This window comes from Colletes latitarsis, unplaced genomic scaffold (genome assembly GCF_051014445.1).
Source record: "Colletes latitarsis isolate SP2378_abdomen unplaced genomic scaffold, iyColLati1 scaffold0007, whole genome shotgun sequence".
Classification (NCBI taxonomy): Eukaryota; Metazoa; Arthropoda; class Insecta; order Hymenoptera; family Colletidae; genus Colletes; species Colletes latitarsis.
Genome location: NW_027488367.1, coordinates 28,249,580 through 28,393,758, shown reverse-complemented (window position 1 = coordinate 28,393,758; position 144,179 = coordinate 28,249,580).

Genomic DNA, 144,179 nt, shown 5'->3' with positions numbered 1-144,179 from the left:
AAACCAGAAAAAAACCCAGGATCTGTTCAACGAGTATGTGAAGTGTGCGAAAGTATGAGTCCGATGAGGGCAAATCTCAGACCTATCCCGGACCTAACTAGCGTTATCCTCTAAAATATTGATCGAAACCATGTTTAATTGACTGTTTCAGTGTGGTACCACTTTACTACGTGATCCAAACCAGAAAAAACCCAGGATCCGTTCAACAAGTATGTGAAAAATGCGAAGGTATGACCCTGATGAGGGCAAATCCCAGACCTATCCCAGACCTAACTTGCGTTGTCCTCTAAAATATTGATGGAAACCAGGTTTCATTGACTGTTTCAGTGTGGTACCACATTACTACGTGATCCAAACCAGAAAAAAACCCGGGTTCTGTTCAACAAGTATGTGAAAAACGCGAAAGTATGAGCCTGATGTGGGCAAATCCTAGACCTAACCCAGACCTAACATGCGTTATCCTCTAAAATATTGATCGAAACCAGGTTTAATGGACTGTATCAGTGTGGTACCACACTACTACGTGATCCAAACCAGAAAAAAACCCAGGATCTGTTCATCAAGTATGTGAAAAACGCGAAAGTATGAGCCTGATGAGGGCAAATCCCAGACCTATCCCAGACCTAACTTGCGTTATCCTCTAAAATATTGATCGAAACCAGGTTTAATTGACTGTTTCAGTGTGGTACCACAATACTACGTGATCCAATCCAGAAATAGCCCAGGATCTATCCATGAAGTATAAGAAATATGCGGAAGTATGAGCCTGATGAGAGCAAATCCTAGACCTAACCCAGACCTAACATGCGTTATCCTCTAAAATAATTATCAAGACCAGGTTTAATTATTTGCTTCAGTGTGGTCCCACATTACTACGTGATCCAAACCAGAAAATAACCCAGGATCTGTTCAACGAGTATGTGAAGTGTGCGAAAGTTTGAGCCTGATGAGGGCAAATCCCAGACCTATCCCAGACCTAACTTGCGTTATCCTCTGAAATATTGATCGAAACCAGGTTTAATTGACTGTTTCAGTGTGGTACCACAATACTACGTGATCCAATCCAGAAATAGCCCAGGATCTATCCATGAAGTATAAGAAATATGCGGAAGTATGAGCCTGATGAGAGCAAATCCTAGACCTAACCCAGACCTAACATGCGTTATCCTCTAAAATAATTATCAAGACCAGGTTTAATTATTTGCTTCAGTGTGGTCCCACATTACTACGTGATCCAAACCAGAAAATAACCCAGGATCTGTTCAACGAGTATGTGAAGTGTGCGAAAGATTGAGTCTGATGAGGGCAAATCCCAGACCTATCCCAGACCTAACTTGCGGTATCCTCTAAAATATTGATCGAAACCAGGTTTAATTGACTGTTTCAGCGTGGTACCACATTACTACGTGACACAATCCTGAAATAGCCCAGGATCTAGCCATGAAGTATGAGAAATATGCGAAAGTATGAGCCTGATGAGGGCAAATCCTAGACGTAACCCGGACCTAACATACGTTATCCTCTAAAATATTTATCATGACCAGGTTTAATTGAATGTTTCAGTGTGGTACCACATTACTACGTGTACCAAACCGGAAAAAACCCAGGATCCGTTCAACAAGTATGTGAAGAATGCGAAAGTACGAGTCTGATGAGTGAAAATCCCAGGCCTAACCTAAACCTAACATGCGTTATCCTCTAAAATATTGATCGATACCAGGTTCAATTGACTGTTTCAGTGTGGTACCACATTACTACGTGATCCAATCCAGAAATAGCCCAGGATCTAGCCATGAAGTATGAGAAATATGCGAAAGTATGAGTCTGATGTGGGCAAATTCCAGACCTATCCCAGACCTAACTTGCATTGTCCTCTAAAATATTGATCGAAACCAGGTTTAATTGACTGTTTCAGTGTGGTACCACATTACTACGTGATCCAATCCAGAAAAAAACCCAGGATCTGTTCATCAAGTATGTGAAAAACGCGAAAGTATGAGCCTGATGAGGGCAAATCCCAGACCTATCCCAGACCTAACTTGCGTTATCCTCTAAAATATTGATCGAAACCAGGTTTAATTGACTGTTTCAGTGTGGTACCACAATACTACGTGATCCAATCCAGAAATAGCCCAGGATCTATCCATGAAGTATAAGAAATATGCGGAAGTATGAGCCTGATGAGAGCAAATCCTAGACCTAACCCAGACCTAACATGCGTTATCCTCTAAAATAATTATCAAGACCGGGTTTAATTATTTGCTTCAGTGTGGTCCCACATTACTACGTGATCCAAACCAGAAAATAACCCAGGATCTGTTCAACGAGTATGTGAAGTGTGCGAAAGTTTGAGTCTGATGAGGGCAAATCCCAGACCTATCCCAGACCTAACTTGCGGTATCCTCTAAAATATTGATCGAAACCAGGTTTAATTGACTGTTTCAGCGTGGTACCACATTACTACGTGACACAATCCTGAAATAGCCCAGGATCTAGCCATGAAGTATGAGAAATATGCGAAAGTATGAGCCTGATGAGGGCAAATCCTAGACGTAACCCGGACCTAACATACGTTATCCTCTAAAATATTTATCATGACCAGGTTTAATTGAATGTTTCAGTGTGGTACCACATTACTACGTGTACCAAACCGGAAAAAACCCAGGATCCGTTCAACAAGTATGTGAAGAATGCGAAAGTACGAGTCTGATGAGTGAAAATCCCAGGCCTAACCTAAACCTAACATGCGTTATCCTCTAAAATATTGATCGATACCAGGTTCAATTGACTGTTTCAGTGTGGTACCACATTACTACGTGATCCAATCCAGAAATAGCCCAGGATCTAGCCATGAAGTATGAGAAATATGCGAAAGTATGAGTCTGATGTGGGCAAATTCCAGACCTATCCCAGACCTAACTTGCATTGTCCTCTAAAATATTGATCGAAACCAGGTTTAATTGACTGTTTCAGTGTGGTACCACATTACTACGTGATCCAATCCAGAAATAGCCCAGGATCCAGCCATGAAGTATGAGAAATATGCGAAAGTATGAGTCTGATGAGGGCAAATCCTAGTCCTAACCCAGACCTAACATGCGTTATCCTCTAAAATATTTATCAAGACCAGGTTTAATTGATTGTTTCAGTGTGGTACCACATTACTACGTGATCCGCACCAGAAAAAACCCAAGATCCGCTCAACAAGTATGTGAAGAATGCGAAAGTATGAGTCTGTTGAGTTAAAATCCCAGGCCTAACCTAGACCTAACATGCGTTATCCCCAAAAATATTGATCGAAACCTGGTTTAATCGACAGTTTCAGTGTGGTACCACAATACTACGTGATGCAAACCAGGGAATACCCAGGATCTGTTAAACGAGTATGTGAAGTGTGCGAAAGTATGAGCCTGATGAGGGCGAATCCCAGACCTATCCCAGACCTAACTTGCGTTATCCTCTAATATATTGATCGAAACCAGGTTTAATTGACTGTTTTAGTGTGGTACCACTTTACTACGTGATCCAAAGCAGAAAAAACCCTCGATCAGGTCAACATGCATGTTAAAACTGCGAAAGTATGACCCTGATGAGGGCAAATCCCAGACCTATCCCAGACCTAACTTGCGTTGTCCTCTAAGATATTGATGGAAACCAGGTTTAATTGACTGTTTCAGTGTTGTACTTCATTACTACGTGATGCTATCCAGAAAAAGCCCATGATCTAGCCATCAAGTATGAGAAATATGCGAAAGAATGAGTCTGATGAGTGCAAATCCCAGACCTAACCTAGACCTAACATGAATTATTCTCTAAAATATTGATCGAAACCAGGTTTAATTGACTGTTTCAGTGTGGCACCACATTACTACGTGATCCAATCCAGTAAAACCCCAGGATCCGTTCAACAAGTATGTGAAGAATGCGAAAGTATGAGTCTGATGAGTGAAAATCCTCGGCCTAACCTAGACCTAACATGCGTTATCCTCAAAAATATTGATCGAAACCAGGTTTAATGGACAGTTTCAGTGTGGTACCACACTACTACGTGATACAATCCAGAAATAGCCCAGGATCTAGCCATGAGGTATGAGAAATATGCGAAAGTATGAGCCTGACGAGAGCAAATCCTAGACCTAACCCAGACCTAACATGCGTTATCCTCTAAAATATTTATCAAGACCAGGTTTAATTGATTGTTTCAGTGTGGTCCCACATTACTACGTGATCCAAAGCAGAAAAAACCCAGGATCCGTTCAACAAGTACGTGAAGAATGCGAAAGAATGAGTCTGATGAGTGAAAATCCCAGGCCTAACCTAGACATAACATGCGTTATCCTCTAAAATATTGATCGAAACCAGGTTTAATTGACTGTTTCAGTGTGGTACCACATTACTACGTGATACAATCCAGAAATAGCCCAGGATCTAGCCATGAGGTATGAGAAATATGCGAAAGTATGAGCCTGACGAGAGCAAATCCTAGACCTAACCCAGACCTAACATGCGTTATCCTCTAAAATATTTATCAAGACCAGGTTTAATTGATTGTTTCAGTGTGGTCCCACATTACTACGTGATCCAAACCAGAAAAAACCCAAGATCCGTTCAACAAGTATGTGAAGAATGCGAAAGTATGAGTCTGTTGAGTGAAAATCCCAGGCCTAACCCAGACCTAACATGCGTTATCCCCAAAAATATTGATCGAAACCTGGTTTAATCGACAGTTTCAGTGTGGTACCACAATACTACGTGATGCAAACCAGGGAATACCCAGGATCTGTTAAACGAGTATGTGAAGTGTGCGAAAGTATGAGCCTGATGAGGGCGAATCCCAGACCTATCCCAGACCTAACTTGCGTTATCCTCTAAAATATTGATCGAAACCAGGTTTAATCGACTGTTTCAGCGTGGTACCACATTACTATGTGATACAATCCAGAAACAGCCCAGGATCTATCCATGAAGTATAAGAAATATGCGAAAGTAAGAGCCTGATGAGGGCAAATCCTAGACATAACCCAGACCTAACATGCGTTATCCTCAAAAATATTTATCAAGACCAGGTTTAACTGAATGTTTCAGTGTGGTACCAGATTACTACGTGATACATTCCTGAAACAGCCCAGGATCTAGCCATGAAGTATGAGAAATATGCGAAAGTTTGAGCCTGACGAGGGCAAATCCTAGACCTAACCCAAACCTAACATGAATTATTCTCTAAAATATTGATCGAAACCAGGTTTAATGGACAGTTTCAGTGTGGTACCACACTACTACGTGATCCAAACCAGAAAAAAACCCAGGATCTGTTCATCAAGTATGTGAAATACGCGAAAGTATGAGCCTGATGAGGGCAAATCCCAGACCTATCCCAGACCTAACTTGCGTTATCCTCTAAAATATTGATCGAAACCAGGTTTAATCGACTGTTTCAGCGTGGTACCACATTACTATGTGATACAATCCAGAAACAGCCCAGGATCTAGCCATGAAGTATGAGAAATATGCGAAAGTATGAGCCTGATGAGGGCAAACCCTAGACCTAACCCAAACCTAACATGCGTTATCCTCTAAAATATTTATCAAGACCAGGTTTAATCGAATGTTTCAGTGTGGTACCACATTACTACGTGAACGAAACCAGAAAAAACCCAGGATCCGTTCAACAAGTAAGTTAAAACTGCGACAGTACGATCCTGATGAGAGCAAATCCCAGATCTAACCTAGACCTGACATGCGTTGTCCTCTAAAATATTGATGGAAACCAGGTTTAATTGACTGTTTCAGTGTTGTACTTCATTACTTCGTGATGCAATCCAAAAAAAGCCCAGGATCTAGCCATCAAGTATGAGAAATATGCGAAAGAATGGGCCTGATGGGAGCAAATCCCTGACCTAACCTAGACCTAACATGAATTATTCTGTAAAATATTTATCAAGACCAGGTTTAATTGAATTTTTCAGTGTGGTACCACATTACTAAGTGATCCAAACCAGTAAAAACCCAGGATCCGTTCAACAAGTATGTGAAGAATGCGAAAGTATGAGTCTGATGAGGTCAAATCCCAGACCTATCCCAGACTTAACTTGCGTTATCCTCTAAAATATTGATCGAAACCAGGTTTAATCGACTGTTTCAGCGTGGTACCACATTACTATGTGATACAATCCAGAAACAGACCAGGATCCAGCCATGAAGTATGAGAAATATGCGAAAGTATGCGCCTGATGAGGGCAAATCCTAGACCTAACCCAGACCTAACATGCGTTATCCTCTAAAATATTAATCAAGACCAGGTTTATTGGAATGTTTCAGTGTGGTACCACATTACTACGTGATCCAAACCAGTAAAAACCCAGGATCCGTTCAACAAGTATGTGAAGAATGCGAAAGTACGAGTCTGATGAGTGAAAATCCCAGGCCTAACCTAGACCTAACATGCGTTATCCTCAATAATATCGATCGAAACCAGGTTTAATTGAGTGTTTCAGTGTTGTACTTCATTACTACGTGATGCAATCCAGAAAAAGCCCAGGATCTAGCTATCTAGTATGAGAAATATGCGAAAGAATGAGCCTGATGAGAGCAAATCCCAGGCCTAACCTAGACCTAACATGAATTATTCTCTAAAATATTCATCAAAACCAGGTTTAGTTGGCTGTTTCAGTGTGGTACCACATTACTACGTGATCCAATCCAGAAATAGCCCAGGATCCAGCCATGAAGTATGAGAAATATGCGAAAGTATGAGCCTGATGAGGGCAAATCCCAGACCTATCCCAGACCTAACTTGCGTTGTCCTCTAAGATATTGATGGAAACCAGGTTTAATTGACTGTTTCAGTGTTGTACTTCATTACTACGTGATGCTATCCAGAAAAAGCCCATGATCTAGCCATCAAGTATGAGAAATATGCGAAAGAATGAGTCTGATGAGTGCAAATCCCAGACCTAACCTAGACCTAACATGAATTATTCTCTAAAATATTGATCGAAACCAGGTTTAATTGACTGTTTCAGTGTGGCACCACATTACTACGTGATCCAATCCAGTAAAACCCCAGGATCCGTTCAACAAGTATGTGAAGAATGCGAAAGTATGAGTCTGATGAGTGAAAATCCTCGGCCTAACCTAGACCTAACATGCGTTATCCTCAAAAATATTGATCGAAACCAGGTTTAATGGACAGTTTCAGTGTGGTACCACACTACTACGTGATCCAAACCAGAAAAAAACCCAGGATCTGTTCAACCAGTATGTGAAAAACGCGAAAGTATGAGCCTGATGAGGGCAAATCCCAGACCGATCCCAGACCTAACTTGCGTTTTCCTCTAAAATATTGATCGAAACCAGGTTTAATTGACTGTTTCAGTGTGGTACCACATTACTACATGATACAATCCAGAAATAGCCCAGGATCTAGCCATGAGGTATGAGAAATATGCGAAAGTATGAGGCTGACGAGAGCAAATCCTAGACCTAACCCAGACCTAACATGCGTTATCCTCTAAAATATTTATCAAGACCAGGTTTAATTGATTGTTTCAGTGTGGTCCCACATTACTACGTGATCCAAACCAGAAAAAACCCAAGATCCGTTCAACAAGTATGTGAAGAATGCGAAAGTATGAGTCTGTTGAGTGAAAATCCCAGGCCTAACCTAGACCTAACATGCGTTATCCCCAAAAATATTGATCGAAACCTGGTTTAATCGACAGTTTCAGTGTGGTACCACAATACTACGTGATGCAAACCAGGGAATACCCAGGATCTGTTAAACGAGTATGTGAAGTGTGCGAAAGTATGAGCCTGATGAGGGCGAATCCCAGACCTATCCCAGACCTAACTTGCGTTATCCTCTAAAATATTGATCGAAACCAGGTTTAATCGACTGTTTCAGCGTGGTACCACATTACTATGTGATACAATCCAGAAACAGCCCAGGATCTATCCATGAAGTATAAGAAATATGCGAAAGTAAGAGCCTGATGAGGGCAAATCCTAGACATAACCCAGACCTAACATGCGTTATCCTCAAAAATATTTATCAAGACCAGGTTTAACTGAATGTTTCAGTGTGGTACCAGATTACTACGTGATACATTCCTGAAACAGCCCAGGATCTAGCCATGAAGTATGAGAAATATGCGAAAGTTTGAGCCTGACGAGGGCAAATCCTAGACCTAACCCAAACCTAACATGAATTATTCTCTAAAATATTGATCGAAACCAGGTTTAATGGACAGTTTCAGTGTGGTACCACACTACTACGTGATCCAAACCAGAAAAAAACCCAGGATCTGTTCATCAAGTATGTGAAATACGCGAAAGTATGAGCCTGATGAGGGCAAATCCCAGACCTATCCCAGACCTAACTTGCGTTATCCTCTAAAATATTGATCGAAACCAGGTTTAATCGACTGTTTCAGCGTGGTACCACATTACTATGTGATACAATCCAGAAACAGCCCAGGATCTAGCAATGAAGTATGAGAAATATGCGAAAGTATGAGCCTGATGAGGGCAAACCCTAGACCTAACCCAAACCTAACATGCGTTATCCTCTAAAATATTTATCAAGACCAGGTTTAATCGAATGTTTCAGTGTGGTACCACATTACTACGTGAACGAAACCAGAAAAAACCCAGGATCCGTTCAACAAGTAAGTTAAAACTGCGACAGTACGATCCTGATGAGAGCAAATCCCAGATCTAACCTAGACCTGACATGCGTTGTCCTCTAAAATATTGATGGAAACCAGGTTTAATTGACTGTTTCAGTGTTGTACTTCATTACTTCGTGATGCAATCCAAAAAAAGCCCAGGATCTAGCCATCAAGTATGAGAAATATGCGAAAGAATGGGCCTGATGGGAGCAAATCCCTGACCTAACCTAGACCTAACATGAATTATTCTGTAAAATATTTATCAAGACCAGGTTTAATTGAATTTTTCAGTGTGGTACCACATTACTACGTGATCCAAACCAGTAAAAACCCAGGATCTGTTCAACAAGTATGTGAAGAATGCGAAAGTATGAGTCTGATGAGGTCAAATCCCAGACCTATCCCAGACTTAACTTGCGTTATCCTCTAAAATATTGATCGAAACCAGGTTTAATCGACTGTTTCAGCGTGGTACCACATTACTATGTGATACAATCCAGAAACAGACCAGGATCCAGCCATGAAGTATGAGAAATATGCGAAAGTATGCGCCTGATGAGGGCAAATCCTAGACCTTACCTAGACCAAACATGAATTATTCTCTAAAATATTCATCAAAACCAGGTTTAGTTGACTGTTTCAGTGTGGTACCACATTACTACGTGATCCAATCCAGAAATAGCCCAGGATCCAGCCATGAAGTATGAGAAATATGCGAAAGTATGAGCCTGATGAGGGCAAATCCTAGACCTAACCCAGACCTAACATGCGTTATTCTCTAAAATATTTATCAAGACCAGGTTTAATGGAATGTTTCAGTGTGGTACCACATTACTACGTGATCCAAACCAGCAAAAACCCAGGATCCGTTCAACAAGTATGAGAAGAATGCGAAAGTATGAGTCTGATGAGTGAAAATCCCAGGCCTAACCTAGACCTAACATGCGTTGTCCTCAAAAATATTGATCGAAACCTGGTTTAATCGACCGTTTCTGTGTGGTACCACATAACTATGTGATCCAAACCAGAAAATAACCCAGGATCTGTTCAACAAGTATGTGAAGTGTGCGAAAGAATGAGTTTGATGAGGGCAAATCCCAGACCTATCCCAGACCTAACATGCGTTATCCTCTAAAATATTTATCAAGACCAGGTTTAATTGATTGTTTCAGTGTGGTACCACACTACAACGTAATACAAACCAGAAAAAACCCAGGATCTGTTCAACAAGTATGTGAAAAACGCGAAAGTATGAGCCTGATGTGGGCAAATCCCAGACCTATCCCAGACCTAACTTGCGTTGTCCTCTAAGATATTGATGGAAACCAGGTTTAATTGACTGTTTCAGTGTTGTACTTCATTACTACGTGATGCAATCCAGAAAAAGCCCAGGAGCTAGCCATCAAGTATGTGAAAAATGCGAAAGCATGAGTCTGATGAGGGCAAATCCCTGGCCTAACCTAGACATAACTTTCGTTATCCTCTAAAATATTGGTCGAAACCAGGTTCAGTGGGCTGTTTCAGTGTGGTCCCACATTACTACGTGATCCAAACCAGAAAAAACCCAGGATCCGTTCAACAAGTATGTGAAGAATGCGAAAGTATGAGTCTGATGAGTGAAAATCCCTGGCCTAACCTAGACCTTACATGCGTTATCCCCTAAAATATTGATCGAAACCAGGTTAAATCGACTGTTTCAGTGTGGTACCACATTACTACGTGATCCAAACCAGAAAAAACCCAGGATCAGTTCAAGAAGTATGTGAAAAACGCGATAGTATGAGCCTGGGGAGGGCGAACCCTGACCTATCCCAGACCTAACTTGCGTTATCCTCTAAAATATTGATCGAAACCAGGTTTAATCGACTGTTTTAGTGAGGTACCACATTACTACGTGATCCAAACCAGAAAAAACCCAAGATCCGTTCAACAAGTATTTGAAGAATGCGAAAGTATGAGTCTGATGAGTGAATATCCCAGGCCTAATCTAGACATAACATGCGTTATCCTCTTAAATATTGACCGATACCACGTTTAATGGACAGTTTCAGTGTGGTACCACTTTACTACGTGATCCAAAGCAGAAAAAACCCTCGATCAGGTCAACATGTATGTTAAAACTGCGAAAGTATGACCCTGATGAGGGCAAATCCCCGGCCTAACCTATACCTAACATGCGTTGTCCTCTAAAATATTGATGGAAACCAGGTTTAATTGACTGCTTCAGTGTCGTACTTCATTACTACGTGATGCAATCCAGAAAAAGCCCCGGATCTAGCCATCAAGTATGAGAAATATGCGAAAGAATGAGCCTGATGAGAGCAAATCCCAGACCTAACCTAGACCTAACATGAATTGTTCTCTAAAATATTGATCAAAACCAGGTTTAATTGACTGTTTCGGTGTGGTACCACATTACTACGTGATCCAAACCAGAAAATAACCCACGATCTGTTCAAGGAGTATGTGAAAAATGCGAAAGCATGAGTCTGATGAGTGAAAATCCCAGGCCTAACGTAGACCTAACATGCGTTATCCTCAATAATATTGATCGAAACCAGGTTTAATCGACTGTCTCAGCGTGGTACCACATTACTACGTGATCCAAGCCAGAAAAAAACCCAGGATCTGTTCAACGAGTATGTGAAGTGTGCGAAAGTATGAGTCTGATGAGGGCAAATCCCAGACCTATCCCAGACCTAACATGCGTTATCCTCAAAAATATTTATCAAGACCAGGTTTAACTGAGTGTTTCAGTGTGGCACCACATTACTACGTGATCCATACCAGAAAAAGCCCAGGATCTGTTCAACAAGTATGTGAAAAATGCGAAAGCATGAGTCTGATGAGGGCAAATCCCTGGCCTAACCTAGACATAACTTTCGTTATCCTCTAAAATATTGGTCGAAACCAGGTTCAGTGGGCTGTTTCAGTGTGGTACCACATTACTGCGCGATCCAAACCAGAAAAAACCCAGGATCTGTTCAACAAGTATGTGAAGTGTGTGAAAGTATGAGTCTGATGACTGAAAATCCCAGGCCTAACCTAGACCTAACATGCGTTATCCTCTAAAATATTGATCGAAACCAGGTTTAATTGACTGTTTCAGTGTGGTACCACAATACTACGTGATCCAATCCAGAAATAGCCCAGGATCTATCCATGAAGTATAAGAAATATGCGGAAGTATGAGCCTGATGAGAGCAAATCCTAGACCTAACCCAGACCTAACATGCGTTATCCTCTAAAATATTTATCAAGACCAGGTTTAATTATTTGTTTCAGTGCGGTCCCACATTACTACGTGATCCAAACCAGAAAAAAACCCAGGATCCGTTCAACAAGTATGTGAAGAATGCAAAAGTATGTGTCTGATGAATGAAAATCCCAGGCCTAACCTATACCTAACATGCGTTATCCTCAAAAACATTGATCGAAACCTGGTTTAATCGACTGTTTCAGTGTGGTACCACATTACTATGTGATCCAAACCAGAAAATAGCCCAGGATCTATCCATGAAGTCTAAGAAATATGCGAAAGTATGAGCCTGATGATGGCAAATCCTAGACCTAACCCAGACCTAACATGCGTTATCCTCAAAAATATTTATCAACACCAGGTTTAACTGAATGTTTCAGTGTGGTACCACATTACTACGTGATCCATACCAGAAAAAGCCCAGGATCTGTTCAACAAGTATGTGAAAAATGCGAAAGCATGAGTCTGATGAGGGCAAATCCCAGGCCTAACCTAGACATAACTTTCGTTATCCTCTAAAATATTGATCGAAACCAGGTTCAGTGGGCTGTTTCAGTGTGGTACCACATTACTGCGCGATCCAAACCAGAAAAAACCCAGGATCTGTTCAACAAGTATGTGAGAAATGCGAAAGTATGACCCTGATGTGGGCAAATCCCAGACCTAACCCAGACCTAACTTGCATCGTCCTCTAAAATATTGATCGAAACCAGGTTTAATTGACTGTTCCAGTGTGGTACCACATTACTACGTGACCCAATCAAGAAATAGCCCAGGATCTAACCATGAAGTATGAGAAATATGCGAAAGTATGAGCCTGATGAGGGCAAATCCTAGACCTAACCCAGACCTAACATGCGTTATCATCTAAAATATTTATCAAGACCTGGTTTAATTGATTGTTTCAGTGTGGTACCACATTACTACGTGAACCATACCAGAAAAAACCCAGGATCCGTTCAACAAGTATCTGAAGAATGCGAAAGTATGAGTCTGATGAGCGAAAATCTCAGGGCTAACCTAGACCTAACATGCATTATCCTCTAAAATATTGATCCAAACCAGGTTTAGTGGACTGTTTCAGTGTGGTACCACTTTACTACGTGATACAAAGCAGAAAAAACCCTCGATCAGGTCAACATGTATGTTAGAACTGCGAAAGTATGACCCTGATGAGGGCAAATCCCAGGCCTAACCTAGACCTAACATGAATTATTCTCTAAAATATTGATCGAAACCAGGTTTAATTGACTGTTTCAGTGTTGTACATCATTACTACGTGATGCAATCCAGGAAAAGCCCAGGATCTAGCCATCAAGTATGAGAAATATGCGAAAGAATGAGCCTGATGAGAGCAAATCCCAGACCTAACCTAGACCTAACATGAATTATTCTCTAAAATATTGATCGAAACCAGGTTTAATTGACTGTTTCAGTGTGGTACCACATTACTACATGATCCAATCCAGTAAAACCCCAGGATCCGTTCAACAAGTATGTGCAGAATGCGAAAGTATGAGTCTGATGAGTGAAAATCTTCGGCCTAACCTAGACCTAACATGCGTTATCCTCAAAAATATTGATCGAAACCAGGTTTAATGGACAGTTTCAGTGTGGTACCACACTACTACGTGATCCAAACCAGAAAAAAACCCAGGATCTGTTCAACCAGGATGTGAAAAACGCGAAAGTATGAGCCTGATGAGGGCAAATCCCAGACCGATCCCAGACCTAACTTGCGTTATCCTCTAAAATATTGATCGAAACCAGGTTTAATTGACTGTTTCAGTGTGGTACCACATTACTACGTGATCCAATCCAGAAATAGCCCAGGATCTAGCCATGAGGTATGAGGAATATGCGAAAGTATGAGCCTGACGAGAGCAAATCCTACACCTAACCCAGAACTAACATGCGTTATCCTCTAAAATATTTATCAAGACCAGGTTTAATTGATTGTTTCAGTGTGGTCCCCCATTACTACGTGATCCAAACCAGAAAAAACCCAGGATCCCTTCAACAAGTCTGTGAAGAATGCGAAAGAATGACTCTGATGAGTGAAAATCCCAGGCCTAACCTAGACCTAACATGCGTTATCCTCAAAAATATTGATCGAAACCTGGTTTAATCGACTGTTTCAGTGTGGTACCACATTACTATGTGATCCGAACCAGAAAATAGGCCAGGATCTATCCATGAAGTATAAGAAATATGCGAAAGTATGAGCCTGGTGAGGGCAAATCCTAGACCTAACCCAGACCTAACATGCGTTATCCTCAAAAATATTTATCAAGACCAGGTTTAACTGAACGTTTCAGTGTGGTACCACATTACTACGTGATCCATACCAGAAAAAACCCAGGATCTGTTCAACAAGTCAGTGAAAAATGCGAAAGCATGAGTCTGATGAGGGCAAATCCCAGGCCTAACCTAGACATAACTTTCGTTATCCTCTAAAATATTGATCGAAACCGGGTTCAGTGGGCTGTTTCAGTGTGGTACCACATTACTGCGCGATCCAAACCAGAAAAAACCCAGGATCTGTTCAACAAGTATGTGAAAAATGCGAAAGTATGACCCTGATGTGGGCAAATCCCAGACCTAACCCAGACCTAACTTGCATTGTCCTCTAAAATATTGATCGAAACCAGGTTTAATTGACTGTTCCAGTGTGGTACCACATTACTACGTGATCCAATCCAGAAATAGCCCAGGATCTAGCCATGAAGTATGAGAAATATGCGAAAGTATGGGCCTGATGAGGGCAAATCCTAGACCTAACCCAGACCTAACATGCGTTATCCTCTAAAATATTTATCAAGACCAGGTTTAATTGATTGTTTCAGTGTGGTCCCACATTACTACGTGATCCAAACCAGAAAAAACCCAGGATCCCTTCAACAAGTCTGTGAAGAATGCGAAAGAATGAACCTGATGAGGGCGAATCCCAGACCTATCCCAGACCTACCTTGCGTTATCCTCTAAAATATTGATCGAAACCAGGTTTAATTGACTGTTTCAGCGTGGTACCACGTTACTACGTGATACAATCCTGAAACAGCCCAGGATCTAGCCATGAAGTATGAGAAATATGCGAAAGTATGAGCCTGACGAGGGCAAATCCTAGACCTAACCCAAACCTAACATGCGTTATCCTCTAAAATATTGATCCAAACCAGGTTTAATGGACAGCTTCAGTGTGATACCACTTTACTACGCGATCCAAAGCAGAAAAAACCCTCGATCAGGTCAACATGTATGTTAAAACTGCGAAAGTATGACCCTGATGAGGGCAAATCCCAGGCCTAACCTAGACCTAACATGCGTTGTCCTCTAAAATATTGATGGAAACTTGGTTTAATTGACTGTTTCAGTGTTGTACTTCATTACTACGTGATACAATCCAGAAACCCCAGGATCTAGCCATCAAGTATGAGAAATATGCGAAAGAATGAGCCTGATGAGAGCAAATCCCAGACCTAACCTAGACCTAACATGGATTATTCTCTAAAATATTGATCGAAACCAGGTTTAATTGACTGTTTCAGTGTGGTACCACATTACTACGTGATCCAAACCAGTAAAACCCCAGGATCCGTTCAACAAGTATGTGCAGAATGCGAAAGTATGAGTCTGATGAGTGAAAATCCTCGGCCTAACCTAGACCTAACATGCGTTATCCTCAAAAATATTGATCGAAACCAGGTTTAATGGACAGTTTCAGTGTGCTACCACACCACCACGTGATCCAAACTAGAAAAAAACCCAGGATCTGTTCAACCAGTATGTGAAAAACGCGAAAGTATGAGCCTGATGAGGGCAAATCTCAGACCGATCCCAGACCTAACTTGCGTTATCCTCTAAAATATTGTTCGAAACCAGGTTTAATTGACTGTTTCAGTGTGGTACCACATTACTACGTGATCCAATCCATAAATAGCCCAGGATCTAGCCATGAGGTATGAGAAATATGCGAAAGTATGAGTCTGACGAAAGCAAATCCCTGGCCTAACCCAGACCTAACATGCGTGATCCTCTAAAATATTTATCAAGACCAGGTTTAATTGATTGTTCAAGTGTGGTCCCACATTACTACGTGATCCAAACCACAAAAAACCCAGGATCCGTTCAACAAGTATGTGAAGAATGCGAAAGAATGAGTCTGATGAGTGAAAATCCCAGGCCTAACCTAGACCTAACATGCGTTATCCTCAACAATATTGATCGAAACCTGGTTTAATCGACTGTTTCAGTGTGCTACCACAATACTACGTGATGTAATCCAGAAAAAGCCCAGGACCTAGCCATCAAGTATGAGAAATATGCGAAAGAATGAGCCTGATGAGGGCAAATCCCAGACCTATCCCAGACCTAACTTGCGTTATCCTCTAAAATATTGATCGAAACAAGGTTTAATTGACTGTTTCAGTGTGGTACCACATTACTACGTGATCCAAACCAGTAAAACCCCAGGATCCGTTCAACAAGTATGTGAAGGATGTGAAAGTATGAGTCTGATGAGTGAAAATCCTCGGCCTAACCTAGACCTAACATGCGTTATCCTCAAAAATATTGATCGAAACCAGGTTTAATGGACAGTTTCAGTGTGGTACCACATTACTACGTGATCCAATCCAGAAATAGCCCAGGATCTAGCCATGAGGTATGAGAAATATGCGAAAGTATGAGCGTGACGAGAGCAAATCCTAGACCTATCCCAGACCTAACATGCGTTATCCTCAAAAATATTTATCGAAACCAGGTTTAACTGAATGTTTCAGTGTGGTACCACATTACTACGTGATCCAAACCAGAAAAAACCCAGGATCTGTTCAACAAGTATGTGAAATACGCGAAAGTAAAAGCCTGATGAGGGCAAATCCCAGACCTATCCCAGACCTAACTTGCGTTATCCTCTAAAATATTGATCGAAACCAGGTTTAATTGACTGTTTCAGTGTGGTACCACATTACTACGTGATCCAAACCAGAAAAAAAACCCATGATCTGTTCAACAAGTATGTGAAGTATGCGAAAGTATGAGTCTGATGTGGGCAAATCCCAGGCCTAAACTAGACATAGCTTTCGTTATCCTCTAAAATGTTGATCGAAACCAGGTTTAATTGTCTGTTTTAGTGTGGTACCACTTTACTACGTGATCCAATGCAGAAAAAACCCTCGATCAGGTCAACATGCATGTTAAAACTGCGAAAGTATGAGCCTGATGAGGGCAAATCCCAGACCTATCCCAGACCTAACATGCGTTATCCTCAAAAATATTTATCGAAACCAGGTTTAATCGACTGTTTCAGTGTGGTCCCACATTACTACGTGATCCAAACCAGAAAAAACGCAGGATCCGTTCAACAAGTATGAGAAGAATGCGAAAGTATGAGTCTGATGAGGGCAAATCCCAGACCGATCCCAGACCTAACTTGCGTTATCCTCTAAAATATTGATCGAAACCAGGTTTAATTGACTGTTTCAATGTGGTACCACGTTACTACGTGATCCAATCCAGAAATAGCCCAGGATCTAGCCATGAGGTATGAGAAATATGCGAAAGTATGAGCGTGACGAGAGCAAATCCTAGACCTAACCCAGACCTAACATGCGTTATCCTCTAAAATATTTATCAAGAACAGGTTTAATTGATTGTTTCAGTGTGGTCCCACATTACTACGTGATCCAAACCAGGAAAAACCCAGGATCCGTTCAACAAGTATGTGAAGAATGCGAAAGAATGAGTCTGATGAGTGAAAATCCCAGGCCTAACCTAGACATAACATTCGTTATCCTCAAAAATATTGATCGAAACCTGGTTTAATCGACTGTTTCAGTGTGGTACCACATTACTATGTGTTCCAAACCAGAAAATAGCCCAGGATCTATCCATGAAGTATGAGAAATATGCGAAAGTATGAGCCTGATGAGGGCAAATCCTAGACCTAACCCAGACCTAACATGCGTAATCCTCAAAAATATTTATCAAGACCAGGTTTAACTGAATGTTTCAGTGTGGTACCACATTACTACGTGATCCATACCAGAAAAAACCCAGGATCTGTTCAACAAGAATGTGAAAAATGCGAAAGTATGAGCCTGATGAGGGCAAATCCTAGACCTAACCCAGACCTAACATGCGTTATCCTCTAAAATGCTTATCAAGACCAGGTTTAATTGATTGTTTCAGTGTGGTACCAGATTACTACGTGATCCAAACCAGAAAAAACCCAGGATCCGTTCAACAAGTATGTGAAGAATGCGAAAGTATGAGCCTGATGAGGGCAAATCCTAGACCTATCCCAGACCTAACTTGCGTTATCCTCTAAAATATTGATCGACACCAGCTTCAGTGGGCTGTCTCAGTGTGGTACCACATTACTGCGCGATCCAAACCAGAAAAAACCCAGGATCTGTTCAACAAGAATGTGAAAATTGCGAAAGTATGACCCTGATGTGGGCAAATCCCAGACCTAACCCAGACCTAACTTGCATTGTCCTCTAAAATATTGATCGAAACCAGGTTTAATTGACTGTTCCAGTGTGGTACCACATTACTACGTGATCCAATCCAGAAATAGCCCAGGATCTAGCCATGAAGTATGAGAAATATGCGAAAGTATGAGCCTGATGAGGGCAAATCCTAGACCTAACCCAGACCTAACTTGCATTGTCCTCTAAAATATTGATCGAAACCTGGTTTAATGGACTGTTTCAGTGTGGTACCACATTACTACGTGAACCAAACCAGAAACAACCCAGGATCAGTTCAACAAGTATGTGAAAAACGCGAAAGTATGAGCCTGATGAGGGCAAATCCTAGACCTAACACAGACCTAACATGCGTTATCCTCTAAAATGCTTATCAAGACCAGGTTTAATTGATTGTTTCAGTGTGGTACCAGATTACTACGTGATCCACACCAGAAAAAACCCAAGATCCGTTCAACAAGTATGTGAAGAATGCGAAAGTATGAGCCTGATGAGTGAAAATCCCAGGCCTAGCGTAGACCTAACATGCGTTATCCTCAAAAATATTGATCGAAACCTGGTTTAATCGACTGTTTCAGTGTGGTACCACATTACTACGTGAACCAAACCAGAAAAAACCCAGGATCAGTTCAACAAGTATGTGAAAGACGCGAAAGTATGAGCCTGATGGGGGCAAATCCTAGACCTAACCCAGTCCTAACATGCGTTATCCTCTAAAATGTTTATCAAGACCAGGTTTAATTGATTGTTTCAGTGTGGTACCACATTACTACGTGCTCCAAAGCAGAAAAAACCCTCGATCAGGTCAACATGCAGGTTAAAACTGCGAAAGTATGACCCTGATGTGGGCAAATCCCAGGCCTAGCCTAGACCTAACATGCGTTGTCCTCTAAAATATTGAGCGAAACCAGGTTTAATGGACTGTTTCAGTGTGGTACCACATTACTACGTGAACCAAACCAGAAAAAACCCAGGATCAGTTCAACAAGTATGTGAAAAACGCGTAAGTATGAGCCTGATGATGGCGAATCCCAGACCTATCCCAGACCTAACTTGCGTTATCCTCTAAAATATTGATCGAAACCAGGTTTAATGGACTGTTTCAGCGTGGTACCACGTTACTACGTGATACAATCCTGAAACAGCCCAGGATCTAGCCATGAAGTATGAGAAATATGCGAAAGTATGAGCCTGACGAGGGCAAATCCTAGACCTAACCCAAACCTAACATGCGTTATCCTCTAAAATATTGATCCAGACCAGGTTTAATGGACAGCTTCAGTGTGATACCACTTTACTACGTGATCCAAAGCAGAAAAACCCCAGGATCCGTTCAACAAGTATGTGAAGAATGCGAAAGTATGAGTCTGATGAGTGAAAATCCTCGGCCTAACCTAGACCTAACATGCGTTATCCTCTAAAATGTTTATCAAGACCAGGTTTAATTGATTGTTTCAGTGTGGTACCACATTACTACGTGCTCCAAAGCAGAAAAAACCCTCGATCAGGTCAACATGCATGTTAAAACTGCGAAAGTATGACCCTGATGCGGGCAAATCCCAGGCCTAGCCTAGACCTAACATGCGTTGTCCTCTAAAATATTGATGGAAACCAGGTTTAATTGACTGTTTCTGTGTTGTACTTCATTACTACGTGATGCAATCCAGAAAAAGCCCAGGATCTAGCCATCAAGTATGAGAAATATGCGAAAGAATGAGCCTGATGAGAGCAAATCCCAGACCTAACCTAGACCTAACATGCGTTGTCCTCTAAAATATTGAGCGAAACCAGGTTTAATGGACTCTTTCAGTGTGGTACCACATTACTACGTGAACCAAACCAGAAAAAACCCAGGATCAGTTCAACAAGTATGTGAAGAATGCGAAAGTATGAGTCTGATGAGTGAAAATCCCCGGCCTAACCTAGACCTAGCATGCGTTATTTTAAAAAATATTGTTCGAAACCAGGTTTAATCGACTGTTTCAGTGTGGTACCACACTACTACGTGACCCAAACCGGAAAAAACCCAGGATCTAGCCATCAAGTATGAGAAATATGCGAAAGTATGAGCCTGATGAGGGCGAATCCCAGACCTATCCCAGACCTAACATGCGTTATCCTCTAATATATTTATCAAGACCAGGTTTAATTGAATGTTTCAGTGTGGTACCACATTACTACGTGAACCAAACCAGAAAAAGCCCTGTATCTGTTCAACAAGTATGTGAAGAATGCGAAAGTATGAGTCTGATGAGTGAAAACCCCAGGCCTAACCTAGACCTAACATGCGTTATCCTCAAAAACATTGATCGAAACCTGGTTTAATCGACTGTTTCAGTGTGGTACCACATTACTATGTGATCCAAACCAGAAAATAACTCAGGATCTGTTCAACGAGTATGTGAAGTGTGCGAAAGTATGATTCTGATGAGGGCAAACCCCAGAACTATCCCAGACCTAACATGCGTCATCCTCTAAAATATTTATCAAGACCAGGTTTAATTGAATGTTTCAGTGTGGTACCACATTACTACGTGATCCAAACCAGTAAAAACCCAGGATCCGTTCAACAAGTATGTGAAGAATGCGAAAGTATGAGTCTGATGAGTGAAAATCCCCGGCCTAACCTAGACCTAACATGCGTTATCCTAAAAAATATTGTTCGAAACCAGGTTTAATCGACTGTTTCAGTGTGGTACCAAACTACTACGTGACCCAAACCGGAAAGAACCCAGGATCTAGCCATCAAGTATGAGAAATATGCGAAAGTATGAGCCCGATGAGGGCGAATCCCAGACCTATCCCAGACCTAACATGCGTTATCCTCTAATATATTTATCAAGACCAGGTTTTATTGAATGTTTCAGTGTGGTACCACATTACTACGTGAACCAAACCAGAAAAAACCCTGTATCTGTTCAACAAGTATGTGAAGAATGCGAAAGTATGAGTCTGATGAATGAAAATCCCAGGGCTAACCTAGACCTAACATGCGTTATCCTCTAAAATATTGATCCAAACCAGGTTTAATGGACTGTTTCAGTGTGGTACCACTTTACTGCGTGATCCAAAGCAGAAAAAACCCTCGATCAGGTCAACATGTATGTTAAAACTGCGAAAGTATGACCCTGATGTGGGCAAATCTCAGGCCTAACCTAGACCTAACATGCGTTGTCCTCTAAAATATTGATGGAAACCAGGTTTAATTGACTGTTTCAGTGTTGCACTTCATTACTACGTGATCCAAACCAGTAAAAACCCAGGATCCGTTCAACAAGTATGTGAAGAATGCGAAAGTATCAGTGTGATGAGTGAAAAACCCCGGCCAAACCTAGACCTAACATGCGTTATCCTCAAACATATTGATCGAAACCTGGTTTAATCGTCTGTTTCAGTGTGGTACCACATTACTATGAGATCCAAACCAGAAAATAACCCAGGATCTGTTCAACGAGTGTGTGTAGTGTGCGAAAGTATGAGTCTGATGAGAGCAAATCCCAGACCTATCCCAGACCTAACATTCGTTATCCTCTAAAATATTAATCAAGACCAGGTTTAATTGATTGTTTCAGTGTGGTCCCACATTACTACGTGATCCAAACCAGAAAAAACCCAGGATCCGTTCAACAAGTATGTGAAGAATGCGAAAGTATGAGTCTGATGAGTGAAAATCCCAGGGCTAACCTAGACCTAACATGCGTTATCCTCTGAAATATTTATCAAGACCAGGTTTAATTGAATGTTTCAGTGTGGTACCACATTACTACGTGAACCAAACCATAAAAAACCCAGGATCTGTTCAACAAGTATGTGAAGAATGCGAAAGTATGAGTCTGATGAGTGAAAATCCCAGGGCTAACATAGACCTAACATGCGTTGTCCTCTAAAATATTGATGGAAACCAGGTTTAATAGACTGTTTCAGTGTTGTACTTCATTACTACGTGATGCAATCCAGAAAAAGCCCAGGATCTAGCCATCAAGTATGAGAAATATGCGAAAGAATGAGCCTGATGAGAGCAAATCCCAGACCTAACCTAGACCTAACATGAATTGTTCTCTAAAATATTGATCAAAACCAGGTTTAATTGACTGCTTCAGTGTGGTACCACATTACTACGTGATCCAAAGCAGAAATAGCCCAGGATCCAGCCATGAAGTATGAGAGATATGCGAAAGTATGAGCCTGATGAGAGCAAATCCCAGACCTATCCCAGACCTAACTTGCGTTGTCCTCTAAGATATTGATGGAAACCAGGTTTAATTGACTGTTTCAGTGTTGCACTTCATTACTACGTGATGCAATCCAGAAAAAGCCCAGGATCTAGCCATCAAGTATGAGAGATATGCGAAGGAATGAGCCTGATGAGAGCAAATCCCAGACCTAACCTAGACCTAACATGAATTATTCTCTAAAATATTGATCGAAACCAGGTTTAATTGACTGTTTCAGTGTGGTCCCACATTACTATGTGATCCAATCCAGAAATAGCCCAGGATCTAGCCATGAAGTATGAGAAATATGCGAAAGTATGAGCCTGACGAGGGCAAATCCTAGACCTAACCCAGACCTAACATGCGTTATCCTCTAAAATATTTATCATGACCAGGTTTAATTGATTGTTTCAGTGTGGTCCCACATTACTACGTGATCCAAACCAGAAAGAACCCAGGATCCGTTCAACGAGTATGTGAAGAATGCGAAAGTATGAGTCTGATGAGAGAAAATCCCAGGACTAACCTAGACCTAACATTTGTTATCCTCAAAAGTATTGATCGAAACCTGGTTTAATCGACTGTTTCAGTGTGGTACCACATTACTACGTGATGCAATCCAGAAAAAGCCCAGGATCTAGCCATCAAGTATGAGAAATATGCGAAAGAATGAGCCTGATGAGAGCAAATCCCAGACCTAACCTAGACCTAACATGAATTGTTCTCTAAAATATTGATCAAAACCAGGTTTAATTGACTGCTTCAGTGTGGTACCACATTACTACGTGATCCAATCCAGAAATAGCCCAGGATCCAGCCATGAAGTATGAGAGATATGCGAAAGTATGAGCCTGATGAGAGCAAATCCCAGACCTATCCCAGACCTAACTTGCGTTGTCCTCTAAGATATAGATGGAAACCAGGTTTAATTGACTGTTTCAGTGTTGCACTTCATTACTACGTGATGCAATCCAGAAAAAGCCCAGGATCTAGCCATCAAGTATGAGAGATATGCGAAGGAATGAGCCTGATGAGAGCAAATCCCAGACCTAACCTAGACCTAACATGAATTATTCTCTAAAATATTGATCGAAACCAGGTTTAATTGACTGTTTCAGTGTGGTCCCACATAACTACGTGATCCAATCCAGAAATAGCCCAGGATCTAGCCATGAAGTATGAGAAATATGCGAAAGTATGAGCCTGACGAGGGCAAATCCTAGACCTAACCCAGACCTAACATGCGTTATCCTCTAAAATATTTATCATGACCAGGTTTAATTGATTGTTTCAGTGTGGTCCCACATTACTACGTGATCCAAACCAGAAAAAACCCAGGATCCGTTCAACAAGTATGTGAAGAATGCGAAAGTATGAGTCTGATGAGGGCAAATCCGAGACCTATCCCAGACCTAACATGCGTTATCCTCTAAAATATTGATCCAAACCAGGATTAGTGTACTGTTTCAGTGTGGTACCACTTTACTACGTGATCCAAAGCAGAAAAAACCCTCGATCACGTCATCATGTATAAATAAAACTGCGAAAGTATGACCCTGATGAGGGCACATCCCAGGCCTAACCTAGACCTAACATGCGTTATCCTCAAAAATATTGATCGAAACCTGGTTTAATTGACTGTTTCAGTGTGGTCCCACATTACTACGTGACCCAAACCGGAAAAAACCCAGGATCTGTTCAACAAGTATGTGAAAAACGCGAAAGTATGAGCCTGATGAGAGCAAATCCCAGACCTATCCCAGACCTAACTTGCCTTATCCTCTAAAATATTGAACGAAACCAGGTTTAATTGACTGTTTCAGCGTGGTACCACATTACTACGTGATACAATCCAGAAACAGCCCAGGATCTAGCCATGAAGTATGAGAAATATGCGAAAGTATGAGTCTGATGAGGGCAAATCCTAGACCTAACCCAAACCTAACATGCGTTATCCCCTAAAATATTTATCAAGACCAGGTTTAATTGAATGTTTCAGTGTGGTACCACATTACTACGTGAACCAAACCATAAAAAACCCAGGATCTGTTCAACAAGTATGTGAAGAATGCGAAAGTATGAGTCTGATGAGTGAAAATCCCACGGCTAACCTAGACCTAACATGCGTTATCCTCTTAAATATTGATCCAAACCAGGCTAAATGGACTGTTTCAGTGTGGTACCACTTTACTACGTGATCCAAAGCAGAAAAAACCCTCGATCAGGTCAACATGTATGTTAAAACTGCGAAAGTATGACCCTGATGAGGGCAAATCCCAGGCCTAACCTAGACCTAACATGCGTTGTTCTCTAAAATATTGATCGAAACCTGGTTTAATCGACAGTTTCAGTGTGGTACCACATTACTATGTGATCCAAACCAGAAAATAACTCAGGATCTGTTCAACGAGTATGTGAAGTGTGCGAAAGTATGATTCTGATGAGGGCAAATCCCAGACCTATCCCAGACCTAACATGCGTTATCCTCTAAAATATTTATCAAGACCAGGTTTAATTGAATGTTTCAGTGTGGTACCACATTACTACGTGATCCAAACCAGGAAAAACCAAGGATCCGTTCAACAAGTATGTGAAGAATGCGAACGTATGAGTCTGATGAGTGAAAACCCCAGGCCTAACCTAGACCTAACATGCGTTATCCTCAAAAACATTGATCGAAACCTGGTTTAATCGACAGTTTCAGTGTGGTACCACATTACTATGTGATCCAAACCAGAAAATAACTCAGGATCTGTTCAACGAGTATGTGAAGTGTGCGAAAGTATGATTCTGATGAGGGCAAATCCCAGACCTATCCCAGACCTAACATGCGTTATCCTCTAAAATATTTATCAAGACCAGGTTTAATTGAATGTTTCAGTGTGGTACCACATTACTACGTGATCCAAACCAGTAAAAACCCAGGATCCGTTCAACAAGTATGTGAAGAATGCGAAAGTATGAATCTGACGAATGAAAATCCCAGGGCTAACCTAGACGTAACATGCGTTATCCTCTAAAATATTGATCCAAACCAGGTTTAATGGACTGTTTCAGTGTGGTACCACTTTACTGCGTGATCCAAAGCAGAAAAAACCCTCGATCAGGTCAACATGTATGTTAAAACTGCGAAAGTATGACCCTGATGTGGGCAAATCTCAGGCCTAACCTAGACCTAACATGCGTTGTCCTCTAAAATATTGATGGAAACCCGGTTTAATTGACTGTTTCAGTGTTGCACTTCATTACTACGTGATCCAAACCAGTAAAAACCCAGGATCCGTTCAACAAGTATGTGAAGAATGCGAAAGTATCAGTGTGATGAGTGAAAAACCCCGGCCTAACCTAGACCTAACATGCGTTATCCTCAAACATACTGATCGAAACCTGGTTTAATCGTCTGTTTCAGTGTGGTACCACATTACTATGAGATCCAAACCAGAAAATAACCCAGGATCTGTTCAACGAGTATGTGAAGTGTGCGAAAGTATGAGTCTGATGAGGGCAAATCCCAGACCTAACCCAGACCTAAAATGCGTTATCATCTAAAATATTTATCATGACTAGGTTTAATTGATTGTTTCAGTGTGGTCCCACATTACTACGTGATCCAAACCAGAAAAAACCCAGGATCCGTTCAACAAGTATGTGAAGAATGCGAAAGTATGAGTCTGATGAGGGCAAATCCGAGACCTATCCCAGACCTAACATGCGTTATCCTCTAAAATATTGATCCAAACCAGGATTAGTGTACTGTTTCAGTGTGGTACCACATTACTACGTGAACCAAACCATAAAAAACCCAGGATGTGTTCAACAAGTATGTGAAGAATGCGAAAGTATGAGTCTGATGAGTGAAAATCCCAGGGCTAACCTAGACCTAACATGCGTTATCCTCAAAAATATTGATCGAAACCTGGTTTAATTGACTGTTTCAGTGTGGTACCACATTACTACGTGATCCAAACCAGGAAAAACCGAGGATCCGTTCAACAAGTATGTGAAGAATGCGAAAGTATGAGTCTGATGAGTGAAAACCCCAGGCCTAACCTAGACCTAACATGCGTTATCCTCAAAAACATTGATCGAAACCTGGTTTAATCGACTGTTTCAGTGTGGTACCACATTACTATGTGATCCAAACCAGAAAATAACTCAGGATCTGTTCAACGAGTATGTGAAGTGTGCGAAAGTATGATTCTGATGAGGGCAAATCCCAGACCTATCCCAGACCTAACATGCGTTATCCTCTAAAATATTTATCAAGACCAGGTTTAATTGAATGTTTCAGTGTGGTACCACATTACTACGTGATCCAAACCAGTAAAAACCCAGGATCCGTTCAACAAGTATGTGAAGAATGCGAAAGTATGAGTCTGATGAGTGAAAATCCCCGGCCTAACCTAGACCTAGCATGCGTTATTTTAAAAAATATTGTTCGAAACCAGGTTTAATCGACTGTTTCAGTGTGGTACCACACTACTACGTGACCCAAACCGGAAAAAACCCAGGATCTAGCCATCAAGTATGAGAAATATGCGAAAGTATGAGCCTGATGAGGGCGAATCCCAGACCTATCCCAGACCTAACATGCGTTATCCTCTAATATATTTATCAAGACCAGGTTTAATTGAATGTTTCAGTGTGGTACCACATTACTACGTGAACCAAACCAGAAAAAACCCTGTATCTGTTCAACAAGTATGTGAAGAATGCGAAAGTATGAGTCTGATGAGTGAAAACCCCAGGCCTAACCTAGACCTAACATGCGTTATCCTCAAAAACATTGATCGAAACCTGGTTTAATCGACTGTTTCAGTGTGGTACCACATTACTATGTGATCCAAACCAGAAAATAACTCAGGATCTGTTCAACGAGTATGTGAAGTGTGCGAAAGTGCGATTCTGATGAGGGCAAATCCCAGACCTATCCCAGACCTAACATGCGTTATCCTCTAAAATATTTATCAAGACCAGGTTTAATTGAATGTTTCAGTGTGGTACCACATTACTACGTGATCCAAACCAGTAAAAACCCAGGATCCGTTCAACAAGTATGTGAAGAATGCGAAAGTATGAGTCTGATGAATGAAAATCCCAGGGCTAACCTAGACGTAACATGCGTTATCCTCTAAAATATTGATCCAAACCAGGTTTAATGGACTGTTTCAGTGTGGTACCACTTTACTGCGTGATCCAAAGCAGAAAAAACCCTCGATCAGGTCAACATGTATGTTAAAACTGCGAAAGTATGACCCTGATGTGGGCAAATCTCTGGCCTAACCTAGACCTAACATGCGTTGTCCTCTAAAATATTGATGGAAACCCGGTTTAATTGACTGTTTCAGTGTTGCACTTCATTACTACGTGATCCAAACCAGTAAAAACCCAGGATCCGTTCAACAAGTATGTGAAGAATGCGAAAGTATGAGTCTGATGAGTGAAAACCCCAGGCCTAACCTAGACCTAACATGCGTTATCCTCAAACATACTGATCGAAACCTGGTTTAATCGTCTGTTTCAGTGTGGTACCACATTACTATGAGATCCAAACCAGAAAATAACCCAGGATCTGTTCAACGAGTATGTGAAGTGTGCGAAAGTATGAGTCTGATGAGGGCAAATCCCAGACCTAACCCAGACCTAAAATACGTTATCATCTAAAATATTTATCATGACCAGGTTTAATTGATTGTTTCAGTGTGGTCCCACATTACTACGTGATCCAAACCAGAAAAAACCCAGGATCCGTTCAACAAGTATGTGAAGAATGCGAAAGTATGAGTCTGATGAGGGCAAATCCGAGACCTATCCCAGACCTAACATGCGGCATCCTCTAAAATATTGATCCAAACCAGGATTAGTGTACTGTTTCAGTGTGGTACCACATTACTACGTGAACCAAACCATAAAAAACCCAGGATCTGTTCAACAAGTATGTGAAGAATGCGAAAGTATGAGTCTGATGAGTGAAAATCCCAGGGCTAACCTAGACCTAACATGCGTTATCCTCAAAAATATTGATCGAAACCTGGTTTAATTGACTGTTTGAGTGTGGTACCACATTACTACGTGATCCAAACCAGGAAAAACCAAGGATCCGTTCAACAAGTATGTGAAGAATGCGAAAGTATGAGTCTGATGAGAGAAAATCCCAGGACTAACCTAGACCTAACATTTGTTATCCTCAAAAGTATTGATCGAAACCTGGTTTAATCGACTGTTTCAGTGTGGTACCACGTTACTACGTGATGCAATCCAGAAAAAGCCCAGGATCTAGCCATCAAGTATGAGAAATATGCGAAAGAATGAGCCTGATGAGAGCAAATCCCAGACCTAACCTAGACCTAACATGAATTGTTCTCTAAAATATTGATCAAAACCAGGTTTAATTGACTGCTTCAGTGTGGTACCACATTACTACGTGATCCAATCCAGAAATAGCCCAGGATCCAGCCATGAAGTATGAGAGATATGCGAAAGTATGAGCCTGATGAGAGCAAATCCCAGACCTATCCCAGACCTAACTTGCGTTGTCCTCTAAGATATAGATGGAAACCAGGTTTAATTGACTGTTTCAGTGTTGCACTTCATTACTACGTGATGCAATCCAGAAAAAGCCCAGGATCTAGCCATCAAGTATGAGAGATATGCGAAGGAATGAGCCTGATGAGAGCAAATCCCAGACCTAACCTAGACCTAACATGAATTATTCTCTAAAATATTGATCGAAACCAGGTTTAATTGACTGTTTCAGTGTGGTCCCACATAACTACGTGATCCAATCCAGAAATAGCCCAGGATCTAGCCATGAAGTATGAGAAATATGCGAAAGTATGAGCCTGACGAGGGCAAATCCTAGACCTAACCCAGACCTAACATGCGTTATCCTCTAAAATATTTATCATGACCAGGTTTAATTGATTGTTTCAGTGTGGTCCCACATTACTACGTGATCCAAACCAGAAAGAACCCAGGATCCGTTCAACAAGTATGTGAAAAACACGAAAGTATGAGCCTGATGGGGGCAAGTCCCAGACCTATCCCAGACCTAACTTGCGTTATCCTCTAAAATATTGATCGAAACCAGGTTTAATTGACTGTTTCAGTGTGGTACCACATTACTACGTGATCCAATCCAGAAATAGCCCAGGATCTAGCCATGAAGTATGAGAAATATGCGAAAGTATGAGCCTCACGAGGGCAAATCCTAGACCTAACCCAGACCTAAAATGCGTTATCCTCTAAAATATTTATCATGACCAGGTTTAATTGATTGTTTCAGTGTGGTCCCACATTACTACGTGATCCAAACCAGAAAAAACCCAGGATCCGTTCAACAAGTATGTGAAGAATGCGAAAGTATGAGTCTGATGAGGGCAAATCCGAGACCTATCCCAGACCTAACATGCGTTATCCTCTAAAATATTGATCCAAACCAGGATTAGTGTACTGTTTCAGTGTGGTACCACTTTACTACGTGATCCAAAGCAGAAAGAACCCAGGATCCGTTCAACAAGTATGTGAAGAATGCGAAAGTATGAGTCTGATGAGAGAAAATCCCAGGACTAACCTAGACCTAACATTTGTTATCCTCAAAAGTATTGATCGAAACCTGGTTTAATCGACTGTTTCAGTGTGGTACCACATTACTACGTGATGCAATCCAGAAAAAGCCCAGGATCTAGCCATCAAGTATGAGAAATATGCGAAAGAATGAGCCTGATGAGAGCAAATCCCAGACCTAACCTAGACCTAACATGAATTGTTCTCTAAAATATTGATCAAAACCAGGTTTAATTGACTGCTTCAGTGTGGTACCACATTACTACGTGATCCAATCCAGAAATAGCCCAGGATCCAGCCATGAAGTATGAGAGATATGCGAAAGTATGAGCCTGATGAGAGCAAATCCCAGACCTATCCCAGACCTAACTTGCGTTGTCCTCTAAGATATAGATGGAAACCAGGTTTAATTGACTGTTTCAGTGTTGCACTTCATTACTACGTGATGCAATCCAGAAAAAGCCCAGGATCTAGCCATCAAGTATGAGAGATATGCGAAGGAATGAGCCTGATGAGAGCAAATCCCAGACCTAACCTAGACCTAACATGAATTATTCTCTAAAATATTGATCGAAACCAGGTTTAATTGACTGTTTCAGTGTGGTCCCACATTACTACGTGATCCAATCCAGAAATAGCCCAGGATCTAGCCATGAAGTATGAGAAATATGCGAAAGTATGAGTCTGATGAGAGAAAATCCCAGGACTAACCTAGACCTAACATTTGTTATCCTCAAAAGATTGATCGAAACCAGGTTTAATCGACAGTTTCAGTGTGGTACCACTCTACTACGTGACCCAAACCGGAAAAAACCCAGGATCTGTTCAACAAGTATGTGTAAAACGCGAAAGTATGAGCCTGATGAGAGCAAATCCCAGACCTATCCCAGACCTAACTTGCCTTATCCTCTAAATTATTGTACGAAACCAGGTTTAATTGACTGTTCCAGCGTGGTACCACATTACTACGTGATACAATCCAGAAACAGCCCAGGATCTAGCCATGAAGTATGAGAAATATGCGAAAGTATGAGTCTGATGAGGGCAAATCCTAGGCCTAACCCAAACCTAAGATGCGTTATCCCCTAAAATATTTATCAAGACCAGGTTTAATTGAATGTTTCAGTGTGGTACCACATTACTACGTGAACCAAACCATAAAAAACCCAGGATCTGTTCAACAAGTATGTGAAGAATGCGAAAGTATGAGTCTGATGAGGGCAAATCCCAGACCTATCCCAGACCTAACATGCGTTATCCTCTAAACTATTGATCGAAACCAGGTTTAATGGACTGCTTCAGTGTGGTACCACTTTACTACGTGATCCAATCCAGAAATAGCCCAGGATCTAGCCATGAAGTATGAGAAATATGCGAAAGTATGAGTCTGACGAGGGCAAATCCTAGACCTAACCCAGACCTAACTTGCGTTATCCTCTAAGATATTGATCGAAACCAGTTTTAATTGACTGTTTCAGCGTGGTACCACATTACTACGTGAGCCAAACCAGTAAAAACCCAGGATCCGTTCAACAAGTATGTGAAAAACGCGAAAGTATGAGTCTGATGAGGGCTAACCCCAGACCTATCCCAGACCTAACTTGCGTTATCCTCTAAAATAATGATCGAAACCAGTTTTAATTGACTGTTTTAGTTGTGGTACCACTTTACTACGTGATCCAAAGCAGAAAAAACACTCGATCAGGTCGACATGCATGTTAAAACTGCCAAAGTATGACCCCGATGAGGTTAAATCCCAGAGCTATCCCAGACCTGGCATGCGTTATCCTCTAAAATATTTATCTAGACCAGGTTTAATTGATTGTTTCGGTGTGGTCCCACATTACTACGTGATCTAAACCAGAAAAAACCCAGGATCCGTTCAACAAGTATGTGAAGAATGCGAAAGTATGTGTCTGATGAGTGAAAATCCCAGACCTATCCCAGACCAAACTTGCGTTATGCTCTAAAATATTGATCGAAACCAGGTTTAATTGACCGTTTCAGTGTGGTACCACATTACTACGTGATCCAATCCAGAAATAGCCCAGGATCTAGCCATGAAGTATGAGAAATATGCGAAAGTATGAGTCTGACGAGGGCAAATCCTAGACCTAACCCAGACCTAACATGCGTTATCCTCTAAAATATTTATCATGACCAGGTTTAAATGATTGTTTCAGGGTGGTCCCACATTACTACATGATCCAAACCAGAAAAAACCCAGGATCCGTTCAACAAGTATGTGAAGAATGCGAAAGCATGAGTCTGATGAGTGAAAATCCCCGGCCTAACCTACACCTAACATGCGTTATCCTCAAAACTATTGATCGAAACCAGGTTTAATCGACTGTTTCAGTGTGGTACCACACAACTACGTGACCCAAACCGGAAAAAACCCAGGATCTGTTCAACAAGTATGTGAAAAACGCGAAAGTATGAGTCTGATGAGTGAAAATCCCAGACCTAACCTAGACCTAACATGCGTTATCCTCTAAAATATTGATCCAAACCAGGTTTAGTTGACTGTTTCAGTGTGGTACCACATTACTACGTGACCCAATCAAGAAATAGCCCAGGATCCAGCCATGAAGTATGAGAAATATGCGAAAGTATGAGCCTGATGGGGGCAAATCCTAGACGTAACCCAGACCTAACATGCGTTATCCTCTAAAATATTTATCAAGACAAGGTTTAATTTAATGTTTCAGTGTGGTACCACATTACTACGTGAACCAAACCAGAAAAAACCCACGATCCGTTCAACAAGTATGTGAAGAATGCGAAAGTATGAGTCTGATGAGTGAAATCCCCAGGCCTAACCTAGACCTAACATGCGTTATCCTCAAAAGCATTGATCGAAACCTGGTTTAATCGACTGTTTCAGTGTGGTACCACATTACTATGTGATCCAAACCAGAAAATAACGCAGGATCTTGTCCACGAGGGTGTGAAGTGTGCGAAAGTATGAGTCTGATGAGGGCTAATCCCAGACCTAACCTAGACCTAACATGAATTATTCTCTAAATTATTGATCGAAACCAGGTTTAATTGACTGTTTCAGTGTGGCACCACATTACTACGTGATCCAAACCAGTAAAAACCCAGGATCCGTTCAACAAGTATGTGAAGAATGCGAAAGTATGAGTCTGGTGAGTGAAAATCCTCGGCCTAACCTAGACCTAACATGCGTTATCCTCAAAAATATTGATCGAAACCAGGTTTAATCGACTGTTTCAGTGTGGTACCACATTACTACGTGAGCCAAACCAGTAAAAACCCAGGATCCGTTCAACAAGTATGTGAAAAACGCGAAAGTATGAGTCTGATGAGGGCTAACCCCAGACCTATCCCAGACCTAACTTGCGTTATCCTCTAAAATAATGATCGAAACCAGTTTTAATTGACTGTTTTAGTTGTGGTACCACTTTACTACGTGATCCAAAGCAGAAAAAACACTCGATCAGGTCGACATGCATGTTAAAACTGCCAAAGTATGACCCCGATGAGGTTAAATCCCAGAGCTATCCCAGACCTGGCATGCGTTATCCTCTAAAATATTTATCAAGACCAGGTTTAATTGATTGTTTCGGTGTGGTCCCACATTACTACGTGATCTAAACCAGAAAAAACCCAGGATCCGTTCAACAAGTATGTGAAGAATGCGAAAGTATGTGTCTGATGAGTGAAAATCCCAGACCTATCCCAGACCAAACTTGCGTTATGCTCTAAAATATTGATCGAAACCAGGTTTAATTGACCGTTTCAGTGTGGTACCACATTACTACGTGATCCAATCCAGAAATAGCCCAGGATCTAGCCATGAAGTATGAGAAATATGCGAAAGTATGAGTCTGACGAGGGCAAATCCTAGACCTAACCCAGACCTAACATGCGTTATCCTCTAAAATATTTATCATGACCAGGTTTAATTGATTGTTTCAGGGTGGTCCCACATTACTACATGATCCAAACCAGAAAAAACCCAGGATCCGTTCAACAAGTATGTGAAGAATGCGAAAGCATGAGTCTGATGAGTGAAAATCCCCGTCCTAACCTACACCTAACATGCGTTATCCTCAAAACTATTGATCGAAACCAGGTTTAATCGACTGTTTCAGTGTGGTACCACACAACTACGTGACCCAAACCGGAAAAAACCCAGGATCTGTTCAACAAGTATGTGAAAAACGCGGAAGTATGAGTCTGATGAGTGAAAATCCCAGACCTAACCTAGACCTAACATGCGTTATCCTCTAAAATATTGATCCAAACCAGGTTTAGTTGACTGTTTCAGTGTGGTACCACATTACTACGTGACCCAATCAAGAAATAGCCCAGGATCCAGCCATGAAGTATGAGAAATATGCGAAAGTATGAGCCTGATGGGGGCAAATCCTAGACGTAACCCAGACCTAACATGCGTTACCCTCTAAAATATTTATCAAGACAAGGTTTAATTTAATGTTTCAGTGTGGTACCACATTACTACGTGAACCAAACCAGAAAAAACCCACGATCCGTTCAACAAGTATGTGAAGAATGCGAAAGTATGAGTCTGATGAGTGAAATCCCCAGGCCTAACCTAGACCTAACATGCGTTATCCTCAAAAGCATTGATCGAAACCTGGTTTAATCGACTGTTTCAGTGTGGTACCACATTACTATGTGATCCAAACCAGAAAATAACGCAGGATCTTGTCCACGAGGGTGTGAAGTGTGCGAAAGTATGAGTCTGATGAGGGCTAATCCCAGACCTAACCTAGACCTAACATGAATTATTCTCTAAATTATTGATCGAAACCAGGTTTAATTGACTGTTTCAGTGTGGCACCACATTACTACGTGATCCAAACCAGTAAAAACCCAGGATCCGTTCAACAAGTATGTGAAGAATGCGAAAGTATGAGTGTGATGAGTGAAAAACCCCGGCCTAACCTAGACCTAACATGCGTTATCCTCAAACATATTGATCGAAACCTGGTTTAATCGTCTGTTTCAGTGTGGTACCACATTACTATGTGATCCAAACCAGAAAATAACCCAGGATCTGTTCAACGAGTATGTGAAGTGTGCGAAAGTATGAGTCTGATGAGGGCAAATCCCAGACCTATCCCAGACCTAACATGCGTTATCCTCTAAAATATTAATCAAGACCAGGTTTAATTGATTGTTTCAGTGTGGTTCCACATTACTACGTGATCCAAACCAGAAAAAACCCAGGATCCGTTCAACAAGTATGTGAAGAATGCGAAAGTATGAGTCTGATGAGTGAAAATCCCAGACCTAACCTAGACCTAACATGCGTTATCCTCTAAAATATTTATCAAGAACAGGTTTAATTGAATGTTTCAGTGTGGTACCACATTACTACGTGAACCAAATCATAAAAAACCCAGGATCTGTTCAACAAGTATGTGAAGAATGCGAAAGTATGAGTCTGATGAGTGAAAATTCCAGGGCTAACCTAGACCTAACATGCGTTATCCTCTATAATTTTGATCCAAACCAGGTTTAATGGACTGCTTCAGTGTGGTACCACTTTACTACGTGATCCAAAGCAGAAAAAACCCTCGATCAGGTCAACATGTATGTTAATACTGCGAAAGTATGACCCTCATGAGGGCAAATCCCAGGCCTAACCTAGACCTAACATGCGTTGTCCTCTAAAATATTGATGGAAACCAGGTTTAATTGGCTGTTTCAGTGTTGTACTTCATTACTACGTGATGCAATCCAGAAAAAGCCCAGGATCTAGCCATCAAGTATGAGAAATATGCGAAAGTATGAGCCTGATGAGGGCAAATCATAGACCCAACCCAGACCTATCATGCGTTATCCTCTAAAATATTGATCGAAACCAGTTTTAATTGACTGTTTCAGCGTGGTACCACATTACTACGTGATCCAAACCAGTAAAAACCCAGGATCCGTTCAACAAGCATGTGAAGAATGCGAAAGTATGAGTCTGATGAGTGAAAAACCCCGGCCTAACCTAGACCTAACATGCGTCATCCTCAAAAATATTGATCGAAACCTGGTTTAATCGACTGTTTCAGTCTGTTACCACATTACTATGTGATCCAAACCAGAAAATAACCCAGGTTCTGTTCAACGAGTATGTGAAGTGTGCGAAAGTATGAGTCTGATGAGGGCAAATCCCAGACCTATCCCAGACCTAACATGCGTTATCCTCTAAAATATTTATCAATACCAGGTTTAATTGATTGTTTCAGTGTGGTCCCACATTACTACGTGATCCAAACCAGAAAAAACCCAGGATCCGTTCAACAAGTATGTGAAGAATGCGAAAGTATGAGTCTGATGAGTGAAAATCCCAGACCTAACCTAGACCTAACATGCGTTATCCTCTAAAATAGTGATCCAAACCAGGTTTAATGGACTGTTTCAGTGTGGTACCACACTACTACGTGATCCAAACCAGAAAAAACCCAGGATCTGTTCAACAAGTATGTGAAAATCGCGAAAGTATGAGCCTGATGTGGGCAAATCCCAGACCTATCCCAGACCAAACTTGCGTTATCCTCTAAAATATTGATCGAAACCAGGTTTAATCGACAGTCTCAGTGTGGTACCACATTGCTACGTGATCCAAACCAGAAAAAACCCAGGATCAGTTCAACAAGTATGTGAAAAACGCGAAAGTATGAGCCTGATGAGGGCGTATCCCAGACCTATCCCAGACCTAACTTGCGTTATCCTCTAAAATATTGATGGAAACCAGGTTTAATTGACTGTTTCCGTGTTGTACTTCATTACTACGTGATGCAATCCAGAAAAAGCCCAGGATCTAGCCATCGAGTATGAGAAATATGCGAAAGAATGAGCCTGATGAGAGCAAATCCCAGACCTAACCTAGACCTAACATGAAATATTCTCCAAAACATTGATCGAAACCAGGTTTAATTGACTGTTTCAGTGTGGTCCCACATTACTACGTGATCCAAATCAGAAAAAACCCAGGATCCGTTCAACAAGTATGTGAAGAATGCGAAAGTATGTGTCTGATGAGTGAAAATTCCAGGCCTAACCTAGACCTAACATGCGTTATCCTCTAAAATAGTGATCGAAACCAGGTTTAATTGACTGTTTTAGTTGTGGTACCACTTTACTACGTGATCCAAAGCAGAAAAAACCCTCGATCAGGTCAACATGCATTAAAACTGCGAAAGTATGACCCTGATGAGGGCAAATCCCAGGCCTAACCTAGACCTAACATGCGTCATCTTCTAAAATATTGAGCGAAACCTGGTTTAATTGACTGGTTCAATGTGGTTCCACATTACCACGTGATGCAATCCAGAAATATCCCAGGATATAGCCATGAAGTATAAGAAATATGCGAAAGTATGAGTCTGATGGGGGCAAATCCCAGACCTATCCCAGACCAAACTTGCGTTATCCTCTAAAATATTTATCAAGACCAGGTTTAATTGATTGTTTCAGTGTGGTCCCACATTACTACGTGATCCAAATCAGAAAAAACCCAGGATCCGTTCAACAAGTATGTGAAGAATGCGAAAGTATGTGTCTGATGAGTTAAAATCCCAGGCCTAACCTAGACCTAACATGCGTTATCCTCAAAAATATTGATCGAAACCTGGTTTAATCGACTGTTTCAGTGTGGTACCACACTACTACGTGACCCAAACCAGAAAAAACCCAGGATCTGATCAACAAGTATGTGAAAAACGCGAAAGTATGAGCCTGATGGCGGCAAATCCCAGACCTATCCCAGACCTAACTTGCGTTATCCTCTAAAATATTGATCGAAACCAGGTTTAATTGACTGTTTCAGTGTGGTACCACATTACTACGTGATCCAATCCAGAAATAGCCCAGGATCTAGCCATGAAGTATGAGAAATATGCGAAAGTATGAGCCTGATGAGGGCAAATCCTAGACCTAACCCAAACCTAACATGCGTTATCCTCTAAAATATTTATCAAGACCAGGTTTAGTTGAATGTTTCAGTGTGGCACTACACTACTACGTGACCCAAGCCGGAAAAAACCCAGGATCTGTTCAAGAAGTATGTGAAAAACGCGAAAGTATGAGCCTGATGAGGGCAAATCCCAGACCTATCCCAGACCTAACTTGCGTTATCCTCTAATATATTTATCAAGAACAGGTTTAATTCATTGTTTCAGTGTGGTCCCACATTACTACGTGATCCAAACCAGAAAAAACCCATGATCCGTTCAACAAGTATGTGAAGAATGCGAAAGTATGAGTCTGATGAGTGAAAGTCCCTGGCCTAACCTAGACCTAACATGCGTTATCCTCAAAAATATTCATCGAAACCTGGTTTAATCGACTGTTTCAGTGTGGTACCACATTACTACCGGACCCAAACCAGAAAAAACCCAGGATCAGTTCAACAAGTATGTGAAAAACGCGAAAGTATGAGCCTGATGAGGGCGAATCCCAGACCTAACTTGCGTTGTCCTCTAAGATATTGATGGAAACCAGGTTTAATTGACTGTTTCAGTGTTGTACTTCATTACTACGTGATGCAATCCAGAAAAAGCCCAGGATCTAGCCATGAAGTATGAGAAACATGCGAAAGTATGAGCCTGACGAGGGCAAAGCCTAGACCTAACCCAGACCTAAGATGCGTTATCCTCTAAAATATTTATCATGACCAGGTTTAATTGATTGTTTCAGTGCGGCCCCACATTACTACGTGATCCAAACCAGAAAAAACCCAGGATCCGTTCATCAAGTATGTGAAGAATGCGAAAGTATGAGTCTGATGTGTGAAAATCCCAGGCCTAACCTAGACCTAACATGCGTTATCCTCAAAATTATTGATCGAAACCAGGTTTAATCAACTGTTTCAGTGTGGTACCATTTTTATGGTACGTGATCCAAACCAGAAAAAACCCAGGATCAGTTCAACAAGTACGTGAAAAACGCGAAAGTATCAGCCTGATGAGGGCGAATCCCAGACCTAACCCAGACCTAACTTGCGTTATCCTCTAAAATATTGATCGAACCCAGGTTTAATTGACTGTTTCAGCGTGGTACCGCATTACTACGTGATATAATCCAGAAACAGCCCAGGATCTAGCCATGAAGTATGAGAAATATGCGAAAGTATGAGCCTGATGAGGGCAAATCCTAGACCTAACCCGAACCTAACATGCGTTATCCTCTAAAATATTGATCCAAACCAGGTTTAATGGACTGCTTCAGTGTGGTACCATTTTACTACGTGATGCAAAGCAGAAAAAACCCTCGATCAGGTCAACATGTATGTTAAAACTGCGAAAGTATGATCCTGATGAGGGCAAATCCCAGGCCTATCCCAGACCTAACATGCGTTGTCCTCTAAAATATTGATGGAAACCAGGTTTAATTGACTGTTTCAGTGTGGTACCACATTACTACGTGATACAATCCAGAAAAACTCCAGGATCTAGCCATCAAGTATGAGAAATATGCGAAAGAATGAGCCTGATGAGAGCAAATCTCAGACCTAACCTAGACCTAACATGAATTATACTCTAAAATATTTATCAAGACCAGGTTTAATTGAATGTTTCAGTCTGGTCCCACATTACTACGTGATGCAAACCAGAAAAAACCCAGGATCCGTTCAACAAGGATGTGAAAAACGCGAAAGTATGAGCCTGATGAAGGCAAATCCCAGACCTATCTCAGACCTAACTTGCGTTGTCCTCTAAGATATTGATGGAAACCAGGTTTAATTGACTGTTTCAGTGTTGTACTTCATTATTACGTGATGCAATCCAGAAAAAGCCCAGAATCTAGCCATGAAGTATGAGAAATATGCGAAAGTATGAGCCTGACAAGGGCAAATCCTAGACCTAACCCAGACCTAACATGCGTTATCCTCTAAAATATTTATCAACACCAGGTTTAATTGATTGTTTCAGTGTGGTCCCACATTACTACGTGATCCAATCCAGAAATAGCCCAGGATCTAGCCATGAAGTATGAGAAATATGCGAAAGTATGAGCCTGACAAGGGCAAATCCTAGACCTAACCCAGACCTAACATGCGTTATCCTCAAAAATATTGATCGAAACCGGGTTTAATCGACTGTTTCAGTGTGGTACCACATTACTACCTGACACAAACCAGAAAAAACCCAGGATCTGTTCAACAAGTATGTGAAGAATGCGAAAGTATGAGTCTGATGAGTGAAAATCCCAGACCTATCCCAGACCAAACTTGCGTTATCCTCTAAACTATTGATCGAAACCAGGTTTAATGGACTGCTTCAGTGTGGTACCACTTTACTACGTGATCCAAAGCAGTAAAAACCCTCGATCAGGCCAACATGTATGTTAAAACTGCGAAAGTATGACCCTGATGAGGGCAAATCCCAGGCCTAACCTAGACCTAACATGCGTTATCTTCTAAAATATTGATCGAAACCAGGTTTAATCGACTGTTTCAGTGTTGTACTTCATTACTACGTGATGCAATCCAGAAAAAGCCCAGGAACTAGTCATCTAGTATGAGAAATATGCGAAAGTATGAGCCTGATGAGAGCAAATCCCAGACCTAACCTAGACCTAACATGAATTATTCTCTAAAATATTGATCAAAACCAGGTTTAATTGACTGTTTCAGTGTGGTACCACATTACTACGTGATCCAATCCAGAAATAGCCCAGGATCCAGCCATGAAGTACGAGAAATATACGAAAGAATGAGCCTGATGAGGGCAAATACCAGACCTAACCTAGACCTAACATGCGTTGTCCTCTAAAATATTAATGGAAACCAGGTTTAATTGACTGTTTCAGTGTTGTACTTCATTACTACGTGATGCAATCCAGAAAAAGCCCAGGATCTAGCCGTTAAGTATGAGAAATATGCGAAAGAATGAGCCTGATGAGAGCAAATCCCAGACCTAACCTAGACCTAACATGAATTATTCTCTAAAATATTGATCAAAACCAGGTTTAATTGACTGTTTCAGTGTGGTACCACATTACTACGTGATCCAATCCAGAAATAGCCCAGGATCCAGCCATGAAGTACGAGAAATATACGAAAGAATGAGCCTGAGGAGAGCAAATCCCAGACCTAACCTAGACCTAACATGAATTATTCTCTAAAATATTGTTCAAAACCAGGTTTAATTGACTGTTTCAGTGTGGTACCACATTACTACGTGATCCAATCCAGAAATAGCCCAGGATCCAGCCATGAAGTATGAGAAATATGCGAAAGTATGAGCCTGATGAGGGCAAATACCAGACCTAACCTGGACCTAACATGAATTATTCTCTAAAATATTGATAAAACCAGGTTTAATTGACTGTTTCAGTGTTGTACTTCATTACTACGTGATGCAATCCAGAAAAAGCCCAGGATCTAGCCGTTAAGTATGAGAAATATGCGAAAGAATGAGCCTGATGAGAGCAAATCCCACACCTAACCTAGACCTAACATGAATTATTCTCTAAAATATTGATCAAAACCAGGTTTAATGGACTGTTTCTGTGTGGTACCACACTACTACGTGATCCAAACCAGAAAAAACCCAGGATCTGTTCAACAAGTATGTGAAAAACGCGAAATTATGAGTCTGATGAGGTCAAATCCCGGACCTATCCCAGGCTTAACTTTTTTTTTTTTTTTTTTTTTTGTCGTGGGGAAAATCTTCGAAAGACTCCCTCCCACCTCCTTGGGGAGAGGTGGGAGGGGTGTGTGGGATTCCCCGCGCCCGTACAACGACAGGCGCGGGACCTACCCACTAAAAACCCCACGGTGACCCTTCGGCACGCTTTGGGAGGATACCGGGAATCGCTCGAAGCATTCTTCCGGTATCCTCCCCGTGCCCGCGCTTTCGCGCCCATCCCCCGGGGGGACAATCGGTCCCCCCAGTAGACACACTGCCTCATAGCGGCGGGACGGGGCCACTCCATCCCGCCGCTATCCGTCCCGGGGCCGCGTTTGGTGGCGGCTGCGAGCCCCAACTCGCAACCGCCCGCGACCCCGTTTCCACCCCTCGGCGGCCGGGCGTTCATGGCCGCACCAGACCGCCGAGGGTGCCTCCCCTTGCGTCGGACCGGTAGGGGGAGGCACTCCTACCCCCAGCCGGTCCGACCCGGCGCCGCCTGGCGGGAGGAGGGTCCCCTCAGGACCCCCCTCCCAGCCTAGGTCATCCGCCACGCCGAGGCGGCCGCCCGCGACGCCTCGCGACCGGGCGACGACCTCGGGCCACCGCACGAGCGCGAGCTTCAGCGCGCCGCTGAAGCTCGCGCTCCCTTCCCGCGGCCTCCTTCTGCAACATTACGTTCTCGCAGAAGGAGGCCACGGCCCTCCACTTCTCCTCGCTGCCGAGCATGGCGCGCACCACGCCCGGCAGCGAGACATCCCGCCCGTCGACGCCGACCAGGACACGGCGCTCCCCCTCCCACGCGGGGCATACCTCCAGGGTGTGATCTGCCGTGTCCTGCTCAGCGTCGCAGTGGCAGCAACGCGCCGTCGGCTCCTTCCCTATCCGGCACAGGTATCTTCCGAAGCTGCCATGCCCGGAAAATACCTGTGCCAGCCGGTAGGTGAGGCTGCCATGGCCTCTGTCCAGCCACTCCTTCAGGAGTGGCCGAACAGCCCCGACAGTCCGGTGCCCCGCGGTTGGCAGAGCCAGCCGCTCCTGCCACGCGAGCAACACGGACTGCCGGGCCTGGCGCTTCAAATCGCCCCAAGCAGGTTCCTGCCCGCCCGGGACCGCCCCCACCGCCGCACGACGGTCGACGCGGTGCCGGTACATCACCGCGTGCGACCGCGCGAGCAGGTCCATGGGCGGCATCCCCGCTAGAACCGTCGCCGCCTCATGTGACATGGTCCGATACCCGCGGACGACCCTGAGCGCCATGCGCCTCTGCACCCGACGCAGCATAGTCATGCTGCGCCGGGAGGCAGCCAGGTCGTCCGCCCAGACGGGGGCCCCGTATAGGGCCACCGACTGGACCATTGCCACATAGAGGCGACGAACTCGGCCCGCCGGGCCCCCCAGGTTGGGCAGGATCCGGCCCAGAGCCGCAACCATCCTTTCCAACCGGGGGACCAGGCAGCGGAAATGCTTCTCGAAACGCCAGTGGCTATCGAGGATCAGCCCCAGATACCTGATCTGGGGCTTCACCTCGATGTCAGCCCCACCCACCCGAATCAGAGGGGGTGGCGGATCCTGCCGAGGTGAATGAAACGCAATCACCTCGGTCTTATGGACCGCCACCGTCATCCCCATCCCCCTGATCCGGTCGACGACGCGTTGCGACCCCTCCTCCGCGCGACGCATGGCCCTCCCCCAGTGCGCCCCGGCGGCCAGCACCAGTGTGTCATCCGCATAACACACCGTGCTGACGCCGTCGGGGAGGCCGGCCCGCAACACCGAGTCGTACGCGATGTTCCACAGGAGTGGCCCGAGGACCGACCCCTGCGGAACACCGCAGTACACCTCCCTCCGCATATCACCATCCCGGCCCGGATACTCGATCCACCTGCCGCGGAGATAATCCCCGACGACCGCCCTCAGACAAGGGGGGACTCGATGATATTCGAGCCCCCTCCTTATCTCTTCCCAGGGGAGGGTGTTAAAGGCATTGGCAATATCCAAGGATATTGCCAATGCCACTCCTCCCCGGGAGACGGCCGCCTCCGAGAGGGCCCTCACACGACCTATCGCGTCGATAGTCGATCGGCCCCCCCGGAAACCGAACTGGCAGTCGGCCAGACCGGGATCACCCCGCGACAGGTGCTCGACGAGGCGGGCAGCAATCACACGCTCGAAGAGCTTGCCCACCTCGTCGAGGAGACAAATGGGCCGGTATGCGGAGGGAGACTCCGCGGGCCGACCCTCCTTCCGGAGGAGGACCATTCTCGCCACCTTCCAACTGGGGGGGAATCGCCCGTCCCTCAGGCAGCGGTCGAACAACCGCCTGAGGTCGGCCCCAAGGACGCCCTGGGTCAAGACCCAAACCCGGCCGGGCACACCATCCGGACCCGGGGCCGTGTTACGAACCCCGAGCCGTCTGATGGCCGCTGCCAGCTCCTCCTGCGTGACCCCCAGCTCGGCCGTCCACTCCACTGGGACAGCCGCCGCCGCCGGAGGACGCGGTCCCCTCTCCCCAATTGGGAAGAGTGTATTGACCACGTCCTCCAGCAGCCGGGGGTCAAGACCCTCGGTGACGGGGGGCGCCCACGGGCGGAGCTTATTCAGCACCACCTTATATGGGCGCCCCCATGGATCGTCATCAAGGGTCTGGAGGAGCTCCTTCCATGCCTGGGTCTTGGCCCGTTTGATGGCGACCTGCAGAGCAACCCGCGCCACGCGGTATGCTCCATACAGGTCATCAGCTGCCCTCGCTCGCGCCACGCCGTCGCCTGTACGTTGACGACGGCGCGCGCGGGTGTACTGGCGCCGGGCGCGGACAGTCGCGACTCGCAACTCCGCGATCGCGTCCGACCACCAGTACACCGCCCGGCGAGGAGAAGTCCGCCCGACCCGAGGCATCGCCGCGTCACAAATACCCGCGACCAATGCTCCGAGCCGGCCGACCTCTTCCTCTATGCTCGGCAACTCGGCCGCTCCCTGCGGCCAAGTTGCAGCGAGGGCAGCTGCCATCAGGGCGTCCTTGTCCAGGCGCCGAAGCGCCCAGCGGCGTGGTGGGGTGCCACGCAGGCGGCCGTGTCGGGATGCACTCGCGGCGGCAGAGACCTCCATCCGGATGTACCGGTGATCGGAGAGTGTCTCTGCCCCCGCGACCACGTGCCAACCCGACACCATGCGCACGGCGTTGGGGGTCGCGAATCCAACATCCACGATGGACCCCCCATATCGCCGCACGCATGTGTGCTCCGACCCCCGGTTCAATACCCGGAGGTCGAGCCCCGCCGCCCAATCGCCCAGGATCCCGCCGCGAACGGAGGTCCTGGGGGATCCCCAAGCCACCGACTTGGCATTAAAATCCCCCAGGACCAGCACCGGCCGCGCCGCGTAGCGCTGCACGCATGCCGCGACCTCGGCCAAGTACAGCTCGAACGCAGCGTGACCGCTACGGGGCGAAATGTAGCACCCCACCACAGCGACTCCCCCCCAGTCCACGGCGACGAATCCCCGACCGCGCTCCAACAAGGAGAACGGTGGGGACCCGTCGCCCCCTCCCCATACCGTCGCCACCAAGCCGTCCGCGTCGCCCACCCAATGAGGGTGATCAGGGACGCGGTACGGCTCGGCGGCGACCGCCAGGCCAACCCCCCACTCTGCGAGGACTTGGGACATCAAGTCCTGTGCCGCGCGGCAGTGGTTGAGGTTGGCCTGGAGGAGGAGGCGGGGCGGCATTAATTAATGGCCGCGCCAGCCTCCTCCCGGCCGTCCGTCCCCGTAGCACCGTACACCTCCATGGAGGACGATGCCACCGCCCTCGGCACCGGAGCCGGTGCAGCCCGCCTCTTCCTCTCCTTCCGGGAGGGGGGGGAGCACTTCTTGCTCCCCACCCTGTGATCGGCTGGCCTCCCCATGTCCGCACACAGCGGGCAGTGGGGGGCCGCCGAGCACTGGCTCGCACGGTGCTCTTTGGCACCGCAGCGGTAACACTGACCGCTGCGGTCCACCGGCGAGGTGCACCACTGCCTCACGTGCCCCAATTCGAGGCAGCGGTGACACTGGAGCGGGCGCGGCGCGAGGATTTCCACTCGCGCCGAAACCCACCCCACCAACACCCTCCCGGATTCCGCCACCTTACGGGCGGCGGAGAGGGGGCACCGGGCCCACACCGACCCGAGGCCGGAGGGCGACCTGCGGATCTCTCCGATCCGCAGGTCCTCCACAGGACAGTCCCCCGCCCTCGCAAGGGCACGGGACACATCCTGTGCGCTGACCGAGTCGTCCAGCCCACAAACGCGCATCTCCGTGCGCTTCGTGGGCCGGGCGACCCGGACACCTCGCTCGCCCAGCTGCTCCCGGAGCCTCTGGGCGAGACGATCCGCCTTCGCGCCGCCTTCTGCACCGGGGATCTCCAGCAAGAGACCCCCGGTCACGGCCCTCTTCGCCCTCACGGAGGCGATGCCCAGCTCTTCCAGGGAGATATTCTCCCTGGCGAGCCGCATCGCCTCCGCGAGGGTCAGGTCGCCCCCCTGCGCAACGGTCAGCGTCACCGCTGCCGTTTTTGGGGGACGACCTGGTCGTGCCTTCCCGACCTTCGCGGCCTTTACCTTGGCCGCCGCCGGCGGAGGCGGAGGCTGCGGTTGCGAGGCCTTCCTCGCCGCCCGCTTCGCCTTCCGCCCCACCACCTCACTCCACGCCACCCCCCCTTGGGAGGGTGCTGTGGAGGACGCGACCACCGCGACCACGGGTACACCACCCCCCTTGGGGGTCGCGACCCGGGGCCCTGGTGGCGCAACGCTGGGCGGAGCCTTCACTCCGCCCTTCTTTGCCTTCCCCGACTGTACCGGAACAGGTCGGGGAGGCACCGCCTTCCTGCTGACCGCTCTTCCGGCGAGGAGCTCCTCCCGGAAGGCGGCCAGCTTGCCATCAATCATGTCCCCAATCCTCCTCAGAAGATCGTCTTCTGAGGAGGACGGGGACTTCTTCACGGGCGGAGTGCGGGTGGAGGGGCCCGCGGTGCCCCGCACCACTGCCGCCGCACTCCGCTTATTTACCTCCGCCGAGGGACGCGGCGGTGGAGGAGGATGGAGGATGGGAGGGAGGGCCGCGCTGTTCCACAGCGCCTCTGCCCTCCTCCTCCCCTGTCGCTCCTCCTCCAACAGGAGCTGCAGACGGGCGTTCCGCCCTCTGAGCTCCCGCGCCGCCTCCCTCATTTCCTCCGCCGCGGCCTTCAGGGCCTCCGCGCCACCGCTTTTCTGCCCCTTAAGGGCGCAGGCAGCGGCGACTTTCTCCACCCGCCTCAGGGACGAGGAGATCCTCTCCGATATCTCCTCGGTCACCTCGTCCCTGAGGCAACTCAGCCTCACCGACGGGCTCATCGCCCCGCCCACCTCGACGACGGCCTGCCCCGTCCTCTTCCTCTTAGAGCCTATGTGGCTCGTGCTGGAGGAGAAGGACGAGACCGACGCCGTCTCGTCGTCCTCCTCCACCCTCCACGAAGCCGGACCTGGCGCTGAGTGGGGCGCGAGCGCCGCCACCCTAACCCCAACCCCGTCTCCGTCCTCCCCAACCGACAAAACCCGCCCCATCCCCATTTTATTTTCTGTGTCCATAATAGTCCCACGAGATGGTCGGAAATAAAGGTCCACCCGGGCAGAGCCGCCTTACCCGGGTAAGCCTAATACTCCGGGGGTTCGGCAGGTTCCCCGGAGGTGGTCGCTTGGGATTGGGCCTCCTCCCCCAACCATGCATCCCATCGCCGCGCACCATAGCTTAGGATTAGAGGGCGATTTTATAGAGTCGCCATACTCGTGGCCCAGGCGGTTAAGCCAAGACCCCCGTTCCTCCTGCCGTCACGTACCATTCACAAAACCAATAGGGAATTGTGAATGGGTCGTTGTGACGACCAACAGGAGGCTTACGGTGTGTGTATGACTCGGGTACCCCGGGTTCGTTAAGCCCGTACTGCAGCTGAAAGGCTGGCAGCCCCTGAGGGAATCCCAGACTTAACTTGCGTTATCCTCTAAAATATTGATCGAAACCAGGTTTAATCGACTGTTTCAGCGTGGTACCACATTACTATGTGATACAATCCAGAAACAGCCCAGGATCCAGCCATGAAGTATGAGAAATATGCGAAAGTATGAGCCTGATGAGAGCAAATCCCAGACCTAACCTAGACCTAACATGCGTTATCCTGTAAAATGTTGATCTAAACCAGGTTTAATGGGCTGTTTCAGTGTGGTACCACACTACTACGTGATCCAAACCAGAAAAAACCCACGATCTGTTCAACAAGTATGTGAAAAACGCGAAAGTATGAGCCTGATGTGGGCAAATCCCAGACCTATCCCAGACCTAACTTGCGTTATCCTCTAAAATATTGATCGAAACCAGGTTTAATTGACTGTTTCAGCGTGGTACCACGTTACTACGTGATGCATTCCAGAAATAGTCCAGGATCCAGCCATCAAGTATGAGAAATATGCGAAAGAATGAGCCTGATGAGAGCAAATCCCAGACCTAACCTAGACCTAACATGAATTATTCTCTAAAATATTGATCCGAACCAGGTTTAATGGACTGTTTCAGTGTGGTCCCACATTACTACGTGATCCAAACCAGAAAAAACCCAGGATCCGTTCAACAAGTATGTGAAGAATGCGAAAGTATGAGCCTGATGAGTGAAAATCCCAGGCCTAACCTAGACCTAACACGCGTTATCCTCAAAAATATTGATCGAAACCTGGTTTAATCGACTGTTCCAGTGTGGTACCACATTACTATGCGATCCAAACCAGAAAATAACCCAGGATCCGTCCAACGAGTATGTGAAGTGTGCGAAAGTATGAGCCTGATGAGAGCAAACCCCTGACCTAACCTAGACCTATCATGCGTTATCCTCTAAAATATTGATCCAAACCAGGTTTAATGGACTGTTTTAGTGTGGTACCACACTACTACGTGATCCAAACCAGAAAAAACCCAGGATCTGTTCAACAAGTATGTGAAAAACGCGAAAGTATGAGCCTGATGAGGGCAAGTCCAAGACCTAACCCAGACCTAACATGCGTTATCCTCTAAAATATTTATCAAGACCAGGTTTAATTGAATGTTTCAGTGTGGTACCACATTACTACGTGATGCAATCCTGAAAAAGCCCAGGATCTAGCCATCAAGTTTGAGAAATATGCGAAAGAATGAGCCTGATGAGGGCAAATCCTAAACCAAACCCAGACCTAACATGCGTTATCCTCTAAAATATTGATCGCAAGCAGGTTTAATGGACTGTTTCAGTGTGGTATCACACTACTACGTGATCCAAACCAGAAAAAACCCAGGATCCGTTCAACAAGTATGTGAAGAATGCGAAAGTATGAGCCTGATGAGTGAAAATCCCAGGCCTAACATAGACCTAACATGCGTTATCCTCAAAAATATTGGTCGAAACCTGGTTTAATCGACTGTTCCAGTGTGGTACCACATTACTATGCGATCCAAACCAGAAAATAACCCAGGATCTGTCCAACGAGTATGTGAAGTGTGCGAAAGTATGGGCCTGATGAGAGCAAACCCCAGACCTAACCTAGACCTAACATGAATTATTTTCTAAAATATTGATCGAAACCAGGTTTAATTGACTGTTTCAGTGTGGTACCACATTACTACGTGATCCAAACCAGAAAAAACCCTGGATCCGTTCAACAAGTATCTGAAGAATGCGAAAGTATGAGCCTGATGAGTGAAAATCCCAGGCCTAACCTAGACCTAACATGCGTTATCCTCAAAAATATTGATCGATACCTGGTTTAATCGACTGTTCCAGTGTGGTACCACATTACTATGCGATCCAAACCAGAAAATAACCCAGGACCTGTCCAACGAGTATGTGAAGTGTGCGAAAGTATGAGCCTGATGAGAGCAAACCCCAGACCTAACCTAGACCTAACATGAATTATTTTCTAAAATATTGATCGAAACCAGGTTTAATTGACTGTTTCAGTGTGGTACCACATTACTACGTGATCCAAACCAGAAAAAACCCAGGATCCGTTCAACAAGTATGTGAAGAATGCGAAAGTATGAGTCTGATGAGTGAAAATCCCAGACCAAACCTAGACCTATCATGCGTTATCCTCTAAAATATTGATCCAAACCAGGTTTAATTGAGTGTTTCAGTGTTGTACTTCATTACTACGTGATGCAATCCAGAAAAAGCCCAGGAACTAGCCATCTAGTATGAGAAATATGCGAAAGTATGAGCCTGATGAGAGCAAATCCCAGACCTAACCTAGACCTAACATGAATTATTCTCTAAAATATTGATCGAAACCAGGTTTAATTGACTGTTTCAGTGTGGTACCACATTACTACGTGATCCAAACCAGAAAAAGCCCAGGATCAGTTCAACAAGTATGTGAAAAACGCGAAAGTATGAGTCTGATGAGGGCGAATCCCAGACCTATGCCAGACCTAACTTGCGTTATCCTCTAAAATATTGATCGAAACCAGGTTTAATTGACTGTTTCAGCATGGTACCACATTACTACGTGATACAATCCAGAAACAGCCCAGGATCTAGCCATGAAGTATGAGAAATATGCGAAAGTATGAGCCTGATGAGGGTAAATCCTAGACCTAACCCAGACCTAACATGCGTTATACTCTAAAATATTTATCAAGATCAGGTTTAATTGAATGCTTCAGTGTGGTACCACATTACTACGTGAACCAAACCAGAAAAAACCCAGGATCCGTTCAACAAGTATGTGAAGAATGCGAAAGTATGAGTCTGATGAGGTCAAATCCCAGACCTATCCCAGACTTAACTTGCGTTATCCTCTAAAATATTGATCCAAACCGGGTTTAATGGACTATTTCAGTGTGGTACCACTTTACTACGTGATCCAAAGCAGAAAAAACCCTCGATCAGGTCAACATGTATGTTAACATTGCGAAAGTATGACCCTGATGAGGGCAAATCCCAGGCCTAACCTAGACCTAACATGCGTTGTCCTCTAAAATATTGATGGAAACCAGGTTTAATTGACTGTTCCAGTGTTGTACTTCATGACTACGTGATGCAATCCAGAAAAAGCCCAGGATCTAGCCGTTAAGTATGAGAAATATGCGAAAGAATGAGCCTGATGAGAGCAAATCCCAGACCTAACCTAGACCTAACATGAATTATTCTCTAAAATATTGATCAAAACCAGGTTAAATTGACTGTTTCAGTGTGGTACCACATTACTACGTGATCCAATCCAGAAATAGCCCAGGATCCAGCCATGAAGTACGAGAAATATACGAAAGAATGAGCCTGAGGAGAGCAAATCCCAGACCTAACCTAGACCTAACATGAATTATTCTCTAAAATATTGATCAAAACCAGGTTTAATTGACTGTTTCAGTGTGGTACCACATTACTACGTGATCCAATAAAGAAATAGCCCAGGATCCAGCCATGAAGTATGAGAAATATGCGAAAGTATGAGCCTGATGAGGGCAAATCCTAGACCTAACCCAGACCTAACATGCGTTATCCTCTAAAATATTGATCGCAACCAGGTTTAATGGACTGTTTCAGTGTGGTACCACACTACTACGTGATCCAAGCCAGAAAAAACCCAGGATCTGTTCAACAAGTATGTGAAAAACGCGAAAGTATGAGTCTGATGAGGTCAAATCCCAGACCTATCCCAGACTTAACTTGCGTTACCCTCTAAAATATTGATCGAAACCAGATTTAATCGACTGTTTCAGCGTGGTACCACATTACTATGTGATACAATCCAGAAACAGCCCAGGATCCAGCCATGAAGTATGAGAAATATGCGAAAGTATGAGCCTGATGAGAGCAAATCCCAGACCTAATCTAGACCTAACATGCGTTATCCTGTAAAATGTTGATCCAAACCAGGTTTAATGGGCTGTTTCAGTGTGGTACCACACTACTACGTGATCCAAACCAGAAAAAACCCACGATCTGTTCAACAAGTATGTGAAAAACGCGAAAGTATGAGCCTGATGTGGGCAAATCCCAGACCTATCCCAGACCTAACTTGCGTTGTCCTCTAAGATATTGATGGAAACCAGGTTTAATTGGCAGTTTCGGTGTTGTACTTCATTACTACGTGATGCAATCCAGAAAAAGCCCAGGATCTAGCCATCAAGTATGAGAAATGTGCGAAAGAATGAGCCTGATGAGAGCAAATCCCAGACCTAACCTAGACCTAACATGAATTATTCTCTAAAATATTGATCCGAACCAGGTTTAATGGACTGTTTCAGTGTGGTACCACTTTACTACGTGATCCAAAGCAGAAAAAACCCTCGATCAGGTCAACATGTATGTTAACATTGCGAAAGTATGACCCTGATGAGGGCAAATCCCAGGCCTAACCTAGACCTAACATGCGTTGTCCTCTAAAATATTGATGGAAACCAGGTTTAATTGACCGTTTCAGTGTTGTACTTCATTACTACGTGATGCAATCCAGAAAAAGCCCAGGATCTAGCCATCAAGTATGAGAAATATGCGAAAGAATGAGCCTGATGAGAGCAAACCCCAGACCTAACCTAGACCTAACATGAATTATTCTCTAAAATATTGATCAGAACCAGGTTTAATTGACTGTTTCAGTGTGGTACCACATTACTACGTGATCCATTCTAGAAATAGCCCAGGATCCAGCCATGAAGTATGAGAAATATGCGAAAGTATGAGCCTGATGAGGGCAAATCCTGGACCTAACCTAGACCTAACATGCGTTATCCTCTAAAATATTGATCGCAACCAGGTTTAATGGACTGTTTCAGCGTGGTACCACATTACTATGTGATACAATCCAGAAACAGCACAGGATCCAGCCATGAAGTATGAGAAATATGCGAAAGTATGAGCCCGATGAGGGCAAATCCTAGACCTAACCCAGACCTAACATGCGTTATCCTCTAAAATATTGATCGCAACCAGGTTTAATGGACTGTTTCAGTGTGGTTCCACACTACTACGTGATCCAAACCAGAAAAAACCCAGGATCTGTTCAACAAGTATGTGAAAAACGCGAAAGTATGAGCCTGATGTGGGCAAATCCCAGACATATCCCAGACCTAACTTGCGTTGTCCTCTAAGATATTGATGGAAACCAGGTTTAATTGGCTGTTTCGGTGTTGTACTTCATTACTACGTGATGCAATCCAGAAAAAGCCCAGGATCTAGCCATCAAGTATGAAAAATATGCGAAAGAATCAGCCTGATGAGAGCAAATCCCAGACCTAACCTAGACCTAACATGAATTATTCTCTAAAATATTGATCCGAACCAGGTTTAATTGACTGTTTCAGTGTGGTACCACATTACTACGTGATCCAATCCAGAAATAGCCCAGGATCCAGCCATGAAGTATGAGAAATATGCGAAAGTATGAGCCCGATGAGGGCAAATCCTAGACCTAACCCAGACCTAACATGCGTTATCCTCTAAAATATTGATCGCAACCAGGTTTAATGGACTGTTTCAGTGTGGTTCCACACTACTACGTGATCCAAACCAGAAAAAACCCAGGATCTGTTCAACAAGTATGTGAAAAACGCGAAAGTATGAGCCTGATGAGGGCAAATCCCAGACCTAACCTAGACCTAACATGAATAATTCTCTAAAATATTGATCAAAACCAGGTTTAATTGACTGTTTCAGTGTGGTACCACATTACTACGTGATCCATTCCAGAAATCGCCCAGGATCCGTTCAACAAGTATGAGAAGAATGCGAAAGTATGAGCCTGATGAGTGAAAATCCCAGGCCTAACCTAGACCTAACATGCGTTATCCTCAAAAATATTGATCGAAACCTGGTTTAATCGACTGTTTCAGTGTGGTTCCACACTACTACGTGATCCAAACCAGAAAAAACCCAGGATCTGTTCAACAAGTATGTGAAAAACGCGAAAGTATGAGCCTGATGAGGGCAAATCCCAGACCTAACATAGCCCTAACATGAATTATTCTCTAAAATATTGATCAAAACCAGGTTTAATTGACTGTTTCAGTGTGGTACCACATTACTACGTGATCCATTCCAGAAATAGCCCAGGATCTAGCCGTTAAGTATGAGAAATATGCGAAAGAATGAGCCTGATGAGAGCAAATCCCAGACCTAACCTAGACCTAACATGAATTATTCTCTAAAATATTGATCAAAACCAGGTTAAATTGACTGTTTCAGTGTGGTACCACATTACTACGTGATCCAATCCAGAAATAGCCCAGGATCCAGCCATGAAGTACGAGAAATATACGAAAGAATGAGCCTGAGGAGAGCAAATCCCAGACCTAACCTAGACCTAACATGAATTATTCTCTAAAATATTGATCAAAACCAGGTTTAATTGACTGTTTCAGTGTGGTACCACATTACTACGTGATCCAATAAAGAAATAGCGCAGGATCCAGCCATGAAGTATGAGAAATATGCGAAAGTATGAGACGGATGAGGGCAAATCCTAGACCTAACCCAGACCTAACTTGCGTTACCCTCTAAAATATTGATCGAAACCAGGTTTAATCGACTGTTTCAGCGTGGTACCACATTACTATGTGATACAATCCAGAAACAGCCCAGGATCCAGCCATGAAGTATGAGAAATATGCGAAAGTATGAGCCTGATGAGAGCAAATCCCAGACCTAATCTAGACCTAACATGCGTTATCCTGTAAAATGTTGATCCAAACCAGGTTTAATGGGCTGTTTCAGTGTGGTACCACACTACTACGTGATCCAAACCAGAAAAAACCCACGATCTGTTCAACAAGTATGTGAAAAACGCGAAAGTATGAGCCTGATGTGGGCAAATCCCAGACCTATCCCAGACATAACTTGCGTTGTCCTCTAAGATATTGATGGAAACCAGGTTTAATTGGCAGTTTCGGTGTTGTACTTCATTACTACGTGATGCAATCCAGAAAAAGCCCAGGATCTAGCCATCAAGTATGAGAAATGTGCGAAAGAATGAGCCTGATGAGAGCAAATCCCAGACCTAACCTAGACCTAACATGAATTATTCTCTAAAATATTGATCCGAACCAGGTTTAATGGACTGTTTCAGTGTGGTACCACTTTACTACGTGATCCAAAGCAGAAAAAACCCTCGATCAGGTCAACATGTATGTTAACACTGCGAAAGTATGACCCTGATGAGGGCAAATCCCAGGCCTAACCTAGACCTAACATGCGTTGTCCTCTAAAATATTGATGGAAACCAGGTTTAATTGACCGTTTCAGTGTTGTACTTCATTACTACGTGATGCAATCCAGAAAAAGCCCAGGATCTAGCCATCAAGTATGAGAAATATGTGAAAGAATGAGCCTGATGAGAGCAAACCCCAGACCTAACCTAGACCTAACATGAATTATTCTCTAAAATATTGATCAGAACCAGGTTTAATTGACTGTTTCAGTGTGGTACCACATTACTACGTGATCCATTCTAGAAATAGCCCAGGATCCAGCCATGAAGTATGAGAAATATGCGAAAGTATGAGCCTGATGAGGGCAAATCCTGGACCTAACCTAGACCTAACATGCGTTATCCTCTAAAATATTGATCGCAACCAGGTTTAATGGACTGTTTCAGCGTGGTACCACATTACTATGTGATACAATCCAGAAACAGCACAGGATCCAGCCATGAAGAATGAGAAATATGCGAAAGTATGAGCCCGATGAGGGCAAATCCTAGACCTAACCCAGACCTAACATGCGTTATCCTCTAAAATATTGATCGCAACCAGGTTTAATGGACTGTTTCAGTGTGGTTCCACACTACTACGTGATCCAAACCAGAAAAATCCCAGGATCTGTTCAACAAGTATGTGAAAAACGCGAAAGTATGAGCCTGATGAGGGCAAATCCCAGACCTAACCTAGACCTAACATGAATTATTCTCTAAAATATTGATCAAAACCAGGTTTAATTGACTGTTTCAGTGTGGTACCACATTACTACGTGATCCATTCCAGAAATCGCCCAGGATCCGTTCAACAAGTATGAGAAGAATGCGAAAGTATGAGCCTGATGAGTGAAAATCCCAGGCCTAACCTAGACCTAACATGCGTTATCCTCAAAAATATTGATCGAAACCTGGTTTAATCGACTGTTTCAGTGTGGTACCACATTACTATGTGATCCAAACCAGAAAATAACCCAGGATCTGTTCAACGAGTATGTGAAGTGTGCGAAAGTATGAGTCTGATGAGGGCAAATCCCAGACCTATCCCAGACCTAACATGCGTTATCCTCTAAAATATTTATCAAGAGCAGGTTTAATTGATTGTTTCAGTGTGGTCCCACATTACTACGTGATCCAAACCAGAAAAAACCCAGGATCCGTTCAGCAAGTATGTGAAGAATGCGAAAGTATGAGCCTGATGAGGGCAAATCCCAGACCTAACCCAGACCTAACATGCGTTATCCTCTAAAATATTGATCGCAACCAGGTTTAATGGACTGTTTCAGTCTCGTTCCACACTACTACGTGATCCAAACCAGAAAAAACCCAGGATCTGTTCAACAAGTATGTGAAAAACGCGAAAGTATGAGCCTGATGAGGGCAAATCCCAGACCTAACATAGACCTAACATGAATTATTCTCTAAAATATTGATCAAAACCAGGTTTAATTGACTGTTTCAGTGTGGTACCACATTACTACGTGATCCATTCCAGAAATAGCCCAGGATCCAGCCATGAAGTATGAGAAATATGCGAAAGTATGAGCCAGATGAGGGCAAATCCTAGACCTAACCCAGACCTAACATGCGTTATCCTCTAAAATATTGATCGAAACCAGGTTTAATTGACTGTTTCAGCGTGGTACCACATTACTATGTGATACAATCCAGGAACAGCCCAGGATCTAGCCATGAAGTTTGAGAAATATGCGAAAGTATGAGCCTGATGAGTGAAAATCCCCGGCCTAACATAGACCTAACATGCGTTATCCTCAAAAATATTGATCCAAACCAGGTCTAATGGACTGTTTCAGTGTGGTACCACTTTACTACGTGATCCAAAGCAGAAAAAACACTCGATCAGGGCAACATGTATGTTAAAACTGCGAAAGTATGACCCTGATGAGAGCAAATCCCAGGCCTAACCTAGACCTAACATGCGTTGTCCTCTAAAATATTGATGGAAACCAGGTTTAATTGACTGTTTCAGTGTTGTACTTCATTACTACGTGATGCAATCCAGAGAAAGCCCAGGATCTAGCCATCAAGTATGAGAAATATGCGAAAGAATGAGCCTGATGAGGGCAAATCCTAGACCTAACCCAGACCTAACATGCGTTATCCTCTAAAATATTTATCAACATCAGGTTTAATTGATTGTTTCAGTGTGGTACCACATTACTACGTGATCCACACCAGAAAAAACCCAAGATCCGTTCAACAAGTATGTGAAGAATGCGAAAGTATGAGTCTGATGAGTGAAAATCCCCGGCCTAACCTAGACCTAACATGCGTTATCCTCAAAAATATTGATCGAAACCTGGTTTAATTGACTGTTTCAGTGTTGTACTTCATTACTACGTGATGCAATCCAGAAAAAGCCCAGGATCTAGCCGTCAAGTATGAGAAATATGCGAAAGTATGAGCCTGATGAGGGCAAATCCTAGACCTAACCCAGACCTAACATGCGTTATCCTCAAAAATATTGATCGAAACCAGGTTTAATCGACTGTTTCAGTGTGGTACCACACTACTACGTGACCCAATCCAGAAAAAACCCAGGATCTGTTCAACAAGTATGTGAAAAACGCGAAATTATGAGCCTGATGAGGGAAAATCCCAGACCTATCCCAGACCTAACTTGCGTTATGCTCTAAAATATTGATCGAAACCAGGTTTAATTGACTGTTTCTGTGTGGTACCACATTACTACGTGATACAATCCAGAAATAGCCCAGGATCTAGCCATGAAGTATGAGAAATATGCGAAAGTATGAGCCTGACGAGGGCAAATCCTAGACCTAACCCAGACCTAACATGCGTTATCCTCTAAAATATTTTTCAAGATCAGGTTTAATTGATTGTTTCAGTGTGGTACCACATTACTACGTGATCCACACCAGAAAAAACCCAAGATCCGTTCAACAAATATGTGAAGAACGCGAAAGTATGAGTCTGATGAGTGAAAATCCCAGGGCTAACCTAGACCTAACATGCGTTATCCTCTAAAATATTGATCGAAACCAGGTTTAATCGACTGTTTCAGTGTGGTACCACATTACTACGTGATCCAAACCAGAAAAAACCCAGGATCCGTTCAACAAGTATGTGAAGAATGCGAAAGTATGAGTCTGATGAGTGAAAATCCCCGACCTAACCTAGACCTAACATGCGTTATCCTCTAAAATATTAATCCAAACCAGGTTTAATGGACTGTTCCAGTGTGGTACCACACTACTACGTGATCCAAACCAGAAAAAACCCAGGATCTGTTCAACAAGTATGTGAAAAACGCGAAAGTATGAGCCTGATGAGGGAAAATCCCAGACCTATCCCAGACCTAACTTGCGTTGTCCTCTAAGATATTGATGGATACCAGGTTTAATTGACTGTTTCAGTGTTGTACTTCTTTACTACGTGATGCAATCCAGAAAAAGCCCAGGATCTAGCCATCAAGTATGAGAAATATGCGAAAGAATGAGCCTGATGAGAGCAAATCCCAGACCTAACCTAGACCTAACATGAATTATTCTCTAAAATATTGATCGAAACCAGGTTTAATTGACTGTTTCAGTGTGGTCCCACATTACTACGTGATCCAAACCAGAAAAAACCCAGGATCCGTTCAACAAGTATGTGAAGAATGCGAAAGTATGAGACTGATGAGTGAAAATCCCAGGCCTAACCTAGACCTAACATGCGTTATCCTCAAAAATATTGATCGAAACCTGGTTTAATCGACTGTTCCAGTGTGGTACCACATTACTATGCGATCCAAACCAGAAAATAACCCAGGATCTGTCCAACGAGTACGTGAAGTGTGCGAAAGTATGAGCCTGATGAGAGCAAACCCCAGACCTAACCTAGACCTATCATGCGTTATCCTCTAAAATATTGATCCAAACCAGGTTTAATTGAATGTTTCAGTGTGGTACCACAATACTACGTGATGCAATCCTGAAAAAGCCCAGGATCTAGCCATCAAGTTTGAGAAATATGCGAAAGAATGAGCCTGATGAGGGCAAATCCTAAACCTAACCCAGTCCTAACATGCGTTATCCTCTAAAATATTGATCGCAAGCAGGTTTAATGGACTGTTTCAGTGTGGTACCACACTACTACGTGATCCAAACCAGAAAAAACCCAGGATCTGTTCAACAAGTATGTGAAAAACGCGAAAGTATGAGCCTGATGAGGGCAAGTCCCAGACCAATCCCAGACTTATGTTGCGTTATCCTCTAAAATACTGATCGAAACCAGGTTTAATCGACTGTTTCAGTGTGGTACCACATTACTACGTGATCCAAACCAGAAAAAACCCAGGATCCGTTCAACAAGTATGTGAAGAATGCGAAAGTATGAGTCTGATGAGTGAAAATCCCCGACCTAACCTAGACCTAACATGCGTTATCCTCTAAAATATTGATCCAAACCAGGTTTAATGGACTGTTTCAGTGTGGTACCACACTACTACGTGATCCAAACCAGAAAAGACCCAGGATCTGTTCAACAAGTATGTGAAAAACGCGAAAGTATGAGCCTGATGAGGGCAAGTCCCAGACCTATCCCAGACCTAACTTGCGTTGTCCTCTAAGATATTGATGGAAACCAGGTTTAATTGACTGTTTCAGTGTTGCACCTCATTACTACGTGATGCAATCCAGAAAAAGCCCAGGATCTAGCCATCAAGTATGAGAAATATGCGAAAGAATGAGCCTGATGAGAGCAAATCCCAGACCTAACCTAGACCTAACATGAATTATTCTCTAAAATATTGATCGGAACCAGGTTTAATTGACTGTTTCAGGGTGGTCCCACATTACTACGTGATCCAAACCAGAAAAAACCCAGGATCCGTTCAACAAGTATGTGAAGAATGCGAAAGTATGAGTCTGATGAGTGAAAATCCCAGGCCTAACCTAGACCTAACGTGCGTTATCCTCAATAATATTGATCGAAACCAGGTTTAATTGAGTGTTTCAGTGTTGTACTTCATTACTACGTGATGCAATCCAGAAAAAGCCCAGGAACTAGCCATCTAGTATGAGAAATATGCGAAAGTATGAGCCTGATGAGAGCAAATCCCAGACCTAACCTAGACCTAACATGAATTATTCTCTAAAATATTGATCAAAACCAGGTTTAATTGACTGTTTCAGTGTGGTACCACATTACTACGTGATCCAATCCAGAAATAGCCCAGGATCCAGCCATGAAGTACGAGAAATATACGAAAGAATGAGCCTGATGAGGGCAAATACCAGACCTAACCTAGACCTAACATGCGTTGTCCTCTAAAATATTAATGGAAACCAGGTTTAATTGACTGTTTCAGTGTTGTACTTCATTACTACGTGATGCAATCCAGAAAAAGCCCAGGATCTAGCCGTTAAGTATGAGAAATATGCGAAAGAATGAGCCTGATGAGAGCAAATCCCAGACCTAACCTAGACCTAACATGAATTATTCTCTAAAATATTGATCAAAACCAGGTTTAATGGACTGTTTCAGTGTGGTACCACACTACTACGTGATCCAAACCAGAAAAAACCCAGGATCTGTTCAACAAGTATGTGAAAAGCGCGAAATTATGAGTCTGATGAGGTCAAATCCCAGACCAATCTCAGACTTAACTTGCGTTATCCTCTAAAATATTGATCGAAACCAGGTTTAATCGACTGTTTCAGCGTGGTACCACATTACTATGTGATACAATCCAGAAACAGCCCAGGATCCAGCCATGAAGTATGAGAAATATGCGAAAGTATGAGCCTGATGAGAGCAAATCCCAGCCCTAACCTAGACCTAACATGCGTTATCCTGTAAAATGTTGATCCAAACCAGGTTTAATGGGCTGTTTCAGTGTGGTACCACACTACTACGTGATCCAAACCAGAAAAAACCCACGATCTGTTCAACAAGTATGTGAAAAACGCGAAAGTATGAGCCTGATGTGGGCAAATCCCAGACCAATCCCAGACCTAACTTGCGTTATCCTCTAAAATATTGATCGAAACCAGGTTTAATTGACTGTTTCAGCGTGGTACCACGTTACTACGTGATGCATTCCAGAAATAGTCCAGGATCCAGCCATCAAGTATGAGAAATAAGGCGAAAGAATGAGCCTGATGAGAGCAAATCCCAGACCTAACCTAGACCTAACATGAATTATTCTCTAAAATATTGATCCGAACCAGGTTTAATGGACTGTTTCAGTGTGGTCCCACATTACTACGTGATCCAAACCAGAAAAAACCCAGGATCCGTTCAACAAGTATGTGAAGAATGCGAAAGTATGAGCCTGATGAGTGAAAATCCCAGGCCTAACCTAGACCTAACATGCGTTATCCTCAAAAATATTGATCGAAACCTGGTTTAATCGACTGTTCCAGTGTGGTACCACATTACTATGCGATCCAAACCAGAAAATAACCCAGGATCCGTCCAACTAGTATGTGAAGTGTGCGAAAGTATGAGCCTGATGAGAGCAAACCCCAGACCTAACCTAGACCTAACATGAATTATTTTCTAAAATATTGATCGAAACCAGGTTTAATTGACTGATTCAGTGTGGTACCACATTACTACGTGATCCAAACCAGAAAAAACCCAGGATCCGTTCAACAAGTATGTGAAGAATGCGAAAGTATGAGTGTGATGAGTGAAAATCCCAGACCTAACCTAGACCTATCATGCGTTATCCTCTAAAATATTGATCCAAACCAGGTTTAATGGACTATCTTAGTGTGGTACCACACTACTACGTGATCCAAACCAGAAAAAACCCAGGATCTGTTCAACAAGTATGCGAAAAACGCGAAAGTATGAGCCTGATGAGGGCAAGTCCAAGACCTAACCCAGACCTAACATGCGTTATCCTCTAAAATATTTATCAAGACCAGGTTTAATTGAATGTTTCAGTGTGGTACCACATTACTACGTGATGCAATCCTGAAAAAGCCCAGGATCTAGCCATCAAGTTTGAGAAATATGCGGTAGAATGAGCCTGATGAGGGCAAATCCTAAACCTAACCCAGTCCTAACATGCGTTATCCTCTAAAATATTGATCGCAAGCAGGTTTAATGGACTGTTTCAGTGTGGTACCACACTACTACGTGATCCAAACCAGAAAAAACCCAGGATCCGTTCAACAAGTATGTGAAGAATGCGAAAGTATGAGCCTGATGAGTGAAAATCCCAGGCCTAACCTAGACCTAACATGCGTTATCCTCAAAAATATTGATCGAAACCTGGTTTAATCGACTGTTCCAGTGTGGTACCACATTACTATGCGATCCAAACCAGAAAATAACCCAGGATCTGTCCAACGAGTATGTGAAGTGTGCGAAAGTATGAGCCTGATGAGAGCAAACCCCAGACCTAACCTAGACCTAACATGAATTATTTTCTAAAATATTGATCGAAACCAGGTTTAATTGACTGTTTCAGTGTGGTACCACATTACTACGTGATCCAAACCAGAAAAAACCCAGGATCCGTTCAACAAGTATGTGAAGAATGCGAAAGTATGAGTCTGATGAGTGAAAATCCCAGACCAAACCTAGACCTATCATGCGTTATCCTCTAAAATATTGATCCAAACCAGGTTTAATGGACTGTTTTAGTGTGGTATCACACTACTACGTGATCCAAACCAGAAAAAACCCAGGATCTGTTCAACAAATATGTGAAAAACGCGAAAGTATGAGCCTGATGAGGGCAAGTCCAAGACCTAACCCAGACCTAACATGCGTTATCCTCTAAAATATTTATCAAGACCAGGTTTAATTGAATGTTTCAGTGTGGTACCACATTGCTACGTGATGCAATCCTGAAAAAGCCCAGGATCTAGCCATCAAGTTTGAGAAATATGCGAAAGAATGAGCCTGATGAGGGCAAATCCTAAACCTAACCCAGTCCTAACATGCGTTATCCTCTAAAATATTGATCGCAAGCAGGTTTAATGGACTGTTTCAGTGTGGTACCACACTACTACGTGATCCAAACCAGAAAAAACCCAGGGTCTGTTCAACAAGTATGTGAAAAACGCGAAAGTATGAGTCTGATGAGGTCAAATCCCAGACCTATCCCAGACTTATGTTGCGTTATCCTCTAAAATACTGATCGAAACCAGGTTTAATCGACTGTTTCAGTGTGGTACCACATTACTACGTGATCCAAACCACAAAAAACCCAGGATCCGTTCAACAAGTATGTGAAGAATGCGAAAGTATGAGTCTGATGAGTGAAAATTCCCGACCTAACCTAGACCTAACATGCGTTATCCTCTAAAATATTGATCCAAACCAGGTTTAATGGACTGTTTCAGTGTGGTACCACACTACTACGTGATCCAAACCAGTAAAGACCCAGGATCTGTTCAACAAGTATGTGAAATACGCGAAAGTATGAGCCTGATGAGGGCAAGTCCCAGACCTATCCCAGACCTAACTTGCGTTATCCTCTAAAATATTGATCGAAACCAGGTTTAATTGACTGTTTCAGCGTGGTACCACATTACTACGTGATACAATCCAGAAACAGCCCAGGATCTAGCCATGAAGTATGAGAAATATGCGAAAGTATGAGCCTGATGAGGGCAAATCCTAGACCTAACCTAGACCTAACATGAATTATTCTCTAAAATATTGATCGAAACCAGGTTTAATTGACTGTTTCAGTGTGGTACCACATTACTACGTGATCCAAACCAGAAAAAGCCCAGGATCAGTTCAAGAAGTATGTGAAAAACGCGAAAGTATGAGTCTGATGAGGGCGAATCCCAGACCTATGCCAGACCTAACTTGCGTTATCCTCTAAAATATTGATCGAAACGAGGTTTAATTGACTGTTTCAGCGTGGTACCACATTACTACGTGATACAATCCAGAAACAGCCCAGGATCTAGCCATGAAGTATGAGAAATATGCGAAAGTATGAGCCTGATGAGGGCAAATCCTAGACCTAACCCAGACCTAACATGCGTTATACTCTAAAATATTTATCAAGATCAGGTTTAATTGAATGCTTCAGTGTGGTACCACATTACTACGTGAACCAAACCAGAAAAAACCCAGGATCCGTTCAACAAGTATGTGAAGAATGCGAAAGTATGAGTCTGATGAGGTCAAATCCCAGACCTATCCCAGACTTAACTTGCGTTATCCTCTAAAATATTGATCCAAACCGGGTTTAATGGACTATTTCAGTGTGGTACCACTTTACTACGTGATCCAAAGCAGAAAAAACCCTCGATCAGGTCAACATGTATGTTAAAACTGCGAAAGTATGACCCTGATGAGGGCAAATCCCAGGCCTAACCTAGACCTAACATGCGTTGTCCTCTAAAATATTGATGGAAGCCAGGTTTAATTGACTGTTCCAGTGTTGTACTTCGTGACTACGGGATGCAATCCAGAAAAAGCCCAGGATATAGCCGTTAAGTATGAGAAATATGCGAAAGAATGAGCCTGATGAGAGCAAATCCCAGACCTAACCTAGACCTAACATGAATTATTCTCTAAAATATTGATCAAAACCAGGTTTAATTGACTGTTTCCGTGTGGTACCACATTACTACGTGATCCAATCCAGAAATAGCCTAGGATCCAGCCATGAAGTACGAGAAATATACGAAAGAATGAGCCTGAGGACAGCAAATCCCAGACCTAACCTAGACGTAACATGAATTATTCTCTAAAATATTGATCAAAACCAGGTTTAATTGACTGTTTCAGTGTGGTACCACATTACTACGTGATCCAATAAAGAAATAGCCCAGGATCCAGCCATGAAGTATGAGAAATATGCGAAAGTATGAGCCTGATGAGGGCAAATCCTAGACCTAACCCAGACCTAACATGCGTTATCCTCTAAAATATTGATCGCAACCAGGTTTAATGGACTGTTTCAGTGTGGTACCACACTACTACGTGATCCAAGCCAGAAAAAACCCAGGATCTGTTCAACAAGTATGTGAAAAACGCGAAAGTATGAGTCTGATGAGGTCAAATCCCAGACCTATCCCAGACTTAACTTGCGTTACCCTCTAAAATATTGATCGAAACCAGGTTTAATCGACTGTTTCAGCGTGGTACCACATTACTATGTGATACAATCCAGAAACAGCCCAGGATCCAGCCATGAAGTATGAGAAATATGCGAAAGTATGAGCCTGATGAGAGCAAATCCCAGACCTAACCTAGACCTAACATGCGTTATCCTGTAAAATGTTGATCCAAACCAGGTTTAATGGGCTGTTTCAGTGTGGTACCACACTACTACGTGATCCAAACCAGAAAAAACCCACGATCTGTTCAACAAGTATGTGAAAATCGCGAAAGTATGAGCCTGATGTGGGCAAATCCCAGACCTATCCCAGACCTAACTTGCGTTGTCCTCTAAGATATTGATGGAAACCAGGTTTAATTGGCAGTTTCGGTGTTGTACTTCATTACTACGTGATGCAATCCAGAAAAAGCCCAGGATCTAGCCATCAAGTATGAAAAATATGCGAAAGAACGAGCCTGATGAGAGCAAATCCCAGACCTAACCTAGACCTAACATGAATTATTCTCTAAAATATTGATCCGAACCAGGTTTAATTGACTGTTTCAGTGTGGTACCACATTACTACGTGATCCAATCCAGAAATAGCCCAGGATCCAGCCATGAAGTATGAGAAATATGCGAAAGTATGAGCCTGATGAGGGCAAATCCTAGACCTAACCCAGACCTAACATGCGTTATCCTCTAAAATATTGATCGCAACCAGGTTTAATGGACTGTTTCAGTGTGGTTCCACACTACTACGTGATCCAAACCAGAAAAAACCCAGGATCTGTTCAACAAGTATGTGAAAAACGCGAAAGTATGAGCCTGATGAGGGCAAATCCCAGACCTAACCTAGACCTAACATGAATTATTCTCTAAAATATTGATCAAAACCAGGTTTAATTGACTGTTTCAGTGTGGTACCACATTACTACGTGATCCATTCCAGAAATAGCCCAGGATCCGTTCAACAAGTATGAGAAGAATGCGAAAGTATGAGCCTGATGAGTGAAAATCCCAGGCCTAACCTAGACCTAACATGCGTTATCCTCAAAAATATTGATCGAAACCTGGTTTAATCGACTGTTTCAGTGTGGTACCACATTACTATGTGATCCAAATCAGAAAATAACCCAGGATCTGTTCAACGAGTATGTGAAGTGTGCGAAAGTATGAGTCTGATGAGGGCAAATCCCAGACCTATCCCAGACCTAACATGCGTTATCCTCTAAAATATTTATCAAGAGCAGGTTTAATTGATTGCTTCAGTGTGGTCCCACATTACTACGTGATCCAAACCAGAAAAAACCCAGGATCCGTTCAGCAAGTATGTGAAGAATGCGAAAGTATGAACCTGATGAGGGCAAATCCCAGACCTAACCCAGACCTAACATGCGTTATCCTCTAAAATATTGATCGCAACCAGGTTTAATGGACTGTTTCAGTGTCGTTCCACACTACTACGTGATCCAAACCAGAAAAAACCCAGGATCTGTTCAACAAGTATGTGAAAAACGCGAAAGTATGAGCCTGATGAGGGCAAATCCCAGACCTAACATAGACCTAACATGAATTATTCTCTAAAATATTGATCAAAACCAGGTTTAATTGACTGTTTCAGTGTGGTACCACATTACTACGTGATCCATTCCAGAAATAGCCCAGGATCCAGCCATGAAGTATGAGAAATATGCGAAAGTATGAGCCTGATGAGGGCAAATCCTAGACCTAACCCAGACCTAACATGCGTTATCCTCTAAAATATTGATCGAAACCAGGTTTAATTGACTGTTTCAGCGTGGTACCACATTACTATGTGATACAATCCAGAAACAGCCCAGGATCTAGCCATGAAGTATGAGGAATATGCGAAAGTATGAGCCTGATGAGTGAAAATCCCCGGCCTAACCTAGACCTAACGTGCGTTATCCTCAAAAATATTGATCCAAACCAGGTTTAATGGACTGTTTCAGTGTGGTACCACTTTACTACGTGATCCAAAGCAGAAAAAACACTCGATCAGGGCAACATGTATGTTAAAACTGCGAAAGTATGACCCTGATGAGAGCAAATCCCAGGCCTAACCTAGACCTAACATGCGTTGTCCTCTAAAATATTGATGGAAACCAGGTTTAATCGACTGTTTCAGTGTTGTACTTCATTACTACGTGATGCAATCCAGAAAAAGCCCAGCATCTAGCCATCAAGTATGAGAAATATGCGAAAGAATGAGCCTGATGAGAGCAAATCCCAGACCTAACCTAGACATAACATGAATTATTCTCTAAAATATTGATCGAAACCAGGTTTAATTGACTGTTTCAGTGTGGTCCCACATTACTACGTGATCCAAACCAGAAAATAACCCAGGATCTGTTCAACAAGTACGTGAAGAATGCGAAAGTATGAGTCTGATGAGTGAAAATCCCAGGCCTAACCTAGACCTAACATGCGTTGTCCTCTAAAATATTGATGGAAACTAGGTTTAATTGACTGTTTCAGTGTTGTACTTCATTACTACGTGATGCAATCGAGAAAAAGCCCAGGATCTAGCCGTCAAGTATGAGAAATATGCGAATGAATGAGCCTGATGAGAGCAAATCCCAGACCTAACCTAGACATAACATGAATTATTCTCTAAAGTATTGATCGAAACCAGGTTTAATTGACTGTTTCAGTGTGGTCCCACATTACTACGTGATCCAAACCAGAAAATAACCCAGGATCTGTCAAACGAGTATGTGAAGTGTGCGAAAGTATGAGCCTGATGAGTGCAAATCCCAGGCCTAACCTAGACCTAACATGAATTATTCTCTAAAATATTGATCGATACTAGGTTTAATTGACTGTTTCAGTGTGGTCCCACATTACTACGTGATCCAAACCAGAAAATAACCCAGGATCTGTTCAACAAGTATGTGAAGAATGCGAAAGTATGAGCCTGATGAGTGCAAATCCCAGACCTATCCCAGACCTAACATGCGTTATCCTCTAAAATATTTATCAAGATCAGGTTTAATGGACTGTTTCAGTGTGGTACCACACTACTACGTGATCCAAGCCAGAAAAAACCCAGGATCTGTTCAAGAAGTATGTGAAAAACGCGAAAGTATGAGTCTGATGAGGTCAAATCCCAGACCTATCCCAGACTTAACTTGCGTTACCCTCTAAAATATTGATCGAAACCAGGTTTAATCGACTGTTTCAGCGTGGTACCACATTACTATGTGATACAATCCCGAAACAGCCCAGGATCCAGCCATGAAGTATGAGAAATATGCGAAAGTATGAGCCTGATGAGAGCAAATCCCAGACCTAACCTAGACCTAACATGCGTTATCCTGTAAAATGTTGATCCAAACCAGGTTTAATGGGCTGTTTCAGTGTGGTACCACACTACTACGTGATCCAAACCAGAAAAAACCCACGATCTGTTCAACAAGTATGTGAAAATCGCGAAAGTATGAGCCTGATGTGGGCAAATCCCAGACCTATCCCAGACCTAACTTGCGTTGTCCTCTAAGATATTGATGGAAACCAGGTTTAATTGGCAGTTTCGGTGTTGTACTTCATTACTACGTGATGCAATCCAGAAAAAGCCCAGGATCTAGCCATCAAGTATGAGAAATATGCGAAAGAATGAGCCTGATGAGAGCAAATCCCAGACCTAACCTAGACCTAACATGAATTATTCTCTAAAATATTGATCCGAACCAGGTTTAATGGACTGCTTCAGTGTGGTACCACTTTACTACGTGATCCAAAGCAGAAAAAACCCTCGATCAGGTCAACATGTATGTTAACACTGCGTAGGTATGACCCTGATGAGGGCAAATCCCAGGCCTAACCTAGACCTAACATGCGTTGTCCTCTAAAATATTGATGGAATCCAGGTTTAATTGACCGTTTCAGTGTTGTACTTCATTACTACGTGATGCAATCCAGAAAAAGCCCAGGATCTAGCCATCAAGTATGAGAAATATGCGAAAGAATGAGCCTGATGAGAGCAAACCCCAGACCTAACCTAGACCTAACATGAATTATTCTCTAAAATATTGATCAGAACCAGGTTTAATTGACTGTTTCAGTGTGGTACCACATTACTACGTGATCCATTCCAGAAATAGCCCAGGATCCAGCCATGAAGTATGAGAAATATGCGAAAGTATGAGCCTGATGAGGGCAAATCCTAGACCTAACCTAGACCTAACATGCGTTATCCTCTAAAATATTGATCGCAACCAGGTTTAATGGACTGTTTCAGCGTGGTACCACATTACTATGTGATACAATCCAGAAACAGCACAGGATCCAGCCATGAAGTATGAGAAATATGCGAAAGTATGAGCCTGATGAGCGCAAATCCCAGATCTAACCTAGACCTAACATGCGTTATCCCGTAAAATGTCGATCCAAACCAGGTTTAATGGGCTGTTTCAGTGTGGTACCACACTACTACGTGATCCAAACCAGAAAAAACCCACGATCTGTTCAACAAGTATGTGAAAAACGCGAAAGTATGAGCCTGATGTGGGCAAATCCCAGACATATCCCAGACCTAACTTGCGTTGTCCTCTAAGATATTGATGGATACCAGGTTTAATTGGCTGTTTCGGTGTTGTACTTCATTACTACGTGATGCAATCCAGAAAAAGCCCAGGATCTAGCCATCAAGTATGAAAAATATGCGAAAGAACGAGCCTGATGAGAGCAAATCCCAGACCTAACCTAGACCTAACATGAATTATTCTCTAAAATATTGATCCGAACCAGGTTTAATTGACTGTTTCAGTGTGGTACCACATTACTACGTGATCCAATCCAGAAATAGCCCAGGATCCAGCCATGAAGTATGAGAAATATGCGAAAGTATGAGCCTGATGAGGGCAAATCCTAGACCTAACCCAGACCTAACATGCGTTATCCTCTAAAATATTGATCGCAACCAGGTTTAATGGACTGTTTCAGTGTGGTTCCACACTACTACGTGATCCAAACCAGAAAAAACCCAGGATCTGTTCAACAAGTATGTGAAAAACGCGAAAGTATGAGCCTGATGAGTGAAAATCCCAGGCCTAACCTAGACCTAACATGCGTTATCCTCAAAAATATTGATCGAAACCTGGTTTAATCGACTGTTTCAGTGTGGTACCACATTACTATGTGATCCAAACCAGAAAATAACCCAGGATCTGTTCAACGAGTATGTGAAGTGTGCGAAAGTATGAGTCTGATGAGGGCAAATCCCAGACCTATCCCAGACCTAACATGCGTTATCCTCTAAAATATTAATCCAAACCAGGTTTAATGGACTGTTTCAGTGTGGTACCACTTTACTACGTGATCCAAAGCAAAAAAAACCCAGGATCCGTACAACGAGTATGTGAAGAATGCGAAAGTATGAGTCTGATGAGTGAAAATCCCAGGCCTAACCTAGACCTAACATGCGTTATCCTCAAAAATATTGATCGAAACCTGGTATAATCGACTGTTTCAGTGTGGTACCACATTACTATGTGATCCAAACCAGAAAATAACCCAGGATCTGTTCAACGAGTATGTGAAGTGTGCGAAAGTATGAGTCCGATGAGTGAAATTCCCAGACCTAACCCAGACCCCTCAGGGGCTGCCAGCCTTTCAGCTGCAGTACGGGCTTAACGAACCCGGGGTACCCGAGTCATACACACACCGTAAGCCTCCTGTTGGTCGTCACAACGACCCATTCACAATTCCCTATTGGTTTTGTGAATGGTACGTGACGGCAGGAGGAACGGGGGTCTTGGCTTAACCGCCTGGGCCACGAGTATGGCGACTCTATAAAATCGCCCTCCAATCCTAAGCTATGGTGCGCGGCGATGGGATGCATGGTTGGGGGAGAAGGCCCAATCCCAAGCGACCACCTCCGGGGAACCTGCCGAACCCCCGGAGTATATAGGCTTACCCGGGTAAGGCGGCTCTGCCCGGGCGGACCTTTTCTTCCGACCTGCTCGTGGGAATATTATGGAGTTCAATATTAAAACGGGGATGGGACGGGGTAAGTCAGAGGGGGAGGACGAAGGCGGTGTTGGGACTGGAGTGACGGCGCTCGCGCCGCCTCCAGCGCCTGGCCCGGCTTCGTGGAAGGTGGAGGAAGACGACGAGACTGCGTCAGTCTCGTCCTTCTCCTCCACCAGGAGCCTCATAGGCTCTAAGAGGAAGAGGGCGGGGCAGGCCGTCGTCGAGGTGGGCGGGGCGATGAGCCCGTCGGTGAGGCTGAGTTGCCTCAGGGACGAGGTGACCGAGGAGATATCGGAGAGGATCTCCTCGTCCCTGAGGCGGGTGGAGAAAGTCGCCGCTGCCTGCGCCTTTAAGGGCCAGAAAAGCGGTGGCGCGGAGGCCCTGAAGGCCGCGGCGGAGGAAATGAGGGAGGCGGCGCGGGAGCTCAGAGGGCGGAACGCCCGTCTGCAGCTCCTGTTGGAGGAGGAGCGACAGGGGAGGAGGAGGGCAGAGGCGCTGTGGAACAGCGCGGCCCTCCCTCCCATCCTCCCTCCTCCTCCACCGCCGCGTCCCTCGGCGGAGGTAAATAAGCGGGGTGCGGCGGCAGCGGTGCGGGGCACCGCGGGCCCCTCCACCCGCACTCCGCCCGTGAAGAAGTCCCCGTCCTCCTCAGAAGACGATCTTCTGAGGAGGATTGGGGACATGATTGATGGCAAGCTGGCCGCCTTCCGGGAGGAGCTCCTCGCCGGAAGAGCGGTCAGCAGGAAGGCGGTGCCTCCCCGACCTGTTCCGGTACAGTCGGGGAAGGCAAAGAAGGGCGGAGTGAAGGCTCCGCCCAGCGTTGCGGCACCAGGGCCCCGGGTCGCGACCCCCAAGGGGGGTGGTGTACCCGTGGTCGCGGTGGTCGCGTCCTCCACAGCACCCTCCCAAGGGGGGGTGGCGTGGAGTGAGGTGGTGGGGCGGAAGGCGAAGCGGGCGGCGAGGAAGGCCTCGCAACCGCAGCCTCCGCCTCCGCCGCCGGCGGCCAAGGTAAAGGCCGCGAAGGTCGGGAAGGCACGACCAGGTCGTCCCCCAAAAACGGCAGCGGTGACGCTGACCGTTGCGCAGGGGGGCGACCTGACCCTCGCGGAGGCGATGCGGCTCGCCAGGGAGAATATCTCCCTGGAAGAGCTGGGCATCGCCTCCGTGAGGGCGAAGAGGGCCGTGACCGGGGGTCTCTTGCTGGAGATCCCCGGTGCAGAAGGCGGCGCGAAGGCGGATCGTCTCGCCCAGAGGCTCCGGGAGCAGCTGGGCGAGCGAGGTGTCCGGGTCGCCCGGCCCACGAAGCGCACGGAGATGCGCGTTTGTGGGCTGGACGACTCGGTCAGCGCACAGGATGTGTCCCGTGCCCTTGCGAGGGCGGGGGACTGTCCTGTGGAGGACCTGCGGATCGGAGAGATCCGCAGGTCGCCCTCCGGCCTCGGGTCGGTGTGGGCCCGGTGCCCCCTCTCCGCCGCCCGTAAGGTGGCGGAATCCGGGAGGGTGTTGGTGGGGTGGGTTTCGGCGCGAGTGGAAATCCTCGCGCCGCGCCCGCTCCAGTGTCACCGCTGCCTCGAATTGGGGCACGTGAGGCAGTGGTGCACCTCGCCGGTGGACCGCAGCGGTCAGTGTTACCGCTGCGGTGCCAAAGAGCACCGTGCGAGCCAGTGCTCGGCGACCCCCCACTGCCCGCTGTGTGCGGACATGGGGAGGCCAGCCGATCACAGGGTGGGGAGCAAGAAGTGCTCCCCCCCCTCCCGGAAGGAGAGGAAGAGGCGGGCTGCACCGGCTCCGGTGCCGAGGGCGGTGGCATCGTCCTCCATGGAGGTGGACGGTGCTACGGGGACGGACGGCCGGGAGGAGGCTGGCGCGGCCATTAATTAATGTCGCCCCGCCTCCTCCTCCAGGCCAACCTCAACCACTGCCGCGCGGCACAGGACTTGATGTCCCAAGTCCTCGCGGAGTGGGGGGTTGGCCTGGCGGTCGTCGCCGAGCCGTACCGCGTCCCTGATCACCCTCATTGGGTGGGCGACGCGGACGGCTTGGTGGCGACGGTATGGGGAGGGGGCGACGGGTCCCCACCGTTCTCCTTGTTGGAGCGCGGTCGGGGATTCGTCGCCGTGGACTGGGGGGGAGTCGCTGTGGTGGGGTGCTACATTTCGCCCCGTAGCGGTCACGCTGCGTTCGAGCTGTACTTGGCCGAGGTCGCGGCATGCGTGCAGCGCTACGCGGCCCGGCCGGTGCTGGTCCTGGGGGATTTTAATGCCAAGTCGGTGGCTTGGGGATCCCCCAGGACCTCCGTTCGCGGCGGGATCCTGGGCGATTGGGCGGCGGGGCTCGACCTCCGGGTATTGAACCGGGGGTCGGAGCACACATGCGTGCGGCGATATGGGGGGTCCATCGTGGATGTTGGATTCGCGACCCCCAACGCCGTGCGCATGGTGTCGGGTTGGCACGTGGTCGCGGGGGCAGAGACACTCTCCGATCACCGGTACATCCGGATGGAGGTCTCTGCCGCCGCGAGTGCATCCCGACACGGCCGCCTGCGTGGCGCCCCACCACGCCGCTGGGCGCTTCGGCGCCTGGACAAGGACGCCCTGATGGCAGCTGCCCTCGCTGCAACTTGGCCGCAGGGAGCGGCCGAGTTGCCGAGCATAGAGGAGGAGGTCGCCCGGCTCGGAGCATTGGTCGCGGGTATTTGCGACGCGGCGATGCCTCGGGTCGGGCGGACTTCTCCTCGCCGGGCGGTGTACTGGTGGTCGGACGCGATCGCGGAGTTGCGAGTCGCGACTGTCCGCGCCCGACGCCAGTACACCCGCGCGCGCCGTCGTCAACGTACAGGCGACGGCGTGGCGCGAGCGAGGGCAGCTGATGACCTGTATGGAGCATACCGCGTGGCGCGGGTTGCTCTGCAGGTCACCATCAAACGGGCCAAGACCCAGGCATGGAAGGAGCTCCTCCAGACCCTTGATGACGATCCATGGGGGCGCCCATATAAGGTGGTGCTGAATAAGCTCCGCCCGTGGGCGCCCCCCGTCACCGAGGGTCTTGACCCCCGGCTGCTGGAGGACGTGGTCAATACACTCATCCCAATAGGGGAGAGGGGACCGCGTCCTCCGGCGGCGGCGGCTGTCCCAGTGGAGTGGACGGCCGAGCTGGGGGTCACGCAGGAGGAGCTGGCAGCGGCCATCAGACGGCTCGGGGTTCGTAACACGGCCCCGGGTCCGGATGGTGTGCCCGGCCGGGTTTGGGTCTTGACCCAGGGCGTCCTTGGGGCCGACCTCAGGCGGTTGTTCGACCGCTGCCTGAGGGACGGGCGATTCCCCCCCAGTTGGAAAGTGGCGAGGATGGTCCTCCTCCGGAAGGAGGGTCGGCCCGCGGAGTCTCCCTCCGCATACCGGCCCATTTGTCTCCTCGACGAGGTGGGCAAGCTCTTCGAGCGGGTGATTGCTGCCCGCCTCGTCGAGCACCTGTCGCGGGGTGATCCCGGTCTGGCCGACTGCCAGTTCGGTTTCCGGGGGGGCCGATCGACTATCGACGCGATAGGTCGTGTGAGGGCCCTCTCGGGGGCGGCCGTCTCCCGGGGAGGGGTGGCATTGGCAATATCCTTGGATATTGCCAATGCCTTTAACACCCTCCCCTGGGAAGAGATAAGGAGGGGACTCGAATATCATCGAGTCCCCCCTTGTCTCAGGGCGGTCGTCGGGGATTATCTCCGCGGCAGGTGGATCGAGTATCCGGGCCGGGATGGTGATATGCGGAGGGAGGTGTACTGCGGTGTTCCGCAGGGGTCGGTCCTCGGGCCACTCCTGTGGAACATCGCGTACGACTCGGTGTTGCGGGCCGGCCTCCCCGACGGCGTCAGCACGGTGTGTTATGCGGATGACACACTGGTGCTGGCCGTCGGGGCGCACTGGGGGAGGGCCATGCGTCGCGCGGAGGAGGGGTCGCAACGCGTCGTCGACCGGATCAGGGGGATGGGGATGACGGTGGCGGTCCATAAGACCGAGGTGATTGCGTTTCATTCACCTCGGCAGGATCCGCCACCCCCTCTGATCCGGGTGGGTGGGGCTGAAATCGAGGTGAAGCCCCAGATCAGGTATCTAGGGCTGATCCTCGATAGCCACTGGCGTTTCGAGGAGCATTTCCGCTGCCTGGTCCCCCGGTTGGAAAGGATGGTTGCGGCTCTGGGCCGGATCCTGCCCAACCTGGGGGGCCCGGCGGGCCGAGTTCGTCGCCTCTATGTGGCAATGGTCCAGTCGGTGGCCCTATACGGGGCCCCCGTCTGGGCGGACGACCTGGCTGACTCCCGGCGCAGCATGACTATGCTGCGTCGGGTGCAGAGGCGCATGGCGCTCAGGGTCGTCCGCGGGTATCGGACCATGTCACATGAGGCGGCGACGGTTCTAGCGGGGATGCCGCCCATGGACCTGCTCGCGCGGTCGCACGCGGTGATGTACCGGCACCGCGTCGACCGTCGCGCGGGGGTGGGGGCGGTCCCGGGCGGGCAGGAACCTGCTTGGGGCGATTTGAAGCGCCAGGCCCGGCAGTCCGTGTTGCTCGCGTGGCAGGAGCGGCTGGCTCTGCCAACCGCGGGGCACCGGACTGTCGGGGCGGTTCGGCCACTCCTGAAGGAGTGGCTGGACAGAGGCCATGGCAGCCTCACCTACCGGATGGCACAGGTATTTTCCGGGCATGGCAGCTTCGGAAGATACCTGTGCCGGATAGGGAAGGAGCCGACGGCGCGTTGCTGCCACTGCGACGCTGAGCAGGACACGGCGGATCATACCCTGGAGGTATGCCCCGCGTGGGAGGGGGAGCGCCGTGTCCTGGTCGGCGTCGTCGGGCGGGATGTCTCGCTGCCGGGCGTGGTGCGCGCCATGCTCGGCAGCGAGGAGAAGTGGAGGGCCGTGGCCTCCTTCTGCGAGAACGTAATGTTGCAGAAGGAGGCCGCTGGGAGGGAGCGCGAGCTTCAGCGGCGCGTTGAAGCTCGCGCTCGTGCGGTGGCCCGAGGTCGTCGCCCGGTCGCGAGGCGTCGCGGGCGGCCGCCTCGGCGTGGCGGATGACCTAGGCTGGGAGGGGGGTCCTGAGGGGACCCTCCTCCCGCCAGGCGGCGCCGGGTCGGACCGGCTGGGAGTAGGAGTGCCTCCCCCTACCGGTCCGACGCAAGAGGAGGCACCCTCGGCGGTCTGGTGCGGCCATGAACGCCCGGCCGCCGAGGGGTGGAAACGGGGTCGCGGGCGGTTGCGAGTTGGGTCTCGCAGCCGCCACTAAACGCGGCCCCGGGACGGATAGCGGCGGGATGGAGTGGCCCCGTCCCGCCGCTATGAGGCAGTGTGTCTACTGGGGGGACCGACTGTCCCCCCGGGGGATGGGCGCGAAAGCGCGGGCACGGGGAGGATACCGGAAGAATGCTTCGAGCGATTCCCGGTATCCTCCCAAAGCGTGCCGAAGGGTCACCGTGGGGTTTTTAGTGGGTAGGTCCCGCGCCTGTCGTTGTACGGGCGCGGGGAATCCCACACACCCCTCCCACCTCTCCCCAAGGAGGTGGGAGGGAGTCTTTCGAAGATTTTCCCCACGACAAAAAAAAAAAAAAAAAAAAAAAAAAAAAAAAAAAAGACCTAACCCAGACCTAACATGCGTTATCCTCTAAAATATTGATCCTACCAGGTTTAATGGACTGTTTCAGTGTGGTACCACACTACTACGTGATCCAAACCAGAAAAAACCCAGGATCTGTTCAAAATGTATGTGAAAAACGCGAAAGTATGAGCCTGATGAGGGCAAATCCAAGACCTATCCCAGACCTAACTTGCGTTGTCCTCTAAGATATTGATGGAAACCAGGTTTAATTGACTGTTTCAGTGTGGTACCACATTACTACGTGATCTAATCCAGAAATAGCCCAGGATCTAGCCATGAAGTATGAGAAATATGCGGAAGTATGAGCCTGACGAGGGCAAATCCTAGACCTAACCCAGACCTAACATGCGTTATCCTCTAAGATATTTATCAAGACCAGGTTTAATTGACTGTTTCAGTGTGGTACCACATTACTACGTGATCCAAACCAGAAAAAGCCGAGGATCAGTTCAACAAGTATATGAAAAACGCGAAAGTATGAGTCTGATGAGGGCGAATCCCAGACCTATGCCAGACATAACTTGCGTTATCCTGTAAAATATTGATCGAAACCAGGTTTAATTGACTGTTTCAGCGTGGTACCAAATTACTACGTGATCCAAACCAGAAAAAACCCAGGATCTGATCAACAAGTATGTGAAAAACGCGGAAAGTTTGAGCCTGATGAGGGCAATTCCCAGACCTATCCCAGACCTAACTTGCGTTGTCCTCTAAGATATTGATGGAAACCAGGTTTAATTGACTGTTTCAGTGTTGTACTTCATTACTACGTGATGCAATCCAGAAAAAGCCCAGCTTCTAGCCATCAAGTATGAGAAATATGCGAAAGAATGAGCCTGATGAGATTAAATCCCAGACCTAACCTAGACCTAACATGAATTATTCTCTAAAATATTGATCGAAACCAGGTTTAATTGACTGTTTCAGTGTGGTACCACATTACTACGTGATCCAAACCAGAAAAAGCCGAGGATCAGTTCAACAAGTATATGAAAAACGCGAAAGTATGAGTCTGATGAGGGCGAATCCCAGACCTATGCCAGACATAACTTGCGTTATCCTGTAAAATATTGATCGAAACCAGGTTTAATTGACTGTTTCAGCGTGGTACCAAATTACTACGTGATACTATCCAGAAACAGCCCAGGATCTACCAATGAAGTATGCGAAATTTGCGAAAGTATGAGTCTGATGAGTGAAAATCCCAGGGCTAACCTAGACCTAACATGCGTTATCCTCTAAAACATTGATCCAAACCAGGTTTAATGGACTGTTTCAGTGTGGTACCACTTTACTACGTGATCCAAAGCAGAAAAAACCCTCGATCAGGTCAACATGTATGTTAATACTGCGAAAGTATGACCCTGATGAGGGCAAATCCCAGGCCTAACCTAGACCTAACATGCGTTGTCCTCTAAAATATTGATGGAAACCAGGTTTAATTGACTGTTTCAGTGTTGTACTTCATTACTACGTGATGCAATCGAGAAAAAGCCCAGGATCTAGCCGTCAAGTATGAGAAATATGCGAAAGAATGAGCCTGATGAGAGCAAATCCCAGACCTAACCTAGACCTAACATGAATTATTCTCTAAAATATTGATCAAAACCAGGTTTAATTGACTGTTTCAGTGTGGTACCACACTACTACGTGATCCAAACCAGAAAAAACCCCGGATCTGTTCAAAAAGTATGTGAAAAACGCGAAAGTATGAGTCTGATGTGATCAAATCCCAGACCTATCCCAGACTTAACATGCGTTATCCTCTAAAATATTGATCGAAACCAGGTTTAATCGACTGTTTCACCGTGGTACCACATTACTATGTGATACAATCCAGAAACAGCCCAGGATCTAGCCATGAAGTATGAGAAATATGCGAAAGTATGAGTCTGATGAGTGAAAATCCCCGGCCTAACCTAGACCTAACATGCGTTATCCTCAAAAATATTGATCCAAACCAGGTTTAATGGACTGTTTCAGTGTGGTACCACCTTACTACGTGATCCAAAGCAGAAAATACCCTCGATCAGGTCAACATGTATGTTAAAACTGCGAAAGTATGACCCTGATGAGAGCCAATCCCAGGCCTAACCTAGACCTGACATGCGTTGTCCTCTAAAATAGTGATGGAAACCAGGTTTAATTGACTGTTTCAGTGTTGTACTACATTACTACGTGATGCAATCCAGGGAAAGCCCAGGATCTAGCCGTCAAGTATGAGAAATATGCGAAAGAATGAGCCTGATGAGAGCAAATCCCAGACCTAACCTAGACCTAACATGCGTTATCCTCTAAAATATTTATCAAGATCAGGTTTAATTGATTGTTTCAGTGTGGTACCACATTACTACGTGATCCACACCAGAAAAAACCCAAGATCCGTTCAACAAATATGTGAAGAACGCGAAAGTATGAGTCTGATGAGTGAAAATCCCAGGCCTAACCTAGACCTAACACACGTTATCCTCAATAATATTGATCGAAACCAGGTTTAATTGAGTGTTTCAGTGTTGTACTTCATTACAACGTGATGCAATCCAGAAAAAGCACAGGATCTAGCCATCTAGTATGAGAAATATGCGAAAGTATGAGTCTGATGAGTGAAAATCCCAGACGTAACCAAGACCTAACATGCGTTATCCTCAAAAATATTGATCGAAACCTGGTTTAATCGACTGTTTCAGTGTGGTACCACATTACTATGTGATCCAAACCAGAAAATAACCCAGGATCTGTTCAACGAGTATGTGAACTGTGCGAAAGTATGAGTCTGATGAGGGCAAATCCCAGACCTATCCCAGACCTAACATGCGTTATCCTCTAAAATATTTATCAAGATCAGGTTTAATTGATTGTTTCAGTGTGGTCCCACACTACTACGTGATCCAAACCAGAAAAAACCCAGGATCTGTTCAACAAGTATGTGAAAAACGCGGAAAGTATGAGCCTGATGAGGGCAAATCCCAGACCTATCCCAGACCTAACTTGCGTTGTCCTCTAAGATAATGATGGAAACCAGGTTTAATTGACTGTTTCAGTGTTGTACTTCATTACTACGTGATGCAATCCAGAAAAAGCCCAGCATCTAGCCATCAAGTATGAGAAATATGCGAAAGAATGAGCCTGATGAGAGCAAATCCCAGACCTAACCTAGACATAACATGAATTATTCTCTAAAATATTGATCGAAACCAGGTTTAATTGACTGTTTCAGTGTGGTCCCACATTACTACGTGATCCAAACCAGAAAATAACCCAGGATCTGTTCAACAAGTATGTGAAGAATGCGAAAGTATGAGTCTGATGAGTGAAAATCCCAGGCCTAACCTAGACCTAACATGCGTTGTCCTCTAAAATATTGATGGAAACTAGGTTTAATTGACTGTTTCAGTGTTGTACTTCATTACTACGTGATGCAATCGAGAAAAAGCCCAGGATCTAGCCGTCAAGTATGAGAAATATGCGAAAGAATGAGCCTGATGAGAGCAAATCCCAGACCTAACCTAGACATAACATGAATTATTCTCTAAAATATTGATCGAAACCAGGTTTAATTGACTGTTTCAGTGTGGTCCCACATTACTACGTGATCCAAACCAGAAAATAACCCAGGATCTGTCAAACGAGTATGTGAAGTGTGCGAAAGTATGAGCCTGATGAGTGCAAATCCCAGACCTAACCTAGACCTAACATGAATTATTCTCTAAAATATTGATCGATACTAGGTTTAATTGACTGTTTCAGTGTGGTCCCACATTACTATGTGATCCAAACCAGAAAATAACCCAGGATCTGTTCAACGAGTATGTGAAGTGTGCGAAAGTATGAGTCTGATACCCTCAGGGGCTGCCAGCCTTTCAGCTGCAGTACGGGCTTAACGAACCCGGGGTACCCGAGTCATACACACACCGTAAGCCTCCTGTTGGTCGTCACAACGACCCATTCACAATTCCCTATTGGTTTTGTGAATGGTACGTGACGGCAGGAGGAACGGGGGTCTTGGCTTAACCGCCTGGGCCACGAGTATGGCGACTCTATAAAATCGCCCTCCAATCCTAAGCTATGGTGCGCGGCGATGGGATGCATGGTTGGGGGAGAAGGCCCAATCCCAAGCGACCACCTCCGGGGAACCTGCCGAACCCCCGGAGTATATAGGCTTACCCGGGTAAGGCGGCTCTGCCCGGGCGGACCTTTTCTTCCGACCTGCTCGTGGGAATATTATGGAGTTCAATATTAAAACGGGGATGGGACAGGGTAAGTCAGAGGGGGAGGACGAAGGCGGTGTTGGGACTGGAGTGACGGCGCTCGCGCCGCCTCCATCGCCTGGCCCGGCTTCGTGGAAGGTGGAGGAGGACGACGAGACTGCGTCAGTCTCGTCCTTCTCCTCCACCAGGAGCCTCATAGGCTCTAAGAGGAAGAGGGCGGGGCAGGCCGTCGTCGAGGTGGGCGTGGCGATGAGCCCGTCGGTGAGGCTGAGTTGCCTCAGGGACGAGGTGACCGAGGAGATATCGGAGAGGATCTCCTCGTCCCTGAGGCGGGTGGAGAAAGTCGCCGCTGCCTGCGCCTTTAAGGGGCAGAAAAGCGGTGGCGCGGAGGTCCTGAAGGCCGCGGCGGAGGAAATGTGTGAGGCGGCGCGGGAGCTCAGAGGGCGGAACGCCCGTCTGCAGCTCCTGTTGGAGGAGGAGCGACAGGGGAGGAGGAGGGCAGAGGCGCTGTGGAACAGCGCGGCCCTCCCTCCCATCCTCCCTCCTCCTCCACCGTCGCGTCCCTCGGCGGAGGTAAATAAGCGGAGTGCGGCGGCAGTGGTGCGGGGCACCGCGGGCCCCTCCACCCGCACTCCGCCCGTGAAGAAGTCCCCGTCCTCCTCAGAAGACGATCTTCTGAGGAGGATTGGGGACATGATTGTTGGCAAGCTGGCCGCCTTCCGGGAGGCGCTCCTCGCCGGAAGAGCGGTCAGCAGGAAGGCGGTGCCTCCCCGACCTGTTCCGGTACAGTCGGGGAAGGCAAAGAAGGGCGGAGTGAGGGCTCCGCCCAGCGTTGCGGCACCAGGGCCCCGGGTCGCGACCCCCACGGGGGGTGGTGTACCCGTGGTCGCGGTGGTCGCGTCCTCCACGGCACCCTCCCAAGGGGGGGTGGCGTGGAGTGAGGTGGTGGGGCGGAAGGCGAAGCGCGCGGCGAGGAAGGCCTCGCAACCGCGGCCTCCGCCTCCGCCGCCGGCGGCCAAGGTAAAGGCCGCGAAGGTCGGGAAGGCACGACCAGGTCGTCCCCCAAAAACGGCAGCGGTGACGCTGACCGTTGCGCAGGGGGGCGACCTGACCCTCGCGGAGGCGATGCGGCTCGCCAGGGAGAATATCTCCCTGGAAGAGCTGGGCATCGCCTCCGTGAGGGCGAAGAGGGCCGTGACCGGGGGTCTCTTGCTGGAGATCCCCGGTGCAGAAGGCGGCGCGAAGGCGGATCGTCTCGCCCAGAGGCTCCGGGAGCAGCTGGGCGAGCGAGGTGTCCGGGTCGCCCGGCCCACGAAGCGCACGGAGATGAGCGTTTGTGGGCTGGACGACTCGGTCAGCGCACAGGATGTGTCCCGTGCCCTTCCGAGGGCGGGGGACTGTCCTGTGGAGGACCTGCGGATCGGAGAGATCGGCAGGTCGCCCTCCGGCCTCGGGTCGGTGTGGGCCCGGTGCCCCCTCTCCGCCGCCCGTAAGGTGGCGGAATCCGGGAGGGTGTTGGTGGGGTGGGTTTCGGCGCGAGTGGAAATCATCGCGCCGCGCCCGCTCCAGTGTCACCGCTGCCTCGAATTGGGGCACGTGAGGCAGTGGTGCACCTCGCCGGTGGACCGCAGCGGTCAGTGTTACCGCTGCGGTGCCAAAGAGCACCGTGCGAGCCAGTGCTCGGCGGCCCCCCACTGCCCGCTGTGTGCGGACATGGGGAGCCCAGCCGATCACAGGGTGGGGAGCAAGGAGTGCTCCCCCCCCCCTCCCGGAAGGAGAGGAAGAGGCGGGCTGCACCGGCTCCGGTGCCGAGGGCGGTGGCATCGTCCTCCATGGAGGTGGACGGTGCTACGGGGACGGACGGCCGGGAGGAGGCTGGCGCGGCCATTAATTAATGCCGCCCCGCCTCCTCCTTCAGGCCAACCTCAACCACTGCCGCGCGGCACAGGACTTGATGTCCCAAGTCCTCGCGGAGTGGGGGGTTGGCCTGGCGGTCGTCGCCGAGCCGTACCGCGTCCCTGATCACCCTCATTGGGTGGGCGACGCGGACGGCTTGGTGGCGACGGTATGGGGAGGGGGCGACGGGTCCCCACCGTTCTCCTTGTTGGAGCGCGGTCGGGGATTCGTCGCCGTGGACTGGGGGGGAGTCGCTGTGGTGGGGTGCTACATTTCGCCCCGTAGCGGTCACGCTGCGTTCGAGCTGTACTTGGCCGAGGTCGCGGCATGCGTGCAGCGCTACGCGGCCCGGCCGGTGCTGGTCCTGGGGGATTTTAATGCCAAGTCGGTGGCTTGGGGATCCCCCAGGACCTCCGTTCGCGGCGGGATCCTGGGCGATTGGGCGGCGGGGCTCGACCTCCGGGTATTGAACCGGGGGTCGGAGCACACATACGTGCGGTGATATGGGGGGTCCATCGTAGATGTTGGATTCGCGACCCCCAACGCCGTGCGCATGGTGTCGGGTTGGCACGTGGTCGCGGGGGCAGAGACACTCTCCGATCACCGGTACATCCGGATGGAGGTCTCTGCCGCCGCGAGTGCATCCCGACACGGCCGCCTGCGTGGCACCCCACCACGCCGCTGGGCGCTTCGGCGCCTGGACAAGGACGCCCTGATGGCAGCTGCCCTCGCTGCAACTTGGCCGCAGGGAGCGGCCGAGTTGCCGAGCATAGAGGAGGAGCTCGCCCGGCTCGGAGCATTGGTCGCGGGTATTTGCGACGCGGCGATGTCTCGGGTCGGGCGGGCTTCTCCTCGCCGGGCGGTGTACTGGTGGTCGGACGCGATCGCGGAGTTGCGAGTCGCGACTGTCCGCGCCCGACGCCAGTACACCCGCGCGCGCCGTCGTCAACGTACAGGCGACGGCGTGGCGCGAGCGAGGGCAGCTGATGACCTGTATGGAGCATACCGCGTGGCGCGGGTTGCTCTGCAGGTCGCCATCAAACGGGCCAAGACCCAGGCATGGAAGGAGCTCCTCGAGACCCTTGATGACGATCCATGGGGGCGCCCATATAAGATGGTGCTGAATAAGCTCCGCCCGTGGGCGCCCCCCGTCAACCGAGGGTCTTGACCCCCGGCTGCTTGAGGACGTGGTCAATACACTCTTCCCAATTGGGGAGTGGGGACCGCGTCCTCCGGCGGCGGCGGCTGTCCCAGTGGAGTGGACGGCCGAGCTGGGGGTCACGCAGGAGGAGCTGGCAGCGGCCATCAGACGGCTCGGGGTTCGTAACACGGCCCCGGGTCCGGATGGTGTGCCCGGCCGGGTTTGGGTCTTGACCCAGGGCGTCCTTGGGGCCGACCTCAGGCGGTTGTTCGACCGCTGCCTGAGGGACGGGCGATTCCCCCCCAGTTGGAAGGTGGCGAGGATGGTCCTCCTCCGGAAGGAGGGTCGGCCCGCGGAGTCTCCCTCCGCATACCGGCCCATTTGTCTCCTCGACGAGGTGGGCAAGCTCTTCGAGCGTGTGATTGCTGCCCGCCTCGTCGAGCACCTGTCGCGGGGTGATCCCGGTCTGGCCGACTGCCAGTTCGGTTTCCGGGGGGGCCGATCGACTATCGATCGACACCGGGATGGTGATATGCGGAGGGAGGTGTACTGCGGTGTTCCGCAGGGGTCGGTCCTCGGGCCACTCCTGTGGAACATCGCGTACGACTCGATGTTGCGGGCCGGCCTCCCCGACGGCGTCAGCACGGTGTGTTATGCGGATGACACACTGGTGCTGGCCGTCGGGGCGCACTGGGGGAGGGCCATGCGTCGCGCGGAGGAGGGGTCGCAACGCGTCGTCGACCGGATCAGGGGGATGGGGATGACGGTGGCGGTCCATAAGACCGAGGTGATTGCGTTTCATTCACCTCGGCAGGATCCGCCACCCCCTCTGATCCGGGTGGGTGGGGCTGACATCGAGGTGAAGCCCCAGATCAGGTATCTAGGGCTGATCCTCGATAGCCACTGGCGTTTCGAGGAGCATTTCCGCTGCCTGGTCCCCCGGTTGGAAAGGATGGTTGCGGCTCTGGGCCGGATCCTGCCCAACCTGGGGGGCCCGGCGGGCCGAGTTCGTCGCCTCTATGTGGCAATGGTCCAGTCGGTGGCCCTATACGGGGCCCCCGTCTGGGCGGACGACCTGGCTGCCTCCCGGCGCAGCATGACTATGCTGCGTTGGGTGCAGAGGCGCATGGCGCTCAGGGTCGTCCGCGGGTATCGGACCATGTCACATGAGGCGGCGACGGTTCTAGCGGGGATGCCGCCCATGGACCTGCTCGCGCGGTCACACGCGGTGATGTACCGGCACCGCGTCGACCGTCGCGCGGGGGTGGAGGCGGTCCCGGGCGGGCAGGAACCTGCTTGGGGCGATTTGAAGCGCCAGGCCCGGCAGTCCGTGTTGCTCGCGTGGCAGGAGCGGCTGGCTCTGCCAACCGCGGGGCACCGGACTGTCGGGGTGGTTCGGCCACTCCTGAAGGAGTGGCTGGACAGAGGCCATGGCAGCCTCACCTACCGGATGGCACAGGTATTTTCCGGGCATGGCAGCTTCGGAAGATACCTGTGCCGGATAGGGAAGGAGCCGACGGCGCGTTGCTGCCACTGCGACGCTGAGCAGGACACGGCGGATCATACCCTGGAGGTATGCCCCGCGTGGCAGGGGGAACGCCGAGTCCTGGTCGGCGTCGTCGGGCGGGATGTCTCGCTGCCGGGCGTGGTGCGCGCCATGCTCGGCAGCGAGGAGAAGTGGGGGGCCGTGGCCTCCTTCTGCGAGAACGTAATGTTGCAGAAGGAGGCCGCGGGGAGGGAGCGCGAGCTTCAGCGGCTGAAGCTCGCGCTCGTGCGGTGGCCCGAGGTCGTCGCCCGGTCGCGAGGCGTCGCGGACGGCCGCCTCGGCGTGGCGGATGACCTAGGCTGGGAGGGGGGTCCTGAGGGGACCCTCCTCCCGCCAGGCGGCGCCGGGTCGGACCGGTTGGGGGTAGGAGTGCCTCCCCCTACCGGTCCGACGCAAGGGGAGGCACCCTCGGCGGTCTGGTGCGGCCATGAACGCCCGGCAGCCGAGGGGTGGAAACGGGGTCGCGGGCGGTTGCGAGTTGGGGCTCGCAGCCGCCACTAAACGCGGCCCCGGGATGGATAGCGGCGGGATGGAGTGGCCCCGTCCCGCCGCCATGAGGCAGTGTGTCTACTAGGGGGACCGATTGTCCCCCCGGGGGATGCGCGCGAAAGCGCGGGCACGGGGAGGATACCGGAAGAATGCTTCGAGCGATTCCCGGTATCCTCCCAAAGCGTGCCGAAGGGTCACCGTGGGGTTTTTAGTGGGTAGGTCCCGCGCTTGTCGTTGTACGGGCGCGGGGAATCCCACACACCCCTCCCACCTCTCCCAAGGAGGTGGGAGGGAGTCTTTCGAAGATTTTCCCCACGACAAAAAAAAAAAAAAAAAAAAAAAAAAAAGTATGAGTCTGATGAGGTCAAATCCCAAGCCAATCCCAGACTTAACTTGCGTTATCCTCTAAAATATTGATCGAAACCAGGTTTAATCGACTGTTTCAGTGTGGTACCACATTACTACGTGATCCAAACCAGAAAAAACCCAGGATCCGTTCAACAAGTATGTGAAGAATGCGAATGTATGAGTCTGATCAGTGAAAATCTCAGACCTTACCTAGACCTAACTTGCGTTGTCCTCTAAAATATTGATGGAAACCAGGTTTCATTGACTGTTTCAGTGTGGTACTACATTACTACGTGATGCAATCCAGAAAAAGCTCAGGATCTAGCCATCAAGTACGAGAGATATGCGAAAGAATGAGCCTGATGAGAGCAAATCCCAGACCTATCCCAGACCTAACTTGCGTTATCCTCCAAAATATTTATCAAGGCCAGGTTTAATTGAATGTTTCAGTGTGGTACCACATTACTATGTGATCCAAACCAGAAAATAATGCAGGATCCGTTCAACAAGTATGTGAAAAACGCGAAAGTATGAGCCTGATGAGGGCAAATCCCAGACCTGTCCCAGACCTAACTTGCGTTATCCTCTAAAATATTGATCGAAACCAAGTTTAATCGACTGGATCAGTGTGGAACCACATTACTACGTCATCCAAGCCAGAAAAAAACCCAGGATCATGTCAACGAGTATGTGAAGTGTGCGAAAGTATGAGTCTGATGAGGGCTAATCCCAGACCTATCCCAGACCTAGCTTGCGTGATCCTGTAAAATATTGATCGAAACCAGGTTTAATTGACTGTTTTAGTGTGGTACCACATTACTACGAGATACAATGCAGAAACAGCCCAGGATCTAGCCATGAAGTATGAGAAATATGCGAAAGTATGAGCCTGATGAGGGAAAATCCTAGACGTAACCCAGACCTAACATGCGTTATCCTCTAAAATATTTATCAAGACCAGGTTTAATTGAATGTTTCAGTGTGGTACCACAATACTACGTGATCCAAACCACAAAAGACCCAGGATCTGTTCGACAAGTATGTGAGAAACGCGAAACTGTGAGCCTGATGAGGGCAAATCTTAGACCTAACCTTGACCTAACATGCGTTATCCTTTAAAATTTTTATCCAGACCAGGTTTCATTGAATGTTTCAGTGTGGTACCACTTTACTACGTGATCCAATCCAGAAATAGCCCAGGCTCTAGCCATGAAGTATGAGAAATATGCGAAAGTATGAGTCTGATGAGGGCTAATCCCAGACCTATCCCAGACCTAACTTGCGTTATCCTCTAAAATATTTATCCAGACCAGGTTTCATTGGATGTTTCAGTGTGGTACCACATTACTACGTGATCCAATCCAGAAAAAACAAAGGATCCGTTCAACAAGTATGTGAAGAATGCGAAAGTATGAGCCTGATGAGGGCAAATCCCAGACCTATCCCAGACCTAACATGCGTTATCCTCTAAAATATTGATCGAAACCTGGTTTAACCGACTGTTTCAGAGTGGTACCACATTGCTATGTGATCCAAACCAGAAAATAACCCAGGATCTGTTCAAGGAGTATGTGAAGTGTGCGAAAGTATGAGTCTGATGAGGTCAAATCCCAGACCAATCCCAGACTTAACTTGCGTTATCCTCTAAAATATTGATCGAAACCAGGTTTAATCGACTGTTTCAGTGTGGTACCACATTACTACGTGATCCAAACCAGAAAAAACCCAGGATCAGTTCAACAAGTATGAGAAGAATGCGAAAGTATGAGTCTAATGAGTGAAAATCCGAGGGCTAACCTAGCCCTAACATGCGTTATCCTCTAAAATATTGATCCAAACCAGGTTTAATGGACTGTTTCAGTGTGGTACCACACTACTACGTGATACAAACCAGAAAAAACCCAGGATCTGTTCAACAAGTATGTGAAAAACGCGAAAGTATGAGCCTGATGAGGGCGAATCCCAGACCTATGCCAGACCTAACTTGCGTTATCCTCTAAAATATTGATCGAAACCAGGTTTAATTGACTGTTTCAGCGTGGTACCACATTACTACGTGATACAATCCAGAAACAGCCCAGGATCTAGCCATGAAGTATGAGATATATGCGAAAGTATGAGCCTGCTGAGTGCAAATCCTAGACCTAACCCAAGCCTAACATGCGTTATCCTCTAAAATATTTATCAAGACAAGGTTTAATTGATTGTTTCAGTGTGGTCCCACATTACAACATGATACAAACCAGAAAAAACCCAGGATCCGTTCAACAAGTATGTGAAGAATGCGAATGTATGAGTCTGATCAGTGAAAATCTCAGGCCTTACCTAGACCTAACTTGCGTTGTCCTCTAAAATATTGATGGAAACCAGGTTTCATTGACTGTTTCAGTGTGGTACTACATTACTACGTGATGCAATCCAGAAAAAGCTCAGGATCTAGCCATCAAGTATGAGAAATATGCGAAAGAATGAGCCTGATGAGAGCAAATCCCAGACCTATCCCAGACCTAACTTGCGTTATCCTCCAAAATATTTATCAAGGCCAGGTTTAATTGAATGTTTCAGTGTGGTACCACATTACTACGTGATCCAAACAAGAAAAAACCAAGGATCCGTTCAACAAGTATGTGAAGAATGCGAAAGTATGAGTCTGATGAGTGAAAATCCCAGGCCTGACCTAGAGCTAACATGAATTATTCTCTAAAATATTCATCGAAACCAGGTTTAATCGACTGTTTCAGTGTGGTACCACATTACTATGTGATCCAAACCAGAAAATAACCCAGGATCTGTTCAACAAGTATGTGAATTGTGCGAAAGTATGAGTCTGATGAGGTCAAATCCCAGACCAATCCCAGACTTAACTTGCGTTATCCTCTAAAATATTGATCGGAACCAGGTTTAATCGACTGTTTCAGCGTGGAACCACATTACTATGTGATCCAAACCAGAAAATAACCCAGGATCTGTTCAACGAGTATGTGAAGTGTGCGAAAGTATGAGTCTGATGAGGGCAAATCCCAGACCTATCCCAGACCTAACACGCGTTATCCTCTAAAATATTTATCAAGACCAGGTTTAATTGATTGTTTCAGTGTGGACCCACATAACTACGTGATCCAAACCAGAAAAAACCCAGGATCCGTTCAACAAGTATGTGAAGAATGCGAATGTATGAGTCTGATCAGTGAAAATCTCAGGCCTTACCTAGACCTAACTTGCGTTGTCCTCTAAAATATTGATGGAAACCAGGTTTCATTGACTGTTTCAGTGTGGTACTACATTACTACGTGATGCAATCCAGAAAAAGCTCAGGATCTAGCCATCAAGTATGAGAAATATGCGAAAGAATGAGCCTGATGAGAGCAAATCCCAGACCTATCCCAGACCTAACTTGCGTTATCCTCCAAAATATTTATCAAGGCCAGGTTTAATTGAATGTTTCAGTGTGGTACCACATTACTACGTGATCCAAACAAGAAAAAACCAAGGATCCGTTCAACAAGTATGTGAAGAATGCGAAAGTATGAGTCTGATGAGTGAAAATCCCAGGCCTGACCTAGACCTAACATGAATTATTCTCTAAAATGTTCATCGAAACCAGGTTTAATCGACTGTTTCAGTGTGGTACCACATTACTATGTGATCCAAACCAGAAAATAACCCAGGATCTGTTCAACAAGTATGTGAATTGTGCGAAAGTATGAGTCTGATGAGGTCAAATCCCAGACCAATCCCAGACTTAACTTGCGTTATCCTCTAAAATATTGATCGGAACCAGGTTTAATCGACTGTTTCAGCGTGGAACCACATTACTACGTGATACAATCCAGGAACAGCCCAGGATCTAGCCATCAAGTATGAGAAATATGCGAAAGAATGAGCCTGATGAGAGCAAATCCCAGACCAAACCTAGACCTAACATGAATTATTCTCTAAAATATTCATCGAAACCAGGTTTAATCGACTGTTTCAGTGTGGTACCACATTACTATGTGATCCAAACCAGAAAATAACCCAGGATCTGTTCAACGAGTATGTGAAGTGTGCGAAAGTATGAGTCTGATGAGGTCAAATCCCAGATCAATCCCAGACTTAACTTGCGTTATCCTCTAAGATATTGGTCGAAACCAGGTTTAATCGACTGTTTCAGTGTGGTACCACATTACTACGTGATCCAAACCAGAAAAACCCCAGGATCCGTTCAACAAGTATGTGAAGAATGCGAAAGTATGAGTCTGATGAGTGAAAATCCCAGGCCTGACCTAGACCTAACATGCGTTATCCTCTAAAATATTGATCCAAACCAGGTTTAATGGACTGTTTCAGTGTGGTACCACACTACTACGTGATCCAAACCAGAGAAAACCCAGGATCTGTTCAACAAGTATGTGAAAAACGCGAAAGTATGAGCCTGATGAGGGCAAATCCCAGACCTATCCCAGACCTAACTTGCGTTGTCCTCTAAGATATTGATGGAAACCAGGTTTAATTGACTGTTTCAGTGTTGTACTTCATTACTACGTGATGCAATCCAGAAAAAGCCCAGGATCTAGCCATCAAGTATGAGAAATATGCGAAAGAACGAGCCTGATGAGAGCAAATCCCAGACCTAACCTAGACCTAACATGAATTATTCTCTAAAATATTGATCGAAACCAGGTTTAATCGACTGTTTCAGTGTGGTACCACATTACTATGTGATCCAAACCAGAAAATAACCCAGGATCTGTTCAACGAGTATGTGAAGTGTGCGAAAGTATGAGTCTGATGAGGTCGAATCCCAGACCTATCCCAAACCTAACTATGCGTTATCCTCTAAAATATTGATCATAACCAGGTTTAATCGACTGTTTCAGTGTGGTACCACATTACTACGTGATCCAAACCAGAGAAAACCCAGGATCAGTTCAACAAGTATGAGAAGAATGCGAAAGTATGAGTCTGATGAGTGAAAATCCCAGGGCTAACCTAGACCTAACATGCGTTATCCTCTAAACAATTGATCCAAACCAGGTTTAATGGACTGTTTCAGTGTGGTACCACTTTACTACGTGATCCAAAGCAGAAAAAACCCTCGATCAGGTCAACATGTATGTTAAAACTGCGAAAGTATGACCCTGATCAGGGCAAATCCCAGGCCTAACCTAGACCTAACATGCGCTGTCCTCTAAAATATTGATGGAAACCAGGTTTAATTGACTGTTTCAGTGTTGTACTTCATTACTACGTGATCCACTCCAGAAAAAACCCAGGATCTGTTCAACGAGTATGTGAAGTGTGCGTAGGTATGAGTCTGATGAGGGCAAATCCCAGACCTATCCCAGACCTAACTTGCGTTATCCACTAAAATATTGATCGAAACCAGGTTTAACCGACTGTTTCAGTGTGGAACCACATTACTACGTGATCCAAACCAGAAAAAACCCAGTTTCAGTTCAACAAGTATGTGAAGAATGCGAAAGTATGAGTCTGATGAGTGAAAATCCCAGGCCTAACCTAGACCTAACATGCGTTGTCCTCAAAAATAGTGATCGAAACCTGGTTTAATCGACTGTTTCAGTGTGGTACCACATTACTATGTGATCCAAACCAGAAAATAACCCAGGATCTGTTCAACGAGTATGTGAAGTGTGCGAAAGTATGAGTCTGATGAGGGCAAATCCCAGACCTATCCCAGACCCAACATGCGTTATCCTCTAAAATATTTATCAAGACCAGGTTTAATTGATTGTTTCAGTGTGGACCCACATAACTACGTGATCCAAACCAGAAAAAACCCAGGATCCGTTCAACAAGTATGTGAAGAATGCGAATGTATGAGTCTGATCAGTGAAAATCTCAGACCTTACCTAGACCTAACTTGCGTTGTCCTCTAAAATATTGATGGAAACCAGGTTTCATTGACTGTTTCAGTGTGGTACTACATTACTACGTGATGCAATCCAGAAAAAGCTCAGGATCTAGCCATCAAGTACGAGAGATATGCGAAAGAATGAGCCTGATGAGAGCAAATCCCAGACCTATCCCAGACCTAACTTGCGTTATCCTCCAAAATATTTATCAAGGCCAGGTTTAATTGAATGTTTCAGTGTGGTACCACATTACTATGTGATCCAAACCAGAAAATAATGCAGGATCCGTTCAACAAGTATGTGAAAAACGCGAAAGTATGAGCCTGATGAGGGCAAATCCCAGACCTGTCCCAGACCTAACTTGCGTTATCCTCTAAAATATTGATCGAAACCAAGTTTAATCGACTGGATCAGTGTGGAACCACATTACTACGTCATCCAAGCCAGAAAAAAACCCAGGATCATGTCAACGAGTATGTGAAGTGTGCGAAAGTATGAGTCTGATGAGGGCTAATCCCAGACCTATCCCAGACCTAGCTTGCGTGATCCTGTAAAATATTGATCGAAACCAGGTTTAATTGACTGTTTTAGTGTGGTACCACATTACTACGAGATACAATGCAGAAACAGCCCAGGATCTAGCCATGAAGTATGAGAAATATGCGAAAGTATGAGCCTGATGAGGGAAAATCCTAGACGTAACCCAGACCTAACATGCGTTATCCTCTAAAATATTTATCAAGACCAGGTTTAATTGAATGTTTCAGTGTGGTACCACAATACTACGTGATCCAAACCACAAAAAACCCAGGATCTGTTCGACAAGTATGTGAGAAACGCGAAACTGTGAGCCTGATGAGGGCAAATCTTAGACCTAACCTTGACCTAACATGCGTTATCCTTTAAAATTTTTATCCAGACCAGGTTTCATTGAATGTTTCAGTGTGGTACCACTTTACTACGTGATCCAATCCAGAAATAGCCCAGGCTCTAGCCATGAAGTATGAGAAATATGCGAAAGTATGAGTCTGATGAGGGCTAATCCCAGACCTATCCCAGACCTAACTTGCGTTATCCTCTAAAATATTTATCCAGACCAGGTTTCATTGGATGTTTCAGTGTGGTACCACATTACTACGTGATCCAATCCAGAAAAAACAAAGGATCCGTTCAACAAGTATGTGAAGAATGCGAAAGTATGAGCCTGATGAGGGCAAATCCCAGACCTATCCCAGACCTAACATGCGTTATCCTCTAAAATATTGATCGAAACCTGGTTTAACCGACTGTTTCAGAGTGGTACCACATTGCTATGTGATCCAAACCAGAAAATAACCCAGGATCTGTTCAAGGAGTATGTGAAGTGTGCGAAAGTATGAGTCTGATGAGGTCAAATCCCAGACCAATCCCAGACTTAACTTGCGTTATCCTCTAAAATATTGATCGAAACCAGGTTTAATCGACTGTTTCAGTGTGGTACCACATTACTACGTGATCCAAACCAGAAAAAACCCAGGATCAGTTCAACAAGTATGAGAAGAATGCGAAAGTATGAGTCTAATGAGTGAAAATCCGAGGGCTAACCTAGCCCTAACATGCGTTATCCTCTAAAATATTGATCCAAACCAGGTTTAATGGACTGTTTCAGTGTGGTACCACACTACTACGTGATACAAACCAGAAAAAACCCAGGATCTGTTCAACAAGTATGTGAAAAACGCGAAAGTATGAGCCTGATGAGGGCGAATCCCAGACCTATGCCAGACCTAACTTGCGTTATCCTCTAAAATATTGATCGAAACCAGGTTTAATTGACTGTTTCAGCGTGGTACCACATTACTACGTGATACAATCCAGAAACAGCCCAGGATCTAGCCATGAAGTATGAGATATATGCGAAAGTATGAGCCTGCTGAGTGCAAATCCTAGACCTAACCCAAGCCTAACATGCGTTATCCTCTAAAATATTTATCAAGACAAGGTTTAATTGATTGTTTCAGTGTGGTCCCACATTACAACATGATACAAACCAGAAAAAACCCAGGATCCGTTCAACAAGTATGTGAAGAATGCGAATGTATGAGTCTGATCAGTGAAAATCTCAGGCCTTACCTAGACCTAACTTGCGTTGTCCTCTAAAATATTGATGGAAACCAGGTTTCATTGACTGTTTCAGTGTGGTACTACATTACTACGTGATGCAATCCAGAAAAAGCTCAGGATCTAGCCATCAAGTATGAGAAATATGCGAAAGAATGAGCCTGATGAGAGCAAATCCCAGACCTATCCCAGACCTAACTTGCGTTATCCTCCAAAATATTTATCAAGGCCAGGTTTAATTGAATGTTTCAGTGTGGTACCACATTACTACGTGATCCAAACAAGAAAAAACCAAGGATCCGTTCAACAAGTATGTGAAGAATGCGAAAGTATGAGTCTGATGAGTGAAAATCCCAGGCCTGACCTAGACCTAACATGAATTATTCTCTAAAATATTCATCGAAACCAGGTTTAATCGACTGTTTCAGTGTGGTACCACATTACTATGTGATCCAAACCAGAAAATAACCCAGGATCTGTTCAACAAGTATGTGAATTGTGCGAAAGTATGAGTCTGATGAGGTCAAATCCCAGACCAATCCCAGACTTAACTTGCGTTATCCTCTAAAATATTGATCGGAACCAGGTTTAATCGACTGTTTCAGCGTGGAACCACATTACTACGTGATACAATCCAGGAACAGCCCAGGATCTAGCCATCAAGTATGCGAAAAACGCGAAAGTATGAGCCTGACGAGAGCAAATCCTAGACCTAACCCAGACCTAACATGCGTTATCCTCTAAAATATTTATCAAGACCAGGTTTAATTGATTGTTTCAGTGTGGACCCACATTACTACGTGATCCAAACCAGAAAAAACCCAGGATCCGTTCAACAAGTATGTGAAGAATGCGAAAGTATGAGTCTGATGAGTGAAAATCCCAGGCCTAACCTAGACCTAACATGCGTTATCCTCAAAAATATTGATCGAAACCTGGTTTAAACGACTGTTTCAGTGTGGTACCACATTACTATGTGATCCAAACCAGAAAATAACCCAGGATCTGTTCAACGAGTATGTGAAGTGTGCGAAAGTATGAGTCTGATGAGGGCAAATCCCAGACCTATCCCAGACCTAACACGCGTTATCCTCTAAAATATTTATCAAGACCAGGTTTAATTGATTGTTTCAGTGTGGACCCACATAACTACGTGATCCAAACCAGAAAAAACCCAGGATCCGTTCAACAAGTATGTGAAGAATGCGAATGTATGAGTCTGATCAGTGAAAATCTCAGGCCTTACCTAGACCTAACTTGCGTTGTCCTCTAAAATATTGATGGAAACCAGGTTTCATTGACTGTTTCAGTGTGGTACTACATTACTACGTGATGCAATCCAGAAAAAGCTCAGGATCTAGCCATCAAGTATGAGAAATATGCGAAAGAATGAGCCTGATGAGAGCAAATCCCAGACCTATCCCAGACCTAACTTGCGTTATCCTCCAAAATATTTATCAAGGCCAGGTTTAATTGAATGTTTCAGTGTGGTACCACATTACTACGTGATCCAAACAAGAAAAAACCAAGGATCCGTTCAACAAGTATGTGAAGAATGCGAAAGTATGAGTCTGATGAGTGAAAATCCCAGGCCTGACCTAGACCTAACATGAATTATTCTCTAAAATATTCATCGAAACCAGGTTTAATCGACTGTTTCAGTGTGGTACCACATTACTATGTGATCCAAACCAGAAAATAACCCAGGATCTGTTCAACAAGTATGTGAATTGTGCGAAAGTATGAGTCTGATGAGGTCAAATCCCAGACCAATCCCAGACTTAACTTGCGTTATCCTCTAAAATATTGATCGGAACCAGGTTTAATCGACTGTTTCAGCGTGGAACCACATTACTACGTGATACAATCCAGGAACAGCCCAGGATCTAGCCATCAAGTATGAGAAATATGCGAAAGAATGAGCCTGATGAGAGCAAATCCCAGACCAAACCTAGACCTAACATGAATTATTCTCTAAAATATTCATCGAAACCAGGTTTAATCGACTGTTTCAGTGTGGTACCACATTACTATGTGATCCAAACCAGAAAATAACCCAGGATCTGTTCAACGAGTATGTGAAGTGTGCGAAAGTATGAGTCTGATGAGGTCAAATCCCAGATCAATCCCAGACTTAACTTGCGTTATCCTCTAAGATATTGGTCGAAACCAGGTTTAATCGACTGTTTCAGTGTGGTACCACATTACTACGTGATCCAAACCAGAAAAACCCCAGGATCCGTTCAACAAGTATGTGAAGAATGCGAAAGTATGAGTCTGATGAGTGAAAATCCCAGGCCTGACCTAGACCTAACATGCGTTATCCTCTAAAATATTGATCCAAACCAGGTTTAATGGACTGTTTCAGTGTGGTACCACACTACTACGTGATCCAAACCAGAGAAAACCCAGGATCTGTTCAACAAGTATGTGAAAAACGCGAAAGTATGAGCCTGATGAGGGCAAATCCCAGACCTATCCCAGACCTAACTTGCGTTGTCCTCTAAGATATTGATGGAAACCAGGTTTAATTGACTGTTTCAGTGTTGTACTTCATTACTACGTGATGCAATCCAGAAAAAGCCCAGGATCTAGCCATCAAGTATGAGAAATATGCGAAAGAACGAGCCTGATGAGAGCAAATCCCAGACCTAACCTAGACCTAACATGAATTATTCTCTAAAATATTGATCGAAACCAGGTTTAATCGACTGTTTCAGTGTGGTACCACATTACTATGTGATCCAAACCAGAAAATAACCCAGGATCTGTTCAACGAGTATGTGAAGTGTGCGAAAGTATGAGTCTGATGAGGTCGAATCCCAGACCTATCCCAAACCTAACTATGCGTTATCCTCTAAAATATTGATCATAACCAGGTTTAATCGACTGTTTCAGTGTGGTACCACATTACTACGTGATCCAAACCAGAGAAAACCCAGGATCAGTTCAACAAGTATGAGAAGAATGCGAAAGTATGAGTCTGATGAGTGAAAATCCCAGGGCTAACCTAGACCTAACATGCGTTATCCTCTAAACAATTGATCCAAACCAGGTTTAATGGACTGTTTCAGTGTGGTACCACACTACTACGTGTTACAAACCAGAAAAAAACCCAGGATCTGTTCAACAAGTATGAGAAGAATGCGAAAGTATGAGTCTGATGAGTGAAAATCCCAGGGCTAACCTAGACCTAACATGCGTTATCCTCTAAACAATTGATCCAAACCAGGTTTAATGGACTGTTTCAGTGTGGTACCACTTTACTACGTGATCCAAAGCAGAAAAAACCCTCGATCAGGTCAACATGTATGTTAAAACTGCGAAAGTATGACCCTGATCAGGGCAAATCCCAGGCCTAACCTAGACCTAACATGCGCTGTCCTCTAAAATATTGATGGAAACCAGGTTTAATTGACTGTTTCAGTGTTGTACTTCATTACTACGTGATCCACTCCAGAAAAAACCCAGGATCTGTTCAACGAGTATGTGAAGTGTGCGTAGGTATGAGTCTGATGAGGGCAAATCCCAGACCTATCCCAGACCTAACTTGCGTTATCCACTAAAATATTGATCGAAACCAGGTTTAACCGACTGTTTCAGTGTGGAACCACATTACTACGTGATCCAAACCAGAAAAAACCCAGTTTCAGTTCAACAAGTATGTGAAGAATGCGAAAGTATGAGTCTGATGAGTGAAAATCCCAGGCCTAACCTAGACCTAACATGCGTTGTCCTCAAAAATAGTGATCGAAACCTGGTTTAATCGACTGTTTCAGTGTGGTACCACATTACTATGTGATCCAAACCAGAAAATAACCCAGGATCTGTTCAACGAGTATGTGAAGTGTGCGAAAGTATGAGTCTGATGAGGGCAAATCCCAGACCTATCCCAGACCCAACATGCGTTATCCTCTAAAATATTTATCAAGACCAGGTTTAATTGATTGTTTCAGTGTGGACCCACATAACTACGTGATCCAAACCAGAAAAAACCCAGGATCCGTTCAACAAGTATGTGAAGAATGCGAATGTATGAGTCTGATCAGTGAAAATCTCAGACCTTACCTAGACCTAACTTGCGTTGTCCTCTAAAATATTGATGGAAACCAGGTTTCATTGACTGTTTCAGTGTGGTACTACATTACTACGTGATGCAATCCAGAAAAAGCTCAGGATCTAGCCATCAAGTACGAGAGATATGCGAAAGAATGAGCCTGATGAGAGCAAATCCCAGACCTATCCCAGACCTAACTTGCGTTATCCTCCAAAATATTTATCAAGGCCAGGTTTAATTGAATGTTTCAGTGTGGTACCACATTACTATGTGATCCAAACCAGAAAATAATGCAGGATCCGTTCAACAAGTATGTGAAAAACGCGAAAGTATGAGCCTGATGAGGGCAAATCCCAGACCTGTCCCAGACCTAACTTGCGTTATCCTCTAAAATATTGATCGAAACCAAGTTTAATCGACTGGATCAGTGTGGAACCACATTACTACGTCATCCAAGCCAGAAAAAAACCCAGGATCATGTCAACGAGTATGTGAAGTGTGCGAAAGTATGAGTCTGATGAGGGCTAATCCCAGACCTATCCCAGACCTAACTTGCGTTATCCTCTAAAATATTTATCCAGACCAGGTTTCATTGGATGTTTCAGTGTGGTACCACATTACTACGTGATCCAATCCAGAAAAAACAAAGGATCCGTTCAACAAGTATGTGAAGAATGCGAAAGTATGAGCCTGATGAGGGCAAATCCCAGACCTATCCCAGACCTAACATGCGTTATCCTCTAAAATATTGATCGAAACCTGGTTTAACCGACTGTTTCAGAGTGGTACCACATTGCTATGTGATCCAAACCAGAAAATAACCCAGGATCTGTTCAAGGAGTATGTGAAGTGTGCGAAAGTATGAGTCTGATGAGGTCAAATCCCAGACCAATCCCAGACTTAACTTGCGTTATCCTCTAAAATATTGATCGAAACCAGGTTTAATCGACTGTTTCAGTGTGGTACCACATTACTACGTGATCCAAACCAGAAAAAACCCAGGATCAGTTCAACAAGTATGAGAAGAATGCGAAAGTATGAGTCTAATGAGTGAAAATCCGAGGGCTAACCTAGCCCTAACATGCGTTATCCTCTAAAATATTGATCCAAACCAGGTTTAATGGACTGTTTCAGTGTGGTACCACACTACTACGTGATACAAACCAGAAAAAACCCAGGATCTGTTCAACAAGTATGTGAAAAAACGCGAAAGTATGAGCCTGATGAGGGCGAATCCCAGACCTATGCCAGACCTAACTTGCGTTATCCTCTAAAATATTGATCGAAACCAGGTTTAATTGACTGTTTCAGCGTGGTACCACATTACTACGTGATACAATCCAGAAACAGCCCAGGATCTAGCCATGAAGTATGAGATATATGCGAAAGTATGAGCCTGCTGAGTGCAAATCCTAGACCTAACCCAAGCCTAACATGCGTTATCCTCTAAAATATTTATCAAGACAAGGTTTAATTGATTGTTTCAGTGTGGTCCCACATTACAACATGATACAAACCAGAAAAAACCCAGGGTCAGTTCAACAAGTATGTGAAGAATGCGAAAGTATGAGTCTGATGAGGGCAAATCCCATACCTATCCCAGACCTAACATGCGTTATCCTCTAAAATATTTATCAAGACCAGGTTTAATTGATTGTTTCAGTGTGGACCCACATTCCTACGTGATCCAAACCAGAAAAAACCCAGCATCCGTTCAACAAGTATGTGAAGAATGCGAAAGTATGAGTCTGATGAGTGAAAATCCCAGGCCTGACCTAGACCTAACATGCGTTATCCTCTAAAATATTGAGCGAAACCAGGTTTAATGGACTGTTTCAGTGTGGTACCACACTACTACGGGATCCAAACCAGAAAAAACCCAGGATCTGTTCAACAAGTATGTGAAGTGTGCGAAACTATGAGTCTGATGAGGTCAAATCCCAGACCAATCCCAGACTTATCTTGCGTTATCCTCTAAAATATTGATCGAAACCAGGTTTAATCGACTGTTTCAGCGTGGTACCACATTACTACGTGATACAATCCAGAAATAGCCCAGGATCTAGCCATGATGTATGAGAAAGATGCGAAAGTATGAGCATGATGAGGGCAAATTCAAGAGCTGACCCAGACCTAACATGCGTTATCCTCTAAAATATTTATCAAGACCAGGTTTAATTGACTGTTTCAGTGTGGTCCCACATTACTACGTGATCCAAACCAGAAAAAACCCAGGATCCGTTCTACAAGTACGTGAAGAATGCGAAAGTATGAGTCTGATGAGTGAGAATCCCAGGCCTAACCTAGACCTAACATGCGTTATCCTCAAAAATATTGATCGAAACCTGGTTTAATCGACTGTTTCAGTGTGGTACCACATTACTATGTGATCCAAACCAGAAAGTAACCCAGGATCTGTTCAACGAGTATGTGAAGTGTGCGAAAGTATGAGTCTGATGAGGGCAAATCCCAGACCTATCCCAGACCTAACATGCGTTATCCTCTAAAATATTTATCAAGACCAGGTTTAATTGATTGTTTCAGTGTGGACCCACATTACTACGTCATACAATCCAGAAACAGCCCAGAATCTAGCCATCAAGTATGAGAAATATGCGAAAGAATGAGCCGGATGAGAGCAAATCCCAGACCTAACCTAGACCTAACATGAATTATTCTCTAAAATATTGATCGAAACCAGGTTTAATCGACTGTTTCAGTGTGGTACCACATTACTATGTGATCCAAACCAGAAAATAACCCAGGATCTGTTCAACGAGTATGTGAAGTGTGCGAAAGTATGAGTCTGATGAGGTCAAATCCCAGACCTATCCCAAACCTAACTATGCGTTATCCTCTAAAATATTGATCATAACCAGGTTTAATCGACTGTTTCAGTGTGGTACCACATTACTACCTGATCCAAACCAGAAAAAACCCAGGATCCGTTCAACAAGTATGTGAAGAATGCGAAAGTATGAGTCTGATGAGTGAAAATCCCAGGCCTAACCTAGTCCTAACATGCGTTATCCTCAAAAATATTGATCATAACCAGGTTTAATCGACTGTTTCAGTGTGGTACCACATTACTACGTGATCCAAACCAGAGAAAACCCAGGATCAGTTCAACAAGTATGAGAAGAATGCGAAAGTATGAGTCTGATGAGTGAAAATCCCAGGGCTAACCTAGACCTAACATGCGTTAACCTCCAAAATATTTATCAAGGCCAGGTTTAATTGAATGTTTCAGTGTGGTACCACATTACTACGTGTTACAAACCAGAAAAAAACCCAGGATCTGTTCAACAAGTATGAGAAGAATGCGAAAGTATGAGTCTGATGAGTGAAAATCCCAGGGCTAACCTAGACCTAACATGCGTTATCCTCTAAACAATTGATCCAAACCAGGTTTAATGGACTGTTTCAGTGTGGTACCACACTACTACGTGATACAAACCAGAAAAAACCCAGGATCTGTTCAACATGTATGAGAAGAATGCGAAAGTATGAGTCTGATGAGTGAAAATCTCAGGGCTAACCTAGACCTAACATGCGTTATCCTCTAAACAATTGATCCAAACTAGGTTTAATGGACTGTTTCAGTGTGGTACCACTTTACTACGTGATCCAAAGCAGAAAAAACCCTCGATCAGGTCAACATGTATGTTAAAACTGCGAAAGTATGACCCTGATCAGGGCAAATCCCAGGCCTAACCTAGACCTAACATGCGCTGTCCTCTAAAATATTGATGGAAACCAGGTTTAATTGACTGTTTCAGTGTTGTACTTCATTACTACGTGATCCAATCCAGAAAAAGCCCAGGTTCTAGCCATCAAGTATGAGAAATATGCGAAAGAATGAGCCTGATGAGAGAAAATCCCAGACCTAACCTAGACCTAACATGAATTATTCTCTAAAATATTGGTCGAAACCAGGTTTAATTGACTGATTCAGTGTGGTCCCACATTACTACGTGATCTAAACCAGAAAAAACCCAGGATCCGTTCAACAAGTATGTGAAGAATGCGAAAGTATGAGTCTGATGTGTGAAAATCCCAGGCCTAACCTAGACCTAACATGCGTTATCCTCTAAAATATTGATCCAAACCAGGTTTAATGGACTGTTTCAGTGTGGTACCACACTACTACGTGATCCAAACCAGAGAAAACCCAGGATCTGTTCAACAAGTATGTGAAAAACGCGAAAGTATGAGCCTGATGAGGGCAAATCCCAGACCTATCCCAGACCTAACTTGCGTTGTCCTCTAAGATATTGATGGAAACCAGGTTTAATTGACTGTTTCAGTGTTGTACTTCATTACTACGTGATGCAATCCAGAAAAAGCCCAGGATCTAGCCATCAAGTATGAGAAATATGCGAAAGAACGAGCCTGATGAGAGCAAATCCCAGACCTAACCTAGACCTAACATGAATTATTCTCTAAAATATTGATCGAAACCAGGTTTAATCGACTGTTTCAGTGAGGTACCACATTACTATGTGATCCAAACCAGAAAATAACCCAGGATCTGTTCAACGAGTATGTGAAGTGTGCGAAAGTATGAGTCTGATGAGGTCGAATCCCAGACCTATCCCAAACCTAACTATGCGTTATCCTCTAAAATATTGATCATAACCAGGTTTAATCGACTGTTTCAGTGTGGTACCACATTACTACGTGATCCAAACCAGAGAAAACCCAGGATCAGTTCAACAAGTATGAGAAGAATGCGAAAGTATGAGTCTGATGAGTGAAAATCCCAGGGCTAACCTAGACCTAACATGCGTTATCCTCTAAACAATTGATCCAAACCAGGTTTAATGGACTGTTTCAGTGTGGTACCACACTACTACGTGTTACAAACCAGAAAAAAACCCAGGATCTGTTCAACAAGTATGAGAAGAATGCGAAAGTATGAGTCTGATGAGTGAAAATCCCAGGGCTAACCTAGACCTAACATGCGTTATCCTCTAAACAATTGATCCAAACCAGGTTTAATGGACTGTTTCAGTGTGGTACCACTTTACTACGTGATCCAAAGCAGAAAAAACCCTCGATCAGGTCAACATGTATGTTAAAACTGCGAAAGTATGACCCTGATCAGGGCAAATCCCAGGCCTAACCTAGACCTAACATGCGCTGTCCTCTAAAATATTGATCGAAACCAAGTTTAATCGACTGTATCAGTGTGGAACCACATTACTACGTCATCCAAGCCAGAAAAAAACCCAGGATCATGTCAACGAGTATGTGAAGTGTGCGAAAGTATGAGTCTGATGAGGGCAAATCCCAGACCTATCCCAGACCTAACATGCGTTATCCTCTAAAATATTTATCAAGACCAGGTTTAATTGATTGTTTCAGTGTGGACCCACATAACTACGTGACCCAAACCAGAAAAAACCCAGGATCCGTTCAACAAGTATGTGAAGAATGCGAATGTATGAGTCTGATCAGTGAAAATCTCAGGCCTTACCTAGACCTAACTTGCGTTGTCCTCTAAAATATTGATGGAAACCAGGTTTCATTGACTGTTTCAGTGTGGTACTACATTACTACGTGATGCAATCCAGAAAAAGCACAGGATCTAGCCATCAAGTACGAGAGATATGCGAAAGAATGAGCCTGATGAGAGCAAATCCCAGACCTATCCCAGACCTAACTTGCGTTATCCTCCAAAATATTTATCAAGGCCAGGTTTAATTGAATGTTTCAGTGTGGTACCACATTACTATGTGATCCAAACCAGAAAATAATGCAGGATCCGTTCAACAAGTATGTGAAAAACGCGAAAGTATGAGCCTGATGAGGGCAAATCCCAGACCTGTCCCAGACCTAACTTGCGTTATCCTCTAAAATATTGATCGAAACCAAGTTTAATCGACTGTATCAGTGTGGAACCACATTACTATGTCATCCAAGCCAGAAAAAAACCCAGGATCATGTCAACGAGTATGTGAAGTGTGCGAAAGTATGAGTCTGATGAGGGCTAATCCCAGACCTATCCCAGACCTAGCTTGCGTGATCCTGTAAAATATTGATCGAAACCAGGTTTAATTGACTGTTTTAGTGTGGTACCACATTACTACGAGATACAATGCAGAAACAGCCCAGGATCTAGCCATGAAGTATGAGAAATATGCGAAAGTATGAGCCTGATGAGGGAAAATCCTAGACGTAACCCAGACCTAACATGCGTTATCCTCTAAAATATTTATCAAGACCAGGTTTAATTGAATGTTTCAGTGTGGTACCACAATACTACGTGATCCAAACCACAAAAAACCCAGGATCTGTTCGACAAGTATGTGAAAAACGCGAAACTGTGAGCCTGATGAGGGCAAATCTTAGACCTAACCTTGACCTAACATGCGTTATCCTTTAAAATTTTTATCCAGACCAGGTTTCATTGAATGTTTCAGTGTGGTACCACTTTACTACGTGATCCAATCCAGAAATAGCCCAGGCTCTAGCCATGAAGTATGAGAAATATGCGAAAGTATGAGTCTGATGAGGGCTAATCCCAGACCTATCCCAGACCTAACTTGCGTTATCCTCTAAAATATTTATCCAGACCAGGTTTCATTGGATGTTTCAGTGTGGTACCACATTACTACGTGATCCAATCCAGAAAAAACAAAGGATCCGTTCAACAAGTATGTGAAGAATGCGAAAGTATGAGGCTGATGAGGGCAAATCCCAGACCTATCCCAGACCTAACATGCGTTATCCTCTAAAATATTGATCGAAACCTGGTTTAACCGACTGTTTCAGAGTGGTACCACATTGCTATGTGATCCAAACCAGAAAATAACCCAGGATCTGTTCAAGGAGTATGTGAAGTGTGCGAAAGTATGAGTCTGATGAGGTCAAATCCCAGACCAATCCCAGACTTAACTTGCGTTATCCTCTAAAATATTGATCGAAACCAGGTTTAATCGACTGTTTCAGTGTGGTACCACATTACTACGTGATCCAAACCAGAAAAAACCCAGGATCAGTTCAACAAGTATGAGAAGAATGCGAAAGTATGAGTCTAATGAGTGAAAATCCGAGGGCTAACCTAGCCCTAACATGCGTTATCCTCTAAAATATTGATCCAAACCAGGTTTAATGGACTGTTTCAGTGTGGTACCACACTACTACGTGATACAAACCAGAAAAAACCCAGGATCTGTTCAACAAGTATGTGAAAAACGCGAAAGTATGAGCCTGATGAGGGCGAATCCCAGACCTATGCCAGACCTAACTTGCGTTATCCTCTAAAATATTGATCGAAACCAGGTTTAATTGACTGTTTCAGCGTGGTACCACATTACTACGTGATACAATCCAGAAACAGCCCAGGATCTAGCCATGAAGTATGAGATATATGCGAAAGTATGAGCCTGCTGAGTGCAAATCCTAGACCTAACCCAAGCCTAACATGCGTTATCCTCTAAAATATTTATCAAGACAAGGTTTAATTGATTGTTTCAGTGTGGTCCCACATTACAACATGATACAAACCAGAAAAAACCCAGGGTCAGTTCAACAAGTATGTGAAGAATGCGAAAGTATGAGTCTGATGAGGGCAAATCCCATACCTATCCCAGACCTAACATGCGTTATCCTCTAAAATATATATCAAGACCAGGTTTAATTGATTGTTTCAGTGTGGACCCACATTCCTACGTGATCCAAACCAGAAAAAACCCAGCATCCGTTCAACAAGTATGTGAAGAATGCGAAAGTATGAGTCTGATGAGTGAAAATCCCAGGCCTGACCTAGACCTAACATGCGTTATCCTCTAAAATATTGAGCGAAACCAGGTTTAATGGACTGTTTCAGTGTGGTACCACACTACTACGGGATCCAAACCAGAAAAAACCCAGGATCTGTTCAACAAGTATGTGAAGTGTGCGAAACTATGAGTCTGATGAGGTCAAATCCCAGACCAATCCCAGACTTAACTTGCGTTATCCTCTAAAATATTGATCGAAACCAGGTTTAATCGACTGTTTCAGCGTGGTACCACATTACTACGTGATACAATCCAGAAATAGCCCAGGATCTAGCCATGATGTATGAGAAAGATGCGAAAGTATGAGCATGATGAGGGCAAATTCTAGAGCTGACCCAGACCTAACATGCGTTATCCTCTAAAATATTTATCAAGACCAGGTTTAATTGACTGTTTCAGTGTGGTCCCACATTACTACGTGATCCAAACCAGAAAAAACCCAGGATCCGTTCTACAAGTACGTGAAGAATGCGAAAGTATGAGTCTGATGAGTGAGAATCCCAGGCCTAACCTAGACCTAACATGCGTTATCCTCAAAAATATTGATCGAAACCTGGTTTAATCGACTGTTTCAGTGTGGTACCACATTACTATGTGATCCAAACCAGAAAGTAACCCAGGATCTGTTCAACGAGTATGTGAAGTGTGCGAAAGTATGAGTCTGATGAGGGCAAATCCCAGACCTATCCCAGACCTAACATGCGTTATCCTCTAAAATATTTATCAAGACCAGGTTTAATTGATTGTTTCACTGTGGACCCACATTACTACGTCATACAATCCAGAAACAGCCCAGAATCTAGCCATCAAGTATGAGAAATATGCGAAAGAATGAGCCGGATGAGAGCAAATCCCAGACCTAACCTAGACCTAACATGAATTATTCTCTAAAATATTGATCGAAACCAGGTTTAATCGACTGTTTCAGTGTGGTACCACATTACTATGTGATCCAAACCAGAAAATAACCCAGGATCTGTTCAACGAGTATGTGAAGTGTGCGAAAGTATGAGTCTGATGAGGTCAAATCCCAGACCTATCCCAAACCTAACTATGCGTTATCCTCTAAAATATTGATCATAACCAGGTTTAATCGACTGTTTCAGTGTGGTACCACATTACTACCTGATCCAAACCAGAAAAAACCCAGGATCCGTTCAACAAGTATGTGAAGAATGCGAAAGTATGAGTCTGATGAGTGAAAATCCCAGGCCTAACCTAGTCCTAACATGCGTTATCCTCAAAAATATTGATCGAAACCTGGTTTAATCGACTGTTTCAGTGTGGTACCACATTACTATGTGATCCAAACCAGAAAATAACCCAGGATCTGTTCAACGAGTATGCGAAGTGTGCGAAAGTATGAGTCTGATGAGGTCAAATCCCAGACCAATCCCAGACTTAACTTGCGTTATCCTCTAAGATATTGATCGAAACCAGGTTTACTCGACTGTTTCAGTGTGGTACCACATTACTACGTGATCCAAACCAGAAAAACCCCAAGATCAGTTCAACATGTATGAGAAGAATGCGAAAGTATGAGTCTGATGAGTGAAAATCCCAGGGCTAACCTAGACCTAACATGCGTTATCCTCTAAACAATTGATCCAAACCAGGTTTAATGGACTGTTTCAGTGTGGTACCACACTACTACGTGATACAAACCAGAAAAAACCCAGGATCTGTTCAACAAGTATGAGAAGAATGCGAAAGTATGAGTCTGATGAGTGAAAATCTCAGGGCTAACCTAGACCTAACATGCGTTATCCTCTAAACAATTGATCCAAACTAGGTTTAATGGACTGTTTCAGTGTGGTACCACTTTACTACGTGATCCAAAGCAGAAAAAACCCTCGATCAGGTCAACATGTATGTTAAAACTGCGAAAGTATGACCCTGATCAGGGCAAATCCCAGGCCTAACCTAGACCTAACATGCGCTGTCCTCTAAAATATTGATGGAAACCAGGTTTAATTGACTGTTTCAGTGTTGTACTTCATTACTACGTGATCCAATCCAGAAAAAGCCCAGGTTCTAGCCATCAAGTATGAGAAATATGCGAAAGAATGAGCCTGATGAGAGAAAATCCCAGACCTAACCTAGACCTAACATGAATTATTCTCTAAAATATTGGTCGAAACCAGGTTTAATTGACTGATTCAGTGTGGTCCCACATTACTACGTGATCTAAACCAGAAAAAACCCAGGATCCGTTCAACAAGTATGTGAAGAATGCGAAAGTATGAGTGTGATGTGTGAAAATCCCAGGCCTAACCTAGACCTAACATGCGTTATCCTCAAAAATATTGATCGAAACGTGGTTTAATCGACTGTTTCAGTGTGGTGCCACATTACTATGTGATCCAAACCAGAAAATAACCCAGGATCTGTTCAACGAGTATGTGAAGTGTGCGAAAGTATGAGTCTGATGAGGTCAAATCCCAGACCAATCCCAGACTTAACTTGCGTTATCCTCTAAAATATTGATCGAAACCAGGTTTAATCGACTGTTTCAGTGTGGTACCACATTACTACGTGATCCAAACCAGAAAAAACCCAGGATCAGTTCAACAAGTATAAGAAGAATGCGAAAGTATGAGTCTGATGAGTGAAAATCCCAGGCCTAACCTAGACCTAACATGCGTTATCCTCAAAAATATTGATCGAAACCTGGTTTAATCGACTGTTTCAGTTTGGTACCACATTACTATGTGATCCAAACCAGAAAATAACCCAGGATCTGTTCAACGAGTATGTGAAGTGTGCGTAGGTATGAGTCTGATGAGGGCAAATCCCAGACCTATCCCAGACCTAACTTGCGTTATCCACTAAAATATTGATCGAAACCAGGTTTAACCGACTGTTTCAGTGTGGAACCACATTGCTACGTGATCCAAACCAGAAAAAAACCCAGTTTCAGTTCAACAAGTATGTGAAGAATGCGAAAGTATGAGTCTGATGAGTGAAAATCCCAGGCCTAACCTAGACCTAACATGCGTTGTCCTCAAAAATATTGATCGAAACCTGGTTTAATCGACAGTTTCAGTGTGGTACCACATTACTATGTGATCCAAACCAGAAAATAACCCAGGATCTGTTCAACGAGTATCTGAAGTGTGCGAAAGTATGAGTCTGATGAGGGCAAATCCCAGACCTATCCCAGACCTAACATGCGTTATCCTCTAAAATATTTATCAAGACCAGGTTTAATTGATTGTTTCAGTGTGGACCCACATTACTACGTGATCCAAACCAGAAAAAACCCAGGATCCGTTCAACAAGTATGTGAAGAATGCGAAAGTATGAGTCTGATGAGTGAAAATCCCAGGCCTAACCTAGACCTAATATGCGTTATCCTCAAAAATATTGATCGAAACCTGGTTTAATCGACTGTTTCAGTGTGGTACCACATTACTATGTGATCCAAACCAGAAAATAACCCAGGATCTGTTCAACGAGTATGTGAAGTGTGCGAAAGTATGAGTCTGATGAGGGCAAATCCCAGACCTATCCCAGACCTAACTTGCGTTATCCACTAAAATATTGATCGAAACCAGGTTTAACCGACTGTTTCAGTGTGGAACCACATTGCTACGTGATCCAAACCAGAAAAAAACCCAGTTTCAGTTCAACAAGTATGTGAAGAATGCGAAAGTATGAGTCTGATGAGTGAAAATCCCAGGCCTAACCTAGACCTAACATGCGTTGTCCTCAAAAATATTGATCGAAACCTGGTTTAATCGACAGTTTCAGTGTGGTACCACATTACTATGTGATCCAAACCAGAAAATAACCCAGGATCTGTTCAACGAGTATGTGAAGTGTGCGAAAGTATGAGTCTGATGAGGGCAAATCCCAGACCTATCCCAGACCTAACATGCGATATCCTCTAAAATATTTATCAAGACCAGGTTTAATTGATTGTTTCAGTGTGGACCCACATTACTACGTGATCCAAACCAGAAAAAACCCAGGATCCGTTCGACAAGTATGTGAAGAATGCGAAAGTATGAGTCTGATGAGTGAAAATCCCAGGCCTAACCTAGACCTAACATGCGTTGTCCTCAAAAATATTGATCGAAACCTGGTTTAATCGACAGTTTCAGTGTGGTACCACATTACTATGTGATCCAAACCAGAAAATAACCCAGGATCTGTTCAACGAGTATGTGAAGTGTGCGAAAGTATGAGTCTGATGAGGGCAAATCCCAGACCTATCCCAGACCTAACTTGCGTTATCCACTAAAATATTGATCGAAACCAGGTTTAACCGACTGTTTCAGTGTGGAACCACATTGCTACGTGATCCAAACCAGAAAAAAACCCAGTTTCAGTTCAACAAGTATGTGAAGAATGCGAAAGTATGAGTCTGATGAGTGAAAATCCCAGGCCTAACCTAGACCTAATATGCGTTATCCTCAAAAATATTGATCGAAACCTGGTTTAATCGACTGTTTCAGTGTGGTACCACATTACTATGTGATCCAAACCAGAAAATAACCCAGGATCTGTTCAACGAGTATGTGAAGTGTGCGAAAGTATGAGTCTGATGAGGGCAAATCCCAGACCTATCCCAGACCTAACACGCGTTATCCTCTAAAATATTTATCAAGACCAGGTTTAATTGATTGTTTCAGTGTGGACTCACATAACTACGTGATCCAAACCAGAAAAAACCCAGGATCCGTTCAACAAGTATGTGAAGAATGCGAATGTATGAGTCTGATCAGTGAAAATCTCAGGCCTTACCTAGACCTAACTTGCGTTGTCCTCTAAAATATTGATGGAAACCAGGTTTCATTGACTGTTTCAGTGTGGTACTACATTACTACGTGATGCAATCCAGAAAAAAACCCAGTTTCAGTTCAACAAGTATGTGAAGAATGCGAAAGTATGAGTCTGATGAGTGAAAATCCCAGGCCTAACCTAGACCTAACATGCGTTAACCTCCAAAATATTTATCAAGGCCAGGTTTAATTGAATGTTTCAGTGTGGTACCACATTACTACGTGATCCAAACCCGAAAAAACCCAGGATCCGTTCAACAAGTATGTGAAGAATGCGAAAGTATGAGTCTGATGAGTGAAAATCCCAGACCTATCCCAGACCTAACTTGCGTTGTCCTCTAAAATATTGAGCGAAACCAGGTTTAATGGACTGTTTCAGTGTGGTACCACACTACTACGGGATCCAAACCAGAAAAAACCCAGGATCTGTTCAACAAGTATGTGAATTGTGCGAAAGTATGAGTCTGATGAGGTCAAATCCCAGACCAATCCCAGACTTAACTTGCGTTATCCTCTAAAATATTGATCGGAACCAGGTTTAATCGACTGTTTCAGCGTGGTACCACATTACTACGTGATACAATCCAGGAACAGCCCAGGATCTAGCCATCAAGTATGAGAAATATGCGAAAGAATGAGCCTGATGAGAGCAAATCTCAGACCTAGCCTAGACCTAACATGAATTATTCTCTAAAATATTGATCGAAACCAGGTTTAATCGACTGTTTCAGTGTGGTACCACATTACTATGTGATCCAAACCAGAAAATAACCCAGGATCTGTTCAACGAGTATGTGAAGTGTGCGAAAGTATGAGTCTGATGAGGTCAAATCCCAGACCTATCCCAAACCTAACTATGCGTTATCCTCTAAAATATTGATCAAAACCACGTTTAATGGACTGTTTCAGTGTGGTACCACATTAGTACGTGATCCATACCAGAAAAAACCCAGCATCCGTTCAACAAGTATGTGAAGAATGCGAAAGTATGAGTCTGAAGGGTGAAAATCCAAGACCTAACCTAGACCTAACATGCGTTATCCTCTAAAATATTGATCCAAACCAGGTTTAATGGACTGTTTCAGTGTGGTACCACACTACTACGTGATCCAAACCAGAGAAAACCCAGGATCTGTTCAACAAGTATGTGAAAAACGCGAAAGTATGAGCCTGATGAGGGCAAATCCCAGACCTATCCCAGACCTAACTTGCGTTGTTCTCTAAGATATTGATGGAAACCAGGTTTAATTGACTGTTTCAGTGTTGTACTTCATTACTACGTGATGCAATTCAGAAAAAGCCCAGGATCTAGCCATCAAGTATGAGAAATATGCGAAAGAACGAGCCTGATGAGAGCAAATCCCAGACCTAACCTAGACCTAACATGAATTATTCTCTAAAATATTGATCGAAACCAGGTTTAATCGACTGTTTCAGTGTGGTACCACATTACTATGTGATCCAAACCAGAAAATAACCCAGGATCTGTTCAACGAGTATGTGAAAAACGCGAAAGTATGAGCCTGATGAGGGCAAAACCAAGACCAATCCCAGACCTAACTTGCGTTGTCCTCTAAGATATTGATGGAAACCAGGTTTAATTGACTGTTTCAGTGTTGTACTTCATTACTACGTGATGCAATCCAGAAAAAGCCCAGGATCTAGCCATCAAGTATGAGAAATGTGCGAAAGAACGAGCCTGATGAGAGCAAATCCCAGACCTAACCTAGACCTAACATGAATTATTCTCTAAAATATTGATCGAAACCAGGTTTAATCGACTGTTTCAGTGTGGTACCACATTACTATGTGATCCAAACCAGAAAATAACCCAGGATCTGTTCAACGAGTATGTGATGTGTGCGAAAGTATGAGTCTGATGAGGTCAAATCCCAGACCTATCCCAAACCTAACTATGCGTCATCCTCTAAAATATTGATCAAAACCAGGTTGAATCGACTGTTTCAGTGTGGCACCACATTACTACATGATCCAAACCAGAAAAAACCCAGGATCCGTTCAACAAGTATGTGAAGAATGCGAAAGTATGAGTCTGATGAGTGAAAATCCCATGGCTAACCTAGACCTAACATGCGTTATCCTCTAAACAATTGATCCAAACCAGGTTTAATGGACTGTTTCAGTGTGGTACCACACTACAACGTGATACAGACCAGAAAAAACCCAGGATCTGTTCAACAAGTATGTGAAAGACGCGAAAGTATGAGCCTGATGAGGGCGAGTCCCAGACCTATGCCAGACCTAACTTGCGTTATCCTCTAAAATATTTATCAAGACCAGGTTTAATTGAATGTTTCAGTGTGGTACCACATTACTACCTGAACCAAACCAGAAAAAACCCAGGATCCGTTCAACAAGTATGTGAAGAATTCGAAAGTATGAGTCTCATGAGCGAAAATCCCAGACCTAACCTAGACCTAACATGCGTTATCCTCTAAAATATTGATCCAAACCAGGTTTAATGGACTGTTTCAGTGTGGTACCATACTACTACGTGATCCAAACCAGAAAAAACCCAGGATCTGTTCAACAAGTATGTGAAAAACGCGAAAGTATGAGCCTGATCAGGGCAAATCCCAGACCAATCCCAGACCTAACTTGCGTTGTCCTCTAACATATTGATGGAAACCAGGTTTAATTGACTGTTTCAGTGTTGTACCATACTACTACCTGATGCAATCCAGAAAAAGCCCAGGATCTAGCCATCAAGTATGAGAAATATGCGAAAGAATGAGCCTGATGAGAGCAAATCTCAGACCTAACCTAGACCTAACATGAATTATTCTCTAAAATATTCATCGAAACCAGGTTTAATCGACTGTTTCAGTGTGGTACCACACTACTGCGTGATACAAACCAGAAAAACCCCAGGATCTGTTCAAGAAGTATGTGAAAAACGCGAAACTGTGAGCCTGATGAGGGCAAATCTTAGACCTAACCTTGACCTAACATGCGTAATTCTCTAAAATTTTTATCCAGACCAGGTTTCATAGAATGTTTCAGTGTGGTACCACTTTACTACGTGATCCAATCCAGAAATAGCCCAGGATCTAGCCATGAAGTATGAGAAATATGCGAAAGTATGAGCCTGATGAGGGCAAATCCTAGACCTAACCCTGACCTAACATGCGTTATTCTCTAAAATATTTATCAAGACCAGGTTTAATTGAATGTTTCAGTGTGGTACCACATTACTACGTGTTCCAAACCAGAAAAACCCAGGATCCGTTCAACAAGTATGTGAAGAAGGCGAAATTATGAGTCTGATCAGTGAAAATCTCAGGCCTTACCTAGTCCTAACTTACGTTGTCCTCTAAAATATTGATGGAAACCAGGTTTCATTGACTGTTTCAGTGTGGTACTACATAACTACGTGATGCAATGCAGAAAAAGCCCATGATATAGCCATCAAGTATGAGAAATATGCAAAAGAATAAGCCTAATGAGAGCAAATCCCAGACCCAACCTAGACCTAACATGCGTTATCCTCTAAAATATTGAGCGAAACCAGGTTTAATGGACTGTTTCAGTGTGGTACCACACTACTTCGTGATCCAAACCAGAAAAAACACAGGATCTGTTTAACAGGTATGTGAAAAACTCGAAACTGTGAGCCTGATGAGGGCAAATCTTAGACCTAACCTTGACCTAGCATGCGTTATCCTCTAAAATATTGAGCGAAACCAGGTTTGATGGACTGTTTCAGTGTGGTACCACACTACTAAGGGATCCAAACCAGAAAAAACCCAGGATCTGTTCAACAAGTATGTGAAAAACGCGAAAGTATGAGCCTGATGAGGTCAAATCCCAGACCAATCCCAGACTTAACTTTCGTTATCCTCTAAGATATTGATCGAAACCAGGTTTAATCGTCTGTTTCAGTCTGGTACCACATTACTACGTGATCCAAACCAGAAAAAACCCAGGATCAGTTCAACAAGTATGAGAGGAATGCGAAAGTATGAGTCTGATGAGTGAAAATCCCAGGGCTAACCTAGACCTTACATGCGTTATCCTCTAAAATATTCATCCAAACCAGGTTTAATGGACTGTTTCAGTGTGGTACCGCACTACTGCGTGATACAAACCAGAAAAAACCCAGCATCTGTTCAACAAGTATGTGAAAAACGCGAAAGTATGAGCCTGATGAGGGCGAATCCCAGACCTATGCCAGACCTAACTTGCGTTATCCTCTAAAATATTGATCGAAACCAGGTTTAATTGACTGTGTCAGCGTGGTACCACATTACTACGTGATACAATCCAGAAACAGCCCAGGATCTAGCCATGAAGTATGAGAGATATGCGAAAGTATGAGCCTGCTGAGGGCAAATCCTAGACCTAACCCAAACCTAACAGGCGTTATCCTCTAAAATATTTATCAAGACCAGGTTTAATTGATTGTTTCAGTGTGGTCCCACACTACAACGTGATCCAAACCAGAAAAAACCCAGGATCAGTTCAATAAGTATGTGAAGAATGCGAAAGTATGAGTCTGATGAGTGAAAATCCCAGGCCTAACCTAGCCCTAACATGCGTTATCCTCAAAAATATTGATCGAAACCTGGTTTAATCAACTGTTTCAGTGTGGTACCACATTACTATGCGATCCAAACCAGAAAATAACCCAGGATCTGTTCAACGAGTATGTGAAGTGTGCGAAAGTATGAGTCCGATGAGGGCAAATCCCATACCTATCCCAGACTTAACATGCGTTATCCTCTAAAATATTTATCAAGACCAGGTTTAATTGATTGTTTCAGTGTGGACCCACATTACTACGTGATCCAAACCCGAAAAATCCCAGGATCCGTTCAACAAGTATGTGAAGAATGCGAAAGTATGAGTCTGATGAGTGAAAATCCCAGGCCTGACCTAGACCTAACATGCGTTATTCTCTAAAATATTGAGCGAAACCAGGTTTAATGGACTGTTTCAGTGTGGTACCACACTACTACGGGATCCAAACCAGAAAAAACCCAGGATCTGTTCAACAAGTATGTGAATTGTGCGAAAGTATGAGTCTGATGAGGTCAAATCCCAGACCAATCCCAGACTTAACTTGCGTTATCCTCTAAAATATTGATCGGAACCAGGTTTAATCGACTGTTTCAGCGTGGTACCACATTACTACGTGATACAATCCAGGAACAGCCCAGGATCTAGCCATCAAGTATGAGAAATATGCGAAAGAATGAGCCTGATGAGAGCAAATCTCAGACCTAACCTAGACCTAACATGAATTATTCTCTGAAATATTCATCGAAACCAGGTTTAATCGTTTGTTTCAGTGTGGTACCACATTACTATGTGATCCAAACCAGAAAATAACCCAGGATCTGTTCAACGAGTATGTGAAGTGTGCGAAAGTATGAGTTTGATGAGGTCAAATCCCAGACCTATCCCAAACCTAACTATGCGTTATCCTCTAAAATATTGATCAAAACCACGTTTAATCGACTGTTTCAGTGTGGTACCACATTAGTACGTGATCCATACCAGAAAAAACCCAGGATCCGTTCAACAAGTATGTGAAGAATGCGAAAGTATGAGTCTGAAGGGTGAAAATACCAGACCTAACCTGGACCTAACATGCGTTATCCTCTAAAATATTGATCCAAACCAGGTTTAATGGACTGTTTCAGTGTGGTACCACACTACTACGTGATCCAAACCAGAGAAAACCCAGGATCTGTTCAACAAGTATGTGAAAAACGCGAAAGTATGAGCCTGATGAGGTTAAATCCCAGACCTATCCCAGACCTAACTTGCGTTGTCCTCTAAGATATTGATGGAAACCAGGTTTAATTGACTGCTTCAGTGTTGTACTTCATTACTACGTGATGCAATCCAGAAAAAGCCCAGGATCTAGCCATCAAGTATGAGAAATATGCGAAAGAACGAGCCTGATGAGAGCAAATCCCAGACCTAACCTAGACCTAACATGAATTATTCTCTAAAATATTGATCGAAACCAGGTTTAATCGACTCTTTCAGTGTGGTACCACATTACTATGTGATCCAAACCAGAAAAAACCCAGGATCCGTTCAACAAGTATGTGAAGAATGCGAAAGTATGAGTCTGATGAGTGAAAATCCCAGGGCTAACCTAGACCTAACTTGCGTTGTCCTCTAAGATATTGATGGAAACCAGGTTTAATTGACTGTTTCAGTGTTGTACTTCATTACTACGTGATACAGACCAGAAAAAACACAGGATCTGTTCAACAAGTATGTGAAAAACGCGAAAGAACGAGCCTGATGAGAGCAAATCCCAGACCTAACCTAGACCTAACATGAATCATTCTCTAAAATATTGATCGAAACCAGGTTTAATCGACTGTTTCAGTGTGGTACCACATTACTATGTGATCCAAACCAGAAAATAACCCAGGATCTGTTCAACGAGTATGTGAAGTGTGCGAAAGTATGAGTCTGATGAGGTCAAATCCCAGGCCTATCCCAAACCTAACATGCGTTATCCTCTAAAATATTGATCCAAACCAGGTTTAATGGACTGTTTCAGTGTGGTACCACACTACTACGTGATCCAAACCAGAAAAAACCCAGGATCTGTTCAACAAGTATGTGAAAAACGCGAAAGTATGAGCCTGATGAGGGCAAATCCCAGACCAATCCCAGACCTAACTTGCGTTGTCCTCTAAGATATTGATGGAAACCAGGTTTAATTGACTGTTTCAGTGTTGTACTTCATTACTACCTGATGCAATCCAGAAAAAGCCCAGGATCTAGCCATCAAGTATGAGAAATATGCGAAAGAATGAGCCTGATGAGAGCAAATCTCAGACCTAACCTAGACCTAACATGAATTATTCTCTAAAATATTCATCGAAACCAGGTTTAATCGACTGTTTCAGTGTGGTACCACACTACTGCGTGATACAAACCAGAAAATAACCCAGGATCTGTTCAACGAGTATGTGAAGTGTGCGAAAGTATGAGTCTGATGAGGTCAAATCCCAGACCAATCCCAGACTTAACTTGCGTTATCCTCTAAAATATTGATCGAAACCAGGTTTAATCGACTGTTTCAGTGTGGTACCACATTACTACGTGATCCAAACCAGAAAAAACCCAGGATCAGTTCAACAAGTATAAGAAGAATGCGAGAGTATGAGTCTGATGAGTGAAAATCCCAGGCCTAACCTAGACCTAACATGCGTTATCCTCAAAAATATTGATCGAAACCTGGTTTAATCGACTGTTTCAGTTTGGTACCAGATTACTATGTGATCCAAACCAGAAAATAACCCAGGATCTGTTCAACGAGTATGTGAAGTGTGCGTAGGTATGAGTCTGATGAGGGCAAATCCCAGACCTATCCCAGACCTAACTTGCGTTATCCACTAAAATATTGATCGAAACCAGGTTTAACCGACTGTTTCAGTGTGGAACCACATTGCTACGTGATCCAAACCAGAAAAAAACCCAGTTTCAGTTCAACAAGTATGTGAAGAATGCGAAAGTATGAGTCTGATGAGTGAAAATCCCAGGCCTAACCTAGACCTAACATGCGTTGTCCTCAAAAATATTGATCGAAACCTGGTTTAATCGACAGTTTCAGTGTGGTACCACATTACTATGTGATCCAAACCAGAAAATAACCCAGGATCTGTTCAACGAGTATGTGAAGTGTGCGAAAGTATGAGTCTGATGAGGGCAAATCCCAGACCTATCCCAGACCTAACATGCGTTATCCTCTAAAATATTTATCAAGACCAGGTTTAATTGATTGTTTCAGTGTGGACCCACATTACTACGTGATCCAAACCAGAAAAAACCCAGGATCCGTTCAACAAGTATGTGAAGAATGCGAAAGTATGAGTCTGATGAGTGAAAATCCCAGGCCTAACCTAGACCTAATATGCGTTATCCTCAAAAATATTGATCGAAACCTGGTTTAATCGACTGTTTCAGTGTGGTACCACATTACTATGTGATCCAAACCAGAAAATAACCCAGGATCTGTTCAACGAGTATGTGAAGTGTGCGAAAGTATGAGTCTGATGAGGGCAAATCCCAGACCTATCCCAGACCTAACTTGCGTTATCCACTAAAATATTGATCGAAACCAGGTTTAACCGACTGTTTCAGTGTGGAACCACATTGCTACGTGATCCAAACCAGAAAAAAACCCAGTTTCAGTTCAACAAGTATGTGAAGAATGCGAAAGTATGAGTCTGATGAATGAAAATCCCAGGCCTAACCTAGACCTAACATGCGTTGTCCTCAAAGATATTGATCGAAACCTGGTTTAATCGACAGTTTCAGTGTGGTACCACATTACTATGTGATCCAAACCAGAAAATAACCCTGGATCTGTTCAACGAGTATGTGAAGTGTGCGAAAGTATGAGTCTGATGAGGGCAAATCCCAGACCTATCCCAGACCTATCATGCGTTATCCTCTAAAATATTTATCAAGACCAGGTTTAATTGATTGTTTCAGTGTGGACCCACATTACTACGTGATCCAAACCAGAAAAAACCCAGGATCCGTTCAACAAGTATGTGAAGAATGCGAAAGTATGAGTCTGATGAGTGAAAATCCCAGGCCTAACCTAGACCTAATATGCGTTATCCTCAAAAATATTGATCGAAACCTGGTTATAATCGACTGTTTCAGTGTGGTACCACATTACTATGTGATCCAAACCAGAAAATAACCCAGGATCTGTTCAACGAGTATGTGAAGTGTGCGAAAGTATGAGTCTGATGAGGGCAAATCCCAGACCTATCCCAGACCTAACACGCGTTATCCTCTAAAATATTTATCAAGACCAGGTTTAATTGATTGTTTCAGTGTGGACCCACATAACTACGTGATCCAAACCAGAAAAAACCCAGGATCCGTTCAACAAGTATGTGAAGAATGCGAATGTATGAGTCTGATCAGTGAAAATCTCAGGACTTACCTAGACCTAACTTGCGTTGTCCTCTAAAATATTGATGGAAACCAGGTTTTATTGACTGTTTCAGTGTGGTACTACATTACTACGTGATGCAATCCAGAAAAAGCTCAGGATCTAGCCATCAAGTATGAGAAATATGCGAAAGAATGAGCCTGATGAGAGCAAATCCCAGACCTATCCCAGACCTAACTTGCGTTAACCTACAAAATATTTATCAAGGCCAGGTTTAATTGAATGTTTCAGTGTGGTACCACACTACTACGTGATCCAAACCAGAGAAAACCCAGGATCTGTTCAACAAGTATGTGAAAAACGCGAAAGTATGAGCCCGATGAGGGCAAATCGCAGACCTATCCCAGACCTAACTTGCGTTGTCCTCTAAGATATTGATGGAAACCAGGTTTAATTGACTGTTTCAGTGTTGTACTTCATTACTACGTGATGCAATCCAGAAAAAGCCCAGGATCTAGCCATCAAGTATGAGATATATGCGAAAGAACGAGCCTGATGAGAGCAAATCCCAGACCTAACCTAGACCTAACATGAATTATTCTCTAAAATATTGATCGAAACCAGGTTTAATCGACTGTTTCAGTGTGGTACCACATTACTATGTGATCCAAACCAGAAAATAACCCAGGATCTGTTCAACAAGTATGTGAAAAACGCGAAAGTATGAGCCTGATGAGGGCGAATCCCAGACCTATGCCAGACCTAACTTGCGTTATCCTCTAAAATATTTATCAAGACCAGGTTTAATTGAATGTTTCAGTGTGGTACCACATTACTACCTGAACCAAACCAGAAAAAACCCAGGATCTGTTCAACGAGTATGTGAAGTGTGCGAAAGTATGAGTCTGATGAGGTCAAATCCCAGACCTATCCCAAACCTAACTATGCGTTATCCTCTAAAATATTGATCAAAACCAGGTTGAATCGACTGTTTCAGTGTGGCACCACACTACTACGTGATCCAAACCAGAAAAAACCCAGGATCCGTTCAACAAGTATGTGAAGAATGCGAAAGTATGAGTCTGATGAGTGAAAATCCCAGGGCTAACCTAGACCTAACATGCGTTAGCCTCTAAACAATTCATCCAAACCAGGTTTAATGGACTGTTTCAGTGTGGTACCACACTACTACGTGATACAGACCAGAAAAAACCCAGGATCTGTTCAACAAGTATGTGAAAAACGCGAAAGTATGAGCCTGATGAGGGCGAATCCCAGACCTATGCCAGACCTAACTTGCGTTATACTCTAAAATATTTATCAAGACCAGGTTTAATTGAATGTTTCAGTGTGGTACCACATTACTACGTGATCCAAACCAGAAAAAACCCAGGATCCGTTCAACAAGTATGTGAAGAATGCGAAAGTATGAGTCTGATGAGTGAAAATCCCAGGGTTAACCTAGACCTAACTTGCGTTGTCCTCTAAGATATTGATGGAAACCAGGTTTAATTGACTGTTTCAGTGTTGTACTTCATTACTACGTGATACAGACCAGAAAAAACCCAGGATCTGTTCAACATGTATGTGAAAAACGCGAAAGAACGAGCCTGATGAGAGCAAATCCCAGACCTAACCTAGACCTAACATGAATTATTCTCTAAAATATTGATCGAAACCAGGTTTAATCGACTGTTTCAGTGTGGTACCACATTACTATGTGATCCAAACCAGAAAATAACCCAGGATCTGTTCAACGAGTATGTGAAGTGTGCGAAAGTATGAGTCTGATGAGGTCAAATCCCAGACCAATCCCAGACTTAACTTGCGTTATCCTCTAAAATATTGATCGGAACCAGGTTTAATCGACTGTTTCAGCGTGGTACCACATTACTACGTGATACAATCCAGGAACAGCCCAGGATCTAGCCATCAAGTATGAGAAATATGCGAAAGAATGAGCCTGATGAGAGCAAATCTCAGACCTAACCTAGACCTAACATGAATTATTCTCTAAAATATTCATCCAAACCAGGTTTAATCGACTGTTTCAGTGTGGTACCACATTACTATGTGATCCAAACTAGAAAATAACCCAGGATCTGTTCAACGAGTATGTGAAGTGTGCGAAAGTATGAGTCTGATGAGGTCAAATCCCAGACCTATCCCAAACCTAACTATGCGTTATCCTCTAAAATATTGATCAAAACCACGTTTAATGGACTGTTTCAGTGTGGTACCACATTAGTACGTGATCCATACCAGAAAAAACCCAGCATCCGTTCAACAAGTATGTGAAGAATGCGAAAGTATGAGTCTGAAGGGTGAAAATCCCAGACCTAACCTAGACCTAACATGCGTTATCCTCTAAAATATTGATCCAAACCAGGTTTAATGGACTGTTTCAGTGTGGTACCACACTACTACGTGATCCAAACCAGAGAAAACCCAGGATCTGTTCAACAAGTATGTGAAAAACGCGAAAGTATGAGCCTGATGAGGGCAAATCCCAGACCTATCCCAGACCTAACTTGCGTTGTCCTCTAAGATATTGATGGAAACCAGGTTTAATTGACTGTTTCAGTGTTGTACTTCATTACTACGTGATGCAATCCAGAAAAAGCCCAGGATCTAGCCATCAAGTATGAGAAATATGCGAAAGAACGAGCCTGATGAGAGCAAATCCCAGACCTAACCTAGACCTAACATGAATTATTCTCTAAAATATTGATCGAAACCAGGTTTAATCGACTGTTTCAGTGTGGTACCACGTTACTATGTGATCCAAACCAGAAAATAACCCAGGATCTGTTCAACAAGTATGTGAAAAACGCGAAAGTATGAGCCTGATGAGGGCGAATCCCAGACCTATGCCAGACCTAACTTGCGTTATCCTCTAAAATATTTATCAAGACCAGGTTTAATTGAATGTTTCAGTGTGGTACCACATTACTACCTGAACCAAACCAGAAAAAACCCAGGATCTGTTCAACGAGTATGTGAAGTGTGCGAAAGTATGAGTCTGATGAGGTCAAATCCCAGACCTATCCCAAACCTAACTATGCGTTATCCTCTAAAATATTGATCAAAACCAGGTTGAATCGACTTTTTCAGTGTGGCACCACACTACTACGTGATCCAAACCAGAAAAAACCCAGGATCCGTTCAACAAGTATGTGAAGAATGCGAAAGTATGAGTCTGATGAGTGAAAATCCCAGGGCTAACCTAGACCTAACATGCGTTATCCTCTAAACAATTCATCCAAACCAGGTTTAATGGACTGTTTCAGTGTGGTACCACACTACTACGTGATACAGACCAGGAAAAACCCAGGATCTGTTCAACAAGTATGTGAAAAACGCGAAAGTATGAGCCTGATGAGGGCGAATCCCAGACCTATGCCAGACCTAACATGCGTTATCCTCTAAAATATTTATCAAGACCAGGTTTAATAGAATGTTTCAGTGTGGTACCACATTACTACCTGAACCAAACCAGAAAAAACCCAGGATCTGTTCAACGAGTATGTGAAGTGTGCGAAAGTATGAGTCTGATGAGGTCAAATCCCAGACCTATCCCAGACCTAACATGCGTTATCCTCTAAAATATTTATCAAGACCAGGTTTAATTGATTGTTTCAGTGTGGACCCACATTACTACGTGATCCAAACCAGAAAAAACCCAGGATCCGTTCAACAAGTATGTGAAGAATGCGAAAGTATGAGTCTGATGAGTGAAAATCCCAGGCCTAACCTAGACCTAATATGCGTTATCCTCAAAAATATTGATCGAAACCTGGTTTAATCGACTGTTTCAGTGTGGTACCACATTACTATGTGATCCAAACCAGAAAATAACCCAGGATCTGTTCAACGAGTATGTGAAGTGTGCGAAAGTATGAGTCTGATGAGGGCAAATCCCAGACCTATCCCAGACCTAACTTGCGTTATCCACTAAAATATTGATCGAAACCAGGTTTAACCGACTGTTTCAGTGTGGAACCACATTGCTACGTGATCCAAACCAGAAAAAAACCCAGTTTCAGTTCAACAAGTATGTGAAGAATGCGAAAGTATGAGTCTGATGAATGAAAATCCCAGGCCTAACCTAGACCTAACATGCGTTGTCCTCAAAAATATTGATCGAAACCTGGTTTAATCGACAGTTTCAGTGTGGTACCACATTACTATGTGATCCAAACCAGAAAATAACCCAGGATCTGTTCAACGAGTATGTGAAGTGTGCGAAAGTATGAGTCTGATGAGGGCAAATCCCAGACCTATCCCAGACCTATCATGCGTTATCCTCTAAAATATTTATCAAGACCAGGTTTAATTGATTGTTTCAGTGTGGACCCACATTACTACGTGATCCAAACCAGAAAAAACCCAGGATCCGTTCAACAAGTATGTGAAGAATGCGAAAGTATGAGTCTGATGAGTGAAAATCCGAGGCCTAACCTAGACCTAATATGCGTTATCCTCAAAAATATTGATCGAAACCTGGTTATAATCGACTGTTTCAGTGTGGTACCACATTACTATGTGATCCAAACCAGAAAATAACCCAGGATCTGTTCAACGAGTATGTGAAGTGTGCGAAAGTATGAGTCTGATGAGGGCAAATCCCAGACCTATCCCAGACCTAACACGCGTTATCCTCTAAAATATTTATCAAGACCAGGTTTAATTGATTGTTTCAGTGTGGACCCACATAACTACGTGTTCCAAACCAGAAAAAACCCAGGATCCGTTCAACAAGTATGTGAAGAATGCGAATGTATGAGTCTGATCAGTGAAAATCTCAGGACTTACCTAGACCTAACTTGCGTTGTCCTCTAAAATATTGATGGAAACCAGGTTTTATTGACTGTTTCAGTGTGGTACTACATTACTACGTGATGCAATCCAGAAAAAGCTCAGGATCTAGCCATCAAGTATGAGAAATATGCGAAAGAATGAGCCTGATGAGAGCAAATCCCAGACCTATCCCAGACCTAACTTGCGTTAACCTACAAAATATTTATCAAGACCAGGTTTAATTGAATGTTTCAGTGTGGTACCACACTACTACGTGATCCAAACCAGAGAAAACCCAGGATCTGTTCAACAAGTATGTGAAAAACGCGAAAGTATGAGCCTGATGAGGGCAAATCCCAGACCTATCCCAGACCTAACTTGCGTTGTCCTCTAAGATATTGATGGAAACCAGGTCTAATTGACTGTTTCAGTGTTGTACTTCATTACTACGTGATGCAATCCAGAAAAAGCCCAGGATCTAGCCATCAAGTATGAGAAATATGCGAAAGAACGAGCCTGATGAGAGCAAATCCCAGACCTAACCTAGACCTAACATGAATTATTCTCTAAAATATTGATCGAAACCAGGATTAATGGACTGTTTCAGTGTGGTACCACATTAGTACGTGATCCATACCAGAAAAAACCCAGCATCCGTTCAACAAGTATGTGAAGAATGCGAAAGTATGAGTCTGAAGGGTGAAAATCCCAGACCTAACCTAGACCTAACATGCGTTATCCTCTAAAATATTGATCCAAACCAGGTTTAATGGACTGTTTCAGTGTGGTACCACACTACTACGTGATCCAAACCAGAGAAAACCCAGGATCTGTTCAACAAGTATGTGAAAAACGCGAAAGTATGAGCCGGATGAGGGCAAATCCCAGACCTATCCCAGACCTAACTTGCGTTGTCCTCTAAGATATTGATGGAAACCAGGTTTAATTGACTGTTTCAGTGTTGTACTTCATTACTACGTGATGCAATCCAGAAAAAGCCCAGGATCTAGCCATCAAGTATGAGAAATATGCGAAAGAACGAGCCTGATGAGAGCAAATCCCAGACCTAACCTAGACCTAACATGAATTATTCTCTAAAATATTGATCGAAACCAGGTTTAATCGACTGTTTCAGTGTGGTACCACATTACTATGTGATCCAAACCAGAAAATAACCCAGGATCTGTTCAACAAGTATGTGAAAAACGCGAAAGTATGAGCCTGATGAGGGCGAATCCCAGACCTATGCCAGACCTAACTTGCGTTATCCTCTAAAATATTTATCAAGACCAGGTTTAATTGAATGTTTCAGTGTGGTACCACATTACTACCTGAACCAAACCAGAAAAAACCCAGGATCTGTTCAACGAGTATGTGAAGTGTGCGAAAGTATGAGTCTGATGAGGTCAAATCCCAGACCTATCCCAAACCTAACTATGCGTTATCCTCTAAAATATTGATCAAAACCAGGTTGAATCGACTGTTTCAGTGTGGCACCACACTACTACGTGATCCAAACCAGAAAAAACCCAGGATCCGTTCAACAAGTATGTGAAGAATGCGAAAGTATGAGTCTGATGAGTGAAAATCCCAGGGCTAACCTAGACCTAACATGCGTTATCCTCTAAACAATTCATCCAAACCAGGTTTAATGGACTGTTTCAGTGTGGTACCACACTACTACGTGATACAGACCAGAAAAAACCCAGGATCTGTTCAACAAGTATGTGAAAAACGCGAAAGTATGAGCCTGATGAGGGCGAATCCCAGACCTATGCCAGACCTAACTTGCGTTATACTCTAAAATATTTATCAAGACCAGGTTTAATTGAATGTTTCAGTGTGGTACCACATTACTACGTGATCCAAACCAGAAAAAACCCAGGATCCGTTCAACAAGTATGTGAAGAATGCGAAAGTATGAGTCTGATGAGTGAAAATCCCAGGGTTAACCTAGACCTAACTTGCGTTGTCCTCTAAGATATTGATGGAAACCAGGTTTAATTGACTGTTTCAGTGTTGTACTTCATTACTACGTGATACAGACCAGAAAAAACCCAGGATCTGTTCAACATGTATGTGAAAAACGCGAAAGAACGAGCCTGATGAGAGCAAATCCCAGACCTAACCTAGACCTAACATGAATTATTCTCTAAAATATTGATCGAAACCAGGTTTAATCGACTGTTTCAGTGTGGTACCACATTACTATGTGATCCAAACCAGAAAATAACCCAGGATCTGTTCAACGAGTATGTGAAGTGTGCGAAAGTATGAGTCAGATGAGGTCAAATCCCAGACCAATCCCAGACTTAACTTGCGTTATCCTCTAAAATATTGATCGGAACCAGGTTTAATCGACTGTTTCAGCGTGGTACCACATTACTACGTGATACAATCCAGGAACAGCCCAGGATCTAGCCATCAAGTATGAGAAATATGCGAAAGAATGAGCCTGATGAGAGCAAATCTCAGACCTAACCTAGACCTAACATGAATTATTCTCTAAAATATTCATCCAAACCAGGTTTAATCGACTGTTTCAGTGTGGTACCACATTACTATGTGATCCAAACCAGAAAATAACCCAGGATCTGTTCAACGAGTATGTGAAGTGTGCGAAAGTATGAGTCTGATGAGGTCAAATCCCAGACCTATCCCAAACCTAACTATGCGTTATCCTCTAAAATATTGATCAAAACCACGTTTAATGGACTGTTTCAGTGTGGTACCACATTAGTACGTGATCCACACCAGAAAAAACCCAGCATCCGTTCAACAAGTATGTGAAGAATGCGAAAGTATGAGTCTGAAGGGTGAAAATCCCAGACCTAACCTAGACCTAACATGCGTTATCCTCTAAAATATTGATCCAAACCAGGTTTAATGGACTGTTTCAGTGTGGTACCACACTACTATGTGATCCAAACCAGAGAAAACCCAGGATCTGTTCAACAAGTATGTGAAAAACGCGAAAGTATGAGCCTGATGAGGGCAAATCCCAGACCTATCCCAGACCTAACTTGCGTTGTCCTCTAAGATATTGATGGAAACCAGGTTTAATTGACTGTTTCAGTGTTGTACTTCATTACTACGTGATGCAATCCAGAAAAAGCCCAGGATCTAGCCATCAAGTATGAGAAATATGCGAAAGAACGAGCCTGATGAGAGCAAATCCCAGACCTAACCTAGACCTAACATGAATTATTCTCTAAAATATTGATCGAAACCAGGTTTAATCGACTGTTTCAGTGTGGTACCACATTACTATGTGATCCAAACCAGAAAATAACCCAGGATCTGTTCAACAAGTATGTGAAAAACGCGAAAGTATGAGCCTGATGAGGGCGAATCCCAGACCTATGCCAGACCTAACTTGCGTTATCCTCTAAAATATTTATCAAGACCAGGTTTAATTGAATGTTTCAGTGTGGTACCACATTACTACCTGAACCAAACCAGAAAAAACCCAGGATCTGTTCAACGAGTATGTGAAGTGTGCGAAAGTATGAGTCTGATGAGGTCAAATCCCAGACCTATCCCAAACCTAACTATGCGTTATCCTCTAAAATATTGATCAAAACCAGGTTGAATCGACTTTTTCAGTGTGGCACCACACTACTACGTGATCCAAACCAGAAAAAACCCAGGATCCGTTCAACAAGTATGTGAAGGATGCGAAAGTATGAGTCTGATGAGTGAAAATCCCAGGGCTAACCTAGACCTAACATGCGTTATCCTCTAAACAATTCATCCAAACTAGGTTTAATGGACTGTTTCAGTGTGGTACCACACTACTACGTGATACAGACCAGGAAAAACCCAGGATCTGTTCAACAAGTATGTGAAAAACGCGAAAGTATGAGCCTGATGAGGGCGAATCCCAGACCTATGCCAGACCTAACATGCGTTATCCTCTAAAATATTTATCAAGACCAGGTTTAATAGAATGTTTCAGTGTGGTACCACATTACTACCTGAACCAAACCAGAAAAAACCCAGGATCTGTTCAATGAGTATGTGAAGTGTGCGAAAGTATGAGTCTGATGAGGTCAAATCCCAGACCTATCCCAGACCTAACATGCGTTATCCTCTAAAATATTGATCAAAACCAGGTTGAATCGACTGTTTCAGTGTGGCACCACATTACTACGTGATCCAAACCAGAAAAAACCCAGGATCCGTTCAACAAGTATGTGAAGAATGCGAAAGTATGAGTCTGATGAGTGAAAATCCCAGGGCTAACCTAGACCTAACTTGCGTTGTCCTCTAAGATATTGATGGAAACCAGGTTTAATTGACTGTTTCAGTGTTGTACTTCATTACTACGTGATACAGACCAGAAAAAACCCAGGATCTGTTCAACAAGTATGTGAAAAACGCGAAAGAACGAGCCTGATGAGAGCAAATCCCAGACCTAACCTAGACCTAACATGAATTATTCTCTAAAATATTGATCGAAACCAGGTTTAATCGACTGTTTCAGTGTGGTACCACATTACTATGTGATCCAAACCAGAAAATAACCCAGGATCTGTTCAACGAGTAAGTGAAGTGTGCGAAAGTATGAGTCTGATGAGGTCAAATCCCAGGCCTATCCCAAACCTAACATGCGTTATCCTCTAAAATATTGATCCAAACCAGGTTTAATGGACTGTTTCAGTGTGGTACCGCACTACTACGTGATCCAAACCAGAAAAAACCCAGGATCTGTTCAACAAGTATGTGAAAAACGCGAAAGTATGAGCCTGATGAGGGCAAATCCCAAACCAATCCCAGACCTAACTTGCGTTTCCTCTAAGATATTGATGGAAACCAGGTTTAATTGACTGTTTCAGTGTTGTACTTCATTACTACCTGATGCAATCCAGAAAAAGCCCAGGATCTAGCCATCAAGTATGAGAAATATGCGAAAGAATGAGCCTGATGAGAGCAAATCTCAGACCTAACCTAGACCTAACATGAATTATTCTCTAAAATATTCATCGAAACCAGGTTTAATCGACTGTTTCAGTGTGGTACCACACTACTGCGTGATACAAACCAGAAAATAACCCAGGATCTGTTCAACGAGTATGTGAAGTGTGCGAAAGTATGAGTCTGATGAGGTCAAATCCCAGACCAATCCCAGACTTAACTTGCGTTATCCTCTAAAATATTGATCGAAACCAGGTTTAATCGACTGTTTCAGTGTGGTACCACATTACTACGTGATCCAAACCAGAAAAAACCCAGGATCAGTTCAACAAGTATAAGAAGAATGCGAAAGTATGAGTCTGATGAGTGAAAATCCCAGGCCTAACCTAGACCTAACATGCGTTATCCTCAAAAATATTGATCGAAACCTGGTTTAATCGACTGTTTCAGTTTGGTACCACATTACTATGTGATCCAAACCAGAAAATAACCCAGGATCTGTTCAACGAGTATGTGAAGTGTGCGTAGGTATGAGTCTGATGAGGGCAAATCCCAGACCTATCCCAGACCTAACTTGCGTTATCCACTAAAATATTGATCGAAACCAGGTTTAACCGACTGTTTCAGTGTGGAACCACATTGCTACGTGATCAAAACCAGAAAAAAACCCAGTCTCAGTTCAACAAGTATGTGAAGAATGCGAAAGTATGAGTCTGATGAGTGAAAATCCCAGGCCTAACCTAGACCTAACATGCGTTGTCCTCAAAAATATTGATCGAAACCTGGTTTAATCGACAGTTTCAGTGTGGTACCACATTACAATGTGATCCAAACCAGAAAATAACCCAGGATCTGTTCAACGAGTATGTGAAGTGTGCGAAAGTATGAGTCTGATGAGGGCAAATCCCAGACCTATCCCAGACCTAACATGCGTTATCCTCTAAAATATTTATCAAGACCAGGTTTAATTGATTGATTCAGTGTGGACCCACATTACTACGTGATCCAAACCAGAAAAAACCCAGGATCCGTTCAACAAGTATGTGAAGAATGCGAAAGTATGAGTCTGATGAGTGAAAATCCCAGGCCTAACCTAGACCTAATATGCGTTATCCTCAAAAATATTGATCGAAACCTGGTTTAATCGACTGTTTCAGTGTGGTACCACATTACTATGTGATCCAAACCAGAAAATAACCCAGGATCTGTTCAACGAGTATGTGAAGTGTGCGAAAGTATGAGTCTGATGAGGGCAAATCCCAGACCTATCCCAGACCTAACTTGCGTTATCCACTAAAATATTGATCGAAACCAGGTTTAACCGACTGTTTCAGTGTGGAACCACATTGCTACGTGATCCAAACCAGAAAAAAACCCAGTTTCAGTTCAACAAGTATGTGAAGAATGCGAAAGTATGAGTCTGATGAGTGAAAATCCCAGGCCTAACCTAGACCTAACATGCGTTGTCCTCAAAAATATTGATCGAAACCTGGTTGAATCGACAGTTTCAGTGTGGTACCACATTACTATGTGATCCAAACCAGAAAATAACCCAGGATCTGTTCAACGAGTATGTGAAGTTTGCGAAAGTATGAGTCTGATGAGGGCAAATCCCAGACCTATCCCAGACCTAACATGCGTTATCCTCTAAAATATTTATCAAGGCCAGGTTTAATTGATTGTTTCAGTGTGGACCCACATTACTACGTGATCCAAACCAGAAAAAACCCAGGATCCGTTCAACAAGTATGTGAAGAATGCGAAAGTATGAGTCTGATGAGTGAAAATCCCAGGCCTAACCTAGACCTAATATGCGTTATCCTCAAAAATATTGATCGAAACCTGGTTTAATCGACTGTTTCAGTGTGGTACCACATTACTATGTGATCCAAACCAGAAAATAACCCAGGATCTGTTCAACGAGTATGTGAAGTGTGCGAAAGTATGAGTCTGATGAGGGCAAATCCCAGACCTATCCCAGACCTAACACGCGTTATCCTCTAAAATATTTATCAAGACCAGGTTTAATTGATTGTTTCAGTGTGGACCCACATAACTACGTGATCCAAACCAGAAAAAACCCAGGATCCGTTCAACAAGTATGTGAAGAATGCGAATGTATGAGTCTGATCAGTGAAAATCTCAGGCCTTACCTAGACCTAACTTGCGTTGTCCTCTAAAATATTGATGGAAACCAGGTTTCATTGACTGTTTCAGTGTGGTACTACATTACTACGTGATGCAATCCAGAAAAAGCTCAGGATCTAGCCATCAAGTATGAGAAATATGCGAAAGAATGAGCCTGATGAGAGCAAATCCCAGACCTATCCCAGACCTAACTTGCGTTAACCTCCAAAATATTTATCAAGGCCAGGTTTAATTGAATGTTTCAGTGTGGTACCACATTACTATGTGATCCAAACCAGAAAATAATGCAGGATCTGTTCAACGAGTACGTGAAGTGTGCGAAAGTATGAGTCTGATGAGGGCAAATCCCAGACCTATCCCGGACCTAACATACGTTATCCTCTAAAATATTTATCAAGACCAGGTTTAATTGATTGTTTCAGTGTGGACCCACATTACTACGTGAACCAAACCAGAAAAAAACCCAGGATCCGTTCAACAAGTATGTGAAAAACGCGAAAGTATGAGCCTGATGAGGGCAAATCCCAGACCTGTCCCAGACCTAACTTGCGTTATCCTCTAAAATATTGATCGAAGCCAAGTTTAATCGACTGTATCAGTGTGGAACCACATTACTACGTGATCCAAGCCAGAAAAAAACCCAGGATCTTGTCAAGGAGTATGTGAAGTGTGCGAAAGTATGGGTCTGATGAGGGCTAATCCCAGACCTATCCCAGACCTAGCTTGCGTGATCCTGTAAGATATTGATCGAAACCAGGTTTAATTGACTGTTTTAGTGTGGTACCACATTACTACGTGATCCAAACCAGAAAATAATGCAGGATCTGTTCAACGAGTATGTGAAGTGTGCGAAAGTATGAGCCTGCTGAGGGCAAATCCTAGACCTAACCCAAACCTAACACGCGTTATCCTCTAAAATATTTATCAAGACCAGGTTTAATTGATTGTTTCATTGTGGACCCACATTACTACGTGATCCAAACCCGAAAAAACCCAGGATCCGTTCAACAAGTATGTGAAGAATGCGAAAGTATGAGTCTGATGAGTGAAAATCCCAGGCCTGACCTAGACCTAACATGCGTTATTCTCTAAAATATTGAGCGAAACCAGGTTTAATGGACTGTTTCAGTGTGGTACCACACTACTACGGGATCCAAACCAGAAAAAACCCAGGATCTGTTCAACAAGTATGTGAATTGTGCGAAAGTATGAGTCTGATGAGGTCAAATCCCAGACCAATCCCAGACTTAACTTGCGTTATCCTCTAAAATATTGATCGGAACCAGGTTTAATCGACTGTTTTAGCGTGGTACCACATTACTACGTGATACAATCCAGGAACAGCCCAGGATCTAGCCATCAAGTATGAGAAATATGCGAAAGAATGAGCCTGATGAGAGCAAATCTCAGACCTAACCTAGACCTAACATGAATTATTCTCTAAAATATTCATCGAAACCAGGTTTAATCGACTGTTTCAGTGTGGTACCACATTACTATGTGATCCAGACCAGAAAATAACCCAGGATCTGTTCAACGAGTATGTGAAGTGTGCGAAAGTATGAGTCTGATGAGGTCAAATCCCAGACCTATCCCAAACCTAACTATGCGTTATCCTCTAAAATATTGATCAAAACCACGTTTAGTGGACTGTTTCAGTGTGGTACCACATTAGTACGTGATCCATACCAGAAAAAACCCAGCATCCGTTCAACAAGTATGTGAAGAATGCGAAAGTATGAGTCTGAAGGGTGAAAATCCCAGACCTAACCTAGACCTAACATGCGTTATCCTCTAAAATATTGATCCAAACCAGGTTTAATGGACTGTTTCAGTGTGGTACCACACTACTACGTGATCCAAACCAGGGAAAACCCAGGATCTGTTCAACAAGTATGTGAAAAACGCGAAAGTATGAGCCTGATGAGGGCAAATCCCAGACCTATCCCAGACCTAACTTGCGTTGTCCTCTAAGATATTGATGGAAACCAGGTTTAATTGACTGTTTCAGTGTTGTACTTCATTACTACGTGATGCAATCCAGAAAAAGCCCAGGATCTAGCCATCAAGTATGAGAAATATGCGAAAGAACGAGCCTGATGAGAGCAAATCCCAGACCTAACCTAGACCTAACATGCATTATTCTCTAAAATATTGATCGAAACCAGGTTTAATCGACTGTTTCAGTGTGGTACCACATTACTATGTGATCCAAACCAGAAAATAACCCAGGATCTGTTCAACGAGTATGTGAAGTGTGCGAAAGTATGAGTCTGATGAGGTCAAATCCCAGACCTATCCCAAACCTAACTATGCGTTATCCTCTAAAATATTGATCAAAACCAGGTTGAATCGACTGTTTCAGTGTGGCACCACACGACTACGTGATCCAAACCAGAAAAAACCCAGGATCCGTTCAACAAGTATGTGAAGAATGCGAAAGTATGAGTCTGATGAGTGAAAATCCCAGGGCTAACCTAGACCTAACATGCGTTATCCTCTAAACAATTCATCCAAACCAGGTTTAATGGACTGTTTCAGTGTGGTACCACACTACTACGTGATACAGACCAGAAAAAACCCAGGATCTGTTCAACAAGTATGTGAAAAACGCGAAAGTATGAGCCTGATGAGGGCGAATCCCAGACCTATGCCAGACCTAACTTGCGTTATCCTCTAAAATATTTATCAAGACCAGGTTTAATTGAATGTTTCAGTGTGGTACCACATTACTACCTAAACCAAACCAGAAAAAACCCAGGATCCGTTCAACAAGTATGTGATGAATGCGAAAGTATGAGTCTCATGAGCGAAAATCCCAGACCTAACCTAGACCTAACATGCGTTATCCTCTAAAATATTGATCCAAACCAGGTTTAATGGACTATTTCAGTGTGGTACCACACTACTACGTGATCCAAACCAGAAAAAACCTAGGATCTGTTCAACAAGTATGTGAAAAACGCGAAAGTATGAGCCTGATGAGGGCAAAACCAAGACCAATCCCAGACCTAACTTGCGTTGTCCTCTAAGATATTGATGGAAACCAGGTTTAATTGACTGTTTCAGTGTTGTACTTCATTACTACGTGATGCAGTCCAGAAAAAGCCCAGGATCTAGCCATCAAGTATGAGAAATATGCGAAAGAACGAGCCTGATGAGAGCAAATCCCAGACCTAACCTAGACCTAACATGAATTATTCTCTAAAATATTGATCGAAACCAGGTTTAATCGACTGTTTCAGTGTGGTACCACATTACTATGTGATCCAAACCAGAAAATAACCCAGGATCTGTTCAACGAGTATGTGAAGTGTGCGAAAGTATGAGTCTGATGAGGTCAAATCCCAGACCTATCCCAAACCTAACTATGCGTCATCCTCTAAAATATTGATCAAAACCAGGTTGAATCGACTGTTTCAGTGTGGCACCACATTACTACGTGATCCAAAGCAGAAAAAACCCTCGATCAGGTCAACATGTATGTTAAAACTGCGAAAGTATGGCCCTGATGAGGGCAAATCCCAGGCCTAACCTAGACCTAACTTGCGTTATCCTCTAAAATATTGATCGAAACCAGGTTTAATTCGCTGTTTCAGCGTGGTACCACATTACTACGTCATACAATCCAGAAACAGCCCAGGATCTAGCCATCAAGTATGAGAAATATGCGAAAGAATGAGCCTGATGAGAGCAAATCCCAGACCTAACCTAGACCTAACATGAATTATTCTCTAAAATATTGTTCGACACCAGGTTTAATCGACTGTTTCAGTGTGGTACCACATTACTACGTGATCCAAACCAGTAAAAACCCAGGATCCGTTTAATAAGTATGTGAGGAATGCGAATGAATGAGTCTGATGAGTGAAAATCCCAGGCCTAACCTAGACCTAGCATGCGTTATCCTCAAAAATATTGATCGAAACCTGGTTTAATCGACTGTTTCAGTGTGGTACCATATTACTATGTAATCCAAACCAGAAAATAACCCAGGATCTGTTCAACAAGTATGTGAAAAACGCGAAAGTATGAGCCTGATCAGGGCAAATCCCAGACCAATCCCAGACCTAACTTGCGTTGTCCTCTAAGATATTGATGGAAACCAGGTTTAATTGACTGTTTCAGTGTTGTACTTCATTACTACCTGATGCAATCCAGAAAAAGCCCAGGATCTAGCCATCAAGTATGAGAAGTATGCGAAAGAATGAGCCTGATGAGAGCAAATCTCAGACCTAACCTAGACCTAACATGAATTATTCTCTAAAATATTCATCGAAACCAGGTTTAATCGACTGTTTCAGTGTGGTACCACACTACTGCGTGATACAAACCAGAAAAACCCCAGGATCTGTTCAAGAAGTATGTGAAAAACGCGAAACTGTGAGCCTGATGAGGGCAAATCTTAGACCTAACCTTGACCTAACATGCGTAATTCTCTAAAATTTTTATCCAGACCAGGTTTCATAGAATGTTTCAGTGTGGTACCACTTTACTACGTGATCCAATCCAGAAATAGCCCAGGATCTAGCCATGAAGTATGAGAAATATGCGAAAGTATGAGCCTAATGAGAGCAAATCCCAGACCCAACCTAGACCTAACATGCGTTATCCTCTAAAATATTGAGCGAAACCAGGTTTGATGGACTGTTTCAGTGTGGTACTACACTACTACGTGATCCAAACCAGAAAAAACCCAGGATCAGTTCAACAAGTATGAGAGGAATGCGAAAGTATGAGCCTGATGAGGGCGAATCCCAGACCTATGCCAGACCTAACTTGCGTTATCCTCTAAAATATTGATCGAAACCAGGTTTAATTGACTGTGTCAGCGTGGTACCACATTACTACGTGATACAATCCAGAAGCAGCCCAGGATCTAGCCATGAAGTATGAGAGATATGCGAAAGTATGAGCCTGCTGAGGGCAAATCCTAGACCTAACCCAAACCTAACAGGCGTTATCCTCTAAAATATTTATCAAGACCAGGTTTAATTGATTGTTTCAGTGTGGTCCCACACTACAACGTGATCCAAACCAGAAAAAACCCAGGATCAGTTCAACAAGTATGTGAAGAATGCGAAAGTATGAGTCTGATGAGTGAAAATCCCAGGCCTGACCTAGACCTAACATGCGTTATCCTCTAAAATATTGAGCGAAACCAGGTTTAATGGACTGTTTCAGTGTGGTACCACACTACTACGGGATCCAAACCAGAAAAAACCCAGGATCTGTTCAACAAGTACGTGAAGGGTGCGAAAGTATGAGTCTGATGAGGTCAAATCCCAGACCAATCCCAGACTTAACTTGCGTTATCCTCTAAAATATTGATCGGAACCAGGTTTAATCGACTGTTTCAGCGTGGTACCACATTACTACGTGATACAATACAGAAATAGCCCAGGATCTAGCCATGATGTATGAGACAGATGCGAAAGTATGAGCATGATGAGGGCAAATTCTAGACCTGACCCAGACCTAACATGCGTTATCCTCTAAAATATTTATCAAGCCCAGGATTAATTGACTGTTTCAGTGTGGCCCCACATTACTACGTGATCCAAACCAGAAAAAACCCAGGATCCGTTCTACAAGTATGTGAAGAATGCGAAAGTATGAGTCTGATGAGTGAAAATCCCAGGCCTAACCTATACCTAACATGCGTTATCCTCAAAAATATTGATCGAAACCTGGTTTAATCGACTGTTTCAGTGTGGTACCACGTTACTATGTGATCCAAACCAGAAAGTAACCCAGGATCTGTTCAACGAGTATGTGAAGTGTGCGAAAGTATAAGTCTGATGAGGTCAAATCCCAGACCAATCCCTGACATAACTTGCGTTATCCTCTAAAATATTGATCGAAACCAGGTTTAATCGACTGTTTCAGTGTGGTACCACACTACTACGTGATCCAAACCACGAAAAACCCAGGATCTGTTCGACAAGTATGTGAAAAACGCGAAACTGTGAGCCTGATGAGGGCAAATCCTAGACCTAACCCAAACCTAACATGCGTTATCCTCTAAAATATTTATCAAGACCAGGTTTAATTGAATGTTTCAGTGTGGTACCACTTTACTACGTGATCCAAAGCAGAAAAAACCCTCGATCAGGTCAACATGTATGTTAAAACTGCGAAAGTATGGCCCTGATGAGGGCAAATCCCAGGCCTAACCTAGACCTAACTTGCGTTATCCTCTAAAATATTGATCGAAACCAGGTTTAATTCGCTGTTTCAGCGTGGTACCACATTACTACGTCATACAATCCAGAAACAGCCCAGGATCTAGCCATCAAGTATGAGAAATATGCGAAAGAATGAGCCTGATGAGAGCAAATCCCAGACCTAACCTAGACCTAACATGAATTATTCTCTAAAATATTGTTCGACACCAGGTTTAATCGACTGTTTCAGTGTGGTACCACATTACTACGTGATCCAAACCAGTAAAAACCCAGGATCCGTTTAATAAGTATGTGAAAAACGCGAAAGTATGAGCCTGATGAGGGCAAATCCCAGACCTATCCCAGACCTAACTTGCGTTATCCTCTAAAATATTGATCGAAACCAGGTTTAATCGACTGTTTCAGTGTGGAACCACATTACTACGTGATTCAAACCAGAAAAAAACCCAGGATCTTGTCAACGAGTATGTGAAGTGTGCGAAAGTATGAGCCTGACGAGGGCAAATCCTAGACCTAACCCAGGCCTAACATGCGTTATCCTCTAAAATATTTATCAAGACCAGGTATAATTGAATGTTTCAGTGTGGTACCACATTACTACGTGAACTAAACCAGAAAAAATCCCAGGATCTGATCAACGAGTATGTGAAGTGTGCGAAAGTATGAGTCTGATGAGGGCAAATCACAGACCTATCCCAGACCTAACTTGCGATATCCTCTAAAATATTGATCGAAACCAGGTTTAATTGACTGTTTTAGTGTGGTACCACTTTACTACGTGATCCAAAGCAGAAAAAACCCTCGATCAGGTCAGCATGCATGTTAAAACTGCGAAAGTATGAGCCTGATGATGGCAAATCCCACACCTATCCCAGACCTAACATGCGTTATCCTCTAAAATATTTATCAAGACCAGGTTTAATTGAATGTTTCAGTGTGGTACCACATTACTACGTGATGCAATCCAGAAAAAGCCTAGGATCTAGGCATCAAGTATAAGAAATATGCGAAAGAATGAGCCTGATGAGGGCAAATCCTAGACCTAACCCAGACCTAACATGCGTTATCCTCTAAAATATTGATCGCAACCAGGTTTAATGGACTGTTTCTGTGTGGTACCACACTACTACGTGATCCAAACCAGAAAAAACCCAGGATCTGTTCAACGAGTATGTGAAGAATGCGAAAGTATGGGTCTGATGAGTGAAAATCCCAGACCTAACCTAGACCTAACATGCGTTATCCTCTAAAATATTGATCCAAACAAGGTTTAATGGACTGTTTCAGTGTGGAACCACACTACTACGTGATCCAAACCAGAAAAAACCCAGGATCTGTTCAACAAGGATGTGAAAAACGCGAAAGTATGAGCCTGATGAGGGCAAATCCCTGACCTATCCCAGACCTAACTTGCGTTGTCCTCTAAGATACTGATGGAAACCAGGTTTAATTGACTGTTTCAGTGTTGTACTTCATTACTACGTGATGCAATCCAGAAAAAGCCCAGGATCTAGCCATCAAGTTTGAGAAATATGCGAAAGAATGAGCCTGATGAGAGCAAATCCCAGATCTAAACTAGACCTAACATGAATTATTCTCTTAAATATTGATCGAAACCAGGTGTAATTGATTGTTTCAGTGTGGTCCCACATTACTACGTGATCCAAACCAGAAAAAACCTAGGATCCGTTCAACAAGTATGTGAAGAATGCGAAAGTATGAGTCTGATGAGTGAAAATACCAGACCTAACCTAGACCTAACATGCGTTATCCTCAAAAATACTGATCGGAACCTGGTTTAATCGACTGTTTCAGTGTGGTACCACATTACTATGTGATCCAAACCAGAAAGTAACCCAGGATCTGTTCAACGAGTATGTGAAGTGTGCGAAAGTATGAGTCTGATGAGGGCAAATCCCAGACCTATACCAGACCTAACTTGCGTTATCCTCAAAAATATTGATCGAAACCTGGTTTAATCGACTGTTTCACTGTGGTCCCACATTACTACGTGATGCAATCTAGAAAAAGCCCAGGATCTAGCCATCAAGTATGAGAAATATGCGAAAGAATGAGCCTGATGACAGCAAATCCCAGACCTAACCTAGACCTAACATGCGTTATCCTCTAAAATATTGAGCGAAACCAGGTTTAATGGACTGTTTCAGTATGGTACCACATTACTACGTGATCCAAACCAGAAACAACCCAGGATCTGTTCAACAAGTATGTGAAAAACGCGAAAATGTGAGCCTGATGAGGGCAAATCTTAGACCTAACCTTGACCTAACATGCGTTATCCTCTAAACTATTTATCCAGACCAGGTTTCATTTAATGTTTCGGTGTGGTACCACTTTACTACGTGATCCAATCCAGAAATAGCCCAGGATCTAGCCATGAAGTATGAGAAATATGCGAAAGTAAGAGCCTGATGAGGGCAAATCCTAGACCTATCCCAGACCTAACTTGCGTTATCCTCTAAAATATTGATCGAAATCAGGTTTAATTGACTGTTTCAGCGTGGTACCACATTACTACGTGATACAATCCAGAAACAGCCCAGGATCTAGCCATGAAGTATGAGCAATATGCGAAAGTATGAGCCTGATGAGGGCAAATCCTAGACCTAACCCAGACCTAACATGCGTTATCCTCTAAAATATTTATCAAGACCAGGTTTAATTGATTGTTTCAGTGTGGTCCCACATTACTACATGATCCAAAACAGAAAAAACCCAGGATCTGTTCTACATGTATGAGAAATATGCGAAAGAATGAGCCTGATGAGAGCAAATCCCAGAACTAACCTAGACCTAACATGAATTATTCTCTAAACTATTGATCGAAACCAGGTTTAATTGACTGTTTCAGTGTGGTCCCACATTACTACGTGATCCAAACCAGAAAAAACCCAGGATCCGTTCAACAAGTATGTGAAGAATGCGAAAGTATGAGTCTGATGAGTGAAAATCCCAGGCCTAACCTAGACCTAACATGAATTATTCTCTAAAATATTGATCAAAACCAGATTTAATTGACTGTTTCAGTGTGGTCCCACATTACTACGTGATCCAAACCAGAAAAAACCCTCGATCAGGTCAACATGCATGTTAAAACTGCGAAAGTATGAGCCTGACGAGGGCAAATCACAGACCTAACCCAGACCTAACATGCGTTATCCTCTAAAATATTTATCAAGACCAGGTTTAATTGACTGTTTCAGCGTGGTACCACATTACTACCTGATACAATCCAGAAACAGCCCAGGATCTAGCCATGAAGTATGAGAAATATGCGAAAGTATGAGCCTGATGAGGGCAAATCCTAGACCTAACCCAAACCTAACATGCGTTATCCTCTAAAATATTTATCAAGGCCAGGTTTAATTGAATGTTTCAGTGTGGTACCACATTACTACGTGAAACAAACCAGAAAAAAACAAGGATCAGTTCAACAAGTATGTGAAGAATGCGAAAGTATGAGTCTGATGAGTGAAAACCCCAGGGCTAACCTAGACCTAACATGAATTGTTCTCTAAAATAGTGATCGAAACCAGGTTTAATTGACTGTTTCAGTGTGGTCCCACATTACTACGTGATCCAAACCAGAAAAAACCCAGGATCCGTTCAACAAGTATGTGAAGAATGCGAAAGTATGAGTCTGATGAGGGCAAATTCTAGACATGACCCAGACCTAACATGCGTTATCCTCTAAAATATTTATCAAGACCAGGTTTAATTGAATGTTTCAGTGTGGTACCACATTACTACGTGAACCAAACCAGAAAATAACCCAGGATCTGTTCAACAAGTATGTGAAGACTGCGAAAGTATGAGTCTGATGAGGGCAAATCCCAGACATAACCCAGACCTAACATGCGTTATCCTCTAAAATATTTATCAAGACCAGGTTTAATTGAATGTTTCAGTGTGGTACCACATTACTACGTGATCCAATCCAGAAAAAGCCCAGGATCAGTTCAACAAGTACGTGAAAAACGCGAATGTATAAGCCTGATTAGGGCGAATCCCAGACCTATCCCAGACCTAACTTGCGTTATCCTCTAAAATATTGAGCGAAACCATGTTTAATGGACTGTTTCAGTGTGGTACCACATTACTACGTGATACAATCCTGAAACAGCCCAGGATCTAGCCATGAAGTATGAGAAATATGCGAAAGGATGAGCCTGATGAGTGCAAATCCTAGACCTAACCCAAACCTAACATGCGTTATCCTCTAAAATATTTATCAAGACCAGGTTTAATTGAATGTTTCAGTGTGGTACCACATTACTACGTGATCCAAACCAGAAAAAACCGAGGATCCGTACAACAGGTATGCGAAGAATGCGAAAGTATGAGTCTGAGCAGTGAAAATCTCAGGCCTTACCTAGACCTAACTTGCGTTGTCTTCTAAAATATTGATGCAAACCTGGTTTCATTGACTGTTTCAGTGTGGTACTACATTACTACATGATGCAATCTAGAAAAAGCCCAGGATCTAGCCATCAAGTATGAGAAATATGCGAAAGAATGAGCCTGATGACAGCAAATCCCAGACCTAACCTAGACCTAACATGCGTTATCCTCTAAAATATTGAGCGAAACCTGGTTTAATGGACAGTTTCAGCGTGGTGCCACATTACTACGTGATACAATCCAGAAACAGCCCAGGATCTAGCCATGAAGTCTGAGCAATATTCGAAAGTATGAGCCTGATGAGGGCAAATCCTGGACCTAACCCAGACCTAACATGCGTTATCCTCTAAAATATTTATCCAGACCAGGTTTCATTGAATGTTTCAGTATGGTACCACTCTACTACGTGATCCAATCCAGAAATAGCCCAGGATCTAGCCATGAAGTATGGGAAATATGCGAAAGTAAGAGCCTGATGAGGGCAAATCCTAGACCTATCCCAGACCTAACTTGCGTTATCCTCTAAAATATTGATCGAAATCAGGTTTAATTGACTGTTTCAGCGTGGTGCCACATTACTACGTGATACAATCCAGAAACAGCCCAGGATCTAGCCATGAAGTCTGAGCAATATTCGAAAGTATGAGCCTGATGAGGGCAAATCCTGGACCTAACCCAGACCTAAGATGCGTTATCCTCTAAAATATTTATCAAGACCAGGTTTAATTGAATGTTTCAGTGTGGTACCGCATTACTACGTGATGCAATCCAGAAATAGCCCAGGATCTAGCCATGAAGTATGAGAAATATGCGAAAGTATGAGCCTGATGAGGGCAGATCCTAGACCTAACCCAGACCTAACATGCGTTATCCTCTAAAATATTTATCAAGACCATGTTTAATTGAATGTTTCAGTGTGGTACCACATTACTACGTGATGCAATCCAGAAAAAGCCCAGTACCAAGCCATCAAGTTTGAGAAATATGCGAAAGAATGAGCCTGATGAGGGCAAATACTAGACCTAACCCAGACCTAACATGCGTTATCCTCTAAAATATTGATCGCAACCAGGTTTAATGGACTCTCTCAGTGTGGTACCACACTACTACGTGATCCAAACCAGAAAAAACCCAGGATCTGTTCAACAAGTATGTGAAAAACGCGAAAGTATGAGTCTGATGAGGTCAAATCCCAGACCTATCCCAGACTTAACTTGTGTTATCCTCTAAAATAATGATCGAAACCAGGTTTCATTGAATGTTTCAGTGTGGTACCACTTTACTACGTGATGCAATCCAGAAAAAGCCCAGGATCTAGCCATGAAGTATGTGAAATATGCGAAAGTATGAGCCTGATGAGGGCAAATCCTAGAACTAACCCAAACCTAACATGCGTTATCCTCTAAAATATTTATCAAGACCAGGTTTAATTGAACGTTTCAGTGTGGTACCACATTACTACGAGAACCAAACCAGAAAAAACCCAGGATCCGTTCAACAAGTATGTGAAGACTGCGAAAGTATGAGTCTGATGAGGTCAAATCCCAGACCTATCCCAGACTTAACTTGCGTTATCATCTAAAATATTGATCGAAACCAGGTTTAATCGACTGTTTCAGCGTGGTACCACATTACTACGTGGTACAATCCAGAAACAGCCCAGGATCTAGCCATGAAGTATGAGAAATATGCGAAAGTATGAGCCTGATGAGGGCAAATCCTAGACCTAACCCAAACCTAACATGCGTTATCCTCTAAAATATTTATCAAGACCAGGTGTAATTGAATGATTCAGTGTGGTACCACATTACTACGTGAACCAAACCAGAAAAATCCCAGGATCCGTTC